General features: G+C 38.8%; 4 protein-coding genes and 3 long non-coding RNA genes across 14 annotated transcripts; 3 read left to right on the top strand and 4 right to left on the bottom strand.

Moving 5' to 3' along the window:
• Nucleotides 1-7,252: 7,252 nt before the first annotated feature.
• Nucleotides 7,253-11,154, top strand: LOC113048639 (uncharacterized). The gene is made up of 3 exons (XR_003276524.1): nt 7,253-7,454; nt 10,141-10,225; nt 11,071-11,154. It is a non-coding gene; the product is annotated as an uncharacterized LOC113048639 (long non-coding RNA).
• Nucleotides 11,155-20,959: 9,805 nt separating this feature from the next.
• On the top strand, nt 20,960-27,794 carry LOC113048443 (uncharacterized). 2 transcript variants are annotated; one of them, XM_026210237.1, is made up of 7 exons: nt 20,960-21,049; nt 22,054-22,081; nt 24,584-24,739; nt 24,844-25,801; nt 25,954-26,121; nt 26,321-26,416; nt 26,686-27,794. In XM_026210237.1, exons 4-7 carry the CDS (start codon nt 24,848-24,850, stop codon nt 26,998-27,000), a joined length of 1,533 nt encoding a protein of 510 aa, XP_026066022.1. In that variant the 5' UTR covers nt 20,960-21,049; nt 22,054-22,081; nt 24,584-24,739; nt 24,844-24,847; the 3' UTR covers nt 27,001-27,794. The 2 variants fall into 2 exon arrangements, with proteins under 2 accessions (XP_026066022.1, XP_026066023.1); XM_026210238.1 differs by lacking the exon at nt 20,960-21,049 and having other exon boundaries at nt 21,974-22,081.
• A 7,223-nt stretch (nt 27,795-35,017) lies between these two features.
• On the bottom strand, nt 35,018-36,072 carry LOC113048449 (GTPase IMAP family member 7-like; the record flags this gene model as incomplete). The annotated part of the gene is made up of 1 exon (XM_026210245.1): nt 35,018-36,072. A coding segment is annotated over one exon (849 nt), but the record flags the coding sequence as incomplete, so codon positions are not given.
• Nucleotides 36,073-47,628: 11,556 nt separating this feature from the next.
• On the bottom strand, nt 47,629-53,704 carry LOC113048442 (uncharacterized). Of its 6 annotated transcripts, none has more exons than XR_003276490.1 (8): nt 53,578-53,704; nt 53,255-53,285; nt 52,564-52,706; nt 51,987-52,157; nt 51,739-51,843; nt 49,539-49,750; nt 49,008-49,088; nt 47,629-47,786 (listed from the first exon to the last, which is right to left on the bottom strand). It is a non-coding gene; the product is annotated as an uncharacterized LOC113048442 (long non-coding RNA). The 6 variants fall into 6 exon arrangements; XR_003276489.1 differs by lacking the exons at nt 53,255-53,285; nt 53,578-53,704 and adding exons at nt 52,865-52,915; nt 53,015-53,030; XR_003276486.1 differs by lacking the exons at nt 53,255-53,285; nt 53,578-53,704 and adding an exon at nt 53,015-53,074 and having other exon boundaries at nt 52,564-52,915.
• A 37,477-nt stretch (nt 53,705-91,181) lies between these two features.
• On the top strand, nt 91,182-92,316 carry LOC113048638 (uncharacterized). Its single transcript, XR_003276523.1, has 3 exons — nt 91,182-91,767; nt 92,066-92,129; nt 92,250-92,316. It is a non-coding gene; the product is annotated as an uncharacterized LOC113048638 (long non-coding RNA).
• A 7,380-nt stretch (nt 92,317-99,696) lies between these two features.
• On the bottom strand, nt 99,697-139,537 carry LOC113048440 (NACHT, LRR and PYD domains-containing protein 3-like). The gene is made up of 10 exons (XM_026210235.1): nt 139,265-139,537; nt 138,627-138,802; nt 138,039-138,131; nt 130,952-131,074; nt 120,389-122,245; nt 119,540-119,713; nt 103,376-103,549; nt 101,831-102,004; nt 101,698-101,744; nt 99,697-101,623 (listed from the first exon to the last, which is right to left on the bottom strand). The coding sequence occupies exons 2-10, from the start codon at nt 138,770-138,772 to the stop codon at nt 101,049-101,051; spliced, it is 3,363 nt and encodes a 1,120-aa protein (XP_026066020.1). The 5' UTR covers nt 138,773-138,802; nt 139,265-139,537; the 3' UTR covers nt 99,697-101,048.
• Nucleotides 139,538-141,059: 1,522 nt separating this feature from the next.
• Nucleotides 141,060-143,099, bottom strand: LOC113048637 (CD209 antigen-like protein C). 2 transcript variants are annotated; one of them, XM_026210501.1, is made up of 5 exons: nt 142,848-143,099; nt 142,448-142,714; nt 142,196-142,323; nt 141,855-141,961; nt 141,060-141,759 (listed from the first exon to the last, which is right to left on the bottom strand). In XM_026210501.1, exons 1-5 carry the CDS (start codon nt 142,972-142,974, stop codon nt 141,630-141,632), a joined length of 759 nt encoding a protein of 252 aa, XP_026066286.1. In that variant the 5' UTR covers nt 142,975-143,099; the 3' UTR covers nt 141,060-141,629. The 2 variants fall into 2 exon arrangements, with proteins under 2 accessions (XP_026066286.1, XP_026066287.1); XM_026210502.1 differs by having other exon boundaries at nt 142,448-142,708.
• Between the last annotated feature and the right edge of the window lie 1,080 nt (nt 143,100-144,179).

Genomic DNA, 144,179 nt, shown 5'->3' with positions numbered 1-144,179 from the left:
TACTATATGAGGAAGTCAGGAGTAGTAGAGAAGTATGTCAGAGTGGTGCAGGACATGTATGAGAGGAGCCGGACAGTGGTGAGATGTGCTGTAGGTCAGACATAGGAGTTCAAAGTGGAGGTGGGATTGCATCAGGGATCGGCTCTGAGCCCCTTCCTGTTTGCTATAGTGATGGACCAGTTGTCAAAGGAGGTCAGACAGGAGTCTCCTTGGACAATGATGTTTGCAGATGACATTGTGATCTGTAGTGAGAGCAGGAAGCAGGTGGAGGAAAACCTGGAGAGGTGGAGGTTTGTGCTGGAGAGAAGAGCAATGAAAGTCAGTCGTAGTAAGACTGAGTACATGTGTGTAAATGAAAGGGAGGGAAGTGGAACAGTAAGGTTACAGGGTGAAGAGGTGAAGAAGGTACAGGAATTTAAGTACTTGGGGTCAACAGTCCAGAGTAATGGAGAGTGTGCGAAAGAGGTAAAGAAGCGAGTGCAGGCAGGTTGGAATGGGTGGAGAAAGGTGTCTGGAGTTCTGTGTGATAGGAAAATATCAGCGAGAATCAAGGGGAAGGTGTACAGGACAGTGGTGAGACCAGCTATGTTGTATGGTTTAGAGACAGTGGCACTGAGGAAGAGACAGGAATCAGAGCTAGAGGTAGCAGAGCTGAAAATGTTGAGGTTCTCTTTGGGAGTGACAAGATTGGACAGGATTAGGAATGAGTACATCAGAGGGACAGCTCATGTTGGACGTTTGGGAGATAAAGTTAGGGAGGCCAGATTAAGATGGTTTGGACATGTTCAGAGGAGGGAGAGTGAATATATTGGTAGGAGAATGTTGGACATGGAGCTGCCAGGCAGGAGGCAAAGAGGAAGACCAAAGAGGAGGTATATAGATGGAATTAATGAGGATTTGAAGCTAGTGGGTGCAAGTGTTGAGGATGCAGAAGATAGGGATAGGTGGACAGAGATGATTCGCTGTGGCGACCCCTGAAGAGAAAAGCCGAAAGAAGAAGAAGTTCACGAATCGGCCATCACTACTGAGTTGGTTCACGACCGCGGGCCGATGCCGCTCTTATCTGTGTGCGCGTACCCAGTTATTCATCTCTTTAAGCCACACACAGAGAGAGAGAAGAGGATAATCCCATCGAGATCTGTGACTTTCAGGTAACGTTACGATTTCACTTCAGCTCAATTAGACAAAAAATACTACTTTGTTAATTCTGTGACAATGAAAAGTTACTAGTAAGGCACGCGGCGCGTTTTATGCAGTCATGGGCAGTTGAAGAGACAGGCTCATTTGCAAATAATGTTACCGTTAACTTGTTGAGCCAACGGCCACGGTAGCCTTTTTTTTTATTAATGTTAACGCCTTAATGCATTTTCAGAAGTTTCTCGGAGAGAAAATGTAAAAGCGGATTATTAAAGAGAAGTCCTGACTGCTTTTCACTGTGTTTTTCACTCTTATACAGGCTTCCAGAAATAATCTGTCTATATATGGTGAGCTATTGTTGCTGTTGCTTCTGCACTACAAAATGATTTTTAAATTAATTATTGAATGATTATTGAATGAGACTGAACTTTATAAATGTAATGTTTTAACTTTGTGTGAATGCTGTGTGTGCGGCGAGTTCTGCGCGAGCAGGGAGCAGAGTTGCCATGGAAACGGGGCGTCAACACAAAAACCATTACTGGCAAACAGTATTCTCCGTCTCTCGGTGGGGTTTACACTGTTTTAGGTAAGTTTAGTCGCTAAAATCACACAAATGTTACATACAAATGTTCCTGGCGCGTTTCTTACTTGTTATTGACATGTTTCAATTAAATTTATTTTATAGTAATGGTTTAGTGTCTTCGAAAAAGTCCGTTAGCATCTTAGCAGTTTTCAGGTAAGGTTAGGCTAACTCTAACGTAGACTAACCATGTTCCGTACACAACGATGTTCCGTACAGATTGCCTTTTGCCGCCGATAGCTGAATAAATACTTTCGGGTCATGTATAAAACATATATTTGTGTCATCTTCATTTTCCCCTCTTTCACCCCCGATCACGAAAGAGACCCTCCAACCATTTGTTTCAGTGAGATTTCAGTAAGTTTGCTAGGTTCGCCCACTGCGCTTGAAAATGGAAGGTGGGCAAGCTAAATGGGAGACTGCCGCTAGGGTGGGGAAACAGCTAGAGCAGCGAAAATGTATATTTTGATTTAATTTATGCTTCTCACAGAATTACAGTCTTTATGAAACGAATATTAGGTTATTACAACTTGATAAATAAATTACCTTTTGTTGAATAAATGCTTTGAAATGGGAATATTTAAACGTCAATTGTGGGTGATGACCACTTGGCGCCACTCTCCGCCTGAGGCAGAGAAAAGACGCTGTTTGCCCATCGTCCTGCGCGCAGTGATGTTTATATTCATAAAGGATCAAATAAGTTAACATTAACTTACATTAATGTATTGTTTTAACATTTACTTGTCATGCTTTAATAAATTAAATTAAGTAATATTCAATTGATTGTGTTATTTCAATGACAAATTTTCATTAAGTTAAACTTAACATTAACCTAAAGTAAAAGTTAAACACAATGATAGGATATTCAGAGATTTAAGTTATTTAATACATCAAGTTAACACATACAAAACTTTGTGAATAAGGTTAACAACTATGTTACATGATCAACATAATGTTATATTTCAAAAGGAAAGTCAGTAAAGCAAAAGAAAGAAAGATGTCAGGCAAGAAAAAACAGTATTCAAAGGAGAAGTTAAACGAGGCAGTTGAGGAAGTAAAGGCAGGGGCAAGCTTAAGAGAAACGGCAAAAAAAATTTGGCATTCCCCACACCACCCTACAGGACTATAAAAAAAACATGTCCACAACCCTCATCCTAATTCGGCCCTGACACCCGGAGAGGAAGAGGCTCTGCTGTCCTTTATATTTTGGATGGCAGACCATGGCTTCCCAGTGACAAGATCCCTGGTCAAAGTTCTGTAAAAGAGAGTGGCAGAAGCGAGACCACCATCGTTAACCTGGAGAAGGGGCCAAGTGATGTGTGGTGGTCCAGGTTTAAGGCACGCCATCCAGAATTGGCCTCAAGGACGGCAGATTCCCTGGACAGAGCCAGAGTCCATGGTGCTACACCGGAGGCCATAGAGGCATTCTTCAGGCTGTACGAGGCCCTTTATGAAAAGCATAACCTTCAGAACAAGCCTCATCTCATTTATAATTGCGATGAGACTGGCTTTGGAGACAAGCCTCGGTCCAGGGAGAAGGTTCTGTGCCAGACTGGGAGGAAACACATCTACCAACAGCAGCAGACAACCAGGGAGCACATCACTGTCCACTGCTGTGTGAATGCAGCCGGAGACAGCATTCCACCCTTCATAATTTACCCCGGCTGCCTCCCAAGTAATGCCTATAGGCTGGATGGGCCCCCCAACTTCCTCTATGGCATCCAGGAGAAGGGTTACATGGACTCCGAGCTCTTCCTGAAATGGCTCCACCATTTCATTAGATATGCGCCTGAGGAGAGACCACTCATTTTAATCATGGACCAACACGAGACACACGTATCTAAAGAAGTAATCATGTTCTGCAGAGAAAAGAACATTGAAATTCTCTGCCTACCTGCCCACACCACGCACATACTACAGCCCCTTGATATTGCGGTCTTCAACCCACTGAAGACTGCTTTCTCCACCATGGCTTCCAGGATGGGTCTGGTGCGAGGGGACATTGTTGTGGGGAAGAAGCAGTTTTCAGCTCTCCTCAAACATGTGTATCCCACTGCTGTCACAGCCCAAAACATTAAGGCCGGGTTTCGCAAGGCTGGCATTTTTCCTCTGTCCAGGGCTGCTGTGGACACAACCCAGGTAATTTTGACATTAATACAATGATAATTCATCCTCTGAGCTACTTCCATTTCTTTTCAAGTGTGTTAATGAGTTTTACATACGTTTTATTTTCTTAGGTGGTGAGAGTGCTTCCATCTTTAGATGGAAGTGATGCCACACAATCCAGCGCTGCCGCCACTCCCTCAATCACACCATCCAGTGCTCCCACCACACCATACAGCGCTCCCACCACACCATCCATCACATCACCTACTGACATATCAGTCGTAACTCCTTGCCCCACCTGTAATATTAATAAAGTGGGGAACAAAAATTACCTGGTGGCATCTGGTGTAATACCAGAGAGTCTGGCTAGCGTTCTAATGAGCCCAGCCCTGGAGAGGAAGGAGAAGGTGAGGCGTCGCATTCCGCTGCTAGCCCGAGTCATCACCAGTGATGAGTATTTTGACCTGCTGGTAGAGAAAGAAACAGAAGAGAAAGACAAGGAAGAAAAGAAGCGAAAGCGTAAGGAAGAGATGGCAAAGAAGGAGGAAAAAAGACAAGCCCAGGAGGCCAAAAGGCAAAAAAATCTGGAACCTCCTCCAACTAAAAAAAGGAGAACACTGCGCTCTCTGCCATAGAGTGGTCCCACCTGGCACAAGAGATGAGGCCATTGATGAATGGGTCCGGTGTGACCTATGTCATTTGTGGTTCCACCTGGTGTGCGCAGAAGTGGAGGAAGTGCCAGACAATGACTGGCTTTGCCATAAATGTTGTCTGTCCACATAAAAACATACATTACACACACACACACACACACACTGTAAATGGTGCACACACACACACAAAATTAACATTCATTTCTAGTTATGTTTTTTTTTAATCAGTTTAGTGTTAAATGTAAATAGTTGTAAACACACACACATAATGTAAATAGTGCACACAGAAAATTAACATGTTAATTTCCAGTTATGTTTTTTTTTATAAGTTTAGTGTTAAATGTAAATAGTTGTAAACAAACAAACAAACACACACGTATCCTGATAATTTGTTTTGAAGTTTTCAAATTGATTAATCATTAAATATTTTAATCAGTTCAAATTGTTTGCCCTTCTTTGTCTTCAGAAAGATATGGTAACGTTATTCACTTGTTTTACTCACATGCCATAATCAATATCACGACACAATCAGGCCTAGCTCGCATGCTCCTCTAGCTTTTTAAAGCAGCAAATAACTTAAATTTTAAACAAATAAAAAAGTTACTCACCTTTCTTATTCATTGAAATGATGTTTCTCCAGTTAAAACAAATAAACAGCTCAAAGTTGATCCGTTAAATGTCCATTTTCGTTGTGAAAATAAAAGGAGGCGCTCTGTACGGAACATCATAATAGCATGTACGGAACACCGTTAACGCTTATCATCTTCCGTACACGTGCGAAGGAGGTACTTTTCCCCACTTTTCTCAAAAACTATTGGTCCAAAAGACATCAATCAAAGTGTAGACTGTATAATAGGTATTCCCCTGGAGAATGAGCACACAAGCACGCTTGTATGTCTTTCTACAACAGAGGAGTGGTCACTGGCGTGCGGTGAATAGCGAAAAGTGTACGGAACATGGTTAGTCTATGTTATAGATTTAGCTCTTGTTGATGAAACTCTGGGCTTTAAATCAAATCTTCGTGTGTGTATGAGATATTTTGATGGCTCTGTGAATGTTTTGCTGGTGATTTGTCAGTATGTTATTGGAAAAGGCTGATTTACTGAATCGATGACGTCACCTACAGTGAGAGTGTAATCGGCTGAAATCAAGTTCACATGAGTTTTGATAATTCATGATAAACATATATTGATACAAACTGTTCTGTGATTTCAGGAGGACAGAAAGAAACTCTACAGAACAGAAGTGAATCTCCAAGATTTCAACATTTCTGAAGGGAGATAACGTTACTGACTTAGAAATACAGGTGACCTGAAGAAGCTCATGAAATACATTAATATGCCTTTTTCAGAATACATTTCACCAATTGTAAGAAGTCCCTGATATCAAAACTTAAGTCTCACTCAACCTAAAACTTCAGTCAGGGCCTTCAGTAAACAACTATAAGATACCTGTACATATCTTACACATCTGTTACAGCTAACGTAGCTGTATGTGTAATGCACATATTATGCCACACACAGGCTCTCAACAACAATGATGGCTGATCAACAACTTCAGCAGTAGGCTAGATTAGTGTGGGTTAAAGGGATAGTTCACCCCAAAATTAAAATTTGCTGTTAATTTACTTTCCCTCAGGTCATCCAAGGTGTGGGTGACTTTTTGGTAACACTTTATAATAAAGTTCAGTTGTAAGTCACTTTTAAGTGATTAGTTAATGATGAACTAATCATTTACAAAACATTCATAAGCACTTAAGTGATATACTAATAATTTGTGTACTTTTTGTAAATTAATTTAAAAGTCATTTACAAGTAATTCGATTATGATTAACTAATTATTTACAAAACATGACTGTGTGTTCATTGAAATAAATGATGTTAATATTTTTATTTATGTTCTGTAGATTATTAAATTTATAAGCAACATGAATATACATTCACTAATGATTAAGTAATATGCTATGATTTAAACATCTTTCATAAGCAATCTTTAAAAAAATAACATGAAAAAAATCAAACAGATCCTTAATGGTTAATAGTTAGTAGTTAATATATTATGAATCACTTATAAATCACTGAAATGTCAACATTGTACTATTATCTCAGTGAACATTATAAATCATTTACAAAGCTTTCTGCACCCCCAAATCTAAAGTGTAAACTATTCATCAGTTGTAAATGTTTTACAAACGTTGTGGTTTTCAGTTGTGTGTGCGTGTGTATATATATATATATATATATATATATATATATATATATATATATATATATATATATATATATATACACACACACACACACACCAACACACACACACACAAAATCAACCAACCTGTAACCGGAAAGTTTACATTTACAACTGATGAGTAGTTTACACTTTAGATTGTGGGTGCAGAAAGCTTTGTAAGTTATTTATAACTTAATCTACAGAACATAGATAAAAATATTAACATCACTTATTAATCATTTATGAACACATAGTCATGTTTTGTAAATGATTAGTTTATCATTAGCTAATTACTTTTACTACATGGCTCTGTGGGTACTTGTTTCTGGTTTGTTGATTTGGTCAGTTGCGACATTCCGATCCATGTTATCCCTGGATAAAAACCTGTAAAATGTAATAACACAGGCTCATCCGGGTAACAGCAGTTGGTGCTGTACTCTTGCTTTAACTATTTTTTTCTTGGTGGAAGCTGTGCATTTGTTTAGCTAATAAAATATAAAAACTTTATTCAAAGTTGTGTACAATTGTTTAATTATGTCATCCTGGTTAGGGTTGGCCTGATTGATGATGCCATCATCCATCGCCGATAGCTGATAGACATCACGATGCTGCGCTGGCAAACAGCGTCATCAGCTCCAGTATCTCGCCCGTGCATCTGTTGTCATGCGACAGAGAAGTCACGTTCTATAGACAGTTGTGAGGGTGCTGACAGCTGGTTGCCCAGGCTATGGATTAAAGGTAATACTGTTGTAAGTAGTGTTCATTTTCTCCTACGTACCGATCATTTCGCTTCATTATAACTCAATGTATCACCAGGAGCCATTTTGATTTGGTCTTGGTTTTTTTTTTTTTTTTTTTTTTCTGGACATCCACACAGCACCTCAGTATTATCAACTAGAGATCGACCGATAGTGGATATTACCAATACTGATAGCTAGTTTGGACCACACTGTCCGATACCGATTTATAAACCAATAGTTTTTAAAATGAATACTGAACGAAATGGATAGTGAACGAGAGCAGTGGTCTGCGGTCGCGCTGCGGGTTCCCGGGTTTGTGTCCGTTCTCGAACCATTCCATGTATTTCAACTGTAGAAAAGGTTGTTCCGAGCCGAAACTGACTTTCTTTCATATTTGTCGACCAATATACAGAAAACTACATCAGTATATCATCATAAACACAAACGTTTTTGTCTTACGTGAACGTAAACAGATGAGAAAGAAACACACACGTACAGTATTTTTATTTAAAGAGACAACAGCCTAATAATCGTGCTGCCTGTCATTAATGTTAATCAAAGAACAAAAGAAAATCATTCACTGATCACGACTGAATATATTTAATAACTTTAATTGATTAACCTTTATTTTATTTATAAAAAGAAAACTATGCAGTGTTTTTAAACTTTTAATTACAGTTCTACCAGAAAGACTCGGGAGATAGAGGAATGTACGAAGCATACATTTATTGACAGCTCAGCGAGCACAATTATAAATTTCTTTGGCGGAAGGCCCCGTCCATGGTTCGTAATCCGAGGGTAGCGAATCTGCATTTCCTGCCTGAAGACGAAGGCAGGGGCGCAGCAGACCCCCCTGGAAGGTAAGGACAGGACCATCCTGGTGGTGGTGGGGAGGGTGGAGGTTGTTGTTGCGTCGGCATCTGCGAACTCAAACATGTGTAAGTACGATCTTTTATACAGGAGTATAAAGACGTGATTGGATAATGATGAAGGTAATTAGTGACGAAGTGATTGAGTCTTCCTGGCAGAACTTAGGCTAAAGCTTCCATTTTCTGTACCTGAAATTTTGTTTAGTTGTATTTATGATATTGCTAATTGATTTGTTTGTTCATATCTTACTACTGACTGGTTACTTGTCTTTAACACTTTAATATTTTTATTAATTAATTGTTTTTGCTATGATATTTTTTTATTTTATTTTTTTAAGCACAGGCAAAATTCCTCTTGCAGTGTTTTGTAAGCTGCTGATTTTTGATCATGTTATTCAGCTGCAACAGACTGCTTTGTAAAAAGACAGAAACATGTTTGACATCTAAATGTTTGACTTAATTTTTTTATATTGGATTTTTTATCTTATTGGAATCGAAACTAAAAATCGATAAGCAGAATCGGAATTGGAATCGATAAAATTCAAACGATACCCAACCCTACAAACCGAACGCATCACATTTTATTTGCTGCTATTTTAGAACAGTGCATGATTATCTAATTATGCGCAGCGTCTTTGAGAAATCACAGTTATCACACACACCGGATGCGTCACATTCAATTCAAGCAGCGGTCTAAAACTGTTTATTTAATCACCAAACGGACATACGTTTGCTTCAGGAATGAACTATGTGGCATATGTGTTTAAAGTTCAGTGTTAAAAAAAAAAGAGCAAACGGAAAGAAAACGCACAATCTGTATTACAGCTTTCTATATGAAGCATACAGACTGTATTAGAGCCACAGAAAGACCAACGTTTTTGCTGTAAAATGCACAATACATAATTTATAGCCTAGGGTGAAGTCATTATGTAAATTTACAATGATTTGAGATTAATATAATGTTATTTAATAGAAAACTATGTGAACGGCTGCATTTAAATTCACGTTTGAAATTTCCCACTCTGTGCAGCGCACAGTGTCACATGGCAAAACAAACGCAACACGAAAAAATATCTCCATGGATTTTGGCGATAACCGATAGTTATACAAATCAACGATCGGTGCCGATTAACCAGCAACCGATTAATAGAGGTTGACCTCTATTATAACAATGTGCATGATACAATACTCATCAAATAATAAAGAACTCATTTCATGTCCCTTGACTCAGATTAAAAAGTAATCACGGCCAACAAAATAACTTGTGCTTGGTGTTAACTATTAGCCACTCATAGCACTCGTAGTTGCAATCTTTGAACGGTGCATAAAAATGTTGCTGGCCTTCAGTTTAGGTGTAGGTCTTCCTTTCTCAGTTGTAGGTCTTCATTTCTCAGTTATTCTATTTTGTCTGCAAAAGAGCACCTTAAAAAAGCATTTTAGTAGATTGGCAACCAGATCTGTAGGCTGTATTTTCTTTTCATTGAATTTCACTTTCGTACTATGGAAATCCCTGACTAAAAGGGCAGTCTAACGCTGGGGGTAGCACTGGGCACGTCTCTAGACCCAGAGGGTGTGCTGTCATTGAACGTCAAAATTTGATTGGCTGATGATTCTGTCACTAATGCTTGTAACAAATCAGATGTGACTTCTTTCATCAAAAAGAGTAGCACAATCTTTAGTGCTGGCCATAGACTTTTTTTTAATGTAGGATATTCCAGGTCAACCTCAACTAAACTAATCACAAGCAATGTGTGAACATTACACAAATGTAAATGATAACTAAATAGTCTGTAAAAGCATTTTTCACACAATTTTGTTTTTTATAGGGCCAGAAGAGAAGGCCCTGCTGCCCCTGTCGGCCCACCGCTGCTGTCAGACAACATCTCCAAGATGCTATAAACTGCAGGACTAGTAAGTAAAATCTTGAACATGCACAGCTGTTTCATAAGTTTGGGAAGGTATGTTTTTTTTGTGTTTTTGAAAGTCTTTTATGGCAACCACAGTTTAATTTATGAAATGAATACAATTCACTACAATTTAAAATAATAGTTTTCTATTTGAATATATTTAGAGAAGTAATTTATTCCTGTGATGGTAAAGCTGGATTTTCAGCATCATTACTCCTGTCTTCAGTGTCACATGATCTTCAGAAATCATTCTTATATTCTGATTTGCTTCTGAAGAAACATTTCTGACTATTATCAGTGTTGAAAACAGCTGTGTTCCTTCATTTTTTCAGGATTCTTTGATGAATAAAGTTTTAAAACAGTACAGTGTTTGAAACAGAAATGTCTGTTTTAACTTTTGATAATTGATAAGACAGTGATAATAATTAAAAATGTTTATTGAGCAGCAAATCAGAATGATTTCTGAAGGATCATGTGACACTGAAGACTGGAGTAATAATAATTAGCTTAGATCACAGAAATAAATTACATTTCACAATATATTCACGTAGAAAACTGTTGTGTTAAATTGTAATATTTCACAATATTACAGTTTTTTTTACTTGCTTTTGATCAAATAAAGGCAGCCTTGTTGAGCAGAAGATACTTTTCTCAAAGACGTAAAAAAAAAAAAAACTTTTTTTTGTTTAAATTAGATTAAAATACATAGTTAAGTATTCACACAACACATCTAATAACCATGCACTCCAGTTATATGTGATTAAATAAATAATATTTTGTCTGAAATAATATGAACAGCAGCAGCTATGCTAAACTTTATTTTCTTTTTATTTCCTGTTTCTATCTCAGGATGGCCATCGCAAGGTTACTAGAGATTACACCAGCTCCAGACTGAATCCAAACTCACTCGTGAAGACTTCACATGACGCCAACACTCACAAAGACTACAGACAACGACATGGCCGCGGGAAGTGGGGGTGCTGGGGGTGCTGCAGCACCCCCTAGTGACGAGAGGGAGATAAAAAAAATGTAGGCCTATTAAAATATTTTGCACAATTTATAAATTCCTTATGAATATTTTAGAAAATGATTTTGAAACACGTAGGCTATTACGTATATTTTGGATTTTAATTTCATATTTTGAGGCCTAATCAACACAGGTTCGGAAGTTACGTTGTCGACGTCAGGCAGGCAGGTTTGGTCGCCGAGTAACGAGGTTTCCCGCTCGTTCCATGCAGAATACATCCATCTTTATATAATACAGCGCACCTCGACATTTGGACACCTGTAACCAGGGCACCCCGCCTGCATGTAGCTCAGGTAAGAGCATGGTGCTGCCGCGATTGTAACATTTATTTTTTTGGCAACAAGTGTGGGATCAGCTTTGACTAGCCAAGCAATTGTAAGTAGTACACTATTATAGTATTTTTGTAAGGTGGTGGGGATGGAGATGGAGATTATTATTTCGTTCGTGTGTTTCTTGCGTAATTATTGTGGAGAAATGTTAAAATAAAGTTTAAATAGTCGGAGATTATTTCCTTGTGGTTTGTGTAAAAAGGTTGGAGATGGAGACAGAAAGCTTTATACTGTGCGTGTGTTCTTTGCGTAATGGATGTGGAGAACTGTTCAATAAACAAATTGCTTAAATAGTCGGAGATTATTTCCTTGTGGTGTGCGTAAAAAGATTTTGGAGTTAATAGAGTTGCGTGTGACATAAACGTGCAGTGACTCAAGCCAGCTGACCAAATCGATTGCATTGTTTTAGCGTTATTGTGAAGTTTGATTAATATTATATTTTGTTGTAATATTATTTGTTGTATCTTAATATGTTGCATGTATGTATAGGCTATCTGAAATTGTAATGAAAGTAATTATTTAGTTTTCTTTCGATTATTAAACTATTATTTCTGATTCTGCTTTTGCTTCAGATTAATAACCCATTGCGCATATCTGAGAACTGATGTCTGTACGTTTCAGACCCTGGTTGGCTGTGCACTGAAGTGTATATGACAATAAAAGTAGTAAATCTCAATGTATCTATTTTTAAAATGTATTTTAAATAGGCCTATATACCCTGACAGCAAGCAGTTTCGGTCCAGATTCGGCCCACATCTGGCCCGCATGGATTTCATGCGGGCCAGATGTGGGCCGGATCTGGGCCGACACTATGTTGCTGTCTGGGTAGGCTCATAGGTTTTTTGTCAAAAAAAAAAAATTAAAAAAAAAAATTTCACAGCACCCCCTGTTCAAAATTACTTCCCGCGGCCCTGGACAACGACAACTGTACATGAACACACAAGATCTTATCCTTATTTTGCCTATAAGGGTAAATTTGGTGATTTTCAACCTGCTTTATTGCAATGTCTCTAATATCTGTAAATGAACAATATTTACTCTCTGAGTTATGTGGACCTAAATGTCCCCTTTTATTTGTAAGCAGCAAAATGAAATGACGAGTTTTGACGAAATGACACAATGCAGCATCTAAATGAAAACATGCTGTTTTGCATCAGTTTTGCTGGCAAATAAACGGTATCTAAGAGAAAGAATACACATTGTTCTTTTACAAATGTTACCAACAATATAACAATACAAAATGGATTGAATTTTTTTTACTTACACTTTAAAAATGTTAAAAGATAATGTTAATGTTAACTGAATACAAAACTAGAGACTTGTTTAGTAAGATTTTATCAGAAAAATATTTGTGAATTTTTAACATGCAATTTAAAACATTTTAATTACTTAATTATTGTTTGCCTGGTTTTATTTTGTGTTTATGTAACTCTTTAAAAAAAGTTCTTGGTATAAAGTCAACCTGTGATGCTGACAGCACTGAACACATTACTTTTTATTATGAACTAGAAGATGGTCTTCCCAGTAAGTCTCGGTCATCTCTGGCTTTTTAAACTGTAACCTTGAAATATGCATTTTCTGTAAACCTACTTTGAAATAAGAATTGTTAAAAGGTGCTTTACTCATACAACATTTAACCATGCAAGTACTGTAGTAATGGTTCTTTTTGTTTTTACTATGGTTTTACTGCAAAAGCTGTAGTAAAATCATGGTGATTGTATTAAAACTATGGTTGATTGTTTTTTTCTATGGTTTTACTGCAAAAGCTGTGGTAAAATCATAGTTAATTTTCAAAAGACTACAAATAATCCCGAATTATCCACTTTTGATCAAAGCATCTGGTAAATGTTAATGTATTTGTACATGTAATATGAAATAAACGAAAATGTTAATAAAGTTGCATTCTTGAGAGTGGTGTGTATTGTTTTATTATAAACCAGCAGTGGTAGCCGCGGGTGATCTGTAATGATGAGCAAAACGCCGGTGAACCGCGTCCACGCAGAGCGGCCGGGATGTATCGTCCCAGCATCGGCCGGAGAGTATTTCCGATCAGAGGCCGACGTCGCCGAGACATCTTGCCTATTAGCAAACGCTCCCTGAGCGATATCGTCCAGATGGAATTTTGTACATCGGCTCGACATCGGCACAACGTATGTGTGCTGTCTGGGTCTTTGTTAAATATGATTGGGCAACCCCATAGGTGGCGATGTATGCGCGCGAGTCGCCAATTAGCCAAGGGATGAAGAAGTCGTCAGGGCAAGTTGTGGTGGAGTGATGGTTGAGAGTTAAAGTATGAAAGTTGGAAATGTATAGTTTTATGATAGTATGTTTGTCATTGGTGGGATTGTTAAAAGATTTTTAATAGTGAACTAATTTTAAACAGTTTTACCCGACCATATGTTGAAGCAACGCGTTTTGGAACCAACAGCGGTGCATGTTCAGTTAGCAACAAACATATAATTTGATCCCAAATCAACTCCGATACACGTCACGTTAAACGCATAGCAAAATTGTAAAAATCTAAGAATATTATTTTATGTTCTATAATTGTTAGAAATGTAAATGTATGCAATACTATAAATCCATAAAATTCCAAACCTTGTGACCTAAAGACATGCATGTGCACATTATCCAAAAAGTTCTTCGCTAAGCCTTGTGCAATATAAAGAATAATCATAATAATAATGATATTTATTGCCTTTTGCTATGAAAGGGACATTTTCTTGAACATTTCTTAATGAAGACATTGAAGGGGTAATTTTAATTTAATTTAAAAATAAAAACTAGCATCCTGCATCTCTGCTTGCCAGATTCATCATAACACTCATAAATATAAACAAAAAGACTCAAGATATAGCTCTCAAAAAAAAAAAACTGTGTGTGTTATAATGTCATATAGTTAGTTCAAAATTTATAGGGATTTAATTTAGTGACGTTACCATTTGTTTTAATGATGTTTATTTACAGTGCAATCTATTCTGCTTACCCGACTCATGCAGACTTCTGTCCTGATGTTTGGCTGTAGTCCCTCCATCATCCACTCTTCTGCAACCGGTCTATTTATGGAGACCACCATGATCTAATCTATACAGATCTAGTTGTCTCTTTAAAGCAAAGTAATATAGTAAAGGATTATCAAAGATGGCGACATCCATACAACTAAAAGTCTTCTGTTAAATATGAACCAGCAGCATCTTTTATATCTTGGAGTAGATAGGATTATTTGGGTCACATACAGAGTACAAAACTTGAAAGTAGCGGAGAAAATGCTTCAGTAAAGAAATATTGTTTGCAGTTTGCTCTGACAGATGCTTTGACAGATGTGTGTGGACCTGAGTCATGTTTCTCCAGAGCACAACTTACATTTGATGGTAGAGTCCTTGTCTAATTTTGGAAATAATTGAAGAGAATAGGAGTGCAATGATTCTGACTAAAATTTACATTGTACTAAAATATTTATTTTAAATGTAGGTTTAATATTCTATATTATATTCATGAGAGCATTAAATGTAAAGGAGTATACATGTAATTACTACAGTTACTACAGGTAAAACAATTGCTATGTTAATTGACTATATTCAGAATATACATGTATATTAACGTGAATACATGTTCCCCATAACAGTTTACATTTAATGGGTGTTGTGTTTTTAGGATTTTTAATATGTTTTATGCTTTAAAATGCCAAGCAAAGAGGTTTTTTGTTTTACAATGTCATGTTTGTATTTTAACCCTTTTTTTGGCTAATGTGTAGCACAACTTACATTAATACATTCGCTATACTTGTTTTCTTTGACTTCAGTTTTCACATTGTTTGGAGGACAAAATCGGGAAGGATGTAGGGGCCCACAGTTTGGGCACACATACACAGTTCATCTTTGGGTTTTTTGTGCTGTGCTGTTTAATGTATGGTAGTCTGAACTTTGTCCAGTTTTATTCATTACTGTCAGCTTTCACAGCGATACTGCTAAATGAGCAATTATCTCTATCATGGACCTTAAAAGGATGGTTCACCCAAAAACATTATTGAAATAAATATTGTGACAATCATGTTCATGAATCTGATTTCAGTGGCACAGCTGTGTAGTATCTAGTACAGAGGTCGTTGACAGTATTGTGTTCATTGTACATGATGTTCACTGCCCAGTATTGTATTATTGTTTACACAGTAAGTTTTCAGTAACATTATTTCCTTATAAAATGCTCTAACATTTTTTTCCTCTTCTTTTCTCCACCAGACACCCTAGGACAACATCTTTAGCACAGATCTACCTATTGCCCTCCATCATTCCCACATCCATGTTGCAACAGTTTCATTAAATGCAGGCCATAACCAGTTCACGGTCTACACCTTGTCCATTGCAAATGTTATGGATTATTCTAATAGAGATCTTTCTATTATTTTTTTGAGACTGTTATTATGTACTCTGTTATGTTGTGAATAAAGTCAAACCCCCCCCCCCCCCCCCACCTCGATGCTTTCAGCAGTTAATACATTAAAGGGGGGGTGAAATGCTATTTCATGCATACTGAGTTTTTTACACTGTTAAAGAGTTGGATTCCCATACTGAACATATGGACAAAGTTTCAAAAATTAAGTTGTACGTTTGTTGCTTGTTCCAAAAATACTCCTTCCGGTTTTTCACAAGTTTTGGAAAGTTTTTTTCGAGTATGGCTCTGTGTGACGTTAGATGGAGCGGAATTTCCTTATATGGGTCCTGAGGGCACGTCTGCCGGAAGAGCGCGCGCTCCCGTATAGCAGAGCACTGAGAGCAGAGGCATTCAGTGATCAGAGCGAGACATCGTTTATTTCTTAAGGATAATGCAGTCCCAACGAAAAAGGGTCACGATCGTGTGTTGGAACCGCAGGTGGTGAGTAAAACTGCTTCAAATATCTCTGTGTTGTTAACTTAGCTATCGGCGCGTAAGCACATCAAGTAAACAACATGCGTTGTTGTTATCAAACTGCACTTTCCACATGTACAGCTAAAAAAAAAAAAAAGACGACATTAAGTGGAACTTAGTCATTTTCCAAAACTGCTAAGCAAATATATACAATTTCAGTAGATACCACATAGAGACGTCGTTGCTGATGCTGCTCTTGTTAAATTTCTGCCTCTGGATCTGATTCTGGATCATAAATATACGACTGAATCTGACTGTTAGCCATGGTTTGTTTTGGATGTTTTTTTTCCCCACGGTAATGTCAGAGCTTCCAAACACTTTCAACGCAAAAGCCTACTGGCGCTCGTGATTCTTTAGCTCCGCCCACACGTCACGCCTCCAGCCGGTCGTGTTTTTCTGGGAAAAATCAGTACAAACTATCTTTCTCTTATGAATATAATAAAACTAGAGACTTTTTGGAGTTATGAAGGATGCAGTACTACTCTATAGGTACTCAAGATTAACAGGATATTGAGTGAAAACGAGCATTTCAACCCCCCCCCCCCCCCTTTAAAGTGTGTCCTTAATGTTTTATTATTTAAAGATTGTTTTAAAGTTCATTACAGGCTCAGTTTTTTTTCACTAGAAAATAAAGTGTAGTATTAACTGTCATAATCAAGTATGAGACTTTTGTCTGTATCATTAATTCTATGAGGCAATATGAATCAAATTAACATTTGTATAGGGTTTTCATCCGAAGGCTTCTTCCTCATTCAGTTAAACATCAAGGGTTTTCTTTGACTTTGGATTTCAATGTATTGAATGGAATCAAAGAACCACACAAACCTTTGACCTTCATACAGAAATGGTATAAATTAAAGTGTTACTCAAATTATCAAACTTGTAATGTTAAAAATACACTTGACTGCTGTCTAGAAATTCTAAACAGCAGTCAAGTGTGGTAGGCTACAAAGGGATTAATTTATGCTTTCTACAAGATGACAGATAAGTAATATTAACCAATGATATCGCAATTGAAATTACAGTTAGCTTGAAACGAGTCACTTTAAGAAACTGGGCTGACATTTTTTGCATGTATTTTTGTCTACGGAGGGATCAAGCAAACAAAGGTTGTGCATGATCGGCTTCCAAAGAGAGTTTGTGTGTGTTTATAGTTATGGTAAATGCATGTGGCTAGTTGGACGCGAGCAGGGCGATGCAACGCAATAAGATAATCACTGATATCGCCTACACACTGGAAGCGGGCGAATTGACAAATCCCTGTCAGAAAAATGATTCCTGTTATATTTCTGGCATAGCTCTTTGCAACAACGGTCGCGTCTGTGTGACATGGTAGTGCTTTAAAAACTCTAGTTTTCCTCATTTATCTGCTTGCTCTGATCGGCGCTGCGTGGCAGCATGTAATTTCAAATGTTGAAGATTCATAGTATAGACGTCGTATAGAGGTAAAGAAGAAGGCTCATTAACAGCTAAAAACATTCGATCGAATGCGATGTTCACCAGATGCTACGATCTTTCACAGACGTCTCCGCGACGTACCTGTGCTATCTGGGGTAATATCAGCATCAAGATTATTCACATTCATTTATGCTCTCAGTTACATAATGTTTTAACTACAGATGTACCTTTATGAAAATTAAACATGGGTTTAGCCTACTACAAAAAGAAAATAAAAGAAAGGGTAAACCATTTAAACTGCTATACTAGCCTTTTAGTATTTATTGAGTAATAATATTAATAAATCCGAACGACTGTATGCAATGCACGCATACAGAGCGCGTGATCTCTGTGATGCCCAGATGCACAAATCAGACCCTCCCACCTCTGTAATAAACATGGAGATGTTAGTCCTGTCTGAATTGGTACATGAAAATCAGACGTCAGGTGGGAAGAATCGAAACTTAGTTTAGAAAACTAGTAGGCCTACCGTCTGAATAGGGCTTATGATTAGCTTACCTCACCTCTTATCTGACAAGTCTTCTGGTTTGATTTTCGTTCTTTCATCACATGACTGAACAAATCACTCCCCGAGATGCCTTGTTCTTCCTGAGTCATATTAAAGATTTGTTCAGAATGAATGACTTGTTCAAGAATGACAGCTGTCAGTGAAAACCTTCTTCTGAGGTGTTTCTGATACATTTGGAACACAGATGGACCTTCAAGTGGGACTTAAATATGCCATGGAGAAATATATAAAATATATTGAAATAAATATGTAAAAATACAGATCACAGTACAAACAGGATAATTATGTTACGGTCGTCTTGATCGCAATGACAACATCCCGGATTAATACCATTCATATACAGCAGAGTAAGATTAAATTAATTTATATTTAACCAGATTAACGGAGAGGCACTCTCATAGACTTTCGCTTAAGTTTTTGACATTCGCTGCTCAGTGAGAGTATGACAACCGAAAATTAAAGTTTTTGTCTTCATTGTGATTGGGGTTGAATGCTTAGGGCATTTGTTTAATAATTCATAATATTTTGACAATCCAAATTTCTAATTATTCTGGCCAGCCCTTAAAAGTACACAAAACGTGTAAATGTATCAAATAATTTCAATTCAGCATGTTCACATTCTTCCACAAATGAACAGATCTGTCTGTGTTTTAGTGCGTGCACAATAATAAAACTAATGTATGCAGTTGCTTCCTGCAGTGTTAATGATAGATCATGTGAAGTAAAAGCAAAACAAGTTGGTTTAAAAGCTTCAAGTTAAACACATTTTGTGTTCAATACGGGCTGTTTCACATTTATTTTCACACACCACTTACTGCGCCTATATTAAGAGTTTTCTCTGAGTTTTGCAGTCTTTAAATCCATATAATCTGTGCTGTCACGGATATTAGCTTATAGCAGTATAGAAATTACACTAAATAACCCTTGTTGTGTACGTTGCGTGTCTGCATGGTTGTACAACTGGTAAAGCAAGTACGTTTGTTTGACAGCGACCCGGCTCGAATCTAGTCTGTAGTATTTCCTTATTTAATGTAAACATTCCTGTTTCCCTCTGATGTTTTACAGATAAGTTTGTTAGACGGTATGCTGTGGGTGTTAGTAAAATGCAAATTCATAAGCCGTGCCATAATAAAAATAATTTTTTTGCATTAAAAGCAAACAATGATGCCATTTGCACACCTCAAGTTTACTTCAAATGAGAAAGCAATGTGTTTTAAGGTCATTAAAAGCAAATTAGATGACCTGTTTGTTTTTAGTAAAGTATTAATGTATGTTTTACACTCATACAGTGAAACTGAATTGCAATTATAATGTCCTAAATACTTTTCAAATTTATGCCGAGTGAATTCTGCATTTCAAAACTTAAATACAAGAGCGAATATTTAAAGTGTAACCTAGTATACGTGGAATAATTCTACTTTAGCACAAACAAGTATATTTATTACAACTTCATTTGAACTTTATCACTGCTTTTGGACTAAAATGCATTTTGTGGAAAAATATGCTGCTGCCAGATCTTGATTACTGAAAAAATATTGTTTGATGCAGATCTCGTCCAAACCTGAATAACCTCTGAGATCCGAGACTGGTATTCACAGCTCAAAAACAGTCATAAGACAGTTCTGAACACTCAAATAAATAAATTTAATTTAATTATAAAAAATCCTCAAACGTTAAAACTTATGTATTTTAATTACTTGTAAATTTTCCATCCAATTTAATCACAATCATCCAACGCAAAATACCCAGAGTATAGCATTTTAAAAAAAAATTTAGCATAAACATCATTAAACTGATGTGAGCTTTGGATCTTCCAATGCACTGTAAACCCAAATGCTCAAAATAATTAAACTGATTGAGTAGTATAAACTTAATTTTCCAAAAAAGTTCTACTAACTCAAGTAGTTTGGGTTTGTGTGACTTTTTAATAGTTTTTGAGTGATTTAAAATTATTATTTTTGATTAACTGAAACAACTTGCTCATTAAGTAAGTGTCACTTAGGAATATAATTTAACTTTACTTATTTTTTATTTTTATTTTTTTAGTTGTTTCAACATGATGTCTGCATATGACATTAGTAAACTTTGTGTGTGTGTGCGCGCGTGTGTGGTGAAGCAATTTGTCACCTTTAATTAAATTATATACATATAAATAAGTTAAAATAAAATAAAAACTTCATTTGACTAATGAAGCTTGTGTCTTCATGAATTCAGCTTTAAAAATTATTTTGCAAGAAAAATATTACATAAATATTACAAATTTTACATACACAAACGTTAACACTAACCAGAACAGCTGTTTTAATGTGTGCACAAAATACAATATTATATTATATATTATATATCTATTATATATACAGTATTATATATAGAATGGGCCTTTATCACATGCAGTAAAAAAAATGTTTGTTTAAAAAACTTTTCCGTTGACGTAAGGGTCGTTATTTTATTGGCTTACGCGGCTAACGTGCTCCAAGGTCAGTGTGAGACTTTTACAACGTTGTGGGAGCGCGCAACGCTTGGATAACGTTTGCTTTGGCGCCACAAAATACTGCAGTGAGTGAGGAGGATCTCAGCTTCAAGTTGTCGGCAGTTATCACGGTAAGTGTTAAATGCATTTTAAATAGGCGCTTATCTAGTGAACAGTTGCAACAGTTTAGTCTAGAAAAAACTTTAAATAGCGTTCACCAGTTACGTATATTTACATCCAAAAGTAATGGATGTCCTGCAAGGAATAACTGATGAAATGGGCCTGAAAAAAAAATGAACGGCGAACGGGCGAAGCATATGTTACACATTAGTTAACTTCTATATCATTTTCGAACGGATCATAGTCTATATTTCCGCTTGCACAACGTACGAGACAATGTAACTTTGCCTAACGTTCCATTTGTTTTATTTAAAGACATTAGACACGCGATTTAAAAATAAACATTAGTTACTAATTTTGTCTGGTGTGCAAAAACACTATATAACTTGGAAAAAATACTTTTCCCAATGAGGTGATGTGCCACTGATACGCAATTTGGGGAGTTGGAGAGCACGTGCCATTGCAGAAATGTGCCTGGAAATCCTCTGAACACTTTCATATATTTTAAGTCTAATATGGTAAAATGATATAGACCTGTTACGCGTTCAAGTTTTGACTGATGACATCTGTTTTGACATATAAAACACTGTGGCCCACAACTATCACATTCCGGCTTAATATTTAACAGCTGCAACTGTCTATTATAAAGTAGTCCCCTTTATGTTTGGTGTTACATCAACATAACTTTTTACATGTTTCATTACTGGATAAATAATTCAAATTTCTCACAAATTATTCAGTGAAAATTCATATTTAATGGTTAACGTTACTTGTCGGCACCTATTGGCGTAACAACGTAATTGTGCCATGTAAATTATGATCTTTCAGAATATATATTGCAGTTTCAATCGAGATCTTTTAACAATTAATCGTGCAGCTCAAGTGGTAGCTGTATTCTCTGGTCATGGTCATGTAACCTGTTTGTTGAATTGTACTCGGATAATTAAACTGTTTTTTTTCTTTTTTCTTTTTTGGAGCTATACACTTTCTAACATTAATTTTGTTTTTCTTTCAGGTTGTTGGCTTCAATATGATTTGGCAGTGTAAGTTGTGTTCAGCTTCTTTTACTGAACGACTGCAAATATTTAAGCACTACAGACTGCAGCATAGCCACTTTTCCAGTGTATGCCCCCTTCCATGCATCTACAATTATTGCATGTGTACATTTAAGACTTTTAATAGTCTTAGAACTCATTTGGCAAGATGTCACACTCACCAATTTGGCAGTAGTGCAGAACACTGTCAGCAGTCTCTGTTGTTTAAATGCCCTTTATGCCCATTTCAGCAGCATTTTTCTGAATCTGTTGTCTTCTGCCATCTTAGAAGGCATTTAAGAAATCATGAAACAGTGGCTTGCCCATATAAGGATTGCAGCTTTACCACTAATGTGTACTCTACATTCAATTCTCATAAAAGTAGATCACACCAAGCAAGTGTTTCGTCAGACTTTAAAAATGACATTGTCAGTGAAGTTGCTCAACCCAGTATTCCTGCAGTTGATGGTGATTTGAATGAAGAACCTTCAGGTATAGATGAGGATCCATTGGGGGATGATGGTGTGTGTGACACTGACAAACTAAAACAAGATCTCAGAATGAATTTATCTTCCTTATTTCTAAAGATGCAGGCAATCCTCCATGTCTCAAACACAGCTACCCAGGAAATAGTGGAGCATTTAAATCAGGTCTGCTTCTTATCGCAGCCTTTGATCAAGAAGGAAATTCAAGATATATTGCAGAGAAATGGTTGCAATTTGGCAGAATCTGCACTGGATGAGGTTGTAAGTGGAGTTATGGACTCTAATGTTATATTTACTAGTACTTCTAATTGTGCAGAGTTATCCACATCGAAGCGCAGAAAAATCTTTTTTGAGCACAACTATCCAGGTGTAATGCCAATTGAGTATCAGCTGGAGCAACTTGGACATTCCATAATGTATGTTCCTATCCTTCGAATGATTCAGGAGTTGTTTAAGAACACAGACATTCTAAAAATAATTACTGATCCAAATACCAATTCTGGTCAATATGCATCATGTTGCAATGGCTCTTATTTCCTTGAAAATGAATTATTTTCAACCGGTGATCTCATTTTACCCCTCCAGCTATATATTGATGATCTTGAAATTGCCAACCCACTTGGCACATCACGTAAAATTCACAAACTTTGTGCTGTTTACTGGGCATTTGCCAATATGCCACCAAAACACAGATCAACTTTACACAATATACAGCTAGCATTGCTTGCAAAAGTGACAGACATCCATAAGCATGGGTATGCAGCTGTACTTGCTCCATTATTACGTGATGTTCATATTCTTGAACAGGATGGTGTCTTTATTGAAAGAGCTGGTCGCAATGTCAAAGGTACCATCTTTTGTGTTTCTGCTGACAATCTAGCCGCCCATGGATTAAGTGGCTTTGTGGAGTCATTTAAAGAAGGCTATGTTTGCAGATTCTGCTTGGCCACAAGAGAACAGTTTAAAGCAACTGAAGCCAGGCAGTTTTCTCAAAGAACCAAAGACAGCCATGACCTTCATGTACAAAACCTTCTGGAAAGTGACACTTGCTCCAACCACTTTGGTGTTAAAGCTAGTTGTGTCTTGCGTGACTCCCTGGATTACTTTCATCCAATCACAGGCTTTCCTCCAGATGTACTTCATGATCTTCTGGAAGGAATAGTTCCTGTGGAGCTTTCTCTCTGCATTAAGACTATGATCCGGATGAAGTACTTCACTTTAGAGTATTTGAACCAAAAGATTGCATCATTCCCATATCAGCACACTGATAAAGTGGATAGACCTCATCCAATTCCCAAAACATTTTTGTCTCGAGGAACGATAGGAGGGAATGGACATGAAAATGCTACTCTGCTCCGACTGCTTCCATTACTTGTAGGCAGTGTAGTACCAGAAGGTGATGGTGCATGGACAGTTTTGATGGAACTGAAAGAGGTAGTGCAGTTAGCATTATGCCCATCATTTACTGATGAAACCTTAGACTATTTTCAGTCCAAAATCAGTGATCATAAGCAAGTACTTCTGCAAACGTTCCCAGAGTTTAACCTTCGTCCTAAACATCACTACGTGGAGCATTACCCCACCATGATCAAGTGCTTTGGGCCCCTGGTGCATGTTTGGACAATGCGATTTGAGGCCAAACACCGTTTTTTTAAACGAGTGGTGCATGACGCTCAAAACTTCAAAAATATTTTGAAGACAATGGCAGTCAGTGACCAACACATGATGGCATACCATCTTGCTGCCCCTTCATTTTTCAACCCTGAAACACAAGCGTCCAGTGTTGACTCTGTTCTGGTTTCAGCTCTACCAGAAGTAGCTCAGCTACACATCAGAAGACTAACAACTAGTGACACAATATACCAGACATCAAAGGTTACCATCAATGGCACAGACTATGTCTGTGGAATGTTTTTGTCTGTCGGAGAGAGTGGTGGACTACCTAGGTTTTGCAGAGTAGAACACATTTACCTTGTCAATAGCACCATTTCATTCCTTTGTTCTGATTGTGAGTCCTGGTTTTCAGAACATCTTGGATCCTATGAGCTCTCACCTTCACAGACAAGTCTGTCAATCCACCTAAGGTCTGACTTAAACGATTCAGTCCCTCTCTCTGCATACGAGGTAGAAGGCTCGCTTCTGTTGACACCCAAGAGATTCATACAAATAAAACAAGCCAGTGGTGAGTATTTTTCATGAATCAATTACTATTTTTATTACGGTGCAGTATATAATCTGTGTATTTTAATAAGTATTTATACATGCCAATCTTTTGATTTCCATCAGCATAATGGCAGCTTTATCTCCACAAGCCATGATCCTTCGTGTTGTTGAGCCAGACCGGGCTAGAAAATTAAAACTTAGTTCACGACCAGCCTCTGTTGATGCACTGATTGCTGTTATAAAAGAACAGCTGGAAATAGACCTTGACTTCAGTTTAAAATATGAAGACCCTGACTTTGATGGAAAACTTACTTCCCTCTCTGACATTGATGAGTTGCCACAGAAAGCTGTTGTGCATGTGTCATTTGAGCAAGATTCCAGCTCTGTTGCATCAACAGAAACAATGTCAAGTGTATCATCCTCAGAACGTGGGAGAAGATGGCCTTCACATATTTTTCCAATTCCCACATTTTCTTTTGACGTTGAACTGAGACTTCGGGAAGGTAATGCCGAATTTGAGAAGAACAACAAGCAACTTCAGTTAACTAGAGACATAAAACATGACATTTTAGAAAAGCTAGCATCTGTGATGTATGGCTACAAGGCTTATCCCAGTGATAAGGAGATAGCAATGGTAGCTGAGGCTCTTGTGGTAAAACATCCTTGCTTGAAAGAAGCAGGATCTCAGACTGGCTGGAATGGGTGGAAAAATAGCCTCAAATTTAAGATGGGGAACTATAGGAGCAAGATGAGAAGGGCTGGATGTCCAGAGATCACTGTAAATGCTGGAAAAAGGAGTGCAATGAATCCTGACAATGAATCTTCACATTCAAATATTAAAAGACCCAAACGAGCAGAAGTAAACTTTTTGCCCAACTTTCCCCAAGGAGAAAATCCCTCAACTCTTGAACAGTTGAGACAGAAAATTGTTGATGAAATGAAGAAAGCTGAGAAGAACTTACCACTTATAAAAAAGATGATGCAAACCACCTTTGCTCTGCGGCGACAGACCATAGTGAAGACATGCCCACCAGTAAAAGAGCTCATGGAACTCTGGCCTGCACTCAAAATGGAATCTGAGGTAATGTGGGGTAACACTGTTTGTCCTGTTATTGCTTTCTTGATAACATGTACCACATTCAGGGGCTGTTTTCTGTGAGGGGGTAGTAGATTAACCAGGTTCACATAATGAACATGGCTGTGTTCTCTGTCTTTCATTGTTTTAAAATGTAGGTGTATGCAGAGTTCCAACGGATTACAAACGAGAACCTGCCCAACACATTCTACTCTGAGCTTGACCGACATCTTCCTAGACTGATGACCCTGTTCAGACAGAAAGCATCCAGAACCGGGAAGACATCAGATACTTTAACTGAAATCCTAAGAATCCATGATGACCAGGTAAAAATATTGTTGTACATTTTGTAGGCTAAAACTTAATTAAAATATTAAAGTTTGAAAACATTAGAAAATGTTGATGATTCAAATCAGCTTTGAACACTACAACTTGTCCTTTTTTTTTTTTTTGTATTTGCATATCTGATTGTATTGTTTAGAATTTACAGTTTAGTTATGTACAGTTCTGTTTTTATCATTATAGGAGTTTCATGACATACACACCAAACGTGTCACTGTTCTTCATGCGCTTCCTGTGTATCTACGTGAGGACGTCTCTGGGTTTTTAAGGACCTGCATGGTGAGTATTTAAAAAAAGAAATATCACATTACCACACTAAACAGTTCTTATAAATACATACATGCTTACTCTTGTTCAGTCTTTCCAACCAAATAGTTTGTGCGATTTGTTTTCTTTGACCCCACTGTAAAATAGTTTTAGTTCTAGATTATTTTTTACGCTTTTTTTTTTGTTGCATAGTATCAATCTCTTGCAACGTTTGTTTACTGTTAGCTTGGCTGGCTTGACAGATATTCTGTTTTTGCTTTAATATCCATTTTATTTTACAGGACACATCTGATGAGCCAGAGCTTTTAGATGTTGCAGTGGCCCTCCTCACAGTCATCAAAGATAATGACACAAGTCCAGTTCACTTCCAGCCTGTGAAAATCTCTGTTGTCATCGAAAGTGAGATTGTGGGCAGCCTCTCCAGATTTGCTGATGCCTTCCTGGTAATGTTTGGACTAATCTATGCACTACACCTCAACTATCCCAGGGGACTGACCAACACTTTTGAATTCATTCAAAAGATTTTGCTTGGTCTTGATGAGGGTAAACTGTCACCCAAGTTACAGAGTCTCAAAAATGACTTGATGTGTATGTAGAAATGTATTGGAAAAAATACTAAGGCCTGGCAGTTCCTCAGTAGTTCAATGTAAAAACAATTTGTGAAAATAATGGTTGAAAGGTTTTTGCACTTTTTTCCCCCAAAATGTGCACAGTGTGCATTTATTAATGTGCAGTTTTCATTTCTAAATGTTATTTGTGATTTTAAAACAGCTCTTGTTCTTTACAATTGTTAAGTACAGCTGGGTAGTACTTGGTAACAATGCATGTAATTTAGTTTTAAATGGTTCATGTTTTTGTAAAAGTTCATGCAGGTTTGTGAATTTGTAATGTCAGAGATGTGGTCTTAATCAGTTTTTCAGGTTTTATCATAGTGCACCTTTTTTCTGTCTTTTAAATGAAGTGTTAAATAGGAAAGGACAAGAACTCAGCACACTGTAATTTTAAACTGTTTAAGTTTGTTGAACTTAAAATATTTGAGGCAACGAGTTACATCAAAAAAATTAGTTTTGATTCATATGATTTTGAGTCTTGTGTTTTAAAAGGTTTGAGTAACTTGTACTTAAAACACAAAGACAAAGATACTAATAAATAATGAGTTCATTCAACTTAAAAGTGGCTCTTTGTGAAATTTTTTTTTTAAGTGTTTTTAACTAAATGTCTTGAGTATGTGAAAGCTAAATTTTAAGTCACTGTAACTAAAACTATTTCAGTTAATTTCATAACATGTTTTAATTTAACTGAAATTAAAAGGTTTATGTAGTATGTAATATAGATATTTAATTTTTTTTTAAATTAAATTTTTAAGTTCATTAACTTAAAAAATTTGAGGCAACGAGTTACATCAAATTTTTTGAGTTCTGCTTACTAATTTGGGTTTACAGTGTGTTTTTCTAGGGCGCTGAAGCCTAAAGATGTCCGAGTTCTGCTCCCCTTGCTACTGATACTTGACTACCATTGGCTTATCCACATTTGAGGGGAGGGGATTACCGATTGGTCAGTTACAAAACAAAAAACATACAGTCAGTTTGAAATGTTGAAAGAAATTCACGTACTTTGTCAGAAGTTTTATTACTTTATTGTATTCCTTTTTTTCACTTTATTTATAGGATTTTCCACAAATTACAAAATATCAAACACCCCCCACCCCACCCATGAAAAAGAAAAAAAAGCGACTTGCGACAACCAAAACAATTGCTTAAACAACAAACAAAACTCGTATTACAGAAGCAGTCACACAGTACATAAAAATGCAACAATTAGCTATCTACCAGTATGCAGGGAGTATGTTTCCATATATTTGAGGAGAGAACCCCAAATTTTATAAAAGTTCTTGATCGAACCCCTCAGTGAATATCTAATTCTTTCCAGTTTAACAAAGTGAAAAACGTTGTTAATCCACAAGGAATGAGTACATGGAGCAGATGACTTCCAATGCAATAAAATACAGCGCCTGGCCAGGAGAGACACAAAAGCCACAAAATCTGCTTTGAACAATGTACCGACAAGGGAAGTGTACCAAACAGTGCTGTTGTTACAGACACAGGTTTAATTACTGTACAAATTACTTGAGACATTTTCACAAATATTTCAGACCAATATCCATTTAGAGTTTAGCAGAACCAAAATATATGTGCCAGGGTTGCAGAAGACAGCGGTCACACATACAGTATTGTTCAAAATAATAGCAGTACAATGTGACTAACCAGAATAATCAAGGTTTTTCGTATATTTTTTTATTGCTACGTGGCAAACAAGTTACCAGTAGGTTCAGTAGATTCTCAGAAAACAAATGAGACCCAGCATTCATGATATGCACGCTCTTAAGGCTGTGCAATTGGGCAATTAGTTGAATTAGTTGAAAGGGATGTGTTCAAAAAAATAGCAGTGTGGCATTCAATCACTGAGGTCATCAATTTTGTGAAGAAACAGGTGTGAATCAGGTGGCCCCTATTTAAGGATGAAGCCAACACTTGTTGAACATGCATTTGAAAGCTGAGGAAAATGGGTCGTTCAAGACATTGTTCAGAAGAACAGCGTACTTTGATTAAAAAGTTGATTAGAGAGGGGAAAACCTATAAAGAGGTGCAAAAAATGATAGGCTGTTCAGCTAAAATGATCTCCAATGCCTTAAAATGGAGAGCAAAACCAGAGAGACGTGGAAGAAAACGGAAGACAACCATCAAAATGGATAGAAGAATAACCAGAATGGCAAAGGCTCAGCCAATGATCACCTCCAGGATGATCAAAGACAGTCTGGAGTTACCTGTAAGTACTGTGACAGTTAGAAGACGTCTGTGTAAGGCTAATCTATTTTCAAGAATCCCCCGCAAAGTCCCTCTGTTAAAAAAAAGGCATGTGTAGAAGAGGTTACAATTTGCCAAAGAACACATCAATTGGCCTAAAGAGAAATGGAGGAACATTTTGTGGACTGATGAGAGTAAAATTGTTCTTTTTGGGTCCAAGGGCCACAGGCAGTTTGTGAGATGACCCCCAAACTCTGAATTCAAGCCACAGTACACAGTGAAGACAGTGAAGCATGGAGGTGCAAGCATCATGATATGGGCATGTTTCTCCTACTATGGTGTTGGGCCTATTTATCGCATACCAGGGATCATGGATCAGTTTGCATATGTTAAAATACTTGAAGAGGTCATGTTGCCCTATGCTGAAGAGGACATGCCCTTGAAATGGTTGTTTCAACAAGACAATGACCCAAAACACACTAGTAAACGGGCAAAGTCTTGGTTCCAAACCAACAAAATTAATGTTATGGAGTGGCCAGCCCAATCTCCAGACCTTAATCCAATTGAGAACTTGTGGGGTGATATCAAAAATGCTGTTTCTGAAGCAAAACCAAGAAATGTGAATGAATTGTGGAATGTTGTTAAAGAATCGTGGAGTGGAATAACAGCTGAGAGGTGCCACAAGTTGGTTGACTCCATGCCACACAGATGTCAAGCAGTTTTAAAAAACTGTGGTCATACAACTAAATATTAGTTTAGCGATTCACAGGATTGCTAAATCCCAGAAAAAAAAAATGTTTGTACAAAATAGTTTTGAGTTTGTACAGTCAAAGGTAGACACTGCTATTTTTTTGAACACACCCCTTTCAACTAATTGCCCAATTGCACAGCCTTAAGAGCGTGCATATCATGAATGCTGGGTCTTGTTTGTTTTCTGACAATCTACTGAACCTACTGGTAACTTGATTGCCACGTAGCAATAAAAAATATAGTAAAAACCTTGATTATTCTGGTTAGTCACATTGTACTGCTATTATTTTGAACAATACTGTAGGATCAACATCAGAGTAAATTTGGAAAAGTTTGACCTTAGTCCAATGAAGTATTTAACATTGTGTCCAACCCTGTTTAGCACACAGAGATGAGGAATGCACACTGTATAAGATGCTTTCCCACAGTTTGTCTGAGATGTCCTCTAATAAGTCTTTCTCCCACTGAGTTTTTATGGATGTCAGTGAACTTCTATACAGAGAACATCGAAAATCGATATCATCCCTTTACCAACACATTGGTTTGAGTATTGAATCTATAGCAGTAGGAGAGGGGAGACTGAAAACTGAGGATACAAATTACGGACAAAACTGCGAACCTACAAATATCAGAAAAATTTTTTTCTGGGCAGTGAAGACTTATCTGAGAGCTGTTGAAAAGATGCAAAAACAGCATCTATATATATATCTTTAAACAATGACAAACGATATATTGCCCACTGAAAAATGTCCTGGTCATCATTGATGGTGGGAAAGCAAAGCTTGATGCTATGGGGGAAGATATAGAAAATGTCTGTAATCCATAGTACAGCCGAAATTGTTTCCAGTTTCTTACAGACGTTTTTACAATTACATTTTTTGTATAGGGAGAGTGTGAACTATTAATAGGGTACTATAACAGGGCAGTCAATGTAGTAGGGATACATGAGGTTGCTTCTATAGCAAGCCACATAGGTGTGCATTGTAACTGGGACTGGTTTAACCAGTATTGAAAAACCCGGAAATTGGCAGCCCAGTAGTAGTGTCTAAAGTTGGCTAAGCCCATACCCCCCAAAGATTTTGGCCGCTGAAGAAGCGTTTTACTAATCCTAGCAGTCATTTTATTCCAAATAAACTCTGAAACGAACCTACCAGTTTTTGAAAAAAGGATTGGGAAAGCAAAATGGGAATGCACTGGAACAAATACATAAACTTTGGAAGGGTATTCATTTTTACAGAATTAATATAATTTTTTTAAAGGTCTTTAAATCTATTGCACTGTAAAACCGAACAGTGAAATTAATCAAATGAAATTAGTTAATTGCACTCAAAAATTAATGAAAGTTCATTGGACTTAATTTAAATAAGTTCTGTTAACTCAAAAATTTGTTGTAGTGAGGAGAACTTAAAATGATTGTGTTTTCTAGTTCCCAGCATGCTTTGCATCAGAAAACAAGGAAAATAAATTTAGAAATTAAGTGTTATTTTGTGTGTTTTTACACAAGATTAACATAGAGGGACATAAGTTAATACATAAATGTTGTGTTATATTAGATTTTACAAAGGTTTATGTTATGTTGGATTTGTAGTGTTACCGTTGTGGTGAAGAGTAGAGCCTGTGGTTAGACTGAGGATGGACAGAAAAGCCTAATTTTGAGTGTATTTCCCACATTATAGGAGTTGAAAAATAGATATAATTATGAGTGAATTACTCCCTAATTATAAGTTCAGAAATATAATTATTTAAGATAACTCTGAGATAATATAAGGCAACTGGAATTAAATTTTTTAAGTTTATGTAAACTTAAAACATTTAAAAACATCACTTAAATGTTTTTGTGCAATCTGTTACAAAATATTTTTTGAGTTCTGTGAACTTATCAGGGTTTACAGTGTGGTTATACAAACCCCAAGATATTTAAAACTATGCTGTGCAAATTTTAAATGGTAAAATATGTGAAGGGTATTTTTTTGGCTGCTGCATTCAGTGGAAAGAATTAACTTTTGCTTAAATTAAGCTTATGACCAGAAATAAAACCAAATACTTTGACAACATTAAGAACTGCAGGAACTGAAACAGAAAAATCTGAAATATAAAGAAGAATATCATATATATATAAGGTATCAAATATACCTTTTGTTCAATACCTAGTCTAGTAAGACCTTTTATTAATCGTCCCCTTGGGTTCTATCTGACATTTTTGTCAAAATTGAGTTATTCACATATTCTTATTCTGTGACAATTTATTTACATTATGTGATGTTTTATTTTAAGTTGTGTACATTCTGGGATTTTTTATTGAAAAAACAAAAAGGTTCTATCTACAGAAGTCTATGGAACACAAAAACTTTAAAGCTCAATATCTCAAAACTACTACGCAGATAGAACCTTATAATTCCAAGGGGACGTAATGGGTCTAGATTTTAAAGTGGTAGAAAGAGGCTCGATGGCAATAGCAAAAAGGAGTGGTTCACAATTTTTCTTAGATTGTGACATAAAGTGGAAGTTTTACATCAAGCATACAAATAATAGTAATGGAAACATCTTGCAAAACTCAGTAGATGGCTGATGCAAAAAAAAAAAGTCAGCATCTCCTACAGAGGTAACCCTTCCCTTAACATTAACAAACACACTGTATCAACGTTAACGCAACTTAAACAAAACTTGAGTCACGTTGCTTCGAAAAAAGGTAACAGTATTTAAAGTCTAAAGAAATATTCAAGCAAAACAGCATTTATGAAATTGTATCAAGTCCCATTCATAAGCATAGAATAGCTCAGTAGGACAACTATAGATGAGCCATAATGTTCAATTAAGCCATAACCCCTAAGTGCACATATTGCAGTCACAAGCTCTCAATAATGCAAGGACATTATCATAAATAAACATTATGATGTCCGTCCATGCTATTCAGGCCAATATTGACCCATTCGTAAATTATATATTATTACCTGAAGCCATAGACTTCAAGTTTTTGCAAACAAAGTCCAGTGCGGCAGATGATTCTGTAAACTCCATCAGCTAGCGTGATCCTCAGCACTGCAGGAAAGAGCAAACCAAACTTGACTCCAGGACATGAATGGAGAACACGTTTAACATCTCTGAATGAGGCCTTCTTAGCCACAGCCGTAGTGTAACCAGTGAAAACGGACAGCTTCTTTCCATTGAAATTAAGAGGGGAGGGTTCCGCAGCCTTTTAAAGAATCTCAGTACGAATATGAAAGTAATGCACTATAATAACGAGAGGGTGGGGAGGTTCTCCTTTTTTCAATTTTTTCACATAGTGTATGATGTGCCGATCCAACAAGGGTTTATCTTGAAGCTGCAAAATTTCCTGCAAAAGTTGGGCCACATATTCAGTAGGGCGCCAACCCTCGCTGCCCTCGGGAAAACCCATCAGACGAAGATTATTTCTCATGGAACAACTAAAAAGTGGTTGTGCTGTTCTCATTCTCAACACACGCCAATGCCCCCACTTTATTGTATTCCTAACGCAACTTTTACTTAAACGCAACTGTATGAATACACAATTAATGGTTCTTTGATGGCACTTTGAATAATTTGTCTAATAATTCATAATATTTTGACAGTCCAAATTTCAAATTATTCTGGCCAGCCTTTAAAAGTACACAAAATGTGTAAATGTATTAAATAATTTAAATTCAGCATGTTCATATTCTTCCACAAATGAACAGATCTGTCTGTGTTTTAGTGCGTGCACAATAATAAAACTAATGTATGCAGTTGCTTCCTGCAGCATTAATGACAGTTAATGTGAAGTAAAAGCAAAACAAGTTGGTTTAACAGCTTCAAGATACGGGCTGTTTCACATTTATTTTCACACACCACTTACACTTACTTTATAACAACTTCAGTTGAACTTTAGCACTGCTTTTGGACTAAAATGCATTTCGTGGAAAAATATGCTGCTGCCAGATCTTGATTACTGAAAAAATATTGTTTGATGTAGATCTCGTCCAAACCTGAATAACCTCTGAGATCCGAGACTGGTATTTACAGCTCAAAAACAGTCAAAACAGTTCTGAACACTCAAATAAATAAAAATACAATTATTTAAATTACATTTCAAAAGTTAAAACTTACGTATTTTAATTACCTGTCAATTTTCCATCCAATTAAATAACATACATCTAAAATGTTAATTTTTATCATCATGTTCAGCTGACATTAATAAATTAAATAAATGTTATGTAAACTGATGATATAATTTAAGTTTGTGTAATAAACTTTATTCAAAAAACGTTTTTTTTAATTAGCTAAAAATTTGAAAGGCAGAGTCATGTGTTTCTTTGTCGCCAATCATAGCCAGTGTTTTTACACACATGCCAGCACACCCGCCAGCGGCGCCACACACACACACACACACACACACAACAGCTAAACAGAGATTCGCAGCAGCAGCAGAGAGTCAGGAGGAATCAGATGAAAAGTTGGTATTTTCAAGGTGGGGATATAAGCACTACTTCAAATTCATTGTGGTCAAAAGCAAGAACGTGCATGTAATGTGTACATTATGTCCAGGAGCGAAGACTTTGTCAACATCCGTTAAAAGCAACTCTAATTTAATGAAGCATCTCACAACGACACACGCATCTACACAAAGCTAATTTTTATAATATAACACAAGTTTTACTGTATTTATACACAATTTATTCTTATACATACAACAGTTACATTTTGCAGGTACTTTCCAAAACAAATCAAATAGCTATTATTCATGGATGACTTATATCAAGCGCTCTGCAACCTTTTATGCCAAATAGCAATTTTTTCAGCTATTCTGTATTTATAGCTGACCTATCACATTAATGGTTGAATTATTAATTAAATTCATGAAAATGGTGTCATCTACTCTATTCTCATGAACCATACTGTTAATTATGTTTTCAACTAAAATGTGTAGTTTAACTTGAAGAGTTATTTATTTCACCGATGCACACATTCGAATAACGTACAACCAGAAGCCCCTGCTGTACAGAAATATGCTAAATCTCAGATATTGAGGATCAATAACCGTTTTTTTTTACTTTATTTCATAACATTGTCAGCAACAGTCAGTCATAGTACATAATTAGTAGTATTAATATTGAGATGATTATCAGAGCACTTGAACAGTTTCACTTAATTTAGATTTAACATTGTAATCATGCTTGAATTATTGTTTATAACTTCCCGTTTGGATCCTTCCTCCTATTAACTTAAGTGGCCTTGAGTAATTCTAGGTTTTGCAGAATTTGTAACCCATTATGCATTGTTTCCTTCATTTTCCTTCTGCTCCTTGCAAGCTTTCAATGCTTGTTCGATAGTTAATGCACCTCCTTCTGCCATGAGAGCAACTCCTGCTGCTATTAAAGCTACAGGTGGTGCTACTAAGCCAATTGCTCCATGTGCTACACCTCCAACAACCGCTCCTGCTACTCCAATCGCTCCTCCTAACACACCTGCTCCCACAAATGAGGTTTTCTGAGCTAAACTCAATGCTTCTTCCTCTCCAAGGGTTTCCTCCTCTTCCGAACTCCTCCTCTGAGCTTCCTTGTACATCTCGTTTGTGAAATGCTGTCCTTTATCCTCCTCCACCATTTTGTCAGTCTTCTCTAGCATTTCAGTGACCTGTGATCGATTTTCAACATCTGTGTCACTGAAAACATGAAACCTGACTTTACCTGCCTCATTAATCTGATCATCTGTTGTCATAGATTTCTCTGTAGGAGTATTTAACTGATCTCCTTCAGTGAACATATTGATGGTGTGATGTGCAGCTTCTTCTCCAAAGTTCTCCTGAATACATTTCACTGTCTGCTCTTCATCCTTGAATTTTTCATCCAGTAATCCATGAGGACCAAGAACAGACATCTCGTCACACTTCACTCTTTCCTCCTTCAGTTGTTCTTCATTGACTGATGAATCAGACAGTCCTGAAGTGTCTATCACTGAGCTCTTTCTACCCTCTACCTTCTGCTGATACTGTTGGCATTCCTCAGTCACAGATTCAGAAGATAGGTGTGTTTCAAACACCTCTTGTCTCAGGATGATGTTTAGTGGTAAGCTCTTTCCAGCTCCAGTTTTTCTCTGGATCCTCAGATCTGACAAGATTAGAGAAGATCAAAGGAGAGATGGAAACTTTTTTTTAGTTTTGGAATATTCAAGCATTAAAACCTATCCTAGTACACCTCAAACACCAAATTAAGACTGCATAGAAGGGCAAAAAGAAGGGCAAAATAGGACCCCTTTAAAGTCAGACGGCTATTGTGACTATTGCTGGTCCCCAGAGCTTTTGTGTGTTTTGTGAGTGTTTGTAAGAGCAGGTGGGTATGAGGGCAGATTATTGTTACCTTATCACAGCATGACAATTTACTTCCATATCTCATGTCTACAAGTTTGACTGATGGCACAAGTGTGTAAATACATAAGAAAATCAACAACGGAGTGTCTTTAAAAACCCTGTTTTGTCCGGAAATTCTTCCTTCTGCTACAGAAGCAAATCTCCCCTTGTGAAAAAGAAGTGGGTTACACTTTATTTTAAGGTGTCCTTTTTACAGTGTAATTATACATTTATGTACTGAGTAACATTAATTAACTACATGTACTTACTATATGATTAGGGTTAGGATTAGGGTTTAATTTAGGGTTACTCGCATGTAATAATGCATAATTAATTGTTATTATAATATTAATAATAATAATAATAATAATTTTTACAGATTTGCTTCTGTAGCAGAAGTGTTACCAAGAAGTGTGCTTAATTGTATTAAAAGTGTACTTGTTGTGTTCTTCCAATCTTAAAAGTATACTTTTTTAAAAGTGTATTTGCTGATAATATCATATAATTTAAATTAAAGGCCACTTTAGTGTACTTAAAGAGATTACACTTTAATGACAATAGGTCTTAGCGTATTTAAGTACACTTTATAAAAATGCACTTTATGATAATGTCTAATTAAGTATTACTTAAACATACATTTTACATAATTATGATTTTATTGTATTTTAAATAAGTACTTATTTGTACTGTATATATTTATCAATATATTAAACACATGTAACATAATTGATTTAAATTTCAACTTAAGTGTGTTCTCCAAAATTACATTTGTCAATGTATTTTAAATGTATTACTTTTTAATCTATATTATATACTATGTGCATTAATGCAATTAATAAAAAATAAACTTAAATACACTTCCTTATACAGTATAGTCCAATAAAACTTTGAATTGTTGACATTTTCATCACCAGCTCCTGCTCTATTAATTCTATACATTACATTTTCTACATAATATTTTCTGAAAGTACTGTATTTGTGTGTAATAGTACCATAATTTGCATCTGTGTACAGAATCCTTTCAATATCATTATGTTGTTCTAAGTCACTTAAACACACATTTAAGTGCATTAATTGCAAGCAAAAGTCAATGAATCTAAACCAAATTAATTTGGATTCAAATAGCCTACATTTGGTTTCTAATATAGTCTAAACTGCACTGTAAAAATTACTTTTAGTTAAGTGAATGAGTCTAACCAACGAATTAGAAATACTTACATAAATAATGAAATAATACATAACCATGCAGTGTCTCTTTTGTTTAATGCGCATGCACCAAAATACTACGTCATGATGGTGCACTACTTCACCAGATTTAGAAAAATGCGCCGTGCGTCATGTTTGTGTAACTGCGCAATGTGTGAGAGAACAAACAAGAAGAGGACAACGGAGCACCACGTTAGGATGAATACAGATAAGACTTTATATACTGCAGACGATGAATCAAGTAAATCTTCATATACGTTCATATACATTATAATCAACAACATTCACACGATGTAAAAAAAAAAAAAAGCTTTAGTAATTGATAACTAAAGTAATTTTAAAGGGAACCTTCTTTACTTGCTTTTAAAGTAGGGTAATATCATATGGCCTGATATTAAGTCAGTGTCATGGATGGAGGACCTGTTAATATTTTTTCTAGTTTATATTTCCATCTCGTTATGCCGCTGGTTTAGATTTTTTTTTTTCTTATAGAACTTATTTGTAAATAGAGCAGTCACTGTTCACACGCCAGAGTTGTCATCTGTGTCCCACAGCGAAAAGTGTGTCTAAACTTGATGACATCACTCTATAGTGTCAAATCATCTGAACATAGTGTCAGAACATTTCATCATAAACAGAACGAGCATCAGTTCTCTGATGGGGATCGTGTCCAGTGTATCCATCACTGTGTTCTGTATTTTGTTTGATCGTTCCACTCCAGACCGCTGTAGACCTGGCATGCGTTTTTTATTTATTTTTATTTTTTTACAGCCCTGCTTGTTTTAACGTTTTTATTAAATATCTGTATTGACTGCATGGTCATATTATCGAATTATTTACTGCCATGCGACCTACAAAAGTAAAGCTTGGCGAGCCGAGCAACGAGCATTGCTGCAGGTTGATTTTTGGCGGGTGTTCGTTTCGTCAGCTGAAACATCTCTCTCACTCGCAGCAGAGTCTGTGAGCAGCAACAACTTCCCCTCCGCGTGAACTGATACCAGAAACACGCTCCGCCTTCACCCAGTGAATAAAGTATTTCAGTATGTTTGAAAGGTTATGTTCATAACAAAGCATATAAAATAATAATAATAATTAAAAAAAATAACAGGAGAGTTTCAAAGTGGCTATGTGTAAACTTTTTCCCTATATCACATGCCAAACTAATAACATTGTAAGCATTAGCTACATCTTTAATTGCTGCTTTGTGCTGTGAAAATTTTGTTTGTGATGAAAATAACATCTTTGTCAGTTATTTTATCTAAATTTACTTCTTCAAGATTAACGATTAACTTCTTCAAGATTTCAAAATCAGATAGCATGCTGACAATGTAGCACTGTAAGCAGTGTTGTGCCTGAACGCGTTCATTGAAGGATAGTTCATGAACTCGTTCATATTTTGGGCAAACGTGAACTGAACGTGCTGAATTAATGCCTGATTAACGTTACTGTCAACTCGTTCATTCTGGTGTCTGTGAATGGCACGCTCTGTCAGGTTAACTTCGTTCAATAGGGTGCCAGATTTCTATAGCCACCAGTGTCGCACCACCGTCCGCCGCATGTGTGACGCGTCATCAAAAAAAAAAAAAAAAAGGCATCGAGGCGACAGCAGCATGTAGCAAGAAGGCGTATGATTATTTAAAATAATTTTATGATGTTTATGACAAGGTCGGTGAGAATGGGAGACAAAGCATTAAAGCAACAAGGGGGAAGTGCTGTCCCCTCAATGCTAATGTAAACCCTGGTTGGATAAGGATTCAAAATTGGATATGAAGATGAAATCTGACGCATAGCTTCAGTGTTAAAACTGATAAAATAATTGCTGTCTGATTCTATATGGGCTGTTGCAATAATTTTGAAAAATAAAAGCTTGCAGCAACATATGGAAAAAAAGAACTATGAACTAGTTCATTTTTGGAACTCGACTCTTGCAGTCAACCTTCTGATCAAGCTAAATATGTTGGCTGTTGGCATGAATTTTACTCGTGATAAGAAGCTCATATTCAAGTGTTTGTGCAAAAATTGTAACAGATGGTTATATCTTAAACTCGGAGGCGAAACATCAGGACACGCAAACAGCTCTGTTGTTGAACATCCATTTATTCCTCTTCTCTCATTACCTCTCTATAACCTTTTTCTCCACAGGAGTGCCCTCTAGTGTTCTGTTGGTTACACTACATCCCCCCCTTTTAGTCTCAACATCTCATTATTATTATTCTACATACTTATATCCCCATGGTTATATATTCTCTCTTTTTTTTTTTTTTTCCAGGGAACAAACATCTCAATAACATAACATTGAACTTTCTTTCTTAAGCTGGAAGCCAGGGTAGACTACCTGGGCATTCCTGACTCTGCTGAAGGGGTTATTCTGCCCTTTTCTTGACAGCAGGTCTACCTATGCTAATTCATCTTATAAGTCCATTCTTTCTGGTGGACGGGAAATCCTACCTGACCTTGTCACTGTAACGTTGACCTCTTGCTGAGTTGGTTCTGGAAGAACAGTAAGATGAGCTCGATTCCTTCTCAGTGTTCCCATCTCTGTTTCTACCTGATACGATCTTGGCGTTGCTGCTTCCCCCTGGACCGTTCCAGTGGTTTTCGATGTCCTGATCCACACTTTCTGTCCAGGTATGATGACTGGTAGATTTTTCGCTCTGTGTCTAGATCTGAATGTTTCCTGTTGTTTCTCTTTTAACATCCTATCTTTTCTTCTGAACACTTTCAGGTCAGGCCATCTTGGGGTGAGAGATTTAGGTGGAACTGGGACTGTTGACCTTATTCTTCTCCCCATCAAGAGTTCTGCAGGTGAGATCCCATGAGCTAATGGAGTCGATCTGTAGGCCAAAAGAGCTCTCTGAGGGTCTTGGTTCTTTCTCAGCATTTGTTTAACTGTACGCACCGCTCGCTCTGCCTCTCCATTGCTCTGGGGGTAACGTGGACTGCTTGTGACATGTTTGAAGTCATAGTCTCGGGAAAACTCAGCGAATTCACATGACGCAAACTGTGGACCGTTATCTGTCACCAGTGTTTCAGGGATTCCAAACCTGGCAAAGATGACCTTCAGCCTCTCCACTGTTGTTGCTGTTATGAGTTTTGGCAAGTTTGCAACTTCAATATATCTCGAGAAATAGTCAACCACCACCAGATAATGTCCTCCTTCCCATTGGAAGATATCAGCTGCGACTCGTTGCCAGGGTCTCGCTGGTAAAGGTGTTGGCATCAATTGCTCTGTTTTCTGCTGGGAATGCTGACAGCAGATGTCACATCTCTCCACTAACTCTCTTACATCTCTTATAACACCTGGCCACCATATAGATTGCTGTGCCCTTGCAATGCACTTCGTCATTCCTTGATGACCTTGATGAAGTCTTTCGAGCATCTCTCTCTGCATGGGTTTTGGAATCAGAATTCGTTCTCCTTTCAGTAGGATACCGTTTGCCACGTGAATATCTGCCCTATGAGACCAGTATGGCACGAGATGTTCCGACACCGTTTTCTGATGGTCTGGCCATCCTTTTTGTGTATACTGTCTTAGTTGTTGGCAGGTTAGATCCTCATTCTGCATTTCCTGAATCTGTTTCAGTTTTGTTTTTGTTGCAGGGATTTGTTGAACTATGAGATCCACAAAAACTCTGCACTCATCCTCCAATGTTTCGTTTTCTGTTGATTTTTCAGGTCCCGATGGCGCTCGTGACAACGCATCTGCCGTGACCAGTTGTTTTCCTGGAACGTACATGATGTTGTACTTGTATCTGAGCAGCCTCAGTCTGAAACGAAGAATTCTTGGAGGTAAATCATCAATTGGTCTGTTGCCCAACAGTGATATTAGGGGTTTGTGGTCGGTATGCACTGTAAATTCCAATCCAAGCAAATATGCACTGAGTCGCTCACATGCCCATGTTGTCGCAAGAGCTTCTTTTTCGATTTGTGCATATCGTGTCTCTGTGGGGGTTAGACTCCTTGAGATATATACGACAGGCCTCCACTCACCATTTTTTTGTTTCTGCATGAGCACCCCACCTAGACCATAAGATGAAGCGTCGGCTGAAACTATAGTCTCACTGTTCGGACTATACTGTGCTAGTATAGCTGGTGAGCTGAGTTCTTTCTTTACTTTTGCAAACGCTTCTTTCTGCTGTGCATCCCATGTCCAGGTGTTGTCATTTCTTAACAGGTCTCTCAGTGGCTTTGTGAGAGTCGGCAAATGAGGTGAAAACTTCCCGACGTAGTTAACCATTCCCATGAAACGTCTCACACCTTCCACGTTCTCTGGCTCAGGCATGTTGAGGATGGCTTTAATCTTGTCCTCGTCTGCTTCAATCCCTTGAGCACTTATGGTATGGCCTAGGAACTTCACTCTATCAACAGCAAAGACACACTTATCATTCAGTGTTAGTCCTGCTTCTTCAAACTTCTTCAGCACCTCACACAGTCTCTCATTGTGTTCTTTTTGATCTTTTCCAAACACTAGGACATCGTCTGCATGACAAAGAGCTCCAGTCGTTCCTGCAATGATCTGAGAGATCCTGAGCTGGAAATGCTCCGGGGCCGAAGATATCCCAAAAGGAAGACGCCGAAAGCAGTATCTCCCAAAGGGTGTAATGAATGTTGTTAGAGGCTCGGAGTCTTCATGCAAGGGTATTTGCCAGAACCCAGATGTGGCATCTAATTTGGAGAACACAGCTGCTCCCTCTAGCTGTGCTAAAGTCTCATCCACAGCTGGCAGTATGTGTCTTTCTCTGCACACATTCTCGTTCAACCGTGTGAGATCGACGCAAATCCTGATATTGCCATTCGGTTTTGGCACGACAACCATACCCGCGCACCAGGGAGTAGGCTCTTCTATTCGTCGAATGACTCCCATTTCTTCCATTCTGTGGAGTTCCAGTTTTACTTTCTCCACGAGCGGTAGCGGTACTCGTCGTGGGGCTGATAGAGCATACGGGACGGCTCCTTCCGACAGTTTGATCTTGTAGCTGCCCTCTAATTTTCCGAGTCCCGAGAAAACTTTGGGGAACATTGCCTTGTACAGCTCTCCAGGTTTGTGTATGTTGGCTACCTGTTGCAGTAATTGTAAGCTTTGAATTGCAGGCAGTCCAAGCAGCGGCATCACTAGATCCGTTACCACATATATATCCTGCCAAATTCTCTTTTTGTCCTTCTGCAGGCATGCACTAAACGTACCCATCACTTTCAATGGAGTACTGTTAGGTCCCAGGATCTTCTTTTTGGAATCTTTGAGTTTCCCTTGCTTTTCAGCTGAATACAAAGATGCTGGAATAGCTGTGACTGCTGCACCTGTATCTATTTTAAAGGTGATTGGTTCTTTATTCACCAGTATTTTCTGTTGCCACATATTCTCTTGTTTTTGGGTCTGGATTGTTCCCAAGAATGCAGACTCATCATATGAACTGTCAACGATCGCTTCGAGTCTTTGAACTGACCGGCATACTGTAGCAAAATGTCCTTTTTTTCTGCATTTTCTGCATTCCGCTTCTCTAGCTGGACACAATTTCCATGGGTGTTGTGGACTTTTTCCGCATCGCTTGCAGGAATCCATCTGTTTTATTTTAGGAGTCGCATTGTAAAAACTTTGCGTTCTCTGCACTGTCCCATCTGGTTTTTGTAATGTCATTTTTGCTTTAGATGTTCTCTTTGTTACGACTGCATCAACGTTAACTTCTTTTACTTCAGACTTTTCTCGTCTTATTATTGGCTGCTGACGTTTTATTTCCTCATTTTGTCTGACCTGAGTTATTGTTTTATCCAATGTCAAATTTGGATCTAGTTGCAGTCTCTCTGAGAGCTTTGCATCTCTTATGCCCACTACAATACGGTCTCTGATCATTTCTTCATGAAGGTCGCCATATCTGCAGTGTTCCGCGAGCTTGTACACGTCCGTGATAAAACTCTCTGCTGATTCGCCAGGCTGTTGAAATCTGCTGTTGAATTTCGCTCTCTCATAAATAACATTATGTCTGCCGATAAAGTGCTCACTTAAAGCCTTCTTGACTTCTTCATAACTCTTTTTCTCTTCCTCGCTTAGGGGTAACGTATTTAATATATCGTCACTTTTCTCCCCCATAATGTAAAGAAGAGAGTTTACCTGGTAGGCGGAGGGTTTTTCTGCAAGGCCCGATGCTACTCTGAATCGTTCAAAGCGCCGCATCCACTGTGGCCATGAACTAGGCTCGTCGAAGTTGAAACTTCCCGGAGGTGTCAGTGAAAATATCTGATCCATATTTTGACTGTTCACTTACTCTTAATCTCGAGCGCACTGCTCCGATGATCGTTTTCTTTTCTTTTTTTTCACTGGCCCGTTCTCAATTGCACTTGAGCACTGTTTCAATTCCCTTTTTTCTTGCAGTCCGTGTGCAACATCGCATTCTTTTCTCCCTCAATTCCTTATTTCATTCTTTTCAGATTGTGGAAACCACTTCTGACACCATGTAACAGATGGTTATATCTTAAACTCGGAGGCGAAACATCAGGACACGCAAACAGCTCTGTTGTTGAACATCCATTTATTCCTCTTCTCTCATTACCTCTCTATAACCTTTTTCTCCACAGGAGTGCCCTCTAGTGTTCTGTTGGTTACACTACAAAAATTATTAATGTGCATTAATGACTCATCACTTTAATTTTTTCCTGATAATGAATTTATAATTTTTTAATTAATATAATATCGTGGTGTCTCAGATAGGTAGGCTACATTAAAAATATATCTACAGAAAGCTTGAAATGTTTTTAAATAGAAAAGGAATAGTGTAATGTGTGAATGTTGCATTTCTCTCGTTGGAGAGAGCCAGCCCTGTGAATATAACCAAAACAACATATAAACCGGTTCAGCAAGTGAAAGCCTCATAAGACACTTGTCCATATGAAAGAGCAATTCACACCTTTATCTCGATCCCACAAGCCATGAATAACTATGCAAAACCCAACCCCCTCCAGCTGAACAGAATTCGGTCTGTGTTTTGGCTCTGAGGAACGGTGTGTTACTCGGCTGAAACATGCCTGCACTACACTTCATAATTTTCTCGCAGCCCATATTATTATTTTCACAAGACCATAATGATAATAACATATCATCAATTGATAATTAATCATTATTTTACGAAAATCATTGTTATTTGTGATGGTGGATGTTTGCGGGAGGCTTTAAGACCAAGCGGAGTCCTCTGTTCCCGCCTCCACAGCGCGCGGGTCTCCGAGGCTTCACTGTCTGCGGTTTGACTTTACTGAATCAGATTGAGGTGAACTTATTGATCATGAGCCCAACTTTTAGCAAGGCAGGAAAAGTCTAACGGAAGGAAGACGTATATCATTGATCTAATGCTGTTAAAGAGAGAGAGAAGTCTAGGACTATTCTTAAACTTGGAGCTCATTATATTGAAGTACATATCGAAACACCAGAAACGTTATGCATTTTATGAATAATGAAATGTTATGAAAATTATGAATTTTATTTATTCACATGCTGTATGGTTGAAATAATATTTTAGTTTACAACTTTAAGTTCCGTTGTTTAAAAAATGCTTTATTGGCTAATGTTTCATAAACCTTCAGTTGTTATGCTCTAAAATCCATGCCATTATTATTTAACAGTATTTTTACCACCTAAATTACTAATCTTTAAAGTCACAATTCTATAATGGTCAAAATTACTCAGGCCAATGGTATTTTTTAATGACATTATTTTATTATTATTATTATCTGAATAATTGTAGCTTACATAAATAGGTAAAGCAAAACAAATATTCGGATTGTCACTCATTTTTTCCCTTGTTGTCCTAAAGAATAAACACGTATTTTTTACAAGAATAAACATGATAACATATTATTAATTAATAAAAATAATTTAAGCAATTAAAACCTTTTTTTAAAACTTTAATTTAAATACTATTAAACTAACTTTAAATTCTCAAGGAGTCTATAAGTAAAAAAAAGTTCTTAATGAACTTGTGTTAACAATATAATTCAACTTTTTTAAATGAACAATTCCTGTATAAAATGGGACAGCAACCTTTATATCAGTGGTTCTCAACCTTTTTTTCCAGCGGGCCGCACTATGGTCTAAGTGCAAGTCTACACATATAATTTACATATTACGTCAGCAATACAAACCAACCTGATTTATAATATTATAGCCTAACTATTATGATATATAATCTATTACATTAATTGAAATAAACAATTCTACTCCCCATAAATAAAACACCTGACGCTGTCGGGAGCTGACCAATTTTGTGAGATTCAGCTTGAAAGGAGTAACACAAAGAAGTTGCGATTGTAACGCCTGTGTTATACTTTCCGCATGAGCAATCCAGACGCAGACACGGCCAGCGCGGATGCAGACTTCTTCAATTTATTCTTCTGAATGCGCAGGCTGATGGCCAGCTCTGCAATTGCCCAGAATTATTGCACATCGCTGTCTTTATATTCTTTTATTGACGGATTGCACAGGTTCGAGTAGCAATGAGCTTCTTCACTCTGCCTGGCTGCACATGTGCAATTTTGCTTTTGAAGCCAACTGACCACGCGCACCTGTCCAGCGCGGTCGTCTGCTAGAGCCTCTGCTCACACTCTCCAATCACGCCTACCTAGCGGATATAGCGGACTCGCGAACGCAGAAAGTTTGACAGAGGGTTTAAGATGCAGGCTTGCATGACCTGACGCACAACATTTCAGAAAATGTGCGTTCAACAATGTAGCCTATTTTGACCCAAATATGGAAAGCACTTTTGAATTTAATAATATGAGGTTCTCTCTTGAGATATTTTGCCACATTTCTTCAATTAAGGATTTTTACATACCCAGACAGCACACATACGTTGTGCCGATGTCGAGCCGACCTACAAAATTCCATCGGGACGATATCGCTCAGGGAGCGTTTGCTAATAGGCAAGATGTCTCGGCGACGTCGGCCTCTGATCGGAAATGCTCTCCGGCCGATGCTGGGACGATACATCCCGGCCGCTCTGCGTAGACGCGGTTCACCGGCGTTTTGCTCATCGTTACGGACCACCCGCGGCTACCGCCGCTGGTTTATAATAAAACAATACACACCACTCTCAAGAACAGACGCAACTTTATTAATATTTTCATTTATTTCATATTACATGTACAAATACAATAACATTTACCAGATGCTTTGATCAAAAGTGCATAATTCGGGATTATTTGTAGTCTTTTGAACATTAACCATGATTTTACTACAGCTTTTGCAGTAAAACCATAGTAAAAACAAAAATAACCATTACTACAGTACTTGCATGGTTAAATGTTGTATGAGTATAGCACCTTTTGACAATACTTATTTCAAAGTAGGTTTACAGGAAATGCATGTTTCAAGGTTACAGTTTAAAAAGCCAGAGATGACTGAGACTCACTGGGAAGACCATCTAGTTCATAATAAAAAGTCATGTGTTCAGTGCTGTCAGCATCGCATGCAAACTTTATGCCAAGAACTTTTTAAAAAGTTACATAAACACAAAATAAAACCAGGTAAACAATAATTAAGGGTAACACTTTAGAATAAGGTTCCATTAGTTAATGTTAGTTAACTACTTTCGTTAACATGAACTAAGCAAGAACAATCCTTCTACAGCATTTATAAGTCTTAGTTCATGTTAATTTCAACATTTACTAATGCATTATTTAAATCAAAAGTTGTGCTTGTTAACATTAGTTAATGCACTGTGAATTACCATGAACTAACAATGAATAACTGTATTTTCATTAACTAACATTAACGAAGATGAATAAATACAGTAATAAATGTATTATTCATTGTTTGTTCATGTTAATTAATACATTAACTAACATTAACTAATGGAACCTTATTCTAAAGTGTTTCCTAATTAAGCAATTAAAATGTTTTAAATTGCATGATAAAAGTTCAAAAATATTTTCTGATAAAATCTTACTAAACAAGTCTAGTTTTGTATTCAGTTAACATTAACATTATCTTTCAACATTTTTAAAGTGATGCTTACAAATAAAAGGGGACATGTAGGTCCACATAACTCAGAGAGAGTAAATATTGTTCATTTACAGATATAAGAGACGTTACAATAAAGCAGTTTGAAAATCATCAAATTTACCCTTATAGGCAAAATAAGGATAATAATTGTTTTGTGTGTCCAATGTTTTGTGTGTTCATGTACAGTTGTCGTCTGTAGTCTTTGTGAGCGTTGGTGTCATCTGAAGTCTTCACAAGTGAGTCTGGATTCAGTCTGGAGCTGGTGTAATCTCTAGAAACCTTGGGATGGCCATCCTGAGATAGAAACAGGAAATAAAAAGGAGAAAGTTTAGAATAGCTGCTGCTGTTCATATTATTTCAGACAAAATATTATTTATTTAATCACATATAACTGGAGTGCATGGTTATTAGATGTGTTGTGTGAATACTAAACTATGTATTTTAATTTAATTTAAACAACAACAAAAAAAAGTGTGTCCGAGCCCCAAATATTATTTGGAAGGCTATTTTCAAAGTAAAATACCAATAGGTTTTACTTCCTTTAGTGGACTTTGATAAATTCTTGGTATTAGAATTTAGTGACCTCACTACAGGCCATGCACCATAGATGCTGCTGCCTCAATTTGAGCTTATTTTGCTATATATATATATATATATATATATCTGATTTAATCACAAGTAGGTTATAAACACACATCCACTTCCAATTCACCAATCAATAAACAAAAATCGACACACTGCCACTAATGCTCTCAAAAATCAGTTTATTGATGAAGTGTTTCACGTGATCCCTGTAAATGTATTATTTGTGGAACAGGCATCTCTTTAGAATGGAATATACATTTCAGTAGGTGGAACATTATATTTGTAATTTATAATTTATACTACTGTTAAAAAGTTTGGGGTCAGTACGATTTTTTTTTTTTACATCTTGGAGAAAAATTTCTTCTGCTCACCAAGGCTGCCTTTATTTGATCAAAAGCAAGTAAAACAACTGTAATATTGTGAAATATTACAATTTAACACAACAGTTTCTACGTGAATATATTGTGAAATGTAATTTATTTCTGTGATCTAAGCTAATTTTTATTACTCCAGTCTACAGTGTCACATGATCCTTCAGAAATCATTCTGATTTGCTGCTCAATAAACATTTTCAATTATTATCACTGTCTTATCAATTATCAAAAGTTAAAACAGACATTTCTGTTTCAAACACTGTACTGTTTTAAAACTTTATTCATCAAAGAATCCTGAAAAAATGAAGGAACACAGCGGTTTTCAACACTGATAATAGTCAGAAATGTTTCTTCAGAAGCAAATCAGAATATAAGAATGATTTCTGAAGATCATGTGACACTGAAGACAGGAGTAATGATGCTGAAAATACAGCTTTACCATCACAGGAATAAATGACTTCTCTAAATATTGCCATAAAAGACTTTCAAAAACACAAAAAAAACCATACCTTCCCAAACTTATGAAACAGTTGTGCATGTTCAAGTTTGTACTTACTAGTCCTGCAGTTTATAGCATCTTTGAGATGTTGTCTGACAGCAGCGGTGGGCCGTCAGGGTGAGCAGGGCTCTGCTGGCCCTATAAAAAACAAAATTGTGTGAAAAATGCTTTTACAGACTATTTAGTTATCATTTACATTTGTGTAATGTTCACACATTGCTTGTGATTAGTTTAGTTGAGGTTGACCTGGAATATCCTACATTACAAAAAGTCTATGGCCAGCACTACAGATTGTGCTCCCCTTTTGATGAAAGAAGTCACATCTGATTTGTTACAAGCATTAGTGACAGAATCATCAGCCAATCAAATTTTGACATTCAATGACAGCACGCCCTCTATAAATCGGTATCAGCCAGTGTGGTCCAAACTAGCTATCAGTATTGGAAAAATCCACTATCGGTTGATCTCTAGTTGATAATAATGTAGTTGATAATACAAGACCAAATCAATACCGGTGGCTACTGGTGATACATTGAGGTCTAATGAAGCGAAATGATCGGTATTTAGGAGAAAATGAACACTACTTACAACAGTATTACCTTTAATCCATAGCCTGGGCAACCAGCTGTCAGCACGTTCACAACTGTCTGTAGAAACTGTCTATAGAACGTGACTTCTCTGTCGCATGACAACAGATGCACGGGCGAGATACTGGAGCTGATGACGCTGTTTGCCGGCGCAGCATCGTGATGTCTATCAGCCATCGGCGATGGACGATGGCATCGTCAATCAGGCCAACCCTAACCAGGATGACATAATTAAACAATTGTACACAACTGTTGTACACTGTTTTTATAATTTATTAGCTAAACAAATGCACAGCTTCCACCAATAAAAAAAAATAGTTAAAGCAAGAGTACAGCACCAACTACTGTTACCCGGATGAGCCTGTGTTAGTACATTTTACAGGTTTTTATCCAGGGATAACATGCATCGGAATGTCGCAACTGACCAATCAGAATCAAGTACCCACAGAGTCATGTAATAAAAGTAATTAGCTAATGGTAAACTAATCATTTACAAAACATGACTATGTGTTCATAAATGATTAATAAGTGATGTTAATATTTTTATCTATGTTCTGTAGATTAAGTTATAAATAACTTACAAAGCTTTCTGCACCCACAATCTAAAGTGTAAACTACTCATCAGTTGTAAATGTAAACTTTCCGGTTACAGTTTGGTTGATTTTGTGTGTGTTGGTGTGTGTGTATATATATATATATATATATATATATATATATATATATATATATATATATATATATATATATATATATATATGTGTTTATGTATGTATATATATATACACGCACACACAACTGGAAACCACAAAGTTTGTAAAACATTTACAACTGATGAGTAGTTTACACCTTAGATTGGGGGGTGCAGAAAGCTTTGTAAATGATTTATAATGTTCAGTGAGATAATAGTACAATGTTGACATTTCAATGATTTATAAGTGATTCATAATATATTAACTACTAACTATTAACCATTAAGGATCTGTTTGATTTTTTTCATGATGTTATTTTTTTTAAGATTGCTTATGAAAGATGTGTAAATCATAGCATATTACTTAATCATTAGTGAATGTATATTCATGTGACTTGTAAATTATTTATAACTTAATCTACAGAACATAGATAAAAATATTAACATCATTTATTTCTATGAACACAGTCATGTTTTGTAAATAATTAGTTAATCATAATCTAATTACTTGTAAATGACTTTTAAAATGAATTTACAAAAAGTACACAAATTATTAGTATATCACTTATTAGGCGCTTATGAATGTTTTGTAAATGATTAGTTCATCATTAACTACTCACTTAAAAGTGACTTACAACTGAACTTTATTATAAATTGTTACCAAAAAGTCACCCACACCTTGGAAGACCTGAGGGAAAGTAAATTAACAGCAAATTTTCATTTTGGGGTGAACTATCCCTTTAACCCACACTAATCTAGCCTACTGCTGAAGTTGTTGATCAGCCCCGTCATTGTTGTTGAGAGCCTGTGTGGGGCATAATATGTGCATTAAGGGGCGGTCACACTGCACTTTTCGTTCCACTGACTTCCATTCATACACATGCGAATGCGTCAGACTGGAAACCCAGGCTCATGCGAAAATTTTCGCATTTCGCTGCGTTCGAAAGTTCAAGTTTGGTGAACTTTGACCTGCGAATTCGCATCACGTGAAGTCGTGGGACCAGTAGATGATCAATACGTCACTGCGTGACCTCTCTGTACAGAAATTAAAAAATGAAGTGCTAATTTTAGCCGTAGTGCAGCATCCTATTTTATATAATACATATTTAAAAGATAATTTAAAAAGAAGCTGCATGGTTCGCAGTGTCAATGGAAACAGGAACAGATGGCACATTTGAATGAGGACACGTTCTATATTTTTTTATTGTTTAGTGTGTATATTTATAGAGAGAGAGAGAGAGACAGAGTGCAATATAATAAGACGCTTTCGACACCATCGCCAAAGACACAGTAAAAGCACAGATTAACCCATGTTGTGATGAGGGGAAACCGTTATATCTTGCTCCCGCCCATATTCGCAGTGGCGTCCAAAATAATTTTGCACGTTCAAAGGCTAGTGTGACCGCACCTTTACACATATGGCTGCGTTAGCTGTAACAGAGATGTGTAAGATGTGTACAGGTATCTAACAGTTGTTTACTGAAGGCCCTGACTGAAACCCCACGGTACTCACTGTCTGACAGCAGGTTCACTCAGGCTCTGATCGTCATCACAAGCAATCTGACACAGAGTCAACAATATTTACTCTGCAGTTCCAGGTTCATTAGAAGGAAACAAGCTAGAGTAGAGGTGAAATGGAGATAAAAGACAGAATAATATATAACAATTATAATAATATGTAATATACATATTCTACTACTAAAAATATAATCTTAAAATAACACAATCTATATTTTTAGTTTTAGCTTGAGTGTGACTTACGTCATGATGTCAGGGACTTCTTAAAATTGGTGAAATGTATTCTGAAAAAGGCATATTCATGTATTTCATGAGCTTCTTCAGTTCACCTGTATTTCTAAGTCAGTATCTCCCTTCATAAATGTTGAAATCTTGGAGCTTCACTTCTGTTCTGTAGAGTTTCTTTCTGTCCTCCTGTAATCACAGAACAATTTGTATTAATATCTGTTTATCATGAAATATCAAAACTAATGTGAACTTGATTTCAGCCGATTACACTCTCACTGTAAGTGACGTCATCGATTCAGTAAATCAGCCTTTTCCAATAACATACTGACAAATCACCAGCAAAACATTCACAGAGCCATCAAAATATCTCATACACACACGAAGATTTGATTAAAAGCCCAGAGTTTCATCAACAAGAGCTCAATCTATAGAGTTAGCCTACCTGAAAACTGCTAAAATGCTAACGGACTTTTCCGAAGAAAATAAACCGTTTCTATAAAATAAATTTAATTGAAACATGTCAATAACAAGCAAGAAACGTGTCAGGAACATTTGTATGTAATATTTGTGTGATTTTAGCGACTAAACTTACCTAAAACAGTGTAAACCGCAGCGAGAGAAGGAGATTACTGTTTGCCAGTAACGGTTTTTGTGTTGACGCCCCGTTTCCATGGCAACTCTGCTCCCCACTCGCGCAGAACTCACCGCACACACAGCATTTACACAAACAAACATCTAGAGTTAAAACATTACATTTATAATGTACAGTCTCATTCAATAATCATTCAATAATTAATTTAAAAATCATTTTGTTTTAATCAAATCGAAGATTTGATTAAAAGCCCAGAGTTTCATCAACAAGAGCTCAGTCTATAGAGTTAGCCTAACGTTACCTGAAAACTGCTAAAATGATAACGGACTTTTCCGAAGACACTAAACCGTTTCTATAAAATAAATTTAATTGAAACATGTCAATAACAAGTAAGAAACGCGTCAGGAACATTTGTATGTAATATTTGTGTGATTTTAGACACTAAACTTACCTAAAACAGTGTAAACCGCAGCGAGAGACGGAGATTACTGTTTGCCAGTAACGGTTTTTGTGTTGACGCCCCGTTTCCATGGCAACTCTGCTCCCCGCTCGCGCAGGACTCACCGCACACACAGCATTCACACAAGCAAACATCTAGAGTTAAAGCATTACATTTATAATGTACAGTCTCATTCAATAATACATTTAAAAATCATTTTGTAGTTCAGAAGCAACAGCAACAATAGCTCACCATATTATTTCACCGGATTATTTCTGGAAGCCTGTAAAAGAGTGAAAAATACGGTGAAAAAGCAGTCAGGACTTCTCTTTAATTATCCGCTTTTACATTTTCCCTCCGAGAAACTTCTGAAAACGCATTAAGGCGTTAACATTAATGTTAAAAAATCGCTACCGTGACCGTTGGCTCAAAAAGTTAACGGTAACATTATTTGAAAATGAGCCAGACTCTTTAGCTGCCCATAGACTGTATAAACGCAGTACCTTTTCAGTGACACAGAATTAACAAAGTAGTATTTTTTGTCTAATTGAGCTGAAGTGAAATCGTAACGTTACCTCAGAGCCACAGATGTCGCTGGGATTATCCTCTTCTCTCTCTCTGGGTGGCTAAAAGAGACGAATACTGGGCACGCGCACACAGATAAGCGCGGCATCGGCCCGCGGTCGTGAACCAACTCAGGGCCGACGACTGATGAGCTGGAGAACAGAGCACTGACCAAATGATATCGGCCTCCGCCAGGCCGATGTTTTATAGATGTTTTAGGTATAGAGGCCGACGTTTCGATATTGGGCCGACGTCGGCCAGACGTACATGTGCTGTCTGGGTAGTGTATGGTGTTTCCATTTATCGGAACTTCAAGTGAGTTGCAGGGCAAAAATAAATAAATAAATAAAAAATAAAAATAAAAAATCCAGCACTTCTCCTTCAATACTGATACTGCGGCTATTGACAGTTTGTACATGTTCATTCACTGGCATTTTTTTCAATTTCTTTTTTTTTCTCCCTTAAAAAACAAATTCGTCCATTCTGATGTGCAATTTTACCTTAATGGCAATTCACCTAATGGCTGTTGATGACTATTTGAATTGAATTCTGCAAAGTGCGCGCTTGTATGTGTTCGTTAAATGCTTATGCCAGTGCTCATGTCTGAAAATAATATATGAAGAAAAAAATCACTTAAAAACATTAGGATATAGATAATATTTAATTAGTAGCATATTTTTTTTTAAATTGATGTAAACAATAAAATTTTACAAACTGATAAAGGTTTTTTTTTTTGTTTTTTTTTTCAGCATGTTGTGCAGACCGCATTAGAATTCTTGACGGGCCGCAGGTTGAGAACCACTGCTTTATATCAAACATTTTTAAATCGTCCACAGCTGAGCTTTGCGGGAGGCTGATCTGCACCAGATCACGTGAAGTGAATGTAATGAACAAAGTCGTTTTCAGATGCAATGAAAGAAAGAAAGAAAAAAAACATGGATGATCTAAATTAGTGCCAGGCTCTGTTCTGAAGTAAAATAATTATAATTAGTACTGTTAACCAAGAGTAACACATTTTAACGGATTCATCGCCTATTTTCATTTGCTGAATGTTTTCTTTATTTTTTATTTTTTAAACACGCTAAAAAATAAATTAAGTTTGTCAGAGGAAAAAAATATATGAGTCGTGTATAGGTTTCATTTGAAAGGATCAATCACCTATTTTCGTTTGCTGCATGTTTATTTAATTTTCTTCTTTAAACACGCTAAAAAATAAATCAGAGTTTGTAAGAGGAAAAAAATAGGCTATAGGCTCAATCGGGAGAAATCAAACGTTTCCATATTTGTGATGTTGCCCATTTGAAGCTTAACTAGGCTATTATTCATGAGGTAAATAGGCTGTGTGCGTTTCAGTATTGATGAAAAAAAAAATCATAATTAACAATATGTCAAAGTGCTCACACCGAATGTCTGGTGAACGACTTCTGTTTCCATTATGTGCGCGAGGCACTAGCACGATCAGCTGAAACAAATAATACTTAATTTTTGGTCACACATAAGGCATAATTCAAAAATGCTGGTAGTTTGAAAAATCAAGAATAATAACAGAGTTAATACTAATTATTGCTAAATGCTGGACTGTTCCCATTTCGCTCTGCATATGGAACCTGAAGATTTCTTTAAACCAAGAATGAATCGAAATGAAAATGAAATTAAAACATTTAGCTTATATATATATATATATATATATATATATATATATATATATATATATATATATATATATATGCCTTATATTTATTTACTGTTTAATAAAAATAGCATGCATATGATCCTTTGTGTTAAAGTCTTCTTTTAATTTTTGTTTAGTAGACTGTAGTCTAAGACTATCCTACATTTTAAAAATTAACAAATTGTAAAAAAACCTTTTTTTTTTTTGTTGTTGTTTTACTTCCTTCTTTTATCTCATTTTACAATTACATTCATTTCGCAATGCGTCCTTTTGCGCCACCTGGCGGTAGTTTCGCGAATGATTTTAACACGCGACTGAATTACAGTTACAGGCAGTGCCGCGGCGGTAAGCCCCAGAAAGGCTGGCCACCTACTGTTTGTTTGTACTTATCTGGAGTTATTCATTTTGCAGGATCAGTACAGTTTTGTTACTGCAGATACAATGTGGAGACACAGATCAGTACTGAAGAGGTGATGTTAGAAGTTTTTAATGAATTGTTGACCAGTCAGCTCACCCTGATCACGCATGACTAGATAAAAATGCTATATTAAGTCAGTAGATATATACATGGATTTGAACTGCTTTGAATCTTTTCCATTTGCAAGTAACATATTCCCACCTGTGCATTTACAGACCCCACTGTAATCATCATATATTTTACAGGTAACAAACCAAAGGATGAGGACAGTAGCTGTGCCAGCCATGGTAAATACAGGAACATCCTTCATGAAGATGTGTGAGAGAAGCTTCAGGCAAGTTAAATTATATTATTTTATATATATGTACAAAAAAGAGGATATTCATATATTTTGGTAATTGGTAGAGTTATGGTTTATTCCCCTAAAAGTAGGAATAATGAATGTTTGTAAAAATGTAATCTATTTTTAAAGCCCAGTGTCAGTGAAGATGGTTTGATCAGGGATGCTGCCGTTTATGGGAAATCTGAAGGACTTTTATTTACCACCATGTTGCCCTGATGATTGAGGTAACGTTAATTCAGCTGTTAGGTGATGCAGATATGGTCAAAGGTTTACGCACACCATGCTGAATATACTGCTTCATCAGAGTAGTAATTTTTTTTAATTATTCTACCTTTCTACCCTCTTGCTGCTTAAATTATTAACATTTTGTTAATACTGCAAGGTGTATAAATACTCTAGACTGCAACTGTTTCTATTGCTTTCACTCAACTGAACCATTTATAATGGCTGGATATGTTATGTGGATGAATTGTTCTTCTTTCTTTCCTCAAGGAATTGTTTTGGACTTTTTGGATAATTTTTCTGTTCACAGAGACTGTGGAGAGATGGTGTGCAGCTTCATGACGTGAAGTTTAGTGCCGATGGAGAGCTTCTGGGACATTGACAGAGCATGTCTCAGCAAAGTTCATTTGGAGTTTTTTTATTTTTATTTTATTTATGAATTTATTTGGTCAAATTTGCATTCACTACTGCTGGAGTAAGATTTTAGAAGAAAACTTTCGGTTCTGTTTAATGTAGGTGCTAGTAAAGGTTTGAGAACTAATGGCCTGCTTTCACAGACAGGGCTTAGGTATGGATTGATAATAATTTTCTTCCTTTTTTCTATTAAATGTGTGTGGTTTGTGTGTTAGGCCGGCGACACACTGGATGGTGGCGTGTCTGTTTTTATTTCGGCTCCCATGTTAACAGGTTAGAGCATGCAGACTACCTGCATGAGACTCGCATCCCAAGCGCGGCTCGTATAACGCATGCATGCTAGAAATAGAACACGACGCGCGCGTGTTGGAAGCGTTTCCAGGCAAAATATACTAGGAAAATGTTTATTTGTCATTTTGTACATAAATACATATTAATTCATTTTGACAATGGCATAGGTATAATGCGTGTAGGTCTTTTATTTGTGTTTTTTTTGCAAAGTTCACTTAATTTATCAGTCCATCTCTATTTCAATTGATCGTTAAATTTAGAATTTAGATGACATGCCTACAGTTCTATTCATCCAGGTGTTCTATCCTGGACATAGATTTGAGGTACCATCAGCCTCTACATGATTTACTAGTAATAATGATTTCAGAATACCTCAAATATTTTATGTCAGATTAGAATGTATCATGCCAATTAAGACAATTAAACAATGAAAATCCAATTCAGAATTAAATTCCGTTCCAATTCAGATAAATAAATAACATCAATTGCTCAAAGATGAATCTAAGAGAGAGAAATGCATACCTGACAGCAGAGAGACACACAGCAGCCTGCGAGTTCTAGAGCAGAGCTCCGAAGACTCACACAAACAGAAATCTAAGTCACTATGATGCCACTTGGAATCTTTATCCAGACCAGCACAAAGAAATCTTCAAATCAATTGTAAAAGACCTTTTGGTTTGTTAGGATCCCGAGTCACACCTAGCCAGAGATAGGAAAACTTTCTCAGAGACCCTGGGGTAGACACCCCCCTCAGCAGCAGGACAGAATGATTTCAGTCTTTCTCATAATATAAGTGACTGCTCTGAAATTGAGACCATTTTCCCAATCATATGGAGAACTTTACAATGATACTAAACATGAAATGGTTAAAATAATATGTCCATGTAATTTGTATAATATGTCTCGTAGTTTTCATACAAAATATCTTAAATTGTGTCCTGAAGACGAACAAAGCTTTTACAGGTTTGGAACAACATGGGAGTAAGTGATTGATGACAAAAAAAATTCATTTTGGGATGGAGTAACCCTTAAAGGATGGGTGAAGGGGCAGTTGAGCAAATGGTTTTCTTTGAAGACTTCACTTCAGACACGCAGGTTCATATACGCAACTTGTTAATTCAAATAAATTATATAATTAATTCATACAAATTAATAAGGCTTTTTGTTAAGTTGATTTTACTTAATTACATACTTAAGATTGACTTTAAAAATGTCATTATTTTTAATCATGATACTTTGTGCTTTTATATAAATGGGTAATGAAATAGTAAAACACAAGAACTTTAAATGCCTGACTTAGCTTTAAATCAAAAAGAAGTAACACGATTTAAAATACTTATGAAGATAAAGTTATTTTTTCTTACTTTTTTACTGCTTTCAACCCAAAAAAATTAAAAATCACAGTACATAATTTAGTTCTCATTATATTAAACTGTAGTTTGTGAATATCATATTAGATTAGATAATTTGTCATGACTGACCTTTAGATGAAGATGCCATCATGTCTCTTAAAGTTTGTTCTTGTCGTTTAGAATCCTTCTGTCCGACTGAATGATCTTCCTCATACTTACACAAAAGGAGGGAAAAAAGTATACGTTAAACATTGCTCAGCCCGTTGGCTGCATACTTGACACCTGTTTTGTTATCACGCAATGAGTTAGAAGTCTTGGTTTCAGTTTTGATATGAAATTCTATGTGCTGTTCAGAAAAAACGGTGATTGTGAAATTGCATACATGTTGAATATACATACATAAATAGAAAAGCATAATCAACACTATACAACATGTATGTTTCAGTTTCACCTCACAATGTCAATAAACCTGTGGATGAGGAGCTACTGTCTTCAGAGTCTTGATGTTTGGAAAGTTTACCTGTCTCTCATGTTATATACAGAACATATACTGAGGACAACACAACACCAATGTTTGTTTTTTACAGACTGAATCATAAGGACTTGCACTCTATTATTTTACTAACTGCTTGTTCTTAAAAAAATGTATTCTGTCCATTTTTTTAATCTATTATATTACTATAAAATTAACAAAAGCCAAAACAAAGCCTCTTACACTAGCTTGCTGTATTATTCTATTTTATTTATTATATGAAAAAAAAAAATCTTGCTATGTGTACAGAGTTAAGATAACTGAGACTTGTTATTGCACTTACATTTCATTGCTCTCTTGTTGATTTTGTTTGCTTTCAAGTTGCTTTGGATAAAAGCATTTGCTAAATGACTAAATTTATAAATGTGTATTTCCCATGTTACGCAAAAATTTGTTCTGCCTAAAACTAGGCAAATCTCCTCTCTTATTTAATCTTAATGAATAGCATTTTTAGAAAGATACAAACCAACTGTACAATTATTTAATCTTAATGAATAGCATTTTTAGAAAGATACAAACCAACTGTACAAGAAACTGCAAATCCAAAAAAGTTCACCTGTTTGAAGTTGATCTTCCAAAAAAAAAATTAACAATAAACAGGAGGTCAGACAACAGGATCAGTGTCTTCAAGAGTTAACTGAAGAACTTTTAGAATAAACAACACAATACATTCAGTCATGATCAAGCAAATATAAAATTTGACTTACAGATAACAGTCCTTAGTATTTCAGGAAGATCCAGGACTAGTGTAGATACAGGCAGAATAACTAAGAGGTTGAAGATTAGCGAGTGGGTAAAGGTCAGTCAAGTCTTGTTCATAAGGCTATAGACAAGACCAGACAATATGGGGGGCTAGATCAGGGCTGGGCAGCTTCGGTCCTTGCGTAGATTAGTTCCAACCCTAATCAAACACCTATCCCTATGCTCTAGTCCCTTCAAAGGGTTTACCGTCTGAGGTGAGAGCTTCAAAGGGATAGAAATTAGAGAAAAATTAAAGTTGCCTATAGTATACACTACCAGTCAAGTTTTTGAACAGTAAGCATATAGTATAAGTATATAGATTACAGAAATGTTATATCGTAATGTGTAATATATATAGATAGATGGCAATATATATATATATATATATATATAGATGGCGATTTCACCAAGCCTGCTTTCATGAATGTCATCTAGTGTAGTAACGGCACCTAGTGTTCACATTTAAAAATACATGTCTTCAACAGAAAATAAATATTTGTATATGAACTTGTGTTCTTTGATTTTCTTTTAACTCATTTTCTTTCTCTCTCATATTTATCCTCACTATTCATCTCCACCCTTGTAAAAAAAGTCACACGTCAAGCGCATATTTAGTAATCTCATGATAACTTTTCAGTGCCTGGACATTTTAGTGTCCCAGTAAAGTGAAAGCGAAAGTCATGACATTTGCCAAGTATGGTAACCCATAAGAGGAAATTAATGCTCTGCATTTAACCCATCCAAGTGCACACACACACAGCAGTGAGAAGTAAACACACGGTGAACACACACCCAGAGCAGTGGGTAGCTATACTGGGGGTTCAGTGCCTTGCTCAAGGGCACTTCATCCAAGAGTATTGAGGGTGGAAGAGAGCACTGTTCATTCACTCCTACAACTCCTGTCAGCACCGAGACTCAAGCCAGCGACTTTCAGGTTACAAGTCCAACTCTCTAACCATTAGGCCACAGCTGCCCCTGTAATACTAATAAAATGAGTAGAATGTTGTCAGAAATGTTTTTGTGACTTTTAAACAACATTTTTATAATCACAAGAATAAACATTTTACATTTTAATAACATTTCAAAACAATATTCCCAAATTTCCCAAAATATTCCTGAAATGTTTTCATGTTATGTTAAGTGCTCTCCTGTAGAACCTCGTACATAACAATTACAGTCTGATCACAAAAGGTGAAGGAGTCATTCTATAATTAGGGGTACATGTCATGTCCATGCCCTATAATCAGTTTGACTAATTTTTCAATAGCTTCTCACTTCAAACTTTTATATCAGGGAACATTTTAATTCATGTAATAAAAAAACTCAAACAGATATCCATCTTTTGTCTTGAAAAAAAGGGCATATTCTATAATGGTATTTGATGTTTTTGTGCTGTCCAGTTTGGTAAATTTGAGGTTTTGCTCTTCAGATTAGCTCTGAAATACAAATTTCTGTATATATTTCTCATAAATATTTGTTCAAAATAATCCTTAAAAAACGTTTTGCTCGTGCATCTACATTAAATCATCCATTTTGTGTGTTACTCCCTATAAAACCATTCATGTTTTTATCCAAAGTCACGTCCAACATCACAATAATATAATATGTATTTATTAATGTTTTAATCTATATTATTAGAATGTGTGTGTTTAAAATGCTTTATGGATACTAAATTCATTCTTACCTGTCAACTGTGTTACTTTAGCCCTATTGGCATGGCATTAGTATTATCTAGGGACCATGTGTGATTTTGAAATTACTTTATGCTTTATGCTTGATTTATTTTTAACACATTAAGCTTAAATCCTTTTCAACCTTCTCTTTCTGAAAATTGTGAGGACCAACTTGCCACATCACAAATATCTTGTAACGTTAACTCCTTTAAAGAGGGCCCATGTCGTTGACATTCCTCTTGTTGAATGAGCACGTAAACCAGACGGAGGCGTAAGACCCTTACTGGAATATGAAAGAGAAATTGTCTCCACTATCCAGTGGGATAAACGCTGTTTAGTAATCAGCTTCCCCATACGCGGCTTCACCCAAGACACAAACAGCTGATCGCTCTCTCTGAACCCTTTAGTCCTCTCCATGTAAATGCGTAAAGCATGCACAGGACATAACGTATTCAGCCTTTGCTGTTCTGCTGAAGCAAAAGGTGGTGGGCGGTGCTGAAGCAAAAGGCGGCATTCATATTTAACCACTCACTGGCCAGGCCCACAGTGCCAGACGCTCTGGGTGAGGATGAAGTATCCCCACCCCCCTGTGCAGTGGCAGGGACCATGGCTCTGCGTACAGCATATGTATGATCTCCGCCAGCCAGAATTTCCCTGGCCACCGCGGAGCTACCAGTATCATTCTCAGGCCCTCCTCCCTCACTCTTTGATGGGCTGGAGATGTCAACCTAAACAGAGGGAACGCGTACAGGAGAATCTGAGGCCACTTGTGCGCCGGTGCATCTATTGCCAGAGGCGTGCTCTGATCCTTCAGAGAGAAGAACAGAGGGCATTGAGCATTGTCCTGTGATGGAAACCGATCCACTGCCAAATATGCTCCAAATTTGACCAATCACTTCCGTGTTCAGCTTCCACTCTCTATAAAGGGGATTTCCTCTGGACAGCAGATCTGCACCCCGATTCATGATGCCTTGTACGTGTCTCGCTCTCAGGAATAAAAAGACTAGCTCTGCTCCACAAAATCAGTTTGCGTGCCAACATGTGTAAAGGGAGTGATCTGAGACCTCCCTGTCTATTTATGTATGCCACAACTGTAGTGTTGTCCGTTCTCACAAGAAAATGATGTCCTTTCAGAAAAGGAAGAAAATGCTTCAACGTTAGAAAGTTGGCCAGCATTTCCAAGTAGTTTATATGACAGTGGCTCAGATGGGGACCCCATCTCCCATTCACTGCCTTGCCCTGCCCTCATGAATGCCCCCCCCCCCAGCCGGACAACAATGCGTCCCTTGTTATGACCTTCCTGGTCAGGACAACGCCCATCAGCACCCCTTGTACCAGAAAGCACAGGCGCCGACAGTAATGCAATTCCAAGAATGCCGCTGACGGAATGCAGTAACGGGTCTAGTCTCAGATGAGCTACCCAGCGTTGAAAATCTCTCATAAATAGTCTGCCTAAAGGGATGACTATTAGAACTGAGGCCATCAGACCTAATAGTCTGAGGCATGTGCGAAAAGAAACATTGTTTCCTTTCCGAAATTTAGCCAGGCATTTCATAAAATTACTCTCTCCTCCGATAGTCGCGCTCTGAATGTCACTGAGTCCAGTAACACTCCCATGTAAGTTATTGACTGCCTGGGAACTAAAACACTCTTTCTGGTGTTTAATTTTAATCCCAGTTTTTGTAGATGTTCTAGGAGCATGGTTGTGTGATCTCTCGCTTTGTACTCTGATTGAGCTGTCACCAGCCAGTTGTCTATGTAAGTAGCTAGACGAATGCCTTTCTCCCTGAGCGGAGCTAGGGCCGCTTCTGTACATTTCACGAATACCCTCGGACTGAGAGATAAGCCGAAGGGAAGGACTAGATACTCGAATGCCACACCAAGGAATGCAAACCTCAGAAATTTCCTGTGGGGTGGATATATTCTTATGTGAAAATATGCATCCTTCAGGTCGATTGACGTAAACCAATCACCTGCTTGCACCAGTTTCAGAAGTGTAGAATGAGTGAGCATTCTGAACTTGTACTTTCTTAGGTATTTATTCAGTGCACAAAGATCTATGGGGCAGAGGGCTCGGTTCCCTTTTTTGGGACTAGGAAATATCTTGAGTAAAACCCACTGTGACTTTCGTCGGGTGGAACCACTCTTATTGCCTTTTTGTTCAACAGGGAGGTAATTTCGTCCTGAAGAACAAGTATCAATGCTCCCCGCACCTGAGCACAAGTTATTCCTTTGAACTGCAGGGGAGAAGTGGCAAACTGCAGTCTGTTACCTTACTGTACTGTTTACAGCACCCAAAGGGACTGTGTGCACGCTCCCCAAAAGATTATTTGCAGCGTTCCGGCGCCATTGTGTGGCAGTGTAGAAAATGGGTTTGCGGTCTGAACTGCAATTGGCTCTGGTTTCCCTACAGAACTTCTGTAAACATCTGAACTCATTTTCAAATGAACACTGAACAACTGAGGATCGGGGACTAGCGAACGGGGGGTGGGGTGGGTTGGGGCTGTGACCCCCCTTCCCTCAGGAAGACCCCTTCAAACATCCTTCTTTTTCCTCCTCATTACCTGGGTAGGGCGAGAGGTCGGCTGGTCTGTTTGACTGGCCGCGGGCGGATAATTTTTTCTGGGCCAGGCATGCCACTCTGAAATGCCGTTGCATTCACACGCAATCTCTATCTCCTTGGAATGTGAAAGCTGTGAGTGGGCGAGCTTGTAGCCTGCGCAACAGTTTGCCAAAGAGTTGGCTGGGGCGCAGTGTGCATCTTTCTTGGCATGCAGAGCTGCAAGGCCTCGTCATCCCTTTTCTTCTCCTCGCATCTCTTCTGCATCCGTGTCAGCACTGAACCAAAAATGCCTTCTGCGGTGAACGGTGCATCTAAGATGTATGTATATACATACATATATATACACATATATATATATATATATATATATATATATATACACACACACACATATATATACACACACACACACACACACACACATATATATATATATATATATATATATATATATATATATATATTTATATATATATATTATTATTATAATTTTTATATATATATATATATATATATATATATATATATATATATATATATATATTAGTGGTGGGCATAGATTAATTTTTTTAATCTAGATTAATCTCAGTGTGATCTTGAAATTAATCTAGATTAATCTAGATTAAAATGGCTCATTCGAATTCTGCCGACGGCATTCAGAATATGTGTGTTACCCAAATAAAACTGACAAACAGTAAGTCTTGGAGAAGGTGTTTATGAAGCTAGGTGGTGCATTAGAAAAGGGGCTCATCTCCTGTTTCCAAAATGCATCACAGAGTGCTTGAAAAAGCTGTAAACTAATTCCACATTGCACAAGGTGCAAACAACCTTACGCCTGTTTCACACATACTCCGTCTGCTGCAGTGTGTATGAGTTGCATATTTAAGTATTTTATGACAAATACTTCTGGGTTTTTTTTATGGTTTAAGAGAGCAACAGAATATTGATTTACTGCAGGTTTTAAACATTACCTTTACAGGAATAGCACACTAATACAATGTTAAATATGACAATGTCCTGGCAAAGGAGTCTCTGACTATGGAAGTCAATGGGGCTAATCAACTGTCAGTGGAGCTAATCAATCCGTGTATCATTCATTCTTTTGTTTTTTCTAATTGAAACCAAAAAGGGAAAAATAAAAAAAACTTGTTATTTTAAATCTGTTTCCAAAACCAAAATGAAAAAAAAAAAATGGATAACGCTTCATTTTCTGATTTTCAATTTTGTGTTAATATCAAAAATAAAAGTATGGATAACGAGCGTGTGCGTTACACTTTGGTGTTTTCATCTGATGCCAGTTAGTGATGATCGTTCTTGAACCATTCGGTCATTTTGAACGAATCTTTAATGTGACTCGGGAAGAACGAGTCATCTTGGGGATCTTCTTTCGTTCAGTCTCGCATGTGCAAAATTCTACAGGTTTCTGTAGGTCTACTTCACCTGTTTCAGTCAGTGCAGTCGGAGCCGGAAAGAGAATTGATTAGTTCTATTTTTATTTTATTAATGCCAAGTTACCAAAGATAAAAGTACAGAGAATGTCAATATTGCATACAAAGAAGTGGCATTACATGCAAAGCACCATTTACAGGCATATGCAAACATACAAATAAATAATACTAAATGAAAGCTTTAACAAAATAAATCAAAAAGATTAAATAGCCTTGAAAAGATTAAACATTTTTAACAGTCAAAAAATAAATTAATTAATTAATTAAAAAAAAACAATATATAAAGGATTTTAAATAGTGAATTTATTGTGGAGTGTATGAAATTTAGCAAGAAGTCATAATAGGTTAATAATGACATATACATTAATTTTGTCTTTTTAAATATTAAAGAAGCCAAACAGTAAATCCTTAAAAAGGAAAGAGAAACCCTGTAGCACACTGCGATGGATATCATTAGAGCAGTGGCTTTCAACCTGTGGTCCGCAGCGGTGGTATTGCAGGTGGGCCGCCAGTTACTATTAAAGGGGGGGTGAAATGCTCATTTTCACTCAATCTCCTGTTGATCTTGAGTACCTATAGAGTAGTACTGCATCCTTCATATCTCCAAAAGTCTTTAGTTTTATTATATTTATAAGAGAAAAATAGTCTGTGCCGATTTTTTTCAGAAAAACACGAGCCGCTGGAGGCGTGACGTGTGGGCGGAGCTAAAGAATCATGAGCGCGAGTAGGCTTTTGCGTTAAGAGCGTTTGGAAGTTGTGACATTACCGTGTGAAAAAAAAACCATCATCCAAAACAAACCATGGCTAACAGTCAGATTCATCCGTTTATTTATGATCCAGAATCAGATCCCGAGGCTGAAACTGAACGAGAGCAGCAGCAGCAACGACTACAACAGTGTCTCTATGTGGTATGTATTGAAACTGTATATATTTGCTTATGCAACCCCTCTCTCCCGGGTCCTTTCTGACGCTCCTCGCACTCGCTCCGAGCGGGGCTCGAACCCAGGTCTCCTCTAACAAGGAGGCTAAATGGCTACATGAAGTGACAGTCTATAATGAGGAGCTCCCGCACAGCGGCTTACCTCCGGAGCACATCAGCAGAGTATGGAACGAACAATGGTAAGTTACTCCACCCAGCGATTCCTTCCCAGGTTGCCAGCGTATAGTGGGGCATGCAGTGTTAAGGGGATTTTCGCCCAGCAACTTCCCTTCAAAGCGGACAGCGGGTAGGTGACAGTCTATAATGGAGAGCTTCCACACAACACCTTATATCCCACGTATAGCAGCAGAATATAGCCAGACAATGGTAGAATACATCAGCCAGCGATCTCTCTCCCAGAGGGTGCCAGCAGACAGTAAGGCATTCAGTAGGGGATGTTTTCACTCAGCGGTTTCCCTTCGAGGTAGGTGGCAGATGGTAGGACAGGCTGTGATGTGAAGCTTTCACACAATCATTTATCCCCAGAATATAACAGTAGAATATAGACAATGGTAGAGTACTTTACCCAGCGGTTCCCTTTCCCAGTGTACTAGCAGATAGTGGAACATTCAGTGGTGAGGTGGCTTCAGCGGCTTCTCCTCGCGGCAGACGGCAGGTATTGGGACAGTCTATAATGAGAGGCTCCACACAACGGCTTATCTCCAGAGTATGACAGTGGAATATAGAGCAGCTTCTCCTCCAAGAGGGCAGCGGCAGACTATGGAACACTTGTAACAAGAGACTATTCACAGCAATTTAACTTCAGAATATCACAGCGGAATTTCAAACAGACAATGATCAAATCACCTCCCTCCACAGCTGCTCTTCAAAGTTTGACAACAGTTGATGGGACAGGCAGTAGTACAAGATCTTCACACACAGCGGCTTTCCTTCAGAGCAGACAGCAGAATATCCACCCACACTCGTGTATACAATTAATCACCTCAGAGAATCACACGTTTTCATCTCACACTAGGCACGGCAGTCCACTACAAACTCACAGCAAATACAGTCCCCGCTCACGGTCGCCGCCGGCTACTTCTGCCATCTAAGGCTTGACTCTCCCACACTGTGAGGAATATTTAAACAGGATTTCCAATCCAAGTCTTCCACCAATTCAAAGACACTATCCACAGGCAATTGCATCCACAAACATCAAAGACAAGAGGGCTTCACAAGAGAATATCCAAAAGGGCACTTAGCTGCTGTATAGATGATAGAGTTGTTCAGCCACTTCCCAATCCTCTTCCCATTCACGCTGTGAATTCGTTTCCTCCAATTCCCCAAATACTGTGACTAAAGTTCCATCTTCCCGCCCTGCTAGTCCTTCCTGCTCTGTCTTTCCCACTTGGTCCTTTCCACTTCGTTCTTCCATTCCTCTCGCTCTTGTAACAACAATGGGTTGTACATAATAATTAACTCAAATGATATATAGGGAATTTTAATAATTAATCAGGAATATGAATAATATATATCTCATTTGACAGTTACACTAAATTTTATTGAAGATGAAAAAGAGCTCAATTGTCTATACCAATAACTCATTACAGGGCACTGTAATTTACTCATTAATATGTCAATATTCCATTCTTCATATCAATTATTGTGATATCTCTTACTGTAAATTACTGCAAATCAAACAGTGGTTTGTCCAGCAAACGGCCATAAGATTAACCTATCAATTTTCAATAAAGTTATCACTTCTTATAACTCAAGGAAAAATATTATCTGGCCATGAAAACATTATCCTATCATTATGATAAATTTAGTTTCTAAATTTAAAGCTTGTAGCTAGATCAGACATCTCAGTGACTCGTAATGTGAGCGGGGTGGAGGCAAATCAGGCAATCATGAATATATGGGTTTTTAATAATTGACTAATAATACGTCAAACTACAAATCACACAGAGTAAATATGCGTACGACAATACAGACAGTAAACTTTGTACAAGACATAACAGAATCCAAATGAGGGAGAGAGAGAGAGAGAGAGAAAGAGATCACAGAATGAGCTCAGGTAAGAAAATCATAGACAATAACCTTTAGCAGCCAACACGAATCAAATCACAGACCAACTTTAAAGCAGCATTTAAATCTCCATAGAAAACGATACTTGCATGGCCCAGTGTGCGTGAGCTGGAGACCGTGTGATGCTCGTGTGAGCTGCGCTGGAGCTTGGCGTGAGCGTGGAGCAGCGTGGTCCTTTGTGGCAAGGGGTGTTCGTTCATCTTCCGGGCTGCTGCAGGATCGCGCGGTATTTGAAAGGTTTAACAAGCCAGTGTTTCAGAATTTGTCTTCCTCGTGTGGAGAGGCGAATAAACTTAGTAAAGAAAAGAAAACAACGAAAACGAAAGCTTCCGGAGGAGCCATGAGAATGGCTGTCCTCTCTGCCTCTCAGCCTCCCGGCTCAGAGGGACGGCGATGTTAGAGCGGCCCGAGGCCGCTCGGAGGGACGAGCGGAAGCGACCAGGGTCGACAGGAGAGCAGCGTGTCAGAGAACGAAGAGCGAGGGTGGACCTTGTTCGGTCGGCTCTTATGGCTTGGGATGGTTCATGCCTCTGTTCGCGTGAACAACCAATGAACGTCCACAATCTGAAGCGGGAAAAAGTTCCTTTGTCTGTGTGGAAACACCCACCCTACTAACTTTGGGACTTATCAGATTTCAGCAGGGATATTCTAGCAAGTTTCGTAATTCCATATTAATAAATTTTTCACACCTTTTACACAGGGGAATAGTTAGGTCACAACATGACAATTCCAAAAACACCAAACAGTACATATATAGCTGATAGAAACACGAAACATTACATTCAAATGCAGAATTACACACATTTAATGTTTTGATCAACACACGATATAAACTGACGATAATCCAATTTATATGAGGACCCATCTAATGAACCAAAAAGCAATACTTAATACGTTTAGAATACATTTGAGTAGATTTTACTATTCTCTTTCTAAGAGTCAGCTTTGATTCCTGTTCTGTTTCCCAGTAGGATCATAAAGTTTTACGACCTGGTCAGGAGTAGAGTTACAAAAACATGACTCTATTTGAGAAAGTTAAAATGAGGAGAAACATTTCCAATTTATAAGATAGTAAAATTTTAATCCTCACATAACAAGGATTAACCCTTTTATGCAATACACAAACATTCAAAATACATATTAATAAGATGACGAAGATACAAAACCTTAAGAAAGGCTTGTTTGTGTGTGTGTGTTTTTGTGTGTGTGTGGGGGGGGGTTCATGTCCCCTTTGAGGCTCGCCCACGTGGCTCTGGAATTTCTTAATAGGTGTAATAACTGTCACTCAAGGCAGGATGTGTTAGAGTCAGGATTCAATAATATGGAACAGATGGCTGAAATACCATCAGCTCATTAGTATTACACTCTCAATTTCCCTTTTATATTCCCTTGATTAGTCTGCAGACCAATCGCTGCCAACTTTCCTCCCTTTACACAGCTGCAACTCATCTCTTCATTACATTGCGATGTCTGGATAAAATCCATGAAAGGAAACTCCGGAACTGGCCCGGTGTCGCACCAAAATAACCCCCATTTTTTTTGGTAATCTGTGCAGGGTTGTCTTGCCCTCGCAACCAAAAACACACTTCTTTTGTGACATTTCACTCTCGCTCTGATCAGTGAATGTCTGTGCTCAGCCTCTCAGTGCTCTGCTATATGGGAGCGCGCGCTCTTCCGGGAGAAGTGCCCTTAGGACCCATATATGGAAATTCCGCTCCATCTAACGTCACACAGACCCATACTCGAAAAAAACTTTCCGAAACTTGTGACAAACCGAAAGGAGTATTTTTGGAACAAAAATACTCCTTCAAACGTACAACTTAATTTTTGAAACTTTGTCCATGTTTAGCATGGGAATCCAACTCTTTAACAGTGTAAAAAACTTAGTATACATGAAATAGCATTTCACCCCCCCTTTAAAATAAATAATATTGTTAACATATGTAAAAATGTCTAAGTCATAACATTATAACATGGTTTCATATATATAATTAAATAACAAAAAACAAATATTAAACTGTTACTATGCTTCCACTATTCGAGCTCACTGATTGGTTTAAGAATAAACCACCAATTTATCTTAGATATTTTTGCTGCATATGCTACAGAACAACAAATTCGAACATGCATAAATGGCTGTCAACATGTTCCCTTCTGGCTGCTTGCTAGCTGCCGAGCTTTGCCTGGATCTCTTCCCGTTTTGCTGAGCGGTGCCAGCTTGAGTTATTTTCTGTTCATTTCCAGACCATTCTAGGGCTGTGTGATTGATCAAAATCTCCATATAGTAATGATTTGAGTGTGCGCAATTTCTAAATCACTTTATAGCACCATTTTCCGCGGCCCTGACCTCCCGTAGTATGCTATCCGATCCAATCAGAATGCATTGCGCCTAGAGCGAGAACAGATCAGACTGGGCATATGCCTAACTCCAGGTTCACACACTGTCTTTGATGTGCCTTTTTTCTGAGCCCATGTTAATGGATCAGAGCGTTCACACAGCACGGGATAAAAGACTAGAAATAAAAACGTGTGAAAATAATTAATATCTAGCACATGAGCATAGAGGGAGTTGTGAGTGCACAGGACGCAGTTTGAGTGAGAGGAGACATGTTTTAAGTGCGCACACTCTCTCCACGCAGAGCAGCGTGTATCTGAGCAAGTACGTCTGGTTTTGCGACAGCGCAAAGGAAATCTGAGTGTGAGCAGAGTGATTCACACTCGTGCATTATTTTAATGTGCTTTTGCATTATATTTATGCGCTCTCGCTGCTGACCGCATACACATACTGTATACACACTGCAAACACCTGAGGCACCACTACAATTAGTCCCTGGACACAGGATTTTTTTTTTGCCAGAAGTCTATACATTTTGTTACATCTTTACTATAGTGATAATTTTGATTTATGTCTGTTCTAGAGATGTTACAACTTTTTGATAAAGCTCTAATTGGTTTTCTTTTGGAAATATGTTTTGGAAATATGTTTAATCCTGAATGCATTTATGACTGTAAAAGCATATCGGTGTGTGTCACAATCGCAAAATTTATCAAAGAAATGGCGATATCGCACAGCCCTAGTTCATTCAGTAAATACAGTTAACAATCTAGCTTCCGAGTACTAAGTTATTAACCCAACAACAGTGGGGTCAGTAAATTTTTTTGCAGTGGGATGCGCAAACATATGTGTGAGGTTGTGTGGGCCGTGAGTTGAAAAAGGTTGCATTAGAGAATTCAATCCAAAATAGCTGTGTGAAGACAATCCCAAATGATATGTACAGTGCCCTACACAATTGGCACCCCTGTTTAAGATGTGGTCGTCGACTTCTAAAAATCTAATGATTTTTTTTTTTTTTTTTTTACCACCAAAGTAATGTACTTAAATAAAAGGTTGGATTTTTCTCCTTTTTTTTTTGCATTTGTGTTCTGTGTTGTTTAAAAAAAAAGGAGAATTTTTAGAAGTCCACTACCACATCTTAAACAGGGGTGCCAATAATTGTGGAGGGCACTGTATATCAGTTTCATTAGGGTCACCACACAAACATCAGCTTGTATCTGTGTCTGATTTAAACCTTTTCAAAAACACTTTAGCTGGGTAAAATCTGTGTAACAATTTGAGATTTCTCTAACCTTGTTAGTTATATATTTTCATACTTTTTTCAATCAATATGATCAACCACATTCCTCCAATAAAACATCACACATGGAGTTGTTACATGCTCCTTTTGATTTAATCTTATAATTACGTGATAAAGGATACTGGGCATAGTTGTGGCCTAGTGGTTAGAGAGTTTGACTCTTAACCCTAGGGTTGTGGGTTTGAGTCTCGGGCCGACAATATAGCAACTGAGATGTCCCCTTGAGCATGTCACCGAACCCCAAACTGCTCCCCGGGAGCCGCAGCATAAATGATGCCCACTGCTCCGGGTGTGTGTTCACTGCACTGTGTGTGTGCACTTTGGATGGGTTAAATGCAGAGCACGAATTCTGAGTATGGGTCACCATACTTGGCTGTATGTCATGTGACAAAAAGCATAGTTTTCCTACTGGGATTTCAAATGTGTCTAAAGATAAAGATAAAGTGCTGGATGATCTAATGAGTCCCTTAAAAGCATTCCTTTAGGGATATATAATATAATATATATATATATATTATATATAATATAATCTATATAAAGTCCATTATATGCTCCTAACTAATCATATAAGGTATTTAATGTTTGCTGGAATTTCTATTATTCTCATTTCTAATACTGTTTTTTTTTTTTAAACCCACAGTTTACTGCAAGCTGGGGTAATTAAACATTAGCGTTAGCTTGCACTGATCTTCGATTAGTTTGTTATGGTCATATTGGTGGAATTAACGGAAGTAGTAAAGCCACTGTACTTCTATTACAGCACCATCACAGCAGCCCTTACTGTGATTTTACCATATCTACTGTGGTTCTACTGTAGTATTTTGTAGTTATAACACAAACAGTTTTCACAATGACTATAGGTCTACCTTGTTGTGTATTGTAAAATAATAGTTATTACAACATGTTAAATCCTTTTATGTAAATGAAGAATGATGTGTTTGTCTCGGCTTGCTTTTTATTGGCCTGTAGAATACATTTGGAATATTGGGTTCACTGGGGGTTGCAGAGGTGGGTTCAATTGGAGGTCACAGAAGCGGGGTCATTGGGGGTCGCAGAGACAGGTTCACTGGGGGTCGCAGAGGTGGGGTCATTGGGGTCACAGAGGCGGGTTCACTCGGAGTTGAAGAAGTGGGTTCACTGGGGGTCGCAGAGGTGGGGTCATTGGCATTGAGGATTGCAGAGGTGGGTGTACTGGGGTCGCAGAGGTAGGTTCACTGGACGCAGAGGTGGGGTCGCAGAGGCGGTTTCACTGGATGCAGAGGTGGGGTCATATGGGGTTGCAGAGGCGCGATCACTGGACGAAGAGGTGGGTTCACTGGGGGTCGCAGAGGCAGGTTCACTGGATGCAGAGGTGGAGTTTTTCCCTGTGCAGGGTTAGGGAAAAAAACAGTCTTTACATGTAAGTAGGGGAGAGCGGGGTAAGTTGTCACACGGGTAAGTTGTCACACTGTTCATAACTCCAACACTAGAGGCTCTATCTCAAAAATCAAATAGCCACTTTATGTGACTTCTTCTTCTATAGTCAACTTCCTGTTCACATGTGGTCAAGATCACTGTAATCTGAGGTTAGCACAATTTTCTTATTTTTCTGCATAAAAAGTAAAAAAAAATCACTTTACATTTTATGTAATACAACTTTGTTAGGTGTGAATGTTTAAAATGATTATTTTGCACAAAATAGAGGAGACAGTAACGTGTCTTTTGATACTTTAGCTAAAGTGATATGATGAGCTAAACTTGAGATTTAGACCACATTAGCACACAAGTAAGTATGGGGCAAGTTGTCTCAATGACTTTGGGGCAAGTTGTCACATGTGACAACTTGCCCCTGTACAAACAAACACATCGAACATGCTCAGAAAACATGATAAATAGTGATATTGTAATTTATTTCTAATTGCAATAAGTTGTTTGAAGGGAGGAAGGAAGGAAGGAAGGAAGGAAAATCAGGAATTAAGGAAGGAAAGACAGGAAGGAAGATGGTTCGAAATTATAAAAGAAAGACAGAGCATGGCAGTACACCACCTGACATAATGTTAAAGGCAGTCAGGCAGGTAAAGTTGCAGAACAAATCCATCAGAAGTACAGCAAAGGATTTTAACATAAATTACCGTACTCTGACTCGGTATTGTCAAAAGATTTCCAGAGAAGAAATTGAAAGTCAGACAGACATGCCAACAACAATAGTTGGTTATACAACGCCACGGAAGATTTTTTCACCTGATTTGGAAAAGCAGCTTGTTGAGTATATTACCAGGTCAGCTGACATTTATTTTGGTCTGTCGCCAAGTGAGGTCAGAAAGCTTGCTTACCAGTTTGCTGTGGCACACCAGCTGAATTTTGCACCTTTGTGGTCAGAAAAAGAAAAGGCCAGCAAAGAGTGGTTTACAGGCTTCCTAAAGCGGCATACAACGCTGTCACTGAGAAAGCCAGAGGCAACTAGCCTTGCCAGGGCAGGTAGCTTCAACAGAAAGAATGTTAATGCTTTCTTTGACAACTTAGAGATTGTGTTACGCAAATATGAATTTGGACCAGGAGACATTTGGAATGTTGATGAAACTGGGGTCACCACTGTACATAAACCAGACAAAGTGGTGGCCAGACGTGGATTCAAACAAATAGGGTCACTGACCTCAGCAGAAAGAGGAACCCTTGTCACACTGGCCTGTGCTGTCTCAGCCACAGGGAATAGTATACCTCCATACTTTATTTTCCCCCGTGTCAACTTCCGTGCTCATTTCCTGATCAACGGGCCACCTGGCAGCAAAGGAGGGGCAAATTCCTCTGGATGGATGAAAGACACACACTTTGTTGACTTCCTGAAACATTTCAGTGAACAAACAAAGCGCTCAAAGGAGAAGCCCTGTTTACTCCTTTTGGACAACCACGAGTCTCATCTGTCCATTGATGGACTCAATTATGCCAAAGAAAATGGCATAATCATGCTGTCATTCCCACCGCACTGCTCACATCGGCTCCAACCATTAGACAGGTCTGTTTACGGGCCACTAAAGAGGCACATCAGCAGCGCATGTGATGCCTGGATGAGGAACAACCCTGGGAAGACAATGTCGATTTATGACATACCTGGGATTGTGGCAATTGCCTATCCTCTGGCTGCAACCCCCTTAAACATTCAGGCTGGCTTTAGGGTGGCTGGGGTTCAACCTTACAACAGAGATGTATTTATGGAAACCGAGTTTGCACCATCCTACGCCACAGATCGCCCCATTCATGCCAGGCTCCAGCACCAACCCTTCCATGCCAGGCTCCAGCACCAACTCTGCCCTGTCAGGCCCCAGCACCAACCCTTCCATGCCAGGCCCCAGACCCAACTCTGCCCTGCCAGGCTCCAGCACCAACTGTGCCCTGCCAGGCCCCAGCACCAACCCTTCCATGCCAGGCTCCAGCACCAATTCTGCCCTGCCAGGCTCCAGCACCAACCCTTCCATGCCAGGCTCCAGCACCAACTCTGCCCTGCCAGGCTCCAGCACCAACTCTGCCCTGCCAGGCTCCAGCACCAACCCTTCCATGCCAGGCTCCAGCACCAACTCTGCCCTGCCAGGCTCCAGCACCAACCCTTCCATGCCAGGCTCCAGCACCAACTCTGCCCTGCCAGGCTCCAGCACCAACCCTTCCATGCCAGGCCCCAGCACCAACTCTGCCCTGCCAGGCCCCAGCACCAACCCTTCCATGACAGACCCCAGCACCAACTTTGCAGTGCCGAGCACACCGAGTTATGCTTCTGCTATCACCAGCTCACCCTTACCCAGCAATGCTATTGCTGACATTGGGCTACCAACTCCAGAGGACATTCGGCCATATCCAAAAGCCGGCCCTCGAAAACCAGCCAGCAAAGGAAGAAAACGACGCAAAACAGCAATACTTACTGACACGCCAGTGAAGCAGCAACTAGAATTAGAAAAGAATAAGCCTCAATCTAGCAAAAAGCTGTTTCAAAAGAAAGTGAAGCAGAAATCTGGACCTATGAAAAACAAGGCAGCTAAAAGAAGAAAAATCATGCAAGAGTCATCATCAGATGATGAAGAGTGCTTCTGCCTGGTCTGTGTAGAGCCATTTTCAAAGAGTCGTCCAAAGGAGACCTGGGTAAAATGTGTAAAATGCAACAATTGGGCCAATGATGCTTGCACCTCAGGCCAGGCAATTTATGTGTGTCAGAATTGTGATTCTGGAGATGAGTCCTATTAGTCAGATACAGGGCATCTGTTTTGTTCAGAGGTTAAACATGTTAAGTTAAGCAAGTTATCTGCAGCATTCCATTCAGTTATCTGGTTTTATGTGAAAGCCATAGAACATTTGAGTTTAAAGTTCAAAGTAAAGTGGTCTTGAAATGTGCATTATTTGGATTGAAATAATTGTTTTTCCAGATTCTCCAGGCACGGATGTTTAAATTTCCAGTTTGTTTTGAGTTTAAAAATTAAAATCAATATTCACAATTAATTATTTTTAGATAATCTATTGTGACAACTTACCCGCCCTAGTGTGACAACTTACCCTCCGATGGGGCAAATTGTCACAAGTGCACACTCACTATTCAATAGTCTACAACTCTGTAATGAGACAAGATATAAAGATGTTATGAATACAACATATGTGCCCAAGACTTCCTTCTTTCATTTGGTATGAGATTTATACCATTTTGATGTATGGTGCTCAGTAAATGCTAGACAGTGTGAAAAGTGTGACAACATACCCCGCTCTCCCCTATACATGTACGCATGTATGTCTATGGACACACAGAGTGGATGAACCAGCTAATTAAGATCTTCAGGAGTACTTGGATCTGCACTCTGCATGCAGGAAGGGCACCCCTGCTTTAGCCCCTTTGCATTTAACTCAGGGGTGTCTCAATTCCTGGAGGGCCGGAGCCCTGCATAGGCTAGAATCAACCCTAATTAAACACACCTGATCCAACTAATATAGTCTTTCAGGCTTGTTGGTATGTTTGTTGAAGCAGGGTTTAACTGATTTAACTGATCTTCTTTCTATCATGCTACACTGCATAATGCTCTTTAAGATCACAAAACTCTGTTGATGGCACCTAGAATAGCACTAAAGAAGATATATAACATATATAAGCATTCACTCACTGCGTCTTGATATACAAACAATGATAACTGATGAAATAGTACTAAATACTGTACACCTGACCATACACTGCATGAAATGCAGTTAACTTCAGCTATGTTAATTTTTCTCAGTATAGCTAACCGGAGGAAACTACTGATTGTAGTCCTTCTAAAGATTTCAGGTGACACTGACGAATGCAAAAACTTCAGATCACTTTAAATTTGTATCAACATTCAAAACTCTCAAATACTTTCCTTATATTTTAGTTATGAGCAGAAACTGCTTTCATTAAAACACTTTACTTAAGTGAAATTACTTAAACTGAATACATGACACTGAATACATGACATTAACCATAAAACGTGTCATATTATAGCTAAATATTCATATATGGATAATACGGTAACACTTTAGAATAAGGTTCCATTAGTTAATGTTAGTTAACTACTTTCGTTAACATGAACTGAGCAAGAACAATCCTTCTACAGCATTTATAAGTCTTAGTTCATGTTAATTTCAACATTTACTAATGCATTATTTAAATCAAAAGTTGTGCTTGTTAACATTAGTTAATGCACTGTGAATTACCATGAACTAACAATGAATAACTGTATTTTCATTAACTAACATTAACGAAGATTAATTAATACAGTAATAAATGTATTATTCATTGTTTGTTCATGTTAATTAATACATTAACTAACATTAACTAATGGAACCTTATTCTAAAGTGTTACCGATAATACTTTGAAAGTTCAAAAGATATGCTCAGCCAACTGAAGAGGATGTTATACCAAAAATCAAAAGTTCATCTCAACTTAAGGAAAACTGCAACACTCAGCCTAGAAGAAAAAATACTTTTTTTTCTAATTTATTAACTTAAAATAAATAATGTTTCAGCCATTTTCAAGGCCTTCATCAGACATCAATAACACCTATATCACAAATGCTTTATGCACTCTTTCCCTCAGCAACAGGTGTTTTGCAAGTTAAAGAAGGTAAAAGGGAAACCTCAGTATAAAATACCATAGTCTGTTTTCCTTACATTTTTTTCCAATTGCTAACACAATTTTTCAAACTAGTCTGGTTTTATCAAAACACTTAACATGATTCACAAAACCACACACCCAAACTGCAAAATACCCCATATATCCTGCAAAATGAAGCACTGCAACCGAAGCTACACATAGCATTATCCAAATCAAACTTTTGCATGAAATGTCACAAACTTCAAATACATTACCAGATTTTTGCCTAACCAACTACACACTGTTGGCATAATGAAAAGCACCCCCACCTTAAGTATGCTTTGCCATAATACTAAAATATGTATCAGATTGTTCACATGCACAGAAATATTTGCATATACACACACATGCTGTTGCAACTTTTTCTTTTTTCACTATAGTACTCTTCCATGGCCTGCACAAGAGGCATGCGCACAAAGGGCTGTCGGTCTTATACCTTCCACCGCCATGCCCAAAAGAACTCTTCTATGGGGGTTCAGAAATGGAGAGTATGGTGGGAGGTATTGCACAAGAAGTTTTGGGTAGTTAGCAAACCAGTTTTGGAGTCGGACTGAACAATGAAAGCTCACGTTGTCCCATACTACAACGTACCGGTTTCTTTGATGGTCTGCATCATTCATACACTCTGGTGGTATGAGAATGTTGTGTCTGTCCAGAAATGTGAAAATATGTGTTGTATGGTTCAAGGTTGGCATGATGGTGGAGGACACCATGCATACTGGAGATGGCAGCACACATTGTGATGTTCCCACCAGGCTGGCCAGGAACATCTATAATGGCTCTGTGGCCAATGACGTTTCCCCCCCTTCTTCTGGTCTTTGCTAGGTTGAACCCAGCCTCCTCTATAAAGATGAACTCATTGACAAAATTAGTCAATATGGTGTTATCCAGTACACTGGGAAACAATGTTGCATGTAGTGAACTGCAGGCAATACAGTACATACATCCACATATGCTCGTCTGAACTCTTGGTTTCTTTGAGAGTTTCTCTCAAATGGCACCTTACAAAGTGGTTTCATTTTCATTCCGATTTGGTTTAGCTTGAGAACGTGAGCCAATGTGCACAGACTGACTCATTGAATGTTGTTGAATAAGGTGTTGTCTTGAATGATGTGGCTTTGAATTTCTCATAATCTGATTTAGTTATTTTCCAAAACCAAGTTTACAATGGCAGCTTCCTGTACCCCGGTGAACATTTGGCCCCTTCCACTACCATGGTGTCATCTCTCAGTTCTTTAGAAAAAATAAAATAAAAAAATATATAGGGCTTGGACAATCCGGCTAAATATTTTCCCCCACAGTAGAGTACATTGTACAGTAAACTTGTACAGTTCATTAATGGCTGATGTCGTACACTAAGTAAACAGGTGTCACCCAACTGGTACACTATGACATGGGGTATACTACATGTATACTACATGAAATTTTGGTTACATACCTGTTTTCCAGTCTAAAGGTCCGGATGACAGAGGTGACAGTAAACGGCTCAAGTTTGGCTGCACTCTCTGTCCAGCCTCACAAATTGTCATTCTAAGGTTGCTCTGATTTTATTTGAAAGTGTTTGTCTTCTTAGGCCATGAACTCCTCTACCTGCTCTACCCCTACCTCTCAATTTTTCTCCCCCTCTTATTTTCAACCTCCCTATTCCTCTTCCCGCAATGTCTTCCATTGTTGTTGTAAAAACATTGTTGTTGGTCTTTTCATTGTGCTTACATCCTGAAGCTTCCTGGTTAACAATTAACCATTGAGGTGTTTGGCCAGGTGGCACATAATTGGCCAATTAGATCATGTAGTGTCATTTTGAATGGCAGTGTTTTGAAATGGCAAACATGTGACTTTATGTCAGATTGTTGTGTTTTATGCAGAGAACTGTGTACAATGCATTTAAAAAGTGCCATTTTAAAATGCAAAATGTGTATCAAGCAGAAAATGTGTTTAGAGTTTTGGAGACTTGAGAAGAAGTTTTGCACTCTGTGTGTCAGTTTAATAATTGTGCTGTGCATGCAATTTTAGTTTGTTAGCAATTGGAAAAAACTGTAATAGGCCTTTCTTCTCTTAATTGAGTTATAAAGCCACTCCCAGAATTAGTGGAGTACCAGTCACTGACTGGATGAAAGTATCCGTATCAAGTTAAAAACTATGTTCTTATCCACTACTGTATATCATATCTACTCAAATAGCAATAAGCTTTATTAAATTACAGGGCATTTTCTAAGTATAGTGATGTTTCTTTTTTGTTAATAGACATGAGCCTTGAGAAAATAAAAATCAGTTTCATATATTGAAATAAAATGTACAATCAAGTCCACAGAATTCATAATTTTGCAAGTATTGCCATCTGGCCATCAAATTTAATTTTTTTAATTTTTAATTTTTTTCTTCAGTTTAACCTTCATTCCAAAGTGTTTTCATGTTGTTGAGGCACTGCCAAACTCTTTGCAGCAAACACTACACTGATGTGTTGTGGCTCCAGGTACCATGATTGTGTCTGTGTGTGAGAGAGAGTGTGTTAGTTTATGTGTGTGTGTATGTGTGGGAGAGAGATAGGCCCCGTCCACACGGAATGTGTTTCTGTGAATACGCACACATTTTTTTATGCGTTTCGTCCACACGGATCCGGCGTTTCATAAAGTGAAACCGCTATTTTTTGAAACCGGGTCCCAGAGTGGATAAATTTGAAAACGCCGTCTTTGCGTTTTCGTCTGGACGGCTAATCCGTATATTTTCTGAAACAATGACGTCATCAGCCCACGTCTCCCCCCTAGTCAGACACCTCTACGTCACATAACAGCAACAAAAACATGAACAAACACTGAACGATTGTCTTTTTATTAACTAACATTAACAAAGATTAATAAATGAATTGTTCCATGTTCTATTGTGTACCACGCGTAAGGTTTATGAGCATAGTCCAAGTCTTCTTCTCCGTTTTTAGTGTATCTCTGTGGCAGAATTACAGCGCCACATACGGGTCTGGCATGTATACTACATCATTTTGCGGTTTCGTGTGGACGCGGATATTTCTTGAGACGAGGAAAAAAAAGAGTGGATTGGGGTAAGCTCCATCTCCGTGTGGACGGGGCCATAGTGTGTGTGTTAGTTTATGTGTATGTTTTGGGGGGAGAGAGTGTGTGTTGGTTCATGTGTGTGTGTGGGGGAGAGAGTGTTTGTTAGTATGGGGGTATGTGATGAGTGGGGTGGGTGGAGTAATTGGAACTGATCAACACCTGCACCACTCACTGGTCTCGAGTCCCACAGAGGAGCTCCATAAGGACAAAAAGGAGGAGTTACGACAGGGAAGACGAGAAAGGACCAGGCCTGGATTTTATTTTGTGTTTGGTGTTGTTTGTGCGCAGCAGTCGTCCGTGAGGGGTTAATGTGCTGTTTTATGTTTATTTAATTATTAAAGTTTTATTTAAATGTCTGCCGGTTCCCACCTTTTCTTTCCATCCTACAAACTGCGTTACACCAACATTGATGCTGAAAACTGTAAGTAATTATTTCATGTAAAAACTATTTTTAAAATGGTTATGGCAGTTTTCTTAAAACCCACCGTTTCTGTCAGAACATAATAAAATAAACAATAGAAAACATCATGACCCCTTTGAATTAAATGGATTGTTTAACATTAAACTTTTAAGCATTTTCTACCCTGAAATCACTGTTAACTAGATCAGCCTTTCTCAAACTTTTTTCATTCAGGGCACCTTTCAAAAGTGCATAAAATCTTAAGGCACCCCAGTGTAAAATATAATAAAAACACTGCATAACCCAAATGTAAATGCAAATGTCCTGTTTATTTAGACAGGACAGTAATGAACAGAGCATAATACGAACTGTAAATAACAATAACAATAATAATAACAACTTTATAGCAACTTTATAGCACCTTTAAAAACACAGGTTTGCAAAGTAATTCATAAAATAATTAATCAGAGACACAAATGCCATAAAACCGTAAGAGGTGGACCGCCCAATTCAAGAACCCAACAACATAAGTTTAAAATATTCTGGCTGATCCCCCAGCGTGAGTTTTTCAAAGCGTCCGTTATTAATGTCACTTCACTTAATGTGTCACTTTATGGTTTCCATGGTGACGCGTCATTGCTTGTCACGTGACACACCGCAGCAAGAACAGAGCTGAATGAATGATGATCTGCTTTTGTAATTTTTAACTTTTTTATTCAGAATATTCTGCATGAAATATCTGATATTCCGATTGTTCAAATATATGCAAATGGAAGTGTTTTGTCATTTAAACACCTTTACATGCCCGTAGGCAGGGGGGGTTCGGGTGGTTCGAACGAACCCCCCCTCACTGCCAAAGGTCCAGAATTTCAGTCGTTTTTTTTTTTTTTTCATGTGATTATTGTCATCGTTGTTTTAATCAATGCTTATGACATATATGGTTACTGTTTCAAATACATATGATTATTGTAGCTGGACGTACGTGTACATGTGTGTGCCGCCGTGCAGTTCAGAGAGAGTTCGAGAGTTCTTCTCGCAATACACTTTTCAAAGCAACGGTGAAGAAGTATCGCTTCTGAATGATAGGGGGGGGGTATTTTTATTAAAAGGTTTTCTATATTTTATCCACTCAATAGTCTATAATATAATAGCCATATAAACGTAGCGTAATAATAATAATAAAACATAGTGGGAAATTCAGTGATATTGGCTGTGCAATATTGACTTTTGTGATTGGACAAGACCGACAGACTGGAGCCAATGGAAATGCTTCTCCTTCCGTGCGCGTCTTATTCCTCTGAGAACTTGAAAGCAGACCGCTTGAGGTAAATTATCTGGAATGATTAATTGATTTACGATGCTTGCCAACTCTCACACACGTAATTGACGCTCTTACGCCACACATCCATTTTCTCATGCACAGTAAAATCGCAAAGCAAAGAGGACACAGAGACCGACAGACAAGACAGAGCAGGATACTTAAAAATAATCTCAGCTCTCAGATTCTGTCAAATTTATTACAAAATTCAAGCAATAAGTTTTGGCGATTGTAAATGTGACGTGACAGATCCCTATAGTGGCACGTGAACCGATCATCTTTAGCTAGTACATAAACAGGAATGAACAATGTTGAAAGATACATTACTTACCGAAATGTATATTCCTCCTCATATCGATCAATCAGTTTTTTTCAATGCGCAAAGAGGTCAATAAAACTGCTGGAGAACAATTATGTCACATAACATTTACCTCAGGAAAGCCATTTAATTACCATATATCAGCGAAGGTCAAGGTGAAATGCGACAGCACAGGGAAGGTCTAGGTGAAATGCGACAGCTTAGCGAAGGTCAAGGTGAAATGCGACAGCTCAGGGAAGGTCTAGGTGAAATGCGACAGCTCAGCAAAGGTCAAGGTGAAATGCGACAGCTCAGGGAAGGTCTAGGTGAAATGCGACAGCTTAGCGAAGGTCAAGGTGAAATGCGACAGCTCAGGGAAGGTCTAGGTGAAATGCGACAGCTCAGGGAAGGTCAAGGTGAAATGCGAAAGCTCAGGGAAGGTCAAGAGGACCCACACCCTGTCATGGAAGGTCAGGAGATATTTAATGATATTGGATTTTTCATTCAGGCCACAAAATCGGTTGAAGAAATCTTAGAGAGTGTGCGTAAGATGTCTGATGGCCAGAAATACCATTTACTCAGGAACCACAACAAGCCTTCTAAAAACTTCATCTTTCCAACACAATTCCTTGCTGGCTGCAATAGGGCATTCAAACTCGGGTGGTTGGAGGAATATGGCTGGTGGTTGGTGTATAGTTCCAACCTTGATGGTCTCTTCTGTGTGTGCTGTGCCCTGTTTGTCAATGCCAAAGAGAGAAAACAAATGGGAGTGTTAGTAAATGCCCCATTCACAAAATGGCACAAGAAAAGCATGGTAATAGGCAGCCATTCAACAAAAGCATATCACTTGGCTGCAGTTGAAAATGCTCAGTTGTTTCTCCAGTCAGTTGAAAAACCTCAGACCCAAATCTCTGTCCTTATGGACAGTAAGAAGAAAGCCAATATCAAAGAAAACAGGCACATACTCAAGTCTGTAGCAGAGAGTGTACTATACTGTGGTCGCCAGTGCATTGCACTTAGAGGTACATCTGAGAAGCAGAATTCTACTGGCAATCCTGGAAACTTTTTGGCCCTGATGAAACTACTTGCAAACCATGATGAGAAGCTGAAGCAGCACATGGAATGGCCAAAGCTCAGAAATGCCACCTACCTCTCGCCCCAAACCCAAAATCAGATGATTGACGTGATAGGAAAGCGAATAATTCAAGCCCAGATTGTGGATGAGGTAAAAAATGCACAGATCTATACAGTCATGGCTGATGAGGTGACATCCCATAATGTAGAGCTGATGCCATTGTGTGTAAGGTTTGTTGACAAAGACCTAAATATAAGGGAGGAATTGCTGGAGATTTGCGCTCTGCCACGAATCACAGGCAGCCACATTGCAACCGCAATTAAGGATGTGCTGAGTCACCTCAACATAGAGATTGGTGATTGCAGAGGCCAGGGGTATGATGGTGCCAGCAACATGAGCAGTGAAAATGTTGGTGTCCAGGCTCTGATCAAGAAGGACGCACCTAAAGCAGTGTACATGCACTGTAATGGGCATTGCCTGAACCTTGTCATTGCACGCTCCTGTGCTCTTCCAGTTGTGCGCAACATGATTGACAAGATGAAGTCTACCATCATATTCTTTACCTACAGCCCAAAGAGGGAACACCTACTCATGGAGGTTGTACATAAGGATGCACACTCTATGGGACAGAGGAAACCATTGATTGACATATGTCACACAAGATGGGCAGAAAGACATGACGCATACAGCCACTTTTATAGTGCCTTCGTCTTTATTGTGAAGGCTCTAGAAGTCATCGCACTTGGTCTCCATACAGAAGATTACAGCCAAGATGTCACCACTGGATGGCAGGGCAAGTACAAAGCAGAGGCCTACAGTCTCTTGTCTGGGCTCCAAAACTTTGGTTTCATCCTGACCTTCCTCACCGTCTATCAAGTTTTGTCCCACCTTACAGGCATCACAGTGAAACTGCAAAAAACCTCAGTTGACATCGTGGAGGCATTTAGCATGGTAGATGAGGTCAAGAATATCTACAAGGAGCTACGTGAGACATTTGAGGATGACTTCAACCAGATCTACAAGCAAGCCATCAGGATGGCTGCTCAGGTCGATGTTCAGCCTACCAGTCAACCACGTGTTGCTGGAAGGCAGACACACAGAGAAAATGTACCTGCTGAAACTGTGAAGGACTACTATCGTCGAAACATGGCTATACCTTTCCTAGACCATGTCATCTTGGAGTTTGAATCCAGATTCAGTCCTCTATCTGTAACCGCATCAAGACTCCTGGGTCTAATTCCGTCTATACAGTGCAACTCAGGTGTGACAGTGGACATTTCTGAAGTAGTCCAACTTTACCAAGATGACTTACCTTCACCAGAGCTGATTGACCAGGAACTGAAACGCTGGACACTGAAGTGGCAAAACAAGCCATCAGAACAAAGGCCAACTTCATGTGCTGAGGCAATCAAACAATGTGATGCTCTGATCTACCCAAACATCTTCAAGCTTCTCAAAATAGCTTGTACTCTGCCAGTCACCTCATGTGAATGTGAACGGTCGGCCAGCACTCTCCGGAGATTGAACACATTCATGCGTAGCAGCATGGGAGAGGACCGCTTGTCATCCCTGGCCCTCATCCATACACACCATGACATGGCAGTCAACCTGGATGAAGCTGTGAACATATTCTCCAAATTGCACCCAAGAAGATTGGAACTGACCAGTGTACTAAATCCATAAGTGTCAAGACAAATACAGCAACAAGCAAAGAGGCATTGACAGAGAGTCAAGAAATGATGATGAGAAACATTATTATTAATATTTCAGTAAAGTTCATTAAATCTATTCTGTTGTTAGTGTGGTCTTTAAACTTTTGAACAGTGTATGGACTGACAAAGGTGTTACATGAGGAAGCAAATTGACAACAATGCAGTAAATATTTTAGGTGTATCAAAAAGCGTGCTCGTTAAGATACCAGCAGATAAACTAATCCAGCACAAATTAGTGCATAAAACGTCACCAAAATGAAGTATTTGAACCTCATAATTAAATACAATAGGTGGAGAAAAACTGCAAAAAGGTCCACTTTTTGAAAAAAAGAACCCCCCCCTTTCAATAGGCTGGCTACGAACCTGCTTTATAACGATCACGTTAGTTGAGCTGTATGCACGATGGGTGCTGCCATCGCCGCCGCAGACAAAGTTCAGAGAATCGGATCTGCTGGATTTACAAGACGTGAATTCATCCACTTCTCCCAAAATACATTAAAGTAAGTGGCAGGTGAACTGGGAGAAGAATAGAGTAAACTTTAAAGTTACTTACACAATGTGTATCTGATATGAATAAAACAAATTATAATGGAAAGGATTATTATTGCCTCTTCCTTTGACATCAGTGTGTATTTTACAAACTCTAAATGTATTGTTTTTTTAGTACTTATATGTCTGAAACCTAAAATAAACATTATGTGGCTGAAAACACTGAAAGGTTGTGATATATGACCGCTCTGAGCGCGGCTGTCTCTGGCTCAGTGCCAGCCAACGCGAAAGCACATTTGAATTTAGCAGTTGATCACGTGATGCACTGACCGTTCTAATCACATGTGTGATCGTACGTGTGAAAGGGTTAAAAAGAAGAAGAATGTATTTATGTAAATTCAAATATATTTTATATATGAAATGTCAGATTTTTTTTTTAGCCTATGTCATTTTTTGGCCGCGTGTGCTGCTGCACCCACTTTGAGAAAGGCTGAACTAGATGACCTGAAGGACCATGTCTGTGGGGAAAAGGAAAATGGAACTGACTGGGTAAGTATACTGGGTAATTAGACTTAGGCCTAATCCCAATTCTACCCTTTACCCCTTCACTTTCCCCTTCCAATTCGCTTCGCGCCTTCATATGAAAGGAGCAGGGGTGTCTCAATTCTCTTTTGGCTGGAGGAGTAGGGGTAGTGGTAGGTGGAAGGGCAAGTTAGCCCTTCAAACAAAGATTTTTCGAGACCTTATTTCAAACGTTGACAATAAATTTCCCCACATACAGCATACATGGCTACCCGAGCAAGTAGAGAGACCCAAATAAATGCAAGAATTCTTTGGCATATATAAGTATTTTCAAAATAAATAATCATTTGTTTTATGTTGCATTCAATCTTGTGTTCATATGTACCATTATGTTTTCTGAAGAAACGAAGAAAACCTATGATAAAAGTTAGCTAATTTTATTTTAAAATAAAATAAATTTTATTGATACCCACTGATTTGACCACATAAATACTAGTCTGGTGCAATCCTCCAGCAAACATAGGCATCAAACACATCGTTGTCTCCTTTGACTTCTGCAAAGTGCTGAAGAAGAAATGCATTAAAATAGCTGTAACCCACAAAACTGAGATCATTACAGCTTGTGATAACATCAGCACATTTTCTTTGATGTAGGAGCTAGCGATGAGGTATGATGACAAGTAACTGTATAGTAGTGGTGTAAATTCTTAAAGGGGGGGTGAAATGCTATTTCATGCATACTGAGTTTTTTACACTGTTAAAGAGTTGGATTCCCATGCTTAACATGGACAAAGTTTCAAAAATTAAATTGTACGTTTGAAGGAGTATTTTTGTTCCCAAAATGCAGTTTCATAACAAGGTTCGGGAGGAGCACGTCAGATACTTAGCCTAATTAACACAGGTGGAGCCACTTAATATAATCAACCTTAGGGTATAAATACAGCTGAATTATCCTACCTGTCTCCATTGATGGTTCGTCAGCATCATGGTTCGCTCTGTCTGCCATCTTATCACAGACCCAATTTTTCTTCCACCAAGGAGATCCGTACCGGGGATTTTTCAGATCTGCTACTTTTGCTGATACCCATGATCATTAAACACGGCCGCTGAGCACCATCAAACGTCGTCGCGACAGCTGCTCTTTTCGCCAAGCCACATGTCTTGGCCAATAGACCATGCAAAGCTCGAGCTCGCCTCGCTTAACACCACGATTGATCCGATCAAGACCGGGCTCTCCTCGAGTGCTGGAATCACACTTCAGTTCTTATCCACCGTGGCTCAGCCTGTTGCAGTGGCTTTTCCAACCGCGACGCAGCTTGAGGCTGCCTCCTCTAGCAGCGCAGACCGCGCGTCGTAATCCATACATTTTCAGGTGAAGACGCTAAATACAGGTTCGCGGCTAGAAAGTAGTACGGCAGCTGCTTGGAGTTCTGATCACATACGTATACGGAAATTCCAGATCCGATTCGAGCCTCGGATGCGTTCAAATATTTGATCTTCTGCGACTAGACCGTATGCGAACGCCCAACTGGATGTGATGTGTTCTAATCAAATCTATCGGTGCGAGGTAGAACTGCAAATAACGATTATTTTTCTGTCGACTAATCTAACAATTATGTTTATTACAATAAATGATTAATGTTCTTTTTTTTTAATTAGTCACTGAATCCTTTGGAGAACTTTACAAAAAAAAAAAAAATATATATATATATGTATATGTATGTACAACTTCTAATATAATATTTCAACCTTTATTATTTTATACTGTAAAAACTTAAGGTTGAAATATTATAGAGGCAAAGAAAATTATTTTACTATGGTAAATATGAATTTTTATTAAACCACAGTAGCCATACATTTACAGTAGTCTGAGACGTCATGAAATGTTCTTTAGCATCACAAACCATAAAATGTAGTCCGGGTTCTGCTGTGGTTTAGCTCGGTTTCCAGAGATCTGCAGCTGATTAGGGGTAGCTCGGTGGTTTGTGACTGTCTCGCAGCGCGCCGTCTTTTAAGGGGCCGTTCACATATCACGTCATTTCCAATGTAGGCGCGCGATAAGCACGCTCATAATGGAAGCAGCGCGGTGCGCGTCGCGGCGCACTCTTTTTTCCAGGCGCGTCCGCACCCCATCGAGTTAAAAACATCTCAACTTTTCAGAATGCCGCAAGCGCAAGAATATCAGACCTGAACCAGGAAGTTGGTCACCAGATCACACGGTAACCAGTTAAGTCGTAACCGGAGAGCGCCAAGATGTTTTCCTCAGAGGTGCTCGCGCATCGCAGTTGTGCTGCCATGGTACACCATATCGGTTTTGAAAGGTGAACAAAGGGCCATTTAATTTGTCCTCTTTTTTTTAAAGTATTCCCATACAGTGGTCTCTGTTTTCGTGAAAGAATGCAACTTTCTTCATTCCCAGTATGCTGTTAAGCGAGATGTAAACAAACTGTGTGACGCGTCGACGCATTTCACGCACGTCGACGTATTTTTTGTAGTCGACGTCATCGATGACGCATTGTTGCAGCTCTGCGAGGTCAGAATTACCAATATTTCGTTAACTTTAAAGGTGCCGTGTGTAAAAATTGAGGTAAAAATATCCAAAAAATGACCTACACGCATCAAAAGAATGAGAAGAAATAATGTCAAGTTATGGTGCTGCAGAGATCTCAACCTTAATTAGCAGTAGCATTACTAGCCCCGGCCCGACAGGTGTCGTAATACCAGTCTTGGCCATGGGAGGCGGTATGCGGGCAAAATATCCACCAGACAACCTGCAATACACGAATAACTCTCACGGCTTGTGGGCGTACCTGAACCTGATGTCAATCATGTGGAAAGTACAGCCCACTACATTTCAGAGAAGAGAGCGGAACAATGGCCGAAGCCCTTGGCAAGAGACCCCTACCACCACCACCCGCTACAGGGAAACAAACGCGATCGGAATCAAAAATCAAATCCGATAAGAAAAGGAGCCGAACCAGAGTTAATATCGGCACTGCTTTCCATCGGTGGAGACAGCTGATGGACTTGAAAGAAATGAAGTTCGACTCCGAACTTGCAACATTTCTTCTGGATTGGTAAGTAAGATGCTGTTAGTATTTTGCTAGAAGTTTGTTTTGTTTGCGTATTTTTTTCGGGAACTTATAACATAGAAATGTATTGAAGGCTGTTCGATAAACGTGCTAATGTTAGCGATGGCTAACCGTAGCTGCGTTTGATAATTAGCTAGATCCGATCCGGTTTTCACCTGTTATCTACCAAGCTGATGCTAAAATGCAACATTACCTAAGAAGCTTGAAATGTCTTCGATGATAATGAACCCGAGATAGAGAGAGCGGGAGTGTGCCTGGCTTGTCTCAAGTCCTACTTTGCCCATGTTTCCTCACAGGCATGTTTTACTGTGAACTAGATTCATTAGTCATTATCATGACTAATTGAAAAGTTCACATTTCTGCCACAGACCGTAATGTCACATTACCTTTTTATTCTTAGGTTGAACACAAAAAAATGAGTGGACCTGTTACAGAGACAAGCATACCTCAGAAAAGCCCAGCAAGGGCTCGGCAGGTGTGGAAGAATTGGCCAGGCTTGAGTGCAGGTAAGTCATAATTTGCACTGTGATTGCAGTTTCTTCTAAGAGCTTTTCAGTGTTACTACTTTCTGATTTTGTGTTAATTTAATATTCTATCTTATATAATGCTGTTTCTAAGCCTTGGTGAAATGAGCATTGGTGCAGAGGAACATCTGGATGAACAAGCCATAAATTATTTGAGGAATAGCACGTGAGTATTTTGATCAACAGAGTTGATGTTGTATCTGAAGAAGTTTATCTCAGTGTATATTATTGACTGTTTTGTCTCCTCAGGATTGACTGGGCAGTTAACCCTCCACCTGTAAAGGCATCAGATACTGATGATGAGGAGCAGGACAGCTCTGATGAAGAGTACATCCCTCCACTTTCTCTTCGGTAAGTTTCCTAATGTCTCTTGTACTGCAACTTATTACTACCATCAGGTCACAAATGTATAGCTGCACAATTCTTGGCTCACCATCTCAGCTACACTCTGGTATTCTGTTCACCTTATTCTGACACATGCATTTTTTATTTTTTTTTACTTCCTTGTATGTGTATAAACTTCCGTTATGACACTTGCCTTCATACACATCCATTCTATTTTCATGAAATGTGAAGGCAAAACTCCTCACACTAACCATTGAAACACAGGTTTTACTGATGAAAACAGCCTGGTTGTTCTGGTGACCTACTCCACAAACCTGTTTGATTATGGAGGCACAACTTTATAAAAAGACAACATGTCAGTGTCATGTCAGCCCCCCTGTTTGCATGAAGAATAAGGTTAATAGGTGACATTTTTCATGCGTCAGCTAGGATGTTGATACAAGGACTCACATGCCAGTTCTTCTCTTCACAACTTTGCGAAACAGAGTAGATCCTTCAGACACTGCCTTGCAATGAAAATGTTTGTTCACATGTTTTTGGTAACATTGCCATGTTTGTACTGTTTGACTGAAACAGGTTGGGTGGAGCTTTACCAAATGTTCCAAATTTTGATGCGCTGCCAGTAATCGGTTTGGAAGAGACTGTACACGACCTCACTGCAGATTTTGAGTCCGAACCATCTACAGATCCTGACAGCTCCACTGCCTCACCAGCTGATTCAAATGTGCCAACTCTACAGAAGGCAGAGGACATTGTTGGTGCCAAGGCATCGATTGTGTATGATGACTGCTTGAAGTACCTTGCGGCCTTTGTTACACCACCAGTGAAACAGTGCACAGCAATAAATGTGACCGGTGCAACATGCCAACACCATCCACCATTCCTGGTAAACCTCAAAGGGAAAGGCACTGCAAGCATGTTAGAATGGGTATGTGACACTTTTGTTATGACCATAACTATGTGAATGTACACTTCAAATGGACACGAACATGTACCCTTACCTCCAAATGTTTTTATGAAAAAGTTAACCGGTACAAAAACTACTATAGCTGTTATATAAGTCTATTTGTTCTTATGATTAGAGCTGTGCTGATGGACACATTGTGTGGCGATGGGTTTCACAGCCCTTGATGAAGTATGGACTCCAGGCTGAAAAGTAGTGTCAGGTTTTCCTGTTTGACCAATCAATCAAGCATAATTACAAGTAAATGTTTTGTATGTTTTAGGACCTGATTTACAGTTGAGTTCACCCCATTGAAGCCAGAATTGCAGCATCCAGTGTACGCATAGGTGAGTAAAATGCACTCTTGTCAGGTTGCTTCATTTTTGTCTGACATGCAAAAGGCAATGACAATATGATTGCAATACATTTTACAACTTCTTACAACTGTTCATTTCCACTTGTCACAGTAAAAGCCTCCGGCAGAGAGAAGGATTGGGACCAATGGCACACCCACCAACATTAACACTGTCCATGAAAATATGAAAATATCTTACTTTGTCTAGGATTTAATTTTAATTCCTGTAATGTTTTTTACAGGCTGACTAAAATTTGTTTATAGTTTTTGCAAGTTTTGTAAATAAAATATTGAAACCAACCTATTATCACTACCATTTCATGCTTTACCCCAGTTCTTTCATTCTATAACACATAATGTTGCAGAGTTTCAGTCTGTCTGTCCTAAACGTTATTAGAGAGTAATTTGTTCCAGACTGGCAAGAATTATTCTACTGCTTTCTTTCTTGTACACAAATGGTAAGAACTGGCCTCAGGGTCTGATTGTCAATGACGGACAGAAAGGTTTATTAAGTTTATTGTACCTGTTACAGTTTTACTCACGTGGTAAAAAGAACATTTTTACACACTGAATTCAGTCTTTCCAGTTTGAAAAAATTGGTTAATGCAACACAAAGTAGTGTAACAACACCATTTACAGTAAACCTTATGAAAGTTAAATAAAAATAGTTATGTAAACTGAAAGTTAAGAACAAAAAGGTAAACTAAAAGCCAGGAAGAAAACCTGTGTATTGTCCCTGAGGATCCGGAAATGTGTTCCTGATTTTACAGACACAACAACTCTGTATTACAAGTCTGTTCCCAGCTCCTAGGGACCCATGCTGCCAGTAAATGTAATGTCTATAGGCGGCATAACGAAACTCTCGGCTCTCTGACCCTGGTTCTCTGGCACGGCCAAGCCCTGTAACGTCTTCCCTATACTGGCGGTGAATACGCAGGAAGCCTCCATCCAGGCAGTAATCCCTAAAGAGTGGTAGGTTGCTAATGCAGTTGTTTGGTGTCTGGCGGCAGCATTTTCTCTCCCTGTCAGTGGGCATGTCCCTGCAGTTGTGACAGGTGCACCATGGCACCCCTGGCAGACCAGCTGATGGAGGGGGGGCATTATTCTGGCGTAATGCCAGGACGTCAAACACCAAGCCTGGTTCCCACTGTAGAATATCATTTGTGAAGGACCTCAGTTGCTCAAAGCTCAAATCTTGCAGGAGGTTCTGCAAGGCCATAAGGTGTAGGTTAATTATGTGCAAATAATCACTGCATAATGTGGAACATTTACTACTCATAATATTCAATGGTTATCTCTTCAAATAAGCTAACTGTCCAGGATGACATGTGTGGCCAGCGAAATCCACTTGAAATACTACAAAGTGTTTGGGCATAAATAAAGTTTAGTTTCAGGAACACCAAGTCCAAGTAGCCTAACCTGAGTTGCGGACATTCTCTCACGGCGACGCTCCTCTACTCTCCTGTCCTCTTCAGCCCTGGCTGCTACTGCCCTATTTGCCCCTGCCTCTGCCTCTTTCTACAGAATCACCCTTTTTCTTTCTGGTCAGACTGCTCTGACTAGGCTGTGTCTGGCTGGACACTGGGGTGTAATCATCATCATCATCATCACTCTGCCATAACATAAAAACTACCTGCTGGTTATTTATTTACGCAAATGTTGGCTCAACATTAGCGCTTGACATTGGCTAACGTTACCATAGCTGCCATAAACATGTTGCAATGTTTACGTGGTACAATTTCTGGTATGCTACGCTTTTTTAATATTTCAATTAAGTTCAATTATTGTGATTTGATTTAGTATTGACTCATGTGGATAAATATTGGTACTAAAGGTAGGTGTTATGTTTTCTAAAAAAAAAAAAGAAAAATCACCTAATGCTGTAAACATTCAGAGTTTACAGTAAATTGACCTATTGACCTCATAACGTTGATAAAAAAAAAAAACACACTGATTGATCGATATTATGTATGAGGAATACATTTTGGTCATTTGTAGCCTAGTGTATCTTTCAACAGTGTTCGTGTTTTTTTTTTACTATAGTAGAGATGATCGATTCACGTGCGCTAGGGATCTGCCATGTAACATTTACAAGTGCCAAAACGGTATTGTTTGAATTGCGTCATAAAATTGACAGAATCTGATAATTTTTTTATATCATAACTAACCTGCTCTGTCTAGTCTGTTGGTCTCCGTGTCCTCTTTGCTTCGTGGTTTTTCTGTGCGTGAGAAAACTGATTTGTGTCGTGAAAGCGTGTGAAAAAAGTCAATTGCGTGTGTCTCACGGTGAATGCTTGAGAGTTGGCAGCTCTGGTTACGTTGGTTGGCGCTAGCTTGGTCAACATCAGCTGTCTGATGTTGACAGAATGCTGTCTGTCAAATTAATTTAATTCAAATAATGTGTATATACAACTCAAAATATAATATGAACAAAACGAATATGAACATATTCACTGGTAAAGGTGAAGGGGAGTAGCTTGAAGATGTCATGTCTCAAAATCACTCGATGTTCCTCTGGAGGCAAATGGCTCTAGTGTTGTTGTGAAGGTAGGGGCGGAGCATAGAGACTATGCCGTTTCTCGTTTGTTAATCTAGAGTAGACCAATTCACTTTATTGAGGCATACTGCCCCCATCTGGTGTGGAATGTGGAGTATGACTTGATTTTTTTGCCAGACATTACAGATGGCACCTTTAACATTATTCTTCAAACACAATTTATGTAAAATGGTGGTTTATAATAATTATGGGAGAAATAATTATTAAACCATTATTTATTTGATTAGTCCCATAAAACCTACGGTTTTATTTGGGGGTCATCTGATTTGTGACGATGTATTCATGCATTATATTCATTAAAATTATTAATTTTACCATGGTGAACATGCCAAGGTAATAGTTGCTGCACGACCAGTTTGAAAGTTCTGCACGACTGCCTAGAGGGAGAAATATGACAATCGTGTCCAAATGTCGTGTGCCATGGAAGGTGGCTTAAAGTTTGTTAAATGAGGTTATGACATAGTTCTGTTGGATGACGATGCCAATTTTTACCACGAAGCCAAGGCTTTTTTCCCATAGTTGTCATCCACACTGAAATGTCCAAAGATATTATCTGCCTCACCGTGCATGTTTAAACCTCACACAGACATAAGTTTCATGCAATTATTCTGGCAGGATGAATTTATTTAGGGATATATTTCACCATTTACTGGCGTGATCGCTTAGAATTTATCTAATACACCACTACCCTCGTTTTGCCGCAGGACAGCAAGTGTGAGTAAAAATTCTGTTGTCTTTCTAGGTCTATAATATTGAAAAGCATGCAAGTAAATATCTTTAGAAACTGCTTGGAAGTAAATAGCACATAACTGCAATTAATGTCATTGCCATAATCAGGTCTATTGGTATGTTTTACAATACTAAATGATGTTCATTGTTTTCAGAAGCCTCTGTTTCCAAAGTCTATACTACCATGTGAAACCAGTGTTTCAAATTTATCAGTTTTGGAGGCTGCTTAAAAAGGCCGGAAGGCCAAAACAAGAGGAATGATGCTTTTCCAACAGGAACGTACTAATGTGGACAAAGGCTTAAGGAATTGTCAAATTAGGCAACCAATCGCTAAGCTGGCAACACAGTAGACTACGCATTAATTTTTTAGGCTGCCCCATCAAATGTTACTAACCTGTCTACTCTTCCCACAGCCAAGGAGGGGGAGGATGGGCCTAGTGGTTAGAGAGTTTGACCCCTAACCCTAGGGTTGTGGGTTCGAATCTCGGGCTGGCAATACCATGACCGTGGTATCCTTGAGCAAGGCACCAAACCCCCAACTGCTCCCCGGGCGCTGCAGCATAAATGGTTGCCCACTGCTCCAGGGGTGTGTTCATGGCGTGTGTGTCTGTGTGTTCACTGCCGTATGTGTGCACTTGGATGGGTTAAATGCAGAGCACGAGTTATGAGTATGGGTCACCATACTTGGCTGAATGTCATGTCACTTACATTTTTTTTTTCTCACTTTCAATTCATCCTAGGTGGTGGTGATAGTGTTACCTATCGATTATAGATGGTTTCAACGGCATCAACATAAACAAACGGTAATGCGCGTGAGCGCTTTTGTGGACCTAACTTAACTTCCGGTAGACTCCAAATAGAATCAATAACAACAGCCAAGTCCCTCTAGAGTAGATATTTTTTGATAACAAACAAAATGTGTTTTTTGTGTGGATCAGGCGGACTTAATGAAAATGATAATTCATTCTTTGCCAGCAGGAGATGTTTTAAAGCATAGACATAAAGTGCGAGAAATAGAGGTTTCCCCAGTAACAGCTGTAAATGAAGCAGAGCTACGCTCACACGCTGCTTTATCACGCATATAACATGCAAGTCTTCCTTCAGAAATACAGCGATATAAAAACACCCGTACTTCGTTTTGATATTTAAACAAATGTAAGGAATTATTATTATTAAACGTGCAGTACGTTATGTAACGTTACTCATGTTTATTTAACGAAGCCTTTTTGAAAATCGATCAGTTTTAAAATTGTGGTGAGTCTCCAAAAATAAATAAATGTATGGGAAACACATCCCGCGGCACAGCCACCTGAGCCCAACTTCAGTCTACTCATCACCTTGCCTTTAACTGCGTTTGTAGATGTCACCGCAGCCAGACCGATATACACAACACAGACCGGAAGTTAACTTAGGTCCAGGCGCGTGCGCCCGATGAAACGGTCTATAGTCAAGACGATATTAGACTCATTCTCCTATTATTGTATTTTATTATCATTATTAGGCGGCCACTATAATTCAGCTACCAAACTGCTCCGTTATTTAATTTCCGCTTGCCTGTGCTTGCAAGGATGATTCGAGCCTGTAGGCGATGAAGAAGTCTCAATCCAAAAACAGACGTACATCGTCTGCAGATACAAGGTATTTCATTGCACTGTAACAAGTAATCTGGTATGCGCAATATTTTACACAAGCCTCACTAACTAAGTTTAATGCCTCAGTTATGTTAGAATGTATCTCATTCTTTTGTTTCTGTGGTGTTGTGTCGGTCTCATCATGAGGCGCATGGTCGGGACCGGGTACGACCAATGCATCAGTTTCAACTAAACCTTACTCCAAATATATTTACTGGTTTTGAATACTATATTTAACATGTTCGTTTACGTCCATATTAGGGTTTAATTGTTGAACTTTAAATGAAATCCTCTATTGTTTCACCATTGACCGATTTCCAGATCATTTAGATAGATAACTTCCGTGTGCAGATGCGGCAAATTTTTCACAAGACAAGCGAGATGACCGTAGTACCCGATTACATGAACTAGCTGTTTTAAATATAATAATTTCATATTTAACATCAGTTTATCAGTGCATCTGAAAGTATATTCTTTTAGACTATCGGTGATTCCATAGGCTCTCTTTCTTTCACCCGCATGGTTTAAAATAGCAAAAAGTCATGCCATGACAAGAACAGAGTCTCTCTCTTCCTCCACCCAAGCACGATTACATACGTATACGTATCGTCGATCTCACGCACTGACAAGATGACGATTGACAATGGCCATATCGCTGATTAATGGCACTCATCTGAGGTACACTGGCACAGGAAATTCTATTTATTTTTTGCACACTTCAATTTTCAAATACAATGACTGCACCAAGATTTTCTGACTTTATATCGGAAGCAGCTCATTGGATTCATTAAACAATTATGCAGTAATCGTCATAGCATCTACCCTTTAGACAACCAAATTGTTCTTAGTATTGAACCCCTGTCAGGCACTGCAAGAGTGCTCCCGCCTTGATCCAACCTTTGCCTTTTCCGTGTTTAAAAAAAAAACTAAAAAAACCTCCTTCACTGTCTGGCCAAATACTGGCCATACAACTTTACATTTCTGTCTTAGTTCGGAGAGGCTTTCCCGTCTGATGCTGCGAGTAATTACCTCCCATCAGACATCGGTGAGAGCCTCCCGCCTAGACCACATTACTTTTCCTTTCTACGGTCGGCGAGGCTTACCCATTCGACACCGTGAGTATTGAGCTCCCGTCAGATGGTTGCGAAGTCTCCCGGCCAGACAACTTTTTTCATCCTTTGGTCTAAAAGGCTTACCCATCCGACGCCGCCAGTATTAAGCTCCCTCGGGATGCTGGCGTGAGCCTCCAGGCCACACACCCTTACCTTTTCCTCCTACAGTCAGCGAGGCTTATCCGTTCGATGCCTTGAGTATTGAGCTCCCATCGGACGCCGGCAAGAGCCTCCTGGCAACACAACTTTACCTTTCTGTCTTACATCCGGAGAGGCTTATCCGTTCGATGCCTTGAGTATTGAGCTCCCATCGGACGTCGGCGAGAGCCTCCTGGCTAGACAACCTTACCTTTTCCTTTCTACAGTTGGCGAGACTTATCCGTTCGGTGCCTTGAGTATTGAACTCCCATCGGACGTCGGTGAGAGTCTCCCAGCCACTTAAACTTTACTTTTCCATGCTAAGGTCGGGGAGGCTTACCCGTTCGATGCCTTGAGTATTGAGCTCCCATCGGACGTCGGCGAGAGTCTCACGGTCACCTAAACTTTCGTTCCTGCTTGACGGGTGGCGGTGCTCGCATACGACGACAAGAGTCTCCACTTCCCGCCAAACTCTGTCCAAATCTTTCCCCCCCCGTCTGGTGAGGCTTACCCGTTCGGTGTTCTGAGTCCTGATCTCCCATCGGATGCTGCGAGAGCCCGCGCAGTCGGGTTTTCCTTTTCCCGCTCCCTGGCCGTCAAGGCTTACCCGTCTGACGCCGTTGAGTATTGTGCTCGTGTCAGATGTAGGCGAGAGTGCTCACGGTTGGGTTTTCTTTTCTTGCTGCCCACAAACAGGTCTTATCCATCCGATGCCGTGAGTATTGATCTCCCATTGGGTGTTGCAAGAGTCCTCTTTGTCGGCAGCCCAAAGCTGTTTATCTGCTCAAACCGAGAGGACTTACACGTCCGTCGTCCTGAGTCTTGATCTCCAGTAGGAGGCTTCATGGGTCCTCTCAGTTAGGTATCTGCCCTGGTTGCCTACTGACTAGCAGGGGCTCATTAGCCAGTAGGGCCCGTACGCCTACACCGTGACCTATTCCAGTCGAGACAACTCGGGCCCTCCTGGTTGGGCAATCCAATCACGTCGCTCCTCCGCTATCGGCCGGTGGGGCTCATCCGTTCCAATGCAGTGAGGTGCATGGTTTGTTTTGGATGATGGTTTTTCCCTCACGGTAATGTCACAGCTTCCACATCCTCTCAACGCAAAAGCCTATTCGCGCTCGTGATTCTTTAGCTCCGCCCACACGTCACGCCTCCAGCCGGTCGTGTTTTTCCGGGAAAAATCGGTACAGACTATCTTTCTCTTATGAATATAATAAAACTAAAGGCTTTTTGGATTTATGAAGGATGCAGTACTACTCTATATGTACTCAAGATTAACAGGATATTGAGTGAAAATGAGCATTTCACCCCCCCTTTAAAAGTATTGTTCAACAAAAATGACAATTCTGTTATTTACTATTCCTCATGTTGTTCCAAATATTTTTTGTTTATTATGAAAAGCAAATTGGGATTTTTTTAATGAAACCTGAAATTGCTGTTCCTTTGCTGACAATTCAAATAAACAAAACTTTCAAAATTCAAAAAGGTCCAACATTTTTTTCTGTATGTACATATGAATCAAGCCATTTAATCACAGTCTTCTGAAGTGACATGTTCCCTTTAGGATAGAGAGACTTAATTAACACTAGAATCGCCACAGGGTCAATTTTACCCATGGCTGTTTTTCAAATGTATATAGCAGATTTAAAATAAAACATCCAAGTCTCTCAGTCATTGACTTTTAGTAAAATGATGTCATTTACAATTCAATGTTGTTAAAAATTATTTTGATAAAACCATATAAAAAAACTGGGCATTTATACCTATAAGCGCCAGTGGGTCAAATTTAGCCACTATTGAATGCACATATTTTTTCACTGTTTACATTCCACCTATGTTTTAACATTTATCATTTCTAGGCAATGCTTTTCACTCACTGAGTTAGCGGTTATCAGGTTCATAAATTAAGTAAAAATTGGTTCAGCTTAGCATCTGACGGTTCATCTGACAGTGATCCAGATATCATATTTACTATCATATTTACATGTTTTAGCTTAACATTACTCTAATTGGTCAAACTTTGGTTTAATTATTACATTTTTGTCTTTCCATATTGTTTATTGTTTGCTACTATGTTGATATTCTAGTCTGGCCATTTGCTGAAGAAATAAATAAATAAAAATCCAATCTATACGATATAATGAATAAAACTTTTTAATTACCAAAGTTTAATGGTGTTGTTCTCTTATTCAAACTATAAATGATTTAAATAAACAAGTGAATAAATATTCAGTTGTCCGCTTGAATTTGTCATCGCATCAAATTGCAGGGGTTATCTTAATATATTGATTAATGACATTGTATAATAATGCACCACCCAAATATTTAGGGCACTAGCTTCTAATTTCCGCTGTCAGTGCATGCCTTTTTTATTTTTTTTTACCTTAGGCTACTGACCATTATGTATTTGTGTAGCCTGCATTAAAAGTCTTGAACATAAAAGAAACAGGATAAAATATAGTTAATGACTAAACATAATCATTTCATGACTCTAGACACTTCTTTGTGAAGACAGTGGCATAATACAGTGAAATTATATGTTCTTTAGCCATATAAATACAGTTGTAATGAGCGTGGGTAAAATTTACCCGCTGGTGGTTTTAGGTATACAGCGACCTCTGGCGATTCTAGTGTTAAGCCATAATATACATTGATTAAAACACAGAAATATATTTGTCTGTGCGTGGGACACGAGAACCAATGAGGCTTGTTCTAGCATATCTCACAGACACGTGAGTTTTTCATTTATATGTGTATGTGACGCCTCGGTGGTTGGTCACAGGCTTTTCCATCTTACGCAAACACACTGAGAAATCATAAACTCCAAATCCAGCATACAGAGATTCAGTGAATGTGGAGGTGAATGTGTGTAAATGTGTGAGTGTGTGTGTGTTCGAGATGCTGTAGAAGGATAAACACCCAGCCAACCAGTCCAAATATACACCTACTATATGAGAGGAACGTAAAGGGATATGTATGTCAGTTGAATTATTATTATGACGGGCAATGAATCCATTATCAGAGCAGATCAGACTCCAGGAGTTTTTATTTCGTCCAAACCAACAGTCATGACTCTGTCCTTTCCTGCTGATTCCTTTATATGTTACTGACATAACAGAATATCCCCTCCATTCGGCCTCCCAATAACAGCGTCCAGACAGACTCTCTCTAGAAAGAACCTGATGACATACATCAAATCTTTCTGGATGATCAAGAAATGACTGTTCCTCTTCCACACGTGTCACCTTTCGGTTTCCCTCAGACAGAATGAGACGAGTGTTTGCTGTGTTTGTATCCAGTGTGAGAGAACAGGCATCTGAACACAAGAATAGAGAAAATGTAGAATACAACACAACACCAGTCAGTAAAGGTGTGATTTTGCTGACATACATTTGCGTAGACCTGCTGTAATCCTGAACTCTCCTCCATGATCCACACTATAAAACACACACCGTGTTCACATTCTGCACATAAGACATAATAAGTAAACACACGGCGGTGTAACTCTTCTTGCTCAACATACTTGAGTTTGTCTAGTGTGCAGTTTGGATCTTCCAGTTTTTCAGAGAGTAGCTTGACTCCTGAATCTCCTGGGTGATTGTAGCTCAGATCCAGTTCTCTCAGGTGTAAGGGGTTTGATCTCAGAGCTGAAGACACATAACGACAGCCTTTCTCTGTCACCATACAGCCAGACAATCTACAAACACACAACAACAGTATATATCACATTAGTTTGGCAATTTAAACAACTAAAAACACTCATGAATATCTGTATGTTAAGTTATGTTAATATACTTTCTTACTCCTTTTTTACTTTCACTCCCATAGTAACATACCATTATTGTTATTAGTATCATTATTATTATTAATGTGGAAAAGAGCTGACAATGTTTTTTCAGGTTTTTTTTGGGATAAATGGAAAGAACAGGAAAGTTTTTGAATGGTATAGTAATGTATATTGTTATTGAATCGTCTTAATGTTTCACTTGATTATACAAGTCAGGAATTATAGTTTGGAAAAAGTCTAACTAGTAAAATGTTTCCACATTATCTGAAACCTAATACAAGTAAATATATAAATAAAAAGAGACATACTCATGTTTATGATCTCTGCCGGATTGGGCACTTCATTCTTTTTTCTGAGGAAATCCAAAACTCAAATAGGTAAATCCTCAGCACATCTTCTTCGGGTGAATTATGTCTTATTCCTCTCATCGCGAAGCAAACCGTAAAATTAAACTTGAACAGTCTCACTGCTTTGTTTTCTGTATGGGCATTCAGAAGCCGCGAGCAGCTCAGCTGGTGGTCTCATTAGAGATAATGAAGAGAGACTTGAAAGACTGGACATTGCGTTGTTTTCATATGGATTACTTGTTTTCAGTAGCACTTGTTTTAAAAGTAGACATGTCAAGCTTTCTATAGATAGCAGTTTCATGTCTCTTCGTTGAATATTCAATGAGTTACAGTTCATTTTAAATACTGTATTTTTCAGATTATAAGTCGCACCTGAGTATAAGTCGCATCAGTCCAAAAATATGTCATGATTAGAAAAAAAAACATATATAAGTCGCACTGGACTATAAGTCTCATTTATTTAGAACTAAGAACTAAGAGAAAACATTACCATCTACAGCCGCGAGAGGGCGCTCTATGTTCTCAGTGTAGACTACAGGAGCACTGAGCAGCATAGAGCGCCATCTGCTATCTATAGAAAGCTTGACATGTCTACGTTTTGTTATTATTACGTCTGTATACAAATAAAAGTAGACCCTTTAGAGATTCGATTGATGTATTGCTCTTATCTGTACGATCAAAACTGAAAGTGTAATTCAAGTTATTTTCGGGGTTATCAGGAGAAAAAGCCTCAAAAGCTGCGCATTTTGCAGACATAGGAGCAACAGAACCCATGGCCGTAAAAAGATAATTCTGTGCTTGAGTGAATGTTTGTGGCTGGTATGAACTACTCTATACTGATTATTTCTACAAAACCTGCTTGCAATGAACATTCATGTGAAAATTCATGTTTGGTGTTAAAGTCCCTTGAATCTTTTTCTTTGTTACTAAATACCTCAGTATGTTCAACTGACAGTTCGCACTTGTCAGTCCAGCAGACAGCAGCTTCACTCCTGAATCCAGCAGGTCATTGTTACTCAGGTCCAGCTCTTTCAGGTGGCCTTTTGATAATTTTAGAGCTGAAGACAAACTTTCACAGCACTGACCAGTGAGATTACAGCTGACCAATCTAAACAGAAAAAAAATTAGAAATTAATTTTTTAATCATAATTAATCAAATTTTATGCACATAACTGATAATGCAATCAAAAGTTGTGTATTGTGCACTTTTTCATTTAAAAGAACTGCTATATGAACAAAAGTGCAATAAAATTTGGTTTGCAAACACTAAGCAAATAAGATTGCTTTTTTTTACAGCGGTATTCCTTTTAAATAGTAGCATTTAAAATATTTCTTGTAAATCTTAACTTATAACATAAATGTAATTAAATATAAAACATAAAGCTGTTTGTCACTGCAAGGACATTAACATTTTTTATAGAAAATACAGGTGCTTCTCAATAAATTTGAATGTCAGGGAAAAGTTAATTTATTTCAGTAATTCAACTCAAATTGTGAAACTTAACTGTATAAAATAAATACAATGCACACAGACTTAAGTAGTTTAAGTCTTTAAGTTTTTTATACTTTTAATTGTGATGATTTTGGTTCACATTTAACAAAAACCCACCAATTTACTATGTCAACAAGTTAGAATACTTCATAAAAAAAACATTTAGTGAAATCTTGGCCTTTTGGAAAGTATGTTAATTTACTGTTCATGTACTGAATACTTGGTAAGGGCACCTTTAACTTTAATTACTGTCTCAATTTGGCGTGGCATGGAGGTGATCAGTTTGTGGCACTGCTGAGGTGGTGTGGAAGCCCAGGTTTCTTTGACAGTGGCCTTTAGCTCATCTGCATTTTTTGGTCTCTTCTTCCTCTTGATAACAACCCATAGATTCTCTATGGGATTTAGGTCTGGTGAGTTTGCTGGCAAGTCAAGCACACCAAAACCATGGTCATTTAACCAACTTTTGGTGCTTTTGGCAGTGTGTGCAGGTGCCAAATCCTGCTTGAAAATGAAATCAGCATTTTCAAAAAGCTGGTCAGCAGAATTAAGCATGAAGTGCTCCAAGATTTTGAATATAACTTCAGAATATTTCATTTGATTATAAATTTAGTTAAGAATTATAGTTTGGAAAAGTCTTTGGAAAAGTCTAACTAGTAAAATGTTTACACCTTATGTGAAAACTAGTACAAGTATATACAGAAGGTAGACATCGAAAACGCCTCTTTTACCACCGCATGTACAGCCGCCGTGGCGTTTGTAAAGTGCATTTGCAGCTTTTGACTGCTGAGTGGCGCAAATGGACGTCAGTTTTGCCTCGCTGATGTGTTACATTTGACAGCTTCAGTCACAGAAAATGAAAGAAAAATACTATAGTTAAAATATTTAATATGTAATATTCACAGATGAAAGTTTGGTACTTATGAAGTTATGTGTATTTCTTAAAACGAATTCAAGTGAGATAAATGTCAAGCCTGTGCCTAAGCCTGTGCTTATATTTTCTCTAAGCTACATGGTATTAAGCCATATTTTAGATTTGATACATTTCAAAGGTGTGCAGTATTATTTATATTATATGAATTATGTGTTATATATTATTCAAAAGGAATTGTGGTTTAATTTGCATCAGAGCATTAAAAGTGGTAGCCTATTTTAGGGGGGTAGGCTACATGCATGCAATGTCAATATATTCATATATTATGCCTATATTTTAATTTATATTTTAAAATTCCTTTAATAAAACAACATTCATTTTTGTTATTCGTTACCTGTCCTTTATTTTGACAGATAACTTCTTGGGAAAAATACATTTGTCTGTAAACTGATAAAAAAAATTGTTGCATGTTTAAAGTGAAGCACTGTATAATTTCGTTCACATTATTTATGCCTAATTAGCCTAAAACAAGAAACTAATAAATTAAACCTGCACGATTTAGCTAAATCTTTGAAACTCTAAAGAATGGACGGATTAATAAATCGTCCTCACGATTAAACTCAAGTTCTCTCATTATAATCAACAAAATGCACGTTCTGTAAAAATGAGCTTCATTAACTGACAACATAAGTGATTTTAAAGGGAGCTTTCTTTACTTGCTTTTACTTGTCATCTGTGCTCCACTGCACTAAAAGTCTGTCTAAACTTGATGACATCACACTACAGTGTCAAATCATCTGAATGTAGTGTCAGTATATGTCCGGTGTAGACCTGGTGTGCGTTTTTTAATGGGTTATGTTTCAGCCCTGCTTGTTTTTAATGTTTTTATTAAATATCTGTATTGACTGCATGATCATATTGTATTATTTACTGCCATGCGACCTACAAAAGTAAGGCTTGGCAAGCCATGCAACGAGCATTGCTGCAGGTTGATTTTTGGTGGATGTACTGTACTTGTGCCGCTGCGGTCGTCTTGATTTAGTCGGGTGAAACATCTCTCTAACTCGGCAGAGAGTGGACAGGGTCAGCAACAACTCACTGATACCAGAAACACCGCTCCGCTTTCACTCCGTGGATAAAGTATTTCAGTATGTTTGAAATGTTATTTACTTACCGTAGCCTATAAAATAATAAAAATAACAGGAGAGTATCAAAGTGGCTTATTGTGTGTAAACTTTTTTCCCTATCAGTTGTCAAACTATTAATATTGTAAGCATTAAATCTGCTTACTGCTGTGCAGAAACAGATCGATTAATTTCTACAATATTTCAAAATCAAATAGCCTACTGATAATGTAGTAGCACTGTAAGATTAGATTTGTTTGAATGCATTATTGCTAAAGCGATTGTGTGTAAATGTGCTGTATCTGTTTAAATCATGCTTTAACCCGAAAATAATCAGTAAAAGAAACAGAAAAACTCCTTAGCCTTTAACATCCCGCTCGACTCTTGCAGTCATTATATCCTTCTGATCAAGCCATAGGTAAATATGTTTAACATGAATTCTTGCTGAATATGCAGTTATATTACGGGCTGTTGGCATGAATTGTACTCGTGATGGAGGCTCTTGGAGGGAGTGAAAACCACAACGCTCAGACTCTTAGGGTGCTTTCACACTTGGTTCCCTTGCCTGGTCCGAACCCGAGTTCGGTTGCTCCCCCCTCCCCTGCCCCCAATGGACTGTGTTCATATTATAATATTTGAGTCTGAACAGCGGTTCGCATGCGTCATCAAGCCAGCAGCTGTTTACCCCGTTGCTTGGTAATGACTTCGCAGGAGAAGGTGGCAAATGCATAACATTACTCTCCACACTTTTATGTATTACGTTTTTGAACTGTTCGTTTTGTTTATAAAGCTTCGGGACATAACGGCACTTGCCGCTGTCTTAAGAATGTACTGAAAATTCTCTAAAGAACATTGAAGGCAAACATAAATGAGATGTACAGCTCTCTGCTTGCAGCGCGTCAGTCACACTCATCAGGAAAGTGAGTGAAACACACACACAAACACATATTTTCATCAAATAATTTGTCATTAAAAGCGGTTCACTTCCGCAATTTGGTACGATTGCGTTCACATAAGCAGCGAACCGTACCAGAGTTCACATTAAGCGTACCCCAGACCACCGTTTTTAAGCGGACTCGGGTACGGTTCGCGGGTGCGCATCCGAGTATGGAAAACAGTGTATATATCACCAAATGAACCGAACTCTTGACATCAATTGAACCCGGTTGTGCACCAAAAGTGCTAGTGTGAAAGCACACTTAATATCCACCCCAGTCAGAATCTCACTGCTCCGCTCATCATCTGCTAGGCAGCGTGTCTCTGTCAGACTCGTGGGGGAGGGTTGAGACACTTGGAACTATGGGAGCCTGAGTGGTGCATCGGTGGATGTTAAAAAGAAAACCGATTTTCATTCAAACAAACTGATGTAAATTACAAATTCGAGTTAATCGATTTATCACACTGCCCTACTTGCTTTCATATAATTTAATTAAAAAAAATGCAGTTGCATTTAAATGCAGGTGTGTAAAATATGTGCAATATTTGCACTGCACTGATGGTAGATGTGCAGCATTTATTCTTATTTGTTCTATCTTCATTAGAAATATTGTTTGATTTTATTTTGGATAATTGCATGTAAAAAATAATTTACGTTATAATGCATATGCAAAATGTGAATTAATATTCATATTCAAGTGTTTGTGCAAAAATTATTAATGCGCATTAATGACAGGGCGCATTAATATTCAACATTCAACAATCTGTGAATTTGATGGGAGCAGCTACTGGTAGCCAGTGTAAACTGATGAGGAGAGGTGTAATTTGAGCTTTTTTTGGCTCATTGAAGACAACCCTTGCTGCTGCATTCTGGAAAAATAGCAGAGAGACTTGACAGTACATGCAGGAAGGCCCATCAGGAGAGCATTACAATAGTCCAGTCTGGAGAGAACAAGAGCTTGGACAAAAAGTTGAGTGGCTTGCTCTGATAGGAAGGGTCTAATCTTCCCAATGTTGTATAAGGCAAACCTGCAGGACCGGGTCGTGGTAACAATGTGGTCTGTGAAGCTTAACTGATGATCTATCACAACTCCTATGTTTCTGGCTGTCCTCAAAGGAGTTATGGTTGATGAACCCAGCTGTATAGAGAAGTTGTGATGAAGCAATGGGTTAGCTGGAATCACCAGGAGTTCTGTCTTCGTAAGGTTAAGCTGAAGGTGATGGTCATTCATCCAGCTAGAAATGTCACTCAGACAGGCTGAAATGCGAGCAGCTACCGTCGGGTCATCTGGTTGGAATGAGAAGTAGAGTTGGGTGTCATCAGCGTAGCAGTGATAAGAAAAGCCATGCTTCTGAATGTCAGATCCTATTGACGTCATGTAGATGGAGGAAAGAAGTGGTCCAAGTACTGAGCCTTGAGGAACCCCAGTAGCAAGGTGTTGTGACTTCGAAACATCACCCCTCCAAGACACACTGAAGGATCTGTCAGAAAGGTAGGAATTAACCCACAGGAGTGCGGTTCCAGAGATGCCCATCTTTCTGAGGGTGGACAGGAGAATCTAGTGATTAACGGTGTCAAAAGCAGCAGACAGGTCCAGTAAGATGAGTACTGAGGATTTTGAAGCTGCTGTTGCTAGTAGCAGGGCTTCAGTAACCGAGAGCAGAGCAGTCTCAGTTGAGTGGCCACATACACTTGTGTTTTCCACTGAAGAAAGTCACCAAAGGTTGGCAAAAACTGGAAGTAGGGATCGCAATGGGATGCTCCATTTCTCCCATTCTCGTTGGGGCAGCATTTGAGGTCATCCTGATCGGAGCAAGGCAGGTGGTGTGTGGAGTCCAGCTGCCTGCAGGTCAGAGGCTTCTGTCCTTAAGGAGCTATATGGATGACATTACCTGCCTGCTACGAACCGCCCCATGTACAACAAGCTTGCTCAGGAGGTTGGATGAGCTGATCAACTGGGCCAGAATGAAGTTCAAGCCACAGAAGTCAAGGAGCCTCTCATTGCGAAAGGGTGAAAGAAATGACAGAGTCACCTTCACCATCAGTGGGGAAAATATCCCCATCATCGTGGATCAGCCCATCCGAAGCCTGGGAAGACTATCGAGCATCGCGTCAGTTCAGTCAGGTCATGTTAGTCACGCTTGCATCAGCTGACAGTCAGCTGTTCCTGACGTGTACCAATCCAGTCTTGACAGCTATCAGCCGCGGTTTATTTAAATTCCCATTATTCAGTGTCTTTTCCATTGCATTGCTGCTTGCAATTAACTCCCTCCTCCAACCCCAACTCCACCAACTGAACCTGTAATTTGATCTAACTTGTTCTTTCTTTACAGTGTCTTCATTGGAAGCAGACTCTATGACATTTTGTTTACAACTCATGTAATTGTGAATTGTAATTATATATGCTTATAATGCTTTTGTTCTGTACCCCAGGGGGGTTTGTCTTGCTGCTCTCCCCGCTCTGTCCAAGCATGGCTGCATGGACAGGCATGTGGAGTGTTGCCCAGAACATAACCATACTGCCAACACTAACTGTATGCAATTATAATTGTCATAAATATACTTGACGGAAGTGGTCCTGATTGAATTATACATCTGGTCTCTCAGACAAGGATATGGGGAAATTCATCCTTCAGCAGTTGTCAGAAGGCCTTTCCAAGATTGATGCAAGCCAGCTACCTGGAAAGTACAAGGTGTGGTGTTATCACTCAACGAAGTTGATAAGTTTTTTGCACATTTCGAACGTGTAGCGACAACATTTAAATGGCCCAAAGAGATTTGGACCATGACGTTACAATGCGTTTTCACTGGAAAAGCGCAGGAGGCTTATTCCTCGTTAACTCTTGAAGACGCAGCTGATTATGAAAAAGTTAAACATGCTGTTTACGCATTTATGTTCTTGTGCCAGAGGCTTATTGACAAAAGTTTCGCAGTTATCAGAAACCCGACGCTCTCACATTTGTCGAGTATGTTAGAGAAAAAGAAATGTTATTGATCGATGGCTTAGCTCTCAAGAAGTAAAAACTTTTCAATCTCTTCGTGATTTGATTATTCTTGAAGATTTTAAAAATGGTATTCCTCAAACAATCACTACTCATGTTAGTGAGCATAAGAATTTAACTCCTGTTCGTGCAGCTGTGCTTGCCGATGAGTATGTACTCACTCATAAGTGTGTTCCTTCTAATTCTAAATTCGCACAAAACGCATCAAGTTATCCAAATGTGTCCAAGATGTGTAGAGAAACCATGCCTGTTTCTGCCCGCCCTCTAGATCGGCGTCCGTCGGTACCTAACGTTACAGCTTCAACCTGTGCCTATTGTAAGAAACGTGGTCATGTTTTGTCTGAGTGTTATTCGCTACAGCGTAAAAATAAGGCAGCGAGTCAATCCGCTTCTTATAGATCAGAGGTGGGTTTGTGTGTTTCGAACTTGCCTGTGAGTAGGGATGACACCCATACTAACAATCATAGTTTTGCGCCTTTTATAATGGATGGCTTTGTTTCTTTGCCAGGTGAGCACTTAAAAATTCCCGTAAAAATTTTGCGTGATACTGGTGCTTCACAGAGCTTTATTTTGCAAGATGTGTTGTCTTTCAGTGATAAGACTTTTACTGGTGATAGTATTCTTGTACGTGGATTTGAAATGGGTTATGTTAGTGTCCCTCTGCATGAGATTTATCTTATGTCTGACTTGGTTACTGGCAATGTTACCGTGGGTGTGCGCCCCTCCTTGCCAATTGAAAACGTAGCTGTGCTACTTGGTAACGACTTGTGTGGTGGAAAGGTCTTGCCTTGTCCCATAGTGTCTCATGTAGCTCCAAAAACCTGTACTGATGACCTGTCAATTAACTTCCCCGAGGTTTTTTCGTCTAGCGTGGTTACTCGTGCTATGGTGAGAAATGAAAAAAAGAATGAAATTGAGGATCAACTTAATCTTAGTGACACTTTTATTGCTCAACCTCCACTCTTTAACGATAGTGATTTACCTTCGAATTCTGCTTCAGTATTGTTCCCTTCTGATGTTCCTAAATTTTCTATGAGTCGAGAGCAGCTTATTAAGGAACAGAAAATTTACCCATCTTTTGCTTCTTTCTTTTCAGAAGCTATGTCTGAAGAAGACATTCGCTGCATGGCTATTTTTTACGAGATGGTGTCTTAATGCGCAAGTGGAGACCTCTTATGGCCTCAGCACAAGATGAGTGGAGAGTTTTCTTACAAATTGTTGTCCCAGTCTCCTTTCATGATAAAGTCTTGGGTTTAGCTCATGACCATCACTTTGCTGGTCATCTTGGTGTAAATAAGACCACTGACAGAATTTTACGCAATTTTTTTGGGCCAGGTATTAAAAGGGATGTCGTGAGATATTGCAGAACATGTCACTTATGTCAGGTAATTGGCAAACCTAACCAGGTGATTCCACCTGCACCTTTACAGCCGATTCCGGTTACGTCTGAGCCTTTTGAAAACGTTATCTTAGACTGTGTTGGCCCATTGCCCCGAACAAAGTCTGGAAATCAATGGTTACTCACCATAATGTGTAGCGTGACTCGTTTTCCAGAAGCTATTCCGCTCCGTAAAATCACAGCTCCTGTCATCGTTAAGGCCCTGGTGGGTTTTTTCTCTCTTTTTGGTCTTCCGAAAACCATTCAGACTGATCGCGGTACTAATTTTATGTCCCGTGTATTTGCTCAAGCTATGCGCCAGCTCGCTGTCCACCATGTTACGTCCAGCCCGTATCATCCGCAAACTCAAGGTGCACTTGAGAGGTTCTATCAGACTTTGAAAAGTATGCTCAAGTGTTTTTGCCTCGAGTTTCAACGTGATTGGGATGAAGGTGTACCGTTTGCTCTTTTTGCTGTGCGTGAGGTAGTACAAGAGAGTTTGGGTTTTAGCCCCTCAGAACTTGTTTTCGGTCACATGGTTCGTTGGCCTATGAAGCTGTTGAAAGAGTCATGGCTAGTTGAGCCTAAGGAGTCTGTCAGTTTGTGTGATTACGTGTCCAACATGCATAATAGGCTCAGTTGTGCATGCCAGTTGGCTAAAGAGAATTTAGGTCTCTGTAAAAAACGAATGAATCAGAGGTTTGATCAGAAGGCTGTTTTTTGAAGTTTCAGTCCTGGTGATAAAGTTCTTGTGTTGATTCCTGTGATGGGTTCTGCTTTGCAGGCTCGTTACAGCGGGCCTTATTGTGTTGAACGGCGGGTGAGTAATTTGAATTATGTCATTTCGACTCCTGATCGAAAGAGAAAGACCACACTATGTCATATTAACTGTTTGAAGTTGTATTGTGGTCGAGAAGATTCAACTTCTCAGCTCAAATCTCCTTGCTCTCCAACTGTCAGAAATAGTGAGACCTGCGTAACAACCGTGCCGCCATCCAAGAAGTGTGACGCTGGAGTTGTTTCCTCGTTGGTAGTTGAGGCACAACCTGAAAGTGCATTTTCGTCGGTACAACCGGGTGCTGTGGTCAGTGCTTTGTTTGAAGATGAGGGTCGTATTCCATCGATGGAGGTAATTGAAGGGATAATGAAGAATTCTGAGGTTCTTAATGATCTAGATTCATTTTTGTCTAGTTTATCCACATTGGAACGTAATGACTTAATCTCCTTGATTAAACAACATGAGAATTTGTTTCCTGATGTGCCTCGTCGAACAACGGCAATAGAACATGACATTGATGTGGGGGCCTCATTTCCGATTAAACAGCATCCTTATCGTACAAACCCACACAAAAGGTTGTTGCTTCAGAGTGAGGTAAAGTTTATGTTGGAAAATGGCATTGCAGAATCTAGTAATAGTACATGGAGTTCGCCCTGTTTACTCATTCCAAAAAGTGATGGTTCCATGCGTTTTTGCCCAGATTTTAGAAGGGTGAATGCAGTTACAAAACCTGACAGCTACCCATTACCGCGTATCGACGATTGTGTTGATCGCCTGGGTTCAGCTGTATTTGTCAGTAAAATTGACCTGTTGAAGGGTTACTGGCAAGTTCCGTTGACCCTTCGTGCTAAAGAGATTTCAGCCTTTGTAACGCCAGATCATTTTTTACAGTATACCGCCATGGCCTTTGGCCTTCGAAACGCTCCCGCGACTTTTCAAAGGCTCATCAATGGCGTGCTGGATGGTGTGCCTAACTGCGAAGCCTATCTGGATGATTTGGTGGTCTATAGTGCCACCTGGCCTTCTCATATGGCCCATCTTTCCACGGTGTTTCGTAGGTTATCGGAGGCTAATTTAACCATTAACCTGGCTAAATGTGAGTTTGGCCAGGCTACTGTAGTATATCCGGGTAAAGTGGTTGGTCGTGGGCAGGTGCGTCCTGTCCAGTCTAAAGTTGAAGCGATTTTGAATTATCCTCCTCCAACCACTCGTTGCGAACTTCGTCGCTTCCTTGGCATGGTAGGTTACTACCGGTCATTTTGCTAAAATTTCTCTGTTTTTGCCTCGCCCCTCACTGATTTGCTCAGTCCGAAAGTGACCTACAATTGGACTCCACAGAGTCAGGCTGCTTTCGAGTCTGTTAAAGCACTGCTGACTACTGCGCCTGTGTTAGCCGCTCCTGATTTTCTCGGCCTTTTTCTATTGCTGTTGAAAGTGAAAGTGACGTGACATTCAGCCAAGTATGGTGACCCATACTCAGAACAACCGAAATTTGGTATGGTGACCCATACTCAGAAATTTGTGCTCTGCATTTAACCCATCCGAAGTGCACACACACAGAGCAGTGATAGCACACAAACACACTGTGAGCACACATCCGGAGCAGTGGGCAGCCATTTATGCTGCGGCGCCCGGGGAGCAGTTGGGGGTTCGGTGCCTTGCTCAAGGACACCTAAGTCGTGGTATTGAAGGTGGAGAGAGAACTGTACATGCACTCCCCCCACCCACAATTCCTGCCAGCCCAGGGCTCGAACTCACAACCTTTCGATTGGGAGTCCGACTCTCTAACCATCAGGCCACAACTCCCCTTGATGGGAGTGATTTAGGAGCAGGAGCTGTTCTTCTACAACAAGACAGGGATGGTCTTGAACACCCGGTCTGTTTTTTTTCGTGCAAATTTAATGGTCATCAGCGTGCTTATTCGACCATAGAGAAGGAAGCCCTTGCTCTTGTGCTTGCCTTTCAGCACTTTGAGGTCTACGTGGGAGGTGCTGCATGTCCGGTTGTGGTATACACAGATCACAACCCCTTGGTTTTTCTTGATCGCATGCGCAATTCTAACCAGCGCTTAATATGGAGTTTGATACTGCAAGGTTACAACTTGGAGATCAGGCATATTCGAGGACGCGACAATGTAGTTGCAGATGCATTGTCTTGTGCTTGATTGGGATAAACTTGAAAATAAATTGTAAAAAAAAACAATTTTTTCGTTTAGCAGGGTTTTGGTGCCATTGCTGAATGTTAATGGGTTTGTAAATATTTATTTGTAAGTATTTATTAATTATTATTGATTTCAACCCCAATTTTTTTTCTTAAGGGTGGGGGTGTTACGCTAATAAGAGATTTGAGTAGTTTGAGCTGCTTAATTGCGGTTATGCTCCCGTTATTTATTTTTTCTCCTCTAGGTCAATGATGTCCAGGTGTTTGCTGTTAGTGGGTGGGGCAACCCACTTTAAAGAAGCCTTGTTTGACGTACAACGAGGCGGGCTCTCCTTTCATTCTCATCTGCTCCCGCTGGCAGACGGAGCACAGCTCCGTGGTGTCTCGCTGGGCTCGCACGGCTCAGTTTATTATCTTTGTGGAGGTTTTTTTTTGTGTTGAGTTAATATTTCCGTTTCCACAAGCACGTGATCCGGTATGGGATTGATGTTTGTATTTATAGTTGATTTTTAGAGCGGTGGTGGTGTAAATTCTGGTGATTGGTGTTTTCATGTTATTTAGTTTAGATTAGTTAGTGCAGCAGTTAGAGGACCCGGAAGACTCACGGTAAACATTGTATTTTGTTTTTGGTCGGGAGGTAGGTAAGTTTTATCTTGTGCTGTAGTTATGTGAGATCAGGATTTTCTTTCTGTTTGTTTTGTGATTTTTACCACCACGCTCTGTTTTTGTAAAAATCATTATTGCATTAAATTAAATTATTTTTGCAATGTCACTGCGTCTATGGTTTTTTGTATGTTATGTTGTACCAGTTTGGTTTATTACCATGGTCACGTAACACGCACTTACATAATATGGTCATAAATATGGTAATCAGTGCATGATGTCATCTAGTTCATGTTCTCATTATTTATTTTTAATGATTTAAAATGTTTCAAAACACCCCCCCCCCCCCTCTTTTTTTTCACAATTCGCGCCCTGGGTATACAGTAGCTAAATGTTTCAATTTACTTCCTTAATATTACTCTTGTGGCCCATCTATATCTAGGCTAGAGCAAAACAAGTAAATTAATTAATTAAAAATATAATTTAATAGAGAGAAGAAATGTATTTTGTGTTTTTTTTTTTTTTTATTAAGTTTTTTTTTGATTGCAGTGTTAATTATTTTAATTATGGGCCTTTAATCAATACCTTTAATCAAAACATTTTCAAAAAGGTGTAAGCTAGCCTAGCGTCAGTTTTGCGGTGCTGCATTATGAAATTATTGTGGGGCAAAACAAAATTGTAATATAAATTTAAGAATAAAAGTAACTTATTTAGACACAGCACACCAAACCACTTTGAACGCTGACTGAACATTGACTGAGCTCAAATAACATTCATAACCGGCCTGACAGTATGTTTCCCGGCTTCACAGAATGAACCAGTTCAAAAGTGGAACTGCCTTACTTAAAATTAATTGCGGACTGATGGACGTGCTTTCTCCCTCATCAGTGTGAGTTTTAAAAGTCTTTTTTTTTTACAGAATTATGCATTGCTGCTATTCTTCTAGCATTTTCTAACACACAGCTGCAAATTACAGTCCAACTGAATAGGTGAACACACATGAATTTACATGTGCAACATGCCCAAAACGTTAACAATTGGCTGACATTGCTGTCAGTCAGATTCATCAAGAATTATGTAAAAAAAACATTTAATTTATTTTAGTTATTTGAGATGTTATAATAGTTCTCTATTTGAGTTAAAATAGATTAAATAGATATTTGTATAATACACTGGGGGGGGGTTGCTGTCATCAGAGTGGGCGGGCCTCCGCTGCCTATTACCAAACTCTTAATAAAAGTAGCCAAAACAACTGGCACAGTTGTCCAAGTTATACAATAAATTTGAATTTTGAATTAATAAAGACTTCAAGTTCATCTGTAAAGCACATAAAGGTATCGATTGACTTTATAAACTTTCATGTCATGCATGATTCTTATGGATCTGTTAACTGAATGCAAAGTGTGAATTCTAGGAGAATGTATTGTGATGATGAGCATGTATGCATGTATACATTTTAGATGTTTCTCTTAGCTAGCATACTTTATTTAACTCATCAGCTCATTAGTAAAGACTCCCAAGACCAGTGTTGCCAAGTTTGCGGTTTTTACACCTGTTGTTTTTCATGTCTGCGGGTTGAAGCGATAACATGATATTTAGCCCCTGGAATGATGAAATTTGTATTTTACCCCCTGGAATGTGGGATATTGGGGAATCATCCCTGAAATGCGATTGAGCTAGTTTTGGGCTACTTTTGAGTACCAATGGCCAAGTTTTGTTGTGAAAACCTGGCAGCCCTACCCAAGACCTTAAATGTGAGTCAGATAGGACATCAAACTTCCAGTGTTAGGGGTTCTCTAGGAGCATGATTGGGAACCACTGATCCGCAGCATAGCAAATTGCAAGGATAAGACTGTATTCAGAACAAACATGGCTTTTGTAGAAGTGCTATTTAAAGCTCGACCACAAATCAAGGCAAAAATCTGGGGCAAAGTTGTGCAGTGTTTTTTAGCCTCATGATGCCCTGTGATAATTGGCTATAATTGCATTATTGGAGAATATGTAAATATAGTCAGTAATAGGGATGTAACGATGCACTCCGAGTCGGTTGAAAATCGATAATAATATGTGACGATTCGTGTCGGTTGAGATGTTAAACGAATCGCAATACACGCTTTAAACAGCAGGGGGCGCTGAAGCAGTAGCCTATATTTTGACCTCGCTTTGCAGGCGCGAAAGCAGCGAACAAGCTGTAACTTTAAACAGTAGCAAAAATGGCGGCGGCAAGTGTAGATGACGTTGATGTTGAGGATGCACCAACCTCATTCAAATCGGATGTGTGGCGGCATTTTGGCTTTCCGAAGATTAAAAATGAAAGCGGTGAGGTGGTAACGGACAAAACAAAAACTGTGTGCAGATACTGCAAGAAGATGTTAATATACACCAATAGCACAACAAACATGATGCAGCATACAAACCGTCACCACCGTGAAAAGCTCCAGTCACCGCTGTCTGCACATAAAAACCTGTTAGTGGGCCAAACCACACTGACCGGCGGATTTGCAGCCCCACTCGCGGCGACGAGTGCGAGAGCCAAGGAGATCACAAGGTGTATCGGCGTTTTCATGGCGAAAGATATGAGGCCGTTTTCTGTCGTAGAAAATGAAGGATTTAGGCTACTCGTCAACAAATTGGAGCCCAAATACACCATCCCATCACATCCCCACTTTAGCCAGACTGTCATGCCAGCGCTTTACAGGGAAACAAAATGTAAGGTAATTGAGACCCTCAGAAAAGCAAATAGTGTATCAATTACAACCGACGGCTGGACCTCCAGGGCTACCCAGAGTTATCTTACGGTCACATCCCATGTGATAACCAGTGAGTGGGAGATGGTTAATTTTGTTCTCCAAACTCGCCCATTGTTCGAAACACACACCGGAGCTAATATTGCTGAAGTTTTAAAATCAGCTGTGAGTGAATGGGGGCTTCAAAAGGCCAACCATGGAATTGCTGTGGTCACGGACAACGCGAGGAATATGGATGTTGCTGTCAGAGAGGCTGGGCTGGCCCCCCATGTCAGGTGTTTTGCCCACACTTTGAACTTAGCCAGCCAAGCGGGTTTGAGTTTGCCCCGCGTGAGCCGTTTGTTGGGCAGAGTGAGGCGTATTGCTGCCTTTTTCACCGAAGCTCCACAGCCACAGCTGCGCTCGCAGCCAAGCAGATACTGCTGGAGCTTCCACCGCGTAAGCTAATCATCGATGTCGCTACGCGCTGGAACAGCCGTCTGGATATGATCGAACGCTATCTCGAACAGCAAGCGGCTGTGACAGCAACTCTACTGAGCAACGACGTTCGACGAAATGTCCGTGACATCGATACTTTGGATGGCTCAGACATCCGTGATGCGGAGGACATAGTGAAGCTTCTAAAGCCACTCAAAACGGCCACCACTGTGCTGTGTGATGAAAAAAACCCCTCTGTGTCTCTCATTGTGCCCTTAAAGCATATGATCGAGCATAAAGTGGCATCCAACGAAGAAGATTCCCCCACTGTGATCAACATAAAGAGAGCTATACTGAACAACCTTTACAACAGATACACTTCAGAGTACAACCACCTGCTGGAGTGCACCGCATTAGACCCCAGATTCCGGGCTCTGCCTCATCTAGAGACAGACCAACGTGATGATGTATTCCACAGACTGAAGGAGAAAGCTGTACTGATGTTGCAGAACCAGGTAGCCTATTGTATTTATTTTACTCTTTCTCTAAATTGTATTTATTTTACTCTCTCTAAATTGATTTCTTTTAAATAATTTGTTTATTATGGCATATTTTTCTAAATGTGTTTCCAAATGTGTTTGTGTAAACTGAGTATTAATGATACAAATTATAACAAATGATATTAAAATCTTGCCTTTATAACAATGTGAAACCCCAGTCAATGTTGTACTTAAATTTTACTTAGTCTTTTTATTTCTGCTATTCCTCTGTGCAGGATGAGGGCAAAGAAGGTGCCAGTGGTCACCCCCCTGCAGCAGAGCAGCCTCTAGAACAGACAGACAGAGCAGGAGCAGAGCTGAAACAACCTCCTTCCAAGAAAACAGCATTGGAAGATCTCCTTGGAGGGACTTTCGATGAACCAGTTGCACAGCACATCAGTCAGATTGATGCAGAAATTAATAAGAACAGGGCTGATACGTCAATTTCCCTCAATAGCTGTCCACTCAAGTGGTGGAAAGAGAATGCTAGGCTATACCCACTGCTATCCAGTATAGCAAAAGCATATCTCTCCACACCAGCCACCTCTGTCCCTAGTGAAAGGGTTTTTTCATCAGCAGGGGGCATTGTGAATGTGCAGAGATCTCAGCTTTGCCCAGAAAATGTGGATATGCTGATATTTCTTAAAAAAAAACATGTAAAAAAAAAAAAAAAAAAGATTCTAAGCTAGGAAAGAGCACTGGCAAAGCCTTAGTTTGTTTATATGAAAAGATTTATTTTATTTGTATTATTTATTTTATTTGGGATTTGTTTTAATATTTCAATTTAGTTTTGTTATTTGACAAAGATATTTCAGTTTCAGAAAGAAGTGTACAGCATTTTGTCTGAGTGAGATTGAAATAATAAAAGGAAACTTTTTCATTTATCTTTCTTAAATCTCATTTTGTACAAACAATCGTGAGAAAATCGTATCGTGAAACCAGTATCGTGAATCGTATCGCATCGCGAGTTCAGTGAATCGTTACATGCTTAGTCAGTAAGTTAATCAACAGTATTTGAACAGAGTGAATGAGTAACTGTTAAAGTCAAACCTCAGTTTGTTCACTTGACAGTGTGAACTCTTTAGTGCAACAGAGAGCAGCTTTACTTTTGAATCCTGAAGGTCGTTGTTACTCAGGTCCAGCTCTCTCAGCTGGGAGTCTGATGATTGTAGAGCTGAAGACAAACTTTCACAGTGTTGATCAGACAGACCACATCCAGCAAGTCTATAACAGAATGGGAGCGCAATAAAGAGGAGATGGATGGTTAAAAACTAGGCATTACGCAATAATAATCATTCTGAACACAACAATGGCATCATTACTGCTGCCATTAAACTCACCGTCAAAGCCCAGAGAAGAGCAGTCTTTCAGACTCATTTGAGCGGCCCTCATGCACCCCACAAAATACCTGCCATCCATTTCAAACAGATTTCTACTCTTCGAGTACCAACCACACACATGTGGTTTATTATATTATCCATATTTTTTCAAGAATTCTTGTGAACAACAGGGTGTCTGTAGCTTTTATTTCACTACTGTTACCTATTTTGCTAGTCTAGTCTTTATATATTTTTTTCTTGTAGGAGTTTTTTTTTTTTTTTTTTACCACTAATGCTTTGTTTGGTGTAATAACAGTTTAAACTTTGAATTCTTAATTCTGAATGTGAGATGGTTGGAAATATTCTTTCCACACAACTGTGCTTCTACTGTCTACAGTTCAGTATGGTTTCAACTGTTATAAACTTTCTGCTTTAATGCACTTTGGAGGAACAGATTATTTTATTCAAATATTGTTCTATGAAAAAACACAGTCATGATTTGATAGATGAATTAGTTAAAACAAACCTGTTTTTTTTTGTGATGACATAAACGAATTGGATGACAGGGATGAATACTCACAGAGCTTTCCTGCAGTTTCTCACAGCTGGTAACAGTCTCCGTCTTCCCTCAGATGATGTGTTATATTTCATGAGATCAAACTCATCCAGCACCTCCTCTGACATCTGAAGCATGTAGGCGATTGCTGAACAGTGAGCAGGAGTGAGTTTCTTCTCAGAGTGTTTGTCTGATTTCACAAAATGCTGAATCTTTCTGTAAAGAGTCTGATCTTTAACTTCCAGCAGACAGAGGAACAGACTGATAGATTGTTCAGCTGAGAGACGATTATTTCCCTTGATTTTGTGTTTAATTTGAATTATAATTTTTTTGATTGTTTTTGAGCTATTCTCTGTGCATGTCAAAAGGGCCTGTAAGAGTCTCTGATTGGACCCCAGTGAGATCCCCAGCAGGAACCGCAGAAAAAGATCCAGGTGTCCATTTTTATTCTGAAGAGTTTTTTTAACTGCTGATTTTAGCAGCTCAAACAAAGTGCTTTTTCCAGATGTGTCTGTCTTATGTTTATCATTCAGAAACAACTTCAGTGGCTCCATGTTGTTCAATAGATGGGAGTAAAACACATAGAATGCAGCCAGAAACTCCTGAAAGCTCAGATGTATGAAACAGTAGATTTTCCTCTGATGAAACACAGATTCCTCTTTAAAGATTTCAGTGCAAATCCCAGAATACACTGAGGCATCAGTGACGTCTATGCCACTCTCTCTCAGGTCCTCCTCATAGAACAACACATTGCCCTTCATCAGCTGTTTGAAAGCCAGATCAGCAAGTTTAACAATAATTTCTCTGTAGGACTGCACTAGTTTCGCTGGACTTCTCTCTTCATACTTCTGATTCCCCATGTTGATCTGAGTGAGTAGAAAGTGGATGTACATTTCAGTCAGAGTTTTAGGGATTTCTGCACTGTCTTTGTGTTTTATGATGTTTTGAAGCACAGTGGCTGAGATCCAGCAGAAGACGGGGATGTGGCACATGATGTGGAGGCTTCTTGCTCCCCTGATGTGTGAGATTATTCTGCTGGCTTGATGCTCATCACTGATTCTCTTCCTAAAATACTCCTCCTTCTGAGGGTCATTGAATCCCTGTATTTCAGTCAGACGGTTGATGTACTCGGAGGGGATCTGATTGGCTGCTGCTGGTCTGGAGGTGATCCAGATGAGAGCAGAGGGAAGTAGCTTTCCTTTCATCAGGTTTGACATCAACACACCCACTGATGAAATCTTAGTAATACCAGAAACTTTCTGAGTGTCTGAAAACATCATGACTCTGCTTTCATCCAGACCATCAAAGATGAACACAACTTTACACTTCTTGTAAATCTTGGAGTCCAGATCTTGAAGTTCAGGATGAAAGTCAAGCAGAAGTCTGTGAAGACTGTACTGATGATCTTGGATCAAGTTCAACTCTCGAAATGGTAACACAAACATGAAATCTACATCCTGATTGGCTTTTCCCTCGGCCCAGTCCAGAATGAACTTCTGCACAGAGACCGTTTTTCCAATTCCAGCAATGCCTTTAGTAAGAACAGTCTTGATCTGCTCTTCTTCCTCATATCCTGGACCAGGTGAGGCTTTAAAGATGTCATTGTAGCAGATTGGAGTGTCTTGTGAAGATTGATTTCTGGCTTTTTTGTCCATCTGTAAAATCTCATGTTCTTCATTCACTCCTTCACTCTCTCCCTCTATGATGTAGAGCTGTGTGTAGATTGTGTTCAGAAAGGTTTGATTCTCTTGTAGTTTGACTCCCTCACATAATCTCTCATACTTGTTCTTCATGCTGGTTTTGTGTTGGTTTTTGACTCTCTGTAGTTCACCATCTACTGATTGGTGAGATTCATTCTGCAGGTCTTCAGTCTTATCACCTCTATCCACACAGCAAAAAATAGAAGAATAAGAAAAAGACTGAATGAGAGCATGAGCAACAAGATCTTGAGTAAAGATATATTATTCTTAAAACAAGTCAAGACATTATAGGCCCAGACTATTTTCATAGAGAAACTATTCCAGATCAGCTAGAACAAGCTTACTGAAAATTATTTTAGTCTGAAAATGTTTTTTTGTTGTTGTTTTAGGGCAGCAACAAACTATTATTTTGATAATTGGTTAATCTAACGCTTATTAGAACAATGAATTAACTATTCAGTTAGTTCACTGAATAATCAGTAGAGATATTAATCTTATATATATGAGATCCAAGTGCGGGTATGATATTTACTAAGGGGTAATCCAAAGGGGTAAACAGGCAAGGTCAAAACCAGAGTATCCAATAAACATGAAAACAGACAAGAACACACAGCAAGAGCAAGACTACGGATTAGCATTAAACATAAGACAAGGACTCCATGAAACATACTCAGACAGACCGGGTATAAATACACAGAAGGTAATGAGGGAACTGGAGACAGGTGGAAAATAATCAATTAACCCAAACAAGGAGGAAGGTGACCAAATAAGGGAACAGACAGTTAATAAAGTGACAGACACCATGGGAAAGGAGGACATCTAGTGGAAGCCCAGGGAACACAACCCAGACACTGTGACACATTTTAACATGTAGATAAATTGAATATAGTCCAAAGTTTACATGTTAGATTTACCCAAAACAAATGATATTTTATGTTTAACCACTAAGGAGACATCATAGCCAGTGGCACATAACAGAAGGTCTAGCCGAGGAGAGGCTGCTCTCGGTGGATACATAAGGCATGAGCTCCATCTGATCACATGGAGCTCACGTCTCAGAGCTCGGCTAAACACATTTTTAAATAGGCGCTGTCTTTATGAATAAACCACAGATTTGAGTTTTAAACAACTACAGTCTCGCCTGAAATACTTTTAAAATTACATTTCATGACATAATAACAGTAATATTTTGAAAATGATTAATTTGGTATAAATGGCTCGAATAAATGGTGGCTGAAATCACAATGCTCTATGAACTCAACCAATCAGGATGTTTAGCACCCAAGTCCCGCCCCCAAAAGTTCCGGAACTTTGAAAAAGTACTACCTCGGCAGCAGGGACTTTCTGAGGAGCAGTGAGCGACTTTTGGAAGTATCAGACTTTTTGGAAGTATCAGAGGAGGCTACGGTTTCTGGGGACCAGGAGATCAGGCTGACAATGGGCTTTTCGGGAAGTATTGCGTCAGGTTCTTCAGGGCTTTCCTCGGGTGAGTAGCAACAGGACAAGGCATCTGCCTTCAAATTCCTGGATCCGGGATGACAGGAGATTGTGAAGTTGAAACAGGTAAAGAACAACGCCCACTGGGCTTGTCGGGGGTTGAGTCTCTTGGCCATCCGTAGATACTCCAAGTTTTTATGGTCGGTAAGTACTAGAAATGGATGTCTTGCTCCCTCCAACAAATGCCTCCACTCCTCGAGCGCTAGCTTGATGGCCAGAAGTTTGTGGTTGCCGATGTCATAGTTGGCCTCCACTGGGTTGAGCTTACGGGAGAAGGCAGCACATGGGTGGAGTTGGCTGGGATTCCCCTGCTGCTGGGAAAATACCGCTCCAAATCCTGTGGTGGATGCATCGGCTTCCACGGTGAAGGGCTTGTCGGGGTCTGGATGAACCAGGAGTAGAGCATTAGTGAAAGCTTCTTTCAGGTTGTTGAAAGCTTCAGTGGCTGCAGGGGTCCAGGAAAGAGACTTGGGCTTATTCTGGAGGAGGCTAGTAAGAGGACTGGTAATGGCACTGTAATTTTGGATGAAACGGTGATAGAAGTTAGAGAAACCAAGGAATCGTTGGAGTTCTTTGATGGTTAAGGCAAGGCAAGGCAAGTTTATTATTATAGCACATTTCGTACACAATGGTAATTCAAAGTGCTTTACATAAAACATCACTTACTCCTCCACATGTCATCTTTCGACATAACCTACGCACACTTACCACCCTCCCGGCTATCTGCAATGGTTTCATCTTCACTTCCTTCCCCTAAACTGTTTGCATCTTTGGAAGCTAACAGTGCTACTGATACTTTCTGCTCCACTCTTACATCTTGTTTAGACACTGTTTGCCCCTTATCTTCCAGGCCAGCCCGTAACACCCCTTCTGCCCCTTGGTTATCTGATGTTCTACGCGAACACCGTTCTAAGCTTAGAGCTTCTGAAAGGGTGTGGCGCAAGTCCAAAAATACTACTGATCTTATTGTGTATCAGTCACTCCTATCTTCTTTCTCTGCTAATGTCTCCTCTGCTAAAAGGACATACTACCATAACAAAATTAACAATTCATCTAACTCTTGCATGCTTTTTAAAACATTTTCCTCACTTCTTTGTCCTCCTCCTCCTCCTCCTGCTTCATCTCTAATAGCTGACGACTTTGCAACGTTTTTCATTAATAAAATTAAACACATTAGTGCACAATTTTCCACCCCACAATCAGTCAAGCTCATATCACCAGCAAACTTACACTCATTTACATCCTTCTCTTCACTCTCTGAGGCAGAAGTGTCAAAACTCATCCTTTCTAATCACCCTACGACTTGCCCGCTTGATCCAATTCCATCTCATCTCCTTCAAGCCATTTCTCCTGAAGTTGTACCTGCACTCACTCACATCATCAACACTTCCCTCCACACTGGTGTTTTCCCCTCATCATTTAGACAGGCACGTATAACTACACTACTTAAGAAACCCAACCTCAACCCATCTCTTTTAGAGAACTACAGACCAGTTTCCCTTCTTCCTTTTATTGCAAAAAAACACTTGAACGAGCTGTGTTCAAACAAGTCTCTACATTTCTCCGGACAACAATCTCCTTGACAGCAACCAATAAGGCTTCAGAAGTCGACATTCAACTGAGACGGCCTTGCTCTCAGTTGTTGAAGCTCTAAGACTGGCAAGAGCAGAATCCAAATCTTCAGTACTTATCCTGCTTGATCTGTCCGCTGCTTTTGGAACGGTTAACCACCATATCCTCCTATCAACGCTACTGGCAAAAGGCATCTCAGGAACAACACTTCAATGGTTTGAGTCTTACCTATCAGATAGGTCCTTCAAAGTATCTTGGAGAGGTGAGGTGTCCAAGTCTCAGCATCTAACTACTGGGGTGCCTCAGGGCTCAGTTCTTGGACCACTTCTCTTCTCTGTCTACATGGCACCATTAGGTTCTGTCATTCAGAAACATGGCTTTTCATACCACTGCTATGCTGATGACACTCAACTCTACCTCTCATTCCATCCTGATGATCCGACGGTAGCTATTCGCATCTCAGATTGTCTAACTGACATTTCTTCCTGGATGATGGACCATCACCTTCAACTCAACCTTGCCAAGACAGAACTGCTTGTGATTCCAACAAACCCATCGTTCCATCACAATTTCACCATCAAGTTAGGCACATCAACCATAACTCCTTCAAAAACAGCTAGAAGCCTTGGAGTTATGATTGATGATCAGCTGACTTTCTCAGACCACATTGCTAAAACTGTCCGATCCTGCAGATTTGCTTTATTCAACATCAAGAAGATCAAGCCCTTTCTTTCGGAACATGCTGTACAACAAGCTCGTGTTCTGTCCGGGCTGGACTATTGCAATGCCCTCTTGGGAGGTCTTCCAGCCAATTCTATCAAACCTTTACAATTAATTCAGAACGCAGGAAGATAAATTTTTATTGAGCCAAAAAGAATACACACCTCTGTTTATCAATTTGCACTGGCTTCCAATAGCTGCTCGCATAAAATTGAAGGCATTGATGTTTGCCTACAAAACTACCACTGGCTCTGCACCCATTTACCTAAATTCGTTACTTCAGACTTATGTGCCCTCTGATTGTGCCATCCCAAAGAACCACAAAGTCACTTTTACGGACTTTTAAATTAAATGTTCCCTTCTGGTGGAATGAACTCCCCAACTCAATCCGAGCAGCTGAGTCCTTAGCCATCTTTAAGAATCGGCTTAAAACACATCTCTTCCATCTTTATTTGACCCTCTAACTTTAACACTCACTATTCTAATTCTATTCTTTAAAAAATCTAACTACCTTTCTAATCTTTTTGTATTCTATTTTCTTTTCATTTATTATGCAATTGTATATGTATGTGTGTGTGTATGTGTGCAGGCTGGCCCGGGTCTCCCCGCTGCCCTAGTGGTGGAAAGTGGTTCAGGGGATTGACAATCCAGCAGATCCAGCAACCGCAAACGGTCCTTGCCACTTCGCAAGTAATTTGGAACTTGACGTTGGGAGTAATACAAGCACTTTATCTCTTGGTGCAAATTAACACAAATTGGTTTCCCTGTTATACAGCCAGCTCTGTTTGTTCTGGGACTGTAACAAATTCTCCATAGAGAGCCTCCCCAAAGTGTGGAGTTTTGTTCTCAGGTCCATCACAAACTGAATTTCATTTTTAGATTGAGAAGGTCCTTCCTCCCAAGTCTCTCTTATGAGACCTCCAGCACCCCCCTGGGCTGGTGACCATAGAGCAACTCGAAGACAACTCGGACCAGCCCGTCCGTTTGTGGGTGAAAGACGCTGGTTCGAATCTATTTAATGCCCATTAATTTGTAAAGTTTTCGTAATGTCCGTATCATAAACGCCGTGCCCTGATCAGTGAGGATTTCCTTAGGAATCCCCACTCGGGAGATTAAAGAAAACAGTGCGTCAGCAACACTCTTAGCGGAAATGTTGCAAAGAGGCACTGCTTCTGGATATCGTGTTGCATAATCCACAATGACTGATGCAGAACGATGTCTTTGTGCTGATCACTCTAATGGCCCGATGTAGTCCATGCCAATTCTCTCGAAGGGGACCTGCATTAATGGGAGGGGGCACAAAGGCGCATTCGGGGTGGCCAGTGGGTTTACCAACTGACATTCACGACAAGCCGCGCACCACCTGCGCACATTCTCGTCAATGTCCGGCCAAAAAAAAGGGGTCATGAGGCGATTTAGTGTCGTTCCTTGTCCTAAATGACCAGCCATTGGATTAGAATGAGCCACCTGAAAAAGCATTTCCCGGCTCCTAGGAACTAATAACTGGGTTGTATTTTCTTTTGACTGAGTGTCTTGGGCCACTCGATACAACCTATCTTTAATTATTGCAAAATATGGACAGGTAAGCGGCTGTCCAGGATGCAGAGACTGAGCGTCAATGGTCCTGACCTGTTCAAACACGCGTTTCAGCGTCTCATCTCATTCAGCGTGTTACAATAGTGGTGAGTGGCTTCATTTGATTTGTGGAAGGAATAATAGCACTCACCATGGGATGAGGAGGACGGATGGGGCATGCGGAGAGAATATGCCTTGGAGATCCACAGTACAAGCACAGATACTTGGTCAGCCGCCCCTGCCATTCAGTCACTGATAATCGAGCTGTGTCAAGTTGCATGGGTTTGGAGGATGGTTCTGGAGTGCTGACGGATTCTGGTTGGCAGAGGGCGAAGTTGTGTTGAAGCTGCCCTGGTGCTCCTCGAGACATGACTGCATACGATTGGCGAAGCGGATGGAGAGCTGGATGAAGCATTCAAGCCCACTGGTATCCTCATATGCAGCGAGATGCAACCGCACTTGTGGATCCAAACCCTGAAGATAGGTGGTGATGAGGGCTTGTTCATTCCACCCACTTACGGCAGCGAGAGTCCTGAACTTCAGAGCATAATCATTAACAGATATCTTGCCTTGTTTTAAATTATATAATTTCTCACCCATCAACGAATCCCACACAAGAAGGGCGCTGGTTTGGCCATGGGACTGGTATGTACTGCCGGAGAAGAAGTGGTGAAGTTGTTACCGGAAGTGTCCGCTGGTAGTGAAGGTGATGGAGTCATGTTGAGAGTTCATTGTAAGGTGTCGACGAGGTCCTGGAAGGGGTCTGGTTGGCTCATGCTTGTGTAAGATGGTCTTGGTCCGGTCTTCTGTTACAGCACAGATAGGTCGGAGACAGGAGATGGCAGGTAATGGTTTTATTTACACAAGCAGATGAAAGATGAATGGCTGAAAGGAGACCGGGAAGTGATACTGTCCTAGGTGTAGAGCTGAGTTGTGATACGAAAGGCGATAGTGGAAATGGAAATGAGGACAAGGGAGACACACACTCACGGTAGAGACAGGAGGGAACTTGGAGACAGGTAAGTACAACACTTTGAGTCCTTGAAGTCAGCAGGTAGGAGAGTCCTATGTGCAAATGAGACGAGATGAGCAGCAGGTGTGCGTGATCAGTATTCCGATGAGGGAGTGCGCTGTGATTGGGTGGTGTTGTAGCCTGGCGTGTCTGTGACAATATGATTGAATTGTTTTATATGTACAGATTTTATTTTAGGCAAGTCGTGATGATTTGAAAGGCTAAATTAATGAAATATAGGCTAACTCTCTGCCACTGGCTGCTTAGTCATTACTTTAAAAAACAAAAACTTATATTTAATTAACAAAAATAGCTTCAAAGGCTTTTCTAAATTAACTTAATAAAAAATAAACAAAAGATAATTACTGGCAATAACTACAAAACTGAACTATTTAAATAGCTCAAACAGTAGTATAAGCTGTTTTGGCAGATGTGGGGAAAAACGTGCTTCATCCGATAATTCTTATAAGTTGTTGGACACGGGCCGGGCTAGGGCCTAAATCTGAGGCCCATGCAGGGCTTTAATGAACATTATAATGTGATGATTTGCGATCAGTGAAACACAGGGAGAACGTGAGATTCAATCGCAGATGTTTATTAACCATTCAGGGGTAATCCAAATCGTGGTAAAACAAGCAGAGGTCAAAAGCCAAAACAGACAGTCCAAAAAATAAACAAAACAAAAGAGGGAAGAGGTATGGAAAAGGAACGGGAACTCGGAGGACGAGAAGATAGAGGGAACTCAGAATACGAGAGGCTGGTAACACAAAGGGTAAGGACTCCATACAAACAACAGGGACAGACTGGTATTTATAAGGAGGCTATTGACAATAGATTGCCTGCACCTGGTGCAATTAACTGGAGTGCAATTACTCTGAAGACAGGAACAGACTAGAGGAATTCTAGTGCCTAATTTGAAGTGCCTAAGGGGAAGTGAGCCCACTAGTGGACACCCAGGGAAACAGAGACTAGACAGCGTGACATATAAGCATAGCGTCAAACGTAAAATCTGAGCAGTAAACTAATTTTCGGCAGCCGAAATTTTGGTCCATCTCTAATTGTTGGTGACATCAGAAATTAATATTATATAATATATGATTTTTTTGAATATATAAGCAATTATTAATAATTAGATTAGAAATTAGAAATATTTAAATATTCCCCAATTGGGAAACACTGCATTAGGTAAAATGAGATCAAACAACTAGTTGTTGATAATGTTGACGAATCATTTCAGCCCTAGTTTGAGCATCTTATGCATAATTGACCCCTTTCCAACAGTGACTGTATGAGATCTATCTTTCCACAATAGGGACCCATACACAACTATTGCAAAAGGAGCAAACATTCATTTATGTTAAAATATTAATAGCATTTAGATGTGTAAATTGTTCATATTTTTATATATAGGAAACATGTAAACATGTACATGCAAATATTATGGCTCTAAGAATATTTTGTTTAAAGGTCTTATGTATTTAAGTTTGATTAGTCTTTTTTTTCTTTCTTTTTTTAGCATCAATATTAACAATACTGAACTTTTTAGAAATAAAGAAGATTCTCCACTAGGTGGATGTATGATTAAACGTTAGGAATTCAAGGGATATGCTAATTCAATGTTAAAATAGGAATTCAAGGGATATGCTAAAGCAAAGAAAGCATCCAATAAGAATTATAGAATAGGCTGAGATGTGCACTGTCATGAACCTAACACATGATTATAGCAGGTTTCATGTGTAAAAACCAAGCGTTTAAATGAAGAAGAAATATAATTGCACAATCCCTTATACACTGTTTATTTGTTACCAGTGTTTCGGCCAGACAAGTAGCCTTTCTGGTGTACCATAAATAAGCTACTTCCAGTATGGTTCTCATTTGTGTGATCTCATCTGGACCATATACCTATTCACATATGTGATTCAAAAGAAGATTCCCTCCAATTCTAAAGCAATGGCAAAATATGTATATAGTGAATATTTGGCCCACATGTGTTCAGCCATCCCATATCTAGGCCAGATTTGACAGAAATCATTTGCTTTTTTCCCAAAACTTCTTGATATCTGGGATGGCCAGTATGAACCATTTTGTCCGTAACTTCAACACAGATTTGTGACAATTACATTACTGTTTGTAGCGATCGTAACCATCAATTATTTTAACATTTTAACTTTTCTTGGTGTGATTTTGTTGACTAGTCAAATCAGCAGTGGGGCAGAGTTTGCATTTAACTGGTTTAATAAAAAAAAAAAAATGTGTTTATGGCATGGTTCTTAGTGACCTTAGCTTCTAAGCATGGTGAGTCTTGGATTCAGCACTCTGTTGAGAATGTCTTTGTGTTTACTATGAATTCTGAGTTCATTTGGGACTTATACCCCAAATCAAAACTTTATATACTCCCCTTTTACTTAAATTCCAACCTCATAGTGGTTTGAAATATGATGGGGGTACAGTAAATAAAAAAATCTAGTTTAAAATAATAATTCTTGTCTGCAGTAGTGGTTATTGTCTCACCTGTGTTTAAAAGTCACTGATCCTTTATTTAGATTTGGAGGCTGATTTATTGATCTGTCACTCTTCAAAGACAAACAGCTGGGCTCTGGAGATGCTGCTCTTTTTCTCTTTTTTCTAGTGATACTGAAAAAGACATCAACAATTCTGATTATGTGAATTTACCTCTTATCAGTAGTGTGACTGTGAACACTTCAAAATATTACCATAGGCCTACCATTAATGTGAAGTCAATACCAGATAGAGGGACAAGATGACAGCAGTTGTGTTTGAATTAAATGCTTTTTTATTTTTATAATTGTTTTTACCTTAATTCTTAGCCTTAATTCTTTACTTCAATTCTTAATGTAGCACATAAAACCTGTACTTGATTATGATCAATACTGTGACATAGGATACGTTTACATGACAATGTAGTCAAAAAAAAAAGGGAAAAGTTTTTCCCTTGTGTTTTTAAAAAGTTTCACGTATACAAGACAACATTTTCAAAGCTAAAACAGCCAAAAATGCTGTATTAAGTATGCCAGGCGCACAGTAGTTGGCGCTGTCAACCTTGTTATTAAACAATACCTGTAAGGAAGTGATGATTATATGTTATATATGAGGCATCTCCACTGTTGGTTGTAATATCGTTTAAGAATTCCACACTTTACTAAATAAGCGTTAGCAAACGCTTGAGCAGCAACAACAGTACCATATCATCCGCCACTGTTGTGTATCTTTGTTCACGCTTGCTTTTAAAATTGACATGTAGGCCTACTGCACATCTATATACATAACACGTACGACGCACAAGCATAACATCTCCATTTTTGAAGATTCCCATTTTGGGTGTTTACACAGAAATGACAACGGTAGTGTTTTAAAAAACGTACACTTTGAAACTCCTTTTCAAAAATATGCATTGTTAGTCACCAAAACGTCGTTGTCGTGTAAATGAACAGGAAAAACACATAAAAAGTTTCCCATTTTTGTCTGAAAACGCTGTCATGTAAATGACCCCTTAGCCACTGGCATGTCTTGCTTTATTTGTATCCAAAATGAGATTTGTTCGTCTTTAAGATGTGACATGCTCCCACCTTCTACTTAAGCATCCCTGTTCAAGTAAATAAGGAAAAACACCTTCCCAGTTTCACATTCCCAATTTTTCTAAACTAAAAACTTACTTAATAACTAAAATTAACTGAAAAATATGCCTAATTTCAAACCACATATGAAATTATTAAACTTTCTGAAGTAAATGTCATTAGTGTTTGCCTGAGCAAAATGTAAATTTTCCCAGAGCTTAAATGTAAAATAGTAGATTTTTTGGGGAGCACCAGCAGAATTGAGATTGTAAACACACAAATAAACTGTTATATTTTCATGCATTTTTTCGCAAGTTATACATTTTATATATATATATATATATATATATATATATATATATATATATATATATATATGTGTGTATGGTATAACGGACAAAAATGTTACTTTGTTTCTCATTAGACTACTGGGTGTTTCTCTCCATTTTTCTTGGTGGTTTGCATAGGTAATGTATTTGGGTTACATGTAGTACCTCTAGGAGCAGCTTGAGGGTGCTATTGCCTGGAGGTGACCGGATAAATAAGCTTGTTCACCATAGAGTAAGTCAGTTCATTTGGTAGAGGGAAACCATTTGGTTGAACTCATGCTACCGGCTTCCTCTGTGAAAGTACTTGGTTGAGAACTCTTTGAGTTTCCGCTCAGCTATGAGTATGGTTTGGTTTATTAATCTTACATCATCTGTACAATGTAGTTACTGATGTCAGCCATCTGCTTTCTTTTTAGAAAGGACTTTATTTAGTCTGTCTACACTTGTCTGTCCCACAAATGATTGCTTTCTTTGGGTGTAATTGAATGGATGCACACAGGACAGCAACACCCCGAACGCCAATGACACTATGGTATATAGGAAAACATTGCATCGCAATCAAATAACTTTGTGGACTATCACTCATCAATTCTCTTGCTTCAACTCTTCATGGAATGATACGTTTATTTCATAATGTTGATTGAGTTAGGAGACGAAGGGTGTTTAAATTGACTTTGGTTTATTTGTTGGTTTTTGTACCTGTATGTACATATACACTGATGGGAAGAATAAATTAAGATACAAAGATCATTTGTGTTGTGAAGAGTATTTTATCAGTACATGTTAAAAATCTGTTGAACCCCTCAGAGTAACAGCAGAAATGAGGTGTTACAATGGTTTATGGAGAACACAAATGTGTATAATGACATGGTATTACACCGTAATACCAATATGGCTTATGAGGTTTATGCTTCCTGTGTCCCCATAAACTTAAGGAGTCTAAAAAACAAACTAAACATTATTTTCTGAAATTCAAAAATGGCTGTAGTCACCACAAAAACAGTGCCCGGATGCAGGTGGCTTCTACAAGGCTTCGAACGGATCATCACATGGGCAAGAATGAGCTTTAAGCCAGTTAAATCCAGATCCCTGGTCCTGTGGAAAGGAATAGTAGCTGATCAGTTCTGCTTTATGTTGGGAGATACCAGAATTCCATCAATGTCGGAAAAGCCATTGAAGAGTCTGGGAAAGCTCTTCACTCACAACCTGAAGGACACCGCTGTATGGCAGGGTACCAGTGATGAACTCGACACATGACTCTCGGCAGTGGATAAGTCAGGACTTCCTGGTAGGTTCAAGACCTGGATTTATCAGCATGGCATCCTTCCTCGTTTCCTCTGGCCACTGCTGATCTACGAAGTCCCAATTACCACCGTGGAGGGCTTCGAGCGGAAGGTCGGCAGATTTCTGCGCAGGTGGCTGGGCTTGCTACAGAGCCTAAGTAGCATTGCTTTCTTTGGCCATAACACCAAGCTACAGCTTCCCTTTAGTAGTCTGACAGAGGAGTTTAAGGTCACATGAGCCAGAGAAGTCCTGCTCTATCGAGACTCAGTTGACACCAAGGTCTCCTCAGCAGGGGTAGAGGTCAGAACAGGAAGGAATTGTCGCGCCCAGGAGGCAGTGGAACGGGCAGAGGCAGGGCTGCGGCATAGCACCCTGGTGGGTATGGTGGCTACTGGATGGGCGGGCTTTGGTAGCAATCCCAAAACGTGCTACATCAAGGACAGAGGGAAGGAGAAGCGGAAGCTTATCCAGGAGGAGGTACGAGCCGAGGTGGAGGAAGCTCGCTTCAGCAGAGTGGTGGGCATGTCCAAGCAGGGGGCCTGGACAAGGTGGGAGAAAACAGCTGGCCGCAAGATCACTTGGGCAGAACTCTGGAAGGCGGAACCACACCATTTTAAGATCTTGGTCCAATCATTGTATGATGTCCTCCCTAGTCCTGCCAACCTGTTCACCTGGGGCCTGGTAGATTCACCTGCTTGCCAACTCTGCAAGAAAAGAGGATCATTAGAGTATATCCTCAGCTACTGCTCAAAAGCATTAGGAGATGGACGGTATCGTTGACGCCATGAGCAGATCCTGAAGGCAGTAGCAGACACCATCTGCACTGGCATTAACATCAGCAAACAGCATCTTCTAACCAAGAAGATCTGTAAATGCCTTTGTTCGAGCAGGCGAGAAGCCGCAACCCCCTAGAAGGACCCAAGGGGACTTGCTTGCAACAGCAAGAGACTGACACCTCCTTGTGGATCTGGGGAGGCAACTGAGGTTCCCAAACACCATTGCAGTCACATCACTCCAACCAGACATGGTCTTGATGTCCCCAGCGAGTAAACAGGTGGTGTTACTTGAACTTACGGTCTCCTGGGAAGATAGTATGGAGGAAGCCCAGGAAAGAAAGAGGGCCAAGTACGCTGATCTGGTAGCTGAATGTCGGAGGAATGGGTGGAAGGCCCGCTGTGAGCCTGTCGAAGTGGACTGTAGGAGCTTCGCAGGCCAGTCTCTACATCGGGTCCTGGGACTCTTAGGAATTTGCGGACTGCATAGGCAAAGAGCCATCAAGAACATCTTAGGAGCTGCTGAGAAGGCTACACGGTGGCTCTGGTTAAGGAGGGGGGACGCGTGGCAAAGGGCGCTACCTGGACACAAGTCGTGGTCTAATCACCCCCGGCTGGATCACCTGGGTGAGGGTGTCTGATGTAAGACCAGAAACAGCCTATGACCCCGGGAGAATCACTGACGATTTGTCCAGGTTGAACTGCAAGGTGTATTCAAGAACTTGTGTGAAGGGTAGGTTTAGATGTAGGGTTAGGGTAAATGATAAAAAAATACCTTCTGTACAGTATAAAGATCCTTACACCTATGGAATGAACCCATAAAACATGGAAACCCAATTGTTTGTTCAAGTTCAAGTCTGCTTTATTGTCAATTTCCACATGTACAGTACATACATACAGAGAATCGAAATTGCGTTACTCTCAGTCCCCGGTGCATACAGATAACTTTAACATTAAAGCCTAAAAAAATCTAGATCAAACATAAAATGTAGATACAACTATACAGTAAGGGAATGTAAAAAAAAAGGCATATAATACAATTTAAAATAAAGTTAAAGCAGCGCAAGGCAAATGACAGATATAGTGCAAATCAATGAAGGGAACAACAGTGCAGATAAAAGATTTTCAGTGCAAAAAAATCCCTTATTAAAAATATCTTATTAAGTGTAATTAAAGTGACAAGTGACAAAGGGCTCAAGAGCAGTTATTTTATTTAACTGACTGATGAGGTAGTGGAATGTTGTCAGTTCCATGCTGAATGAGGTAGTGAGCAGACCAATGTTGACCTAGCTGTTCTCAGGCCCACCTCATCTCCAGCTCTGAAGGCAGCGTTCCGTGACTTCAGGAGTCTGTAGACCTCCCCTCTCATCCACGGCTTCTGGTTGGCCCGGACAGTGATGGTTTTTGTGACCATTACATCATCAATACCCTTGTTGATGTAGGCAGTCACATTCTCTGAGTACTCCTGGAGGTCAGTGGTGTTATTGTATGTGGCAGCCTGTTTAAACATGTCCCAGTCAGTTGTGTTGAAGCAGTCTTGAAGAACCTCTGATGATCCTTCTGTCCACACTTTAATCTGTTTTTGAACTGGTTTGGCGACTTTAATGAGCGGTCTGTATGAAGGCATTAGCAGTACAGTGATGTGGTCTGAGGCTCCGAGGTGGGGGAGGGGGAGGGCTTTGTAAGCTCCTCTCTGTGTGGTGTAAACAAAGTCCAAAATGTTATTACCTCGTGTTGGAAAGTTAATGTGTTGGTGTATTTTTGGAAACACACTCTTTAGGTCAGCATGGTTGAAATCCCCAGCTATGATGAGAAAAGCATGGGGGTGTGCTGTCTGCTGCTCACTGATGTGCTGGTACAGTTCATTTAGTGCGTCGTTCCTGTTGCTGATGATGTTGAACAGGGGAATGTACACCGAAATGAGCAGTATAGCAGTATATTCCCTCAGGCAGATACAACAGCCGGCACTTAATAATCATAACTCCACCAGGGTTGAGCAGTGTTTGCAGATCACAACAGTATCACGGCACCACGTGTCATTGATGACACAAAGCCCGCCGCCACGGTTTTTCCTCCCGCGACGAGAGCTCTGTCCGCTTGATAGCATGTCAGCTGGTCGAGCTGAATAGCGCAGTCTGGAACGCTGTTGCTGAGCCATGTTTCCATGAACACAAAAACACAACAGTCTCTTACAGTCCTCTGAGTTGAGCGTAGTAATCAGATGTAGTCCAGTTTATTGTCCAACGAGCGTATGTTAGCCAGTACGATGGTGGGGATAGCCCGGATACCTCCGCCCTACCCCTCTTCTGGTTCCTCTCACGCCGCTTGTGGCGCCTCCGCTGTGGGCGAGATGCAGTAGTGGGGGTCGGTGATGGTGAAGGCCTCCGCAGAAGACCGAGATCCCGTAACTGTTCCGCATGCGTGGAGTTTAACTGTAAAAATGCGGTTCTGCTGACATCGAACAGAAACTTGCGATTGTACTTGCGCTTATAGACAGGTAGACGCGACGACAGCATACAAAAACACTGCAACTCACAAGACAAAAAACACGAAAACACTGTTCTGTCGGGACAGAGAGAAGCCGGTGCATGTGGATGCGCCGCCATCTTTGTTGTAGTCTTTGTTGTATGTGTGTGTTGTCAGTTGGTCCTGTAATTCCCTACATTATGAGAACAAAATCCCCACAAAGATGGAAACATTCGGAATCCTTGTCGGACACCTTTTTTTTTGGTACCCAAGAGGAAAAAAAAACAAATCAGAAATCAGAAGTTTTTGGAAAAGCTAAAAATGGCAGTAGTTTCTTCTGAGGGGCTAGGGTCAGGGTAAGGGGATAGAAAATATGTTTATAGCAAGCATTGTGAGCCTGCTGAACCTGATCTAAAGCAGGTCAGATTTGTTTTGGTCAACTCTGAATCTTCTCTGAAACTCAGAGTATTTTAAATGTGCTTTGTGTAACAGGTCACAGGTGTAATAGCTGGAATAAAACGAACTGTAAAAATGAACTGTCCCTGTAACCTCATGTTATACCTGGCAGACTACAATCCTTTATGATGACTTATGATGATGTCAACATTTACACTTGTGTATATATTAACAGCAAATACATTATGTGAAAAAATTACTGGTGGCTCTTAAACACAAACCTAGTCTAAACAGTGTACATCTGCATGCATCACTCCATGTTGTGCATGCAAAGGAAAGAAAATTGATCTAAATAAATACTAATGCAAAAAAACGACGATGTTTGCTACTTATCCTTTTCAAATACAGTTTCTGAATGTTATGTATACATACAAATACCAATTATAATAGTTATACCTATTATTTTACGTAATTAAATTAGTCATGCCAGGCAAAATAAGTTATAATTATAATATTTTTAACAGGATAAAAAATCCAATTCATTTTATTTTAATAACAAAACTTCTGCTTGTGAATTTGATGGCTGCTATTGGATCATTGAAAGTAAAACATTGTATTATGTGACTATACATTACAGAGAGATAACGACTTACTAGCTATGGTCTAGTTTAAGAACAAATGTTGCAACCAGAGTAAAGCGTTTGTTATAAACTAGCTGCTGCAGGCCTACCCTGATGCTTCAGTCTCTTGCCTGCAGTACTGGTGATTGTCTCACCTGGGTTTAAAGGTCATTGGTCCATCACTTAGATCAGGAGGCTGATATATGGGCTCTGGACATGCTGTTCTTTTTCTCTTTCTTCCATTGATACTAAGGAAAGACATCAATAATTTATATTATAAAAAATATGAAATAAAAAAAACGTGTTTTGGGATGTCCGTTTTGTTTATGTTTATGTCATGACATTTGGTTGGCATATGAGAACCAATGTGTTTTAAATGTGAGGCTTAAATTTCAACCTGTGCATCATGAAATGTGATCGTATCACTGCTGCAAATCTGGATTAAACCCGATTCACATGGTGTGTCAATATTATATCTTTTTTTCAGAGACATTTTTAAGGGTTTGACAAGTACAGTAAGAAAAAAAAAAAAAGAATGGTGATATATATTATAACAAAATATACTGAAAGTTTCATGGAACAATATGCTACTATATATTTTTAAATAAATCAGTCAAAATGAATAAACGTTTTAAAAAATGATAAGGTATTTTGAGGTTTTTTTTTAAGGGTCTATTAATTTAAAGAGTTGAGCATCACTAGATTAAGATATAATATGTCTCCAGTGCTGGTTATTGTCTCACCTGAGGTTGAAAGTTCCCGTTCCATTACTGAAATAAATGGGTCGTCCCATGGATGCATCACTCAAACAGCTGGACTCTGGGGGTGCTCCTCTCTGGTTCTGATAGTGATCAACATCCTCCTCCTCTCTCTCTTCACAGAGACTCATTTTAGAGCCAGCTAGTCTTCTTCTATGTCTCTATAAAGATTTGAGTTCTGCATTTAGTGAGGAAAAACACAGCTGAACACCTGATAAAGTGACTTACTGTGAACCACTGCATTACAGTATTGATGAGTAGTAAACAGATTAACACATTTTCGAAGTGCGGGTAAACTTCTTTATGTGTAAAATGGAGTGAACTTCAGCAGACGACAAATCAACTCATAACATAATGACAATAGTGCCAGTAAGAATGAATGGATAGAAACTTACAACCATTTAAAGACATTCAGTCTGGATTCAAACTTATAACTATTTGATCTATGTCCTGAAATATACTATGTATTGTCATGTTGCTCATTGTTGAATATGAACGATAATAATATTATAAAGATCAATACAATCAATCTGCTTCATCGTTGGCTCATCTTTTTTTATAGAGTTTGTTAAAAGTATTGTGAAATTTGTCTGTTTTGATAACATGATATGACATGAACTTACCCTAAAGACTTTAGTTGGAGTTTGATCAGTCTTTCGCTTTCGGTTTGTTCAGCTGAGGTGATGTCAGTTTACATCTAAAGCTGATGACTCACATAAGAGTCTGATGTCAACTTGCTAGCTTCTTTTTCCAGTGGGTGGGCGTATTTTTATGAACAGAAATTGACTTTGTAAAATGTATTTTAGAAGCATATTTTACATTTTTGGACAAAAAAACAGGAATGGCTATGGGCTTAATGTGATTACTTATCATCAAAAGGCTATAATTTATTTAAATAAGCATAACTGCCTCACATTTATTTCAAATAATTACTTATGATCTACTGTTGATTAATTATGACAGGGTTTACTATATTGTGTCTATATAACAATATGTCATATATTGTTGTAAGAGTGCATTTTTCCCCCATCTTTTTACAGTTGGAAGAAGCATATACAATTTCAAAATAAGAGCCCTGGAGTATTTCAGGTTTATTATTAAATTTCAGCATTATGCATTACTTTTTTCTGGTTATTATAGGTACTTTGGTTGCACAATAAACTGTACACTTGACTTGACACTTAAATTATAAATAATTTGAATGAGGCAGTTTGCAACCCCATAACAAAATCACATGGTATGGTCTTAAAAAGTATTTCAATGTGTATAGTTTGACATGGCATGCTGTTTATTAAATCCAAGAAGAATTAATTAAAGCTTATAATTCTCGTTATGCAATATTATCACCTAATACTGATATCAATCTTTTTGTCAGCTTGTTTTCTTTCAGTTAGGTCTGGTTTTGTGTTTATTTTTGGAATTGATTGATCGTAGGTCTCATTGATTTGAGGTTATGTACCTCAGTTTTTAAGTGAAAAATCACTATTTGTGGATAATTTTTTCAGTATTAAATTAAATATGAAAACGGCACTGTTTATCACACTAGCATGCTCTTATGTTTAACCAAAAAACTTGATTTGAAATGGTTATATTTTGTAAAAAAAAAAAAAAAAAAATCACACAGAACATTTGTGTTGTTCCCTACCAAAACTATCTTATAAATCTCTTGTTGTGGAAAATGAATGGGGGAGATTGGAAATCTGAGAAATATTTAGTGATCCGAAGCATGTTGTTCATGTTCATGTTCACACATGCATTTATATGTTATGTTTGGTCTTAATAACTTATTCCACTGTCTTTGAGATGCTTGTACTCATTGAAAAAATCATAAAGAAACTCCTCAATGAGACTCGGCTTGTTTTGTCCACAGTATATAATGACAATAAATGGATCAAAATGGCTAAAGTTTTTTTACACCACCATCAGAGAACTGTAGGAGATATTCAGGTCTTTGGTCAGGCTGCTTGTACAGGTTAAATACTTATTTACTCTGCAGATGTTTTAGTTTAGTACAATATCAAGTTATGTGGTCATTAAATATTTTTTGTGTTCTGGGTATAAAATCTACACAATGTCAACATTACAAGTGTCGTTGTCTCATATTTACTCATGAGACTGAGTTTTCTTATCCTATGCAAATACATGAATTATTAATGACAGAACGTGATGCTTTCCAATGACAGACCTGTCAAACTGTGAGATCACATAGAAGATGATAGAGGTGTACATGGGTCGCAAGTGTTTGGTGTAAAAGTTTGGGTGTATTGCATGGCTTTCCCTGTGGCACTGCCAGGGCTAGACTCTGGTTGTGGGAAGTTGATAGGCCATCAACTTCCAACACATTGAAACTGTTTCTGTGTATCAAGCATTTTTATCGGAAGTGCAAAGAAAACTGGAGAATGGTGAACTTTGGCCATATTCATTTTTTATTAAGCAAGATAAACACTTACAAATACAGGAACATGTAAATAAACATTAAGGTATCTACTGAATTTGAGCTAAACTTGTACTGAACCTGAAATTTGCTTTAATTGCAATATAACCATGAAAAACTCATACTGGAATTGCCAGAAGAGGGAATAATAAAAATGAGAATAAAAATAATCCGATATTTATTATGTGTTATGCTTTTGCTTTGTGTGTGAAATTATATTTAATAATACCAATATATGTATAAGTGACCAATGTTTCACATTATTTCTTTGAAAAGAAAGCATCATTACAACTTCTGAAAGTGATCAGCAATGTTTTAGCATTACATAAGAAATGTCATAAATCTAAAAATATAACTTTGACATGAGATGACTAATAGAGAAGACAAATATGGTAAATGTGCAAGTTAATAGTTTTAAGACTTTACTTTGTAATGGTGGCAGACCAAAATTGTAAATTTCAAAATGACTCAAAAGTTCCTGGTTTTAAAGTGTTCCTTAATGTTTATGCTAAATATAAACATGTATTATATATAAGTCATTGCATATAATTAACTCATTTTACATTTTTCTTCTCACAAATCCATATAAAAAAGGTAGTACATGGATAATCAGCCCATCCTTCTGAAATTTTGACAATACAGTTCTCTTCTGTATATCCACCGGGCTCATTAGCATTCCAGAACCTGCATCATATCAGCATTAGATGTTCAGAGTTGCTTTCTGTGTGTAATGAACCATTTATCACGTAATTATCAGTTCAATTCAGTGATTTTCTCACCCAGAGGTCAGTGTGCTGCCATCTACCCATGTCCATGTGCCTTCCACTTCAATATCAGTCAGACCAATCCAGGTTTCAGATCCACAGGATATTTTCTTTACAAAATCCTGAATTTTTGAAAGAAATTACATCAAACATTTACTTCAACTGACCTTTCACAAACAATACACATATATTCAGTTTAGAAATACCCATTACCCTGACATAAAACCATCTGATTTTTTTTTTTACTTAAAAGGATGTCCATATGTAAACCTCTGATGAAGGTTTTGTCAATTTTAGCTCACTTCTAGTTACAAACATGCCCAAAGAATATGATTAAGAAAGTACCTTTCACTCACTTGTGTTTTGCTGTCATTTATGATCACTAGATCTGCTCCTCTCTCTGTACAGTATCTTCTGCCCTCAGCCCAGCTCTTCGTCTCAGTGGAAACATAGTAAAGACTGAATTGATAGTAAATCCATCCATCTGTGAACATCCAGTTTAACTATCAGCTCTTTATTGTCATTTACTGTACATACCTAAATATATTGATAATAGAGAAACAAGTCTGTCATTGAATATTTGTGGATTAAGTGTAGTTCAAGAATACCTTGAAAAAACTTTGCCAGTTCATTTTTCTCTTGACTGAACTGTTTGTTTAGTTTAAATAAGCTGGTATTGTTGGTTAGTAGCTGGTTTCTTTCTTCTGTGAGGTTGGTGATCTTAGTTAGAAGCTGTTGTTTCTCCTCTGTGTAGTTTGTGCTCTTTGTATAGATGAGGACACACAGCACTATGACTGCAGTCAGCAGAAGAACACACAGCAGCCCCAAACACACACCAGCTGCTCTGGAGATCGTCAAACCATCACTTCCTGAATCTCAACAAACATCACTTGATTCTCTTTATTTGTCCATTCAACACATCAACTGAAAACATGCCAACTGAGCAATAAATCCATTATTGATCAAATCTGTGCTATTATTAAAAATATTCATGATTAATCTTAGTACCTGTGAGTTCTGATGACTGGATTCTCATCGCGTTACAGTCAGTGATCTCTTTTCCAGATTTACCAGTTATATTTTTAGTAATATTTTCGTACACAGCATCATCCCTTTTTCCGTCTTCTCTGTGCATTTCCGTAAATTTCTGTAGTTATTGTTGTCAAGTTTAGTTACACTTACAGTTACACTAGTGGACTGTGTTGTGTTCCTCATCAGTGTTCATGAAGCCAGTATTTCTGCAGAAAGGAACTGTTCTTTGGAGTTTCTGTTATTTATGGATTAAGGAACTTCAACTCACCGCTGAACGTCACCATCTACAGTGTTGATTGTCTTCATTTAAATGAGGTTCAGTATCTGTATAAAGTCTTCAGAGGGTTGTTCATTTTGATGCTGGATAGGATTTAGGAACATTTATGGCTTGTGAAGTTTTCAGGTTGTTGCTGGCACATAAAAAAGTTAAGACAGCTGATATTTTTCATTTTTCATGGTTTAAACTGTTTGTTTAGTTGAAATAAGCTACTAACTAACAATACCAGTTTAATTCAACTAAACAAACAGTTCAATCAAGAGAAAAATGAACCGGCAAAGTTTTTACAAGGTATTGTTGAACTACACTTAATCAACTTGTAGTAACTCTACATGTAGGCTAATCAAGCATGCTGAGATTGAGTAATTGTAACTCAATACATTTCAAGTAACACTAGTAACCAAAGAACAAACATTGCATACCTGTAGATCTTTTGCCAAGACAATCCATCAGTCATTTTTGTTATTTGTGCAGAAAAAGAACAATGTAACTTCCCAAAAATGTAAAAAACATCAACATAGGTCAAAGTTTATGCTGTGTTGAATTATGCTGATTAGTGGACTCTCAGAAAGGTTGCAGGCCTACCGTAACACTATTCAAATAATAGCCCAGTCCCAGATGCCTGTCCCTTGGGGCAGAAACACATATTTAGAAAACTAGGGATACACGATATTATCGGCCGATATTGGCTTTAAAATTCAATATCAGTAGATATCGGTATCGGTTTAAAGATCCTTTCAGAGCCCGCTTTAAGCCCATAGGAGCATTCATGGTTGAATCCTGGTGCAAGCCCACTTTAAACCCCTTTAGGCAGGTGGGGCCCAAATGGGTCTGACATGAATTACCCAGTTAAGACCCACATAAGACCCTTACAGGTCCCACTTAAAACCCATCTTGGCATCCACGGCTGGCCCCCGTGTGGATCCCGGGTGCAAGCCCATTTTAAACGGCCATTAAGCAGGTGGGGCCCAAATTGCCCGGTTAAGATCCCACATAACATCCTTATAGATCCCTTTTAAAGCCCATCTGGG

The sequence above is a fragment of the Carassius auratus genome, chromosome 29, assembly GCF_003368295.1.
Source record: "Carassius auratus strain Wakin chromosome 29, ASM336829v1, whole genome shotgun sequence".
Classification (NCBI taxonomy): domain Eukaryota; kingdom Metazoa; phylum Chordata; class Actinopteri; order Cypriniformes; family Cyprinidae; genus Carassius; species Carassius auratus.
Note: the sequence above shows the minus strand (reverse complement) of the source record. Positions and strands in the feature narration are given on the sequence as shown.

Bases quoted from the DNA above. Each gene is read 5' to 3' on its own strand.
- LOC113048440 (XM_026210235.1), bottom strand. From the start codon at position 138,772: ATGAGTCTCTGTGAAGAGAGAGAGGAGGAGGATGTTGATCACTATCAG. The intron at 119,714-120,388 runs GTGAGTATTCAT...ATTCTGTTATAG, and splicing joins AGAAACTGCAGGAAAGCTCT to ACTTGCTGGATGTGGTCTGT. The intron at 103,550-119,539 runs GTTTGACTTTAA...TTTTCTGTTTAG, and splicing joins TGTCAAGTGAACAAACTGAG to ATTGGTCAGCTGTAATCTCA.
- LOC113048637 (XM_026210501.1), bottom strand. From the start codon at position 142,974: ATGCACAGAGAAGACGGAAAAAGGGATGATGCTGTGTACGAAAATATT. The intron at 142,715-142,847 runs GTACTAAGATTA...ATGTTTGTTGAG, and splicing joins CCAGTCATCAGAACTCACAG to ATTCAGGAAGTGATGGTTTG. The intron at 141,962-142,195 runs GTGAGTGAAAGG...TCAAAAATTCAG, and splicing joins TAAATGACAGCAAAACACAA to GATTTTGTAAAGAAAATATC.
- LOC113048443 (XM_026210237.1), top strand. From the start codon at position 24,848: ATGGCAGCTTTATCTCCACAAGCCATGATCCTTCGTGTTGTTGAGCCA. The intron at 26,122-26,320 runs GTAAAAATATTG...TTATCATTATAG, and splicing joins TAAGAATCCATGATGACCAG to GAGTTTCATGACATACACAC. The intron at 26,417-26,685 runs GTGAGTATTTAA...TTTATTTTACAG, and splicing joins GGTTTTTAAGGACCTGCATG to GACACATCTGATGAGCCAGA.